This window comes from Vulpes lagopus, chromosome 18, assembly GCF_018345385.1.
Source record: "Vulpes lagopus strain Blue_001 chromosome 18, ASM1834538v1, whole genome shotgun sequence".
In the NCBI taxonomy this organism is placed as follows: domain Eukaryota; kingdom Metazoa; phylum Chordata; class Mammalia; order Carnivora; family Canidae; genus Vulpes; species Vulpes lagopus.
Genome location: NC_054841.1, coordinates 23,820,482 through 23,926,068, shown reverse-complemented (window position 1 = coordinate 23,926,068; position 105,587 = coordinate 23,820,482). Strand labels below are relative to the sequence as shown.

Genomic DNA, 105,587 nt, shown 5'->3' with positions numbered 1-105,587 from the left:
TCCTTTGCTAAATTTTATGTTTCTGAGATTCATCTATATTGTTACATAATAGTTGTAGTTTGTACTTTTCATAGCTGCATAACATTTTATTATTTGAATATATCACAATTTATCCATTCTACTGATGGTGACTTTCCACTTTAGACCAATATTTTAAAGTGCTACAATGAGTGTTCTTGTATGTCTTTAGATGAACATTTGTACAATTTTCTACTGGATATATTGTAGGACTAGGATTGGTAGGTCATAGAATTTGTATGTGTTCAGCTCTAGTAGATATTGCCAAACCTTGCCTTTTTTTTTAAAAAGATTATTTATTTATTTGAGAGATAGAGAGAACACACAAGCAGAGGGAGAGGCAGAGGGAGAGGGTGAAGCAGGCTGAGCAGGGAGCCTGACTCAGCCCATCCCAGGACCCTGGAATCCCGACCTGAGCTGAAGGCAGATGCCCAACTCACTGAGCCACCCAGGAGCCCCCAAATCCTGTCTTTTAAAAACAGCTTTATTGAGATAGAATTCACATACCATACAATTCACTCATTTAAAGTATACAGTTCAATACTTTTTTAGTACAATCACAGGTGCAACTATCACCACAGTCCATTTTTTAGAACATTTTTATCTCCTCAGAAAGAAAATCTGTACACCCTTTAGATATTGACTCCCATTCCCTTATCCCTAAACAACCACTAGTTTGCCTTCTGCCTCTACAATATCGTGTATTTTGAATATTTCATGTAAATGGTATACAATATGTGACCTATTGTGTCTGGCTGCTTTCGCTTAGCATCACGTTTTCAGAGTTTGTTCACTCGTGTCGTAACATGTATCAGTACTTCATTCCTTTTTATAGCTGAATAACAACCCATAGTATGAATATACCACATTTTGTTTATCCACTCTCCACTGATGGACATTTGGGTTGTTTTCACCTTTTGTCTCTTGTGAATAGTGCTGCAAGGAACCACTCATGTACAAGTTTTTTGTTTGAACACCTCTTTCCAAGTCTTTAGGGGTATATAGCTGGGAGTGGAATTGCTGGGTCATATGGTAATTCTTATTAAATGTCAGACTGTTTTCCACAGCAGCAGCATCTCTACATTTCCACTAGCAATATGTGAAGGTTCCAATTTCTTCATATCCTCATCAACACATACTTCCCTTTAAAAAATAATTTTAAAAATATTATAGCCAACCTAGTGAGTGTGAAGCGTTATTTATTTCATTGTAGTTTTGATCTGAATTTCCCTAGTGACTTATGATATTGAGCATCCTATCATGGACTTTTTGGTCATTTGAATATTTTCTTTAGAGAAATGTGTAATTAAGTTCTTTGCCCAAATTTTAATTGGGTTGTTGAACTGAGTGTGCTTTATATGTTCTGGGTACTAGACCTTATCAGATATATGATTTCAAATATTTCTCTAATTTTGGGAGTTGTCTTTTCACCCTCTTGATAGTGTCCTTTAATGCTCAAAAGTTTTTAGTTTAGTTGCAATTCAATTTATTCTTTACTTTGTTGTTTGTGCTTTTGGTATCACATCTAAGAGCCAATGCCAAATCCAAGTCATGAGGATTTCCTCCTATGTTTCTTTTCTTTTTTTTTTAATAATAAATTTATTTTTTATTGATGTTCAATTTGCCAACATACAGAGTAACACCCAGTGCTCATCCCGTCAAGTGCCCCTTCCTATGTCTTTGATCCATTGTTACTATTTGCATGTGATACGGGATAAAGGTCAATCTTCATTCTTTTGTATGTGAATATTCAATTGTACCAGCACTGTCTGTTGAAAAGACTATTCTTTCTCCATTGAATGACTTTGGCACCCTTATCAAAAATCAATTGATCATAGATATATAGGTTTATTTCTAGACTCTCAATTCTATTCCATCAGTATGTTCAGCCTCATGCCAGTGCCAAACTGTCTTGATTACTGTAACTTTGTAGTATATTAAAATTTTTCACCTTTTAAAAAATATTTATTTATTTATTTATTCATTCATTCATTCATTCATTCATTCATTCATAAGTAGGTTCTAGGCCCAATGTGTGGCTTGAACTCATGACCCCAAGATAGAGTTACATGCTGTACCGACTGAGACAGCCAGGCACTCCTGCAGTAAGTTTTTAAATCAGGAAGCTTCATATCTTAACCAAGGTATGAAAGAAATACCCAAAATATCTAATATAAGAAACAAATGGCTGTGGCTGCTTTTGCACCACCTTACTTGCTCCCATTCCCAACAGAGCCAAACATAAATCAATCCGGAGCCATGGTTAAGCAATAGTCTTTCTTTAATTCCCCTTTGCAAATGGAAGCCCCTGAGCTGGTCCCCACCCCCACCCCTACCCACAACGTGGGGTACCCCAGATGCAAGACCCCACCTCAACTTGGTGGGAGGAAGAGAGGAGCACCCTCTCCGCAGGATGGTCCATTAAAAAAAATCCTAGTCATTTAAGAAATGAGGCTGGGGACAGGAGAAGGGAGCTGGAAGACAAGTTCCAGGTCAGGCCAGACTGGAGATGTTGGGTTTGTGAGGACCCTTGAGAAGGGTTTGCAAGCACATCCTGAAGCTCAGGGCCAGCATGGCTGAGGGAAAGAGACAGACAGCCTGACAAGGTCCTGCCTGCCTGGTTGTGAACACTGACACTTACCACCACCACCACCACCATCACCACTATCATTACCACCACCACAGGCCTCTGGATAGAGAATTTTCCTGGTACTCTGGGATAGGGCTTGTTAAGCATCCCCTCTCTGGCCCATGATCTGGGGCATCCCTGGGGTCCCCCTGAGACCAAACCTGGGAGGAGGAGGGACTCTAGGAACATGCAAAGGGGGGGAGCAGAGACCCCTGCCCCACCCCGCTGTTCTACAGGATGGTGGCTCCAGCTGCATCTGGGCTCCGAGGGTCCTTCACACCAATGATGAAGTTGTTGGTTCTTCGGCTGCCATGGACCCAGGATAAGACATCTACCTTCTCCACATGGTGACCCCTGGCTTCCAGGAACTCAATCTCTTCCTCTGTGAACTCACCTGAAAACCATGCCCCAACATGTACATATTCAGAGTGTTTAGAGCACTGGCTTAGGAGTCCTATGGTCAGATCTGAGTCCTGGTCTTGGATGCCCACTGAAGAACTGCATGACCTTGGGCAAACTGCCTTACCTCTCTGAGCCTCAGCCTCCTCATGCATAAAATGGGGATTATATGAGAAACTACCCCATGTAGCTGTGATAGGGATTAAAGGACATAATACATAGAAAGCACTGAGTTTAGAACCTTGCATATAGTACATGATAAATAATATATGGTCATTCCTAATATTGCAAAAAAGGGCTGTGGGCTCTTCATCTCCACCTGCCTAGGCCAAGCTACCATCAATCCTTGTCAGGATAGCCAGGTCGCAGTCATTACGGCATAGCCCACTGACTGGTCTTTCTGGTTCCAGTCCTGCTTCCTTACAGCCAATTCACAGAGAGCCAAAGGGATCCTTTTAAGCCATTAGTCAGACCACTCACTTCCCCTTCTCAAAACTTTCCAACAGCTTTGATGACTCTTAGAAGAAAATCCAAAGTCCTTACCAAGGACTCTAACACACAACAACATTATCTGGGACCTTACTACCTCTCTAAACTCCTCACTTCCTTCCACTCTCTCCCTTAATTAACTCTGCGTTAGCCTCCTTGCTGTCCCTCAGGTAGGCCAAACATGCTCCTGCCTCAGGGCTTTGCACTTGCTGTTCTATTTGTCTGGAATGCTCTCCTCCTAGATAGTCACAAAACCGGCTTCATTACTTCATTCCAGTCTTGAGGGAGAACTTCCCTGACCACTATCTAAAACGGCAGCCCTGTCATCTTTACCTCACTTTATTTTCTTCCAAAGTACTTAATGTTACCTGTTTACTTATTCATTTACTATGTCTCTCTCCATTAGATTATAAGCTTTTGGAAGGCAAGGATGTCTTACTATTGATCCTCAGTGCCTTTACATGGATGAATGAAAAAATCCCTACCTTCTTTTTTTTTTTTTATATAAATGTTTTTTTTTTTAATTTGTATTTATTTATGATAGTCACAGAGAGATAGAGAGAGAGGCAGAGACACAGGCAGAGGGAGAAGCAGGCTCCATGCACCGGGAGCCCGACGTGGGACTCGATCCCGGGTCTCCAGGATCGCGCCCTGGGCCAAAGGCAGGCGCCAAACCACTGCGCCACCCAGGGATCCCAATCCCTACCTTCTTATGTAAGTTCAGGTCCTTGCCATTTCTTGCCTGGCCCAACAGAGTTGCTGTTTCCCCAACTTAACCACCCCCCACCCTGTTTAATCCATTTCCCCTACATAAAACCTTTCGGGTCTATTCCACCTCCACTCAAGTGGATAAAGTCCATGCTTCTTAACATGGACCTTCATGATAAGCCCTGTAACCTCACCTCCTACTATTCCTCAATAAAGATCTGGTCTTCTCCTTTCTTCAGGTGAGATAATTTAGGGTAGTTCTTGAGGTAAAGATAAAACACTAAATAGCAATGAATAACCAAGTCAGAAATGTATTTCACTTTCAATCCTTTGGATAATGGCAAGGACTAAGTTTTAGTCTGGCCTCTAACATTTCTAACCTCCTTTTTCAACAGAGAAAGCAGGCCCCAGAACCTTCTGAGGAAACAATATCCACCTAAAACCTACAAATAGTTGATTATTTATAGCGATTTAGTTTTATTTGTGGCAAATGATGCTACTTTTCCATTTGTGATTATGATATAATATTTACCCTTAAATACACTTATTTTGAAAAGGAAATCCATTTATAGATGCATATATGTAAATAATGGTTCAGATGGTATAAAAATGGGGCAAAATTCATGAAGGTGTTGGATAAATTCTAAAGTTTAGGAAATAATGTCTCTAGTCTAGCAGGCCCCTGGCTGCTCTCTGAGCTATTTTTTCTGACTTTTGCCCATTTTTCCACAACGTTCTAGGTTCTGGACATGCCAAATACCTGCTCAGGCTTCAAGGCCCAGCCGGTTGTCACCTCCTTCATAAAGCCTCCCAGAGCCCTCAGTGGATGAAATTTCTCTTTGCCAAGCCTCTACTCCTCATGCTCCTGTCTCAGACTGTGAGTTCCTTAAGGTGGGCTAGGATGAATCAAAGCCCCCTCCCTCCCACTAAGTAACTTAGCATAGAGCTTCACATTCAGCAGAGTCCAGAAGTTATTATCATTATCCAGGATCCAGAGTGTTACCAGCCAAACCACAGGGTGTGACTGCTGAGGACTTAGGTCTGTGACTTTTAAAGTGCTTCACTCTAGGAGATACGCTATAAAGAACGGAGTCTTTGGTATCAGCTAGGTATATGTTCCAATCTCAATTCTACCACTTATTCCATGGGCATCAGTTTCTTTAATCTATAAAATGGGGATGATAATACCAAGTAGGGGGATCCCTGGGTGGCGCAGCGGTTTGGCGCCTGCCTTTGGCCCAGGGCGCGATCCTGGAGACCCGGATCAAGTCCCATGTCGGGCTCCCGGTGCATGGAGCCTGCTTCTCCCTCTGCCTGTGTCTCTGCCTCTCTCTCTATCTCTCTGTGACTATCATAAATAAATAAAAATTAAAAAAAAATTAAAAAAAAATAATACCAAGTAGGCAAAGACTATGTCTCATTCAATGTTCTATCCCCTTTGGACTTGCATAATAATACATCGATACATCTGTTGTAATAAAAATTCTTCAAAGCTGCACATACTTTCCCATTTACAAAATTAAGTTGTGTCTAAAATTAAGCACCCATACTTCTTAGAGGAAAGTCCATTTTCTTACTGTAATCTACAAGGTCCATGATCTGGCCCCTGCCTGCCTCTCTGACCTCATCTCACTCTCACCCTGGCCTTTTTTCTACATTTAAAACATGCCAAGCCCATTTCTGCCCTGAATTCTTTGCATACATTTCCTTAGTCTACAAAATCTGTCCCAGTTCTTTGCAAGGTGGGCTCCCTCTTACTCTTCAGATCTCTGCTTAAATGTCACCAAAGAGAAGCCTTCCCTAGTCATCAAGTCAGTCCTATACGTCAGTCTGCAGAGCATCTATTTCACTTTTTTATATTTCTTGGATTACTTATTTTCCTGTTTGCCTGTAAATGCTGTATCCCCAGCACCTAGGATAATGCCTGGCACACAGTAGGCATTCAATACAAACTGTTGAATGAATGGTTTGTAGAATGAGCAACTGTATCTTATTTTACAAATTAGAAAACTGAGGCTCAGAGTGGAGACATGAATTTCCCAAGGCCACACAGCCAGGAAATGACAGAACTGGTTCCAAGCCCCACATCTTTCACTGTTCCAAAGGAGTAGTTGAAAATAACCAAACTTTCACTGGAAGGAGTTGCACTGATGGAGGCAGGGACACCCTGGGGAGGAGCCCCTTTCTCCACCGGCCTTTTGTCCACCCCATGGGGATCTCTGCTCTGCACTCACTGTCCACCTGCAGAAGGTTGGACTGCAGGTCTGGATGCAGACGGCCATGGGCCAGGCTGTCACTCAGGTTTCGGTTCAAGGTCAGGACATTCAGTAAAACCTGTGCGTGGGCAAGAGGTAAAAGTCAGGGCTGCCCCAGAAATGGGGATTCAGAACCCCCCAGGTCTCACCCTTGGGCCAGACTTCTTACTCTTTGGAACCCTTACACTCGGGGTATTATCTGAAGAGTTTTAGAAGACCAGGTAGGCTTGTAATGGCTGTCCCCATTTCATAGAGGCGGAATCCAAGGTCCAGAAAGGAAAAGTAATTCGCTCCAGAGTTAGAGAGAGCCAAAGAAGAGGTACCACTGGCAGTCTCTTATAATCTGGTCTGGAGCTCTCCTCCCTTTTCCCTGGCCAGGACAGGGTTAATAGCCCGGGTCATCTAGGGCACAAAGTGGGGGATTTTTAGCTTAATGGTTAGGAGTGTGTGTAGGCTCTCAAACCAAAGTGCCTTCCCATTCTTATCCACTGGACCTAACTTCATAACCTCTTTGTGTTTTGGTTTCCTCATACACAAAGTGGAAATAAGGATACCTCCAAATGTTGGGAAGACTAAAAGAGCAAGCACATGTAACACCATGCCTGGTGTTCAGTAGAACTCCATAGAGGCTAGCTGTTGTTACTGTCTCCATTTTACAGATGAGAAAACTGAGGTTCAGAGAGGTTAAGTGAATTCCCCAAAATCACACAGTTGGAAGTTGGTAGCACTTGGGCTGGGTCCCAGGGCTATCTTATTCCAAAGTTCAGGCTACTTAACTCACCATCTGCTAAATTAAGTGCCTGGCACATACATCAAATGTTCAAAACATTTGTATAACTGTTGTGAGACATTCTGGAGAGTAGGCAATTCCTTTCAAACTCAGACCCTAAAGAGGCCTGCTTGTATACTCAGATCCTGAGTAAAGGTATCATAGGACTTGAGGTTTCTTTGACAGACCTAGGCAACCTAGATTCTATATTACCTCTCAGTTCCACTGACCCATGATTTACCATGCAACTTGGAGGACAGGGAGCTTTAGGGCTCCATTTTGGCAAAGAAACTCAGCACAGCCTATGTCCCCAGCGCCCAGGATGGGCCTGTCACAAGGTAGCCTCAGCCTATGTTGGTTGAGCTAGGGATGAGAACAAGCCAGAGACACAAAGACATTACAGTTCAGGCCACACCCTGGCTGCTGGCCACAAAGGGCCTACCATGGAGAAAACCTCACCTGGGTCAGGCCGCTGAGGCCCCGGGCAGCTCCATTGGCCCCTAGGGCGAGGTAGGTCCCACACAGTCCCTCCGCTGGCCGGACCACAGTGGGCAGCAAGAAAGACAGTGGTCGCTTCCCTGGCTGCACCGAATTCTCCTGTTGTCAGAGGACCAAGTCCACAGGGGATAACAGGTAGGGGAAATTTTCATGGGAGACAGGTCCCTTCCCAGGTAATAGCTTGCTGTCTCTGAAATGGGCAGGGTCCCTGGATAACCAGGGTGGATAGTGGGCCCACTGACTTGCTATGAGGCTACCATGGGTGGTTGGGGAAGGGGCCAAGCCAAGACAGATAGCTAAAGGGAAGAACAAAATAACCTCCACCCTGGTCATCTCTATCTCTTGTTGTCCTGCCAGGGACCCAGTATGCAGGGGAGAAGATTACTGGCCTCTGATTAGACCATAATTTCTATCTCCTTCTTCCTTTGACCAACAAGAAGCTGAGCCCCATCAGCTCAGCATCACACAATCATAGACCATTGTGCTGAAAAATGCCAAAGCATCAAATGGGGGTTAATATCCTTATGGTACAGGTGAAGGAATTGAGGCCAACAGAGGAGGCAAGACTTTCCCCAGGTCACATAGTGAGACAGGGACAGAGTGGGATGAGGTTTCTTCAGGCCCACCAGGCTCCAAGTCCTAGACTTGAGCTGGGGATGAAGTGAACCCCTTGTTTAGGTTCCTTTTCTTTTCTTTTTTTTTTTTTTTTTTTTGGCTCTTTTTCTTTATACTAGAAGTTCCTAGAGGAAATAGATAGGGGCAGCCACATTGCTGTACCTCTAGCCACATTGCTGAGACCTAGCCTCAAGGTCCCCATGGGAGGAGGGAAGCAAGGCCCTACCAGGCTGGGTGCAGAGTGATTAGCAGTCCTGTTGGGCCAGGAGAAGTCTAGCATCTGGCTGTTGAGCAGAATCCCCGATGGAGTGATGAGGCCACTTCCAAAAGGCCGATTCAGGGAGCTGGGGGTAGAGGTTAGGGCCGGGTGAGCCCTGAGGCTACCCTCATTCCCATCTAGCCCCCACCTCTTCCTGATCCAGATAATCCCCACTGCCAGGTTCTATGTCTGAGCTGGCATACCTGACCATGGCCACAATGAAGTCATCAGGGCCCATGATCAGCACCTGAGCAGCTGTGGGGGCCCCATCCAGCTCATAGACAGGCAGAAGTGGGGCAGGGGCCGCCTGGGAGTCATTGATGTGGCCCCGAAGGTAAGCAGCTTCTACCTTGCTGAAAAGACAAGGGGTAGAAGATTAATACACAGCAGGCTCTCATTACACACCACCTACCACACTGTGGTGCCTGTTTGTGCAATTATTTGATTAATGTCTCTCTCTTCCACTGGACTATTAGGTCTATAAGAGCAATCTCTCATTCTGAGCATATGGGAAATATCCAGGAAATCGTTGTTGAACTGGCTTGAGTTCATTTAGGTGTTATCCAGATTCCCTTTTAAAGATTTATTTATTTATTTATTTATTTGTTTGTTTGTTTGTTTATTTATTTATTTTTTCATGAGAGACACACACACAGAGGCAGAGACATAGGTAGACGGAGAAGCAAGCTCCCCACAGGGAGCCCAATGCGGGATTCAATCCCCGGACTCTGGGATCATACCCTGAGCTAAAGGCAGATGCTCAACCACTGAGCCACCCAGGTGTCCCCAGATTCCCTTTTATTTTATTTTTTTTTTAAGATTTTATTTATTTATTCATGAGAGACACAGAAAGAGGGAGGCAGAGACATAGGCAGAGGGAGAAGCAGGCTCCATGCAGGGAAACTGATGTGGAGCTTGATCCCGGGACTCCAGGACGATGCTCTGAGCCAAAGGCAGATGCTCAGCTGAGCATCCCCACTCTGAGCCACCCAGGCGTCCCCCCAGATTACCTTTTAGAGCCAACTTTTATTTCATGCTTGAATCAAGAGTCTTTTAGTTATGCAACTTTATTTACTCAATCTTCTCTTTGAAAATACCTGGGGCATAGTGGATGTTCAGATAATACTGATTTTGAATGAACAAACAATTCATTTAACCTAATATTTGTAGTTAACTGAAGTTTTATTAAGAGTTTAGTCAGAGGGATGCCTGGGTGGCTCAGCAGTTGGGCGCCTGCCTTCGGCTCAGGTTGTGATCCCAGGATCCAGGATCAAGTCCCGCATCCAGCTCCCTGTGAGAAACCTGATTCTCCCTCTGCCTATGTCTCTGCCTCTCCTTCTCATGAATAAATAAGTAAATCTTAAAAAAAAAAAAAAAAAAGTTTAGTTAGAGAAGAGTTTTGTATACAGGGATCTTTGGTTACTATTAGAATTTTTTGGAATGCCTCAGTGGCTCAGTGGTTGCCTTTGGCCCAGGTTGTGATCCCGGGGTCCTGGGATCAAGTCCCGTATCAGGCTCTTCACAGGGAGCTTGCTTCTCCCTCTGCCTATGTCTCTGCCTCTTTTTGTGTCTCTCATGAATAAATAAATAAAATCTTTATTAAAAAAAAGAATTTTTTTCAAGGCACAGGAAGACTTGGTACACAGTAAGTCCTTAATAATTACTTATTGGAAGAATTACTTGAATGAATTTAATATAGGTGTGTGTGTGTGTGTGTGTGTGTTTTAAAGCTAAATTGAAAACAACATGCAGTTCTCCAGACTTTTTAAAGTTTGGCTGAGAGTTCCTTACTGAATAACTGTCAGTGTGGTGATTCTAGTTGATTAGAGAATGACAAGTTACCAAGGATTACCGAAGACTCTCATTCCCATTTCGACCATAGAGGCTGGAGGCCACACAGAAGAGGAACAGAGGGCTTTGCTTCAAGTGGATTGCATGGGTGGACAGGGGCTTTGTTTTTAGCCCCCATCCTTGTGGCCTTGAGCTGCTTATTGTTTTTGGTTGCTGTTCCTTTTGCTTTTTAATTATAAGCTATTAGTCTTGTCTCATTGTTTTCAACTTAGTTCATAGAGTTGTTTGAGTAATACTACAAATTTATGCTAACTATATTTTTGGTTTCTGATTTTTCCTTAAGCTAGCCTTTCAGTCCATCAGAGTAGCAATTAAATAGCAACCATTCTTACTCACCCCTATTGCCCATAAATACTACTATTTGTTGGATATTTATTTTGTGCCAGACAACGTGCTAAGCGCTTAGCATATATGACCTTAAATAGTCCTTATCACAATCTCATGAGTTTGGCACCATGATTGTCAGACAGCCTGGTAGAAACTGAGACAGAATTTAAATGACTTGCCCAATGTACAAAGCTAGTGTGTGGTGAGGCTGGGATTTGAACTGAGGCAGTCTGACCAGAGCCCACAGTCTTAATAGGATGTTATGCTGCGAGTGTAGATACAGTATAATCAAAATCCCCATTGCCTCAGGTATTTGCTTGAAGACTTTTTATTGTTCTTAGGCTTTCTTTTTCCACTAAAAAGGGGGCACAGGTGGGCCCAGATATGTGCCCTGCTAGAGTCAGAAAGCTTTGAGAGCCAAATGACACAGGCTAACTCATCATACAAATGGGGAAACTGAGGTAGGTTCTGGGAGAGGCAACTAGTTTGAGCAGGAGCTGAGCTAAAACTGACTTGGGACTCCAGGTCTTATTGCTTTACTAGCTGCTTTTCACCTGATCCTTTCCTCACACCCACCACCACTTCTGTGCCCTGAGGGTCCTGCCCTGGGACCCACCTGAGCATGTCATCCATGCTCTCAGTGATGGTAGAATCGTAGACAGGATCTCCCAGTCTGCTGGCCAGGGCTAATGCGATCTTCAGGGTCTGAAAATGTAATGGGGTGTGGAAGAGGCTGCCAGGCTCCTCCCAGTACCCACACTAACGATCCTCATGTGAGAAAACTTGGAGGTTAGTCCTGCCTCATGGCAGCACCCCCCCCGCCACCGACCCATCTCCCAGTGTACCAAGACCCAGGGCAGGGTAGAGGGGTTGGCCTTGCCTCTGCCACCCAGTGAAGAGCCTGTTCCCGGGACACCAGTGTGGTGAGATTGAAGCCTTCAAGGATGTTGAGAGCACTGATGAGGGCAGGACCTGTATGCGGGGGTGGGGGACTGAGAACCAGGTGGCCTGGAAAAAAAAAAAGAAAAAAGAAATGACCAGGTGGCAGGGGAGGGGTCAAAGCATCTCCACATTCCACCATCACATAGATTGAGACTACTGCACTGACCCCTCATCAGACAGGGAAACTGCATTGAGAGGCAAAGCATTGAGAGGCAAAGGAACCCACATAAGTTCAGATGGCAAGTAAAGGGCAGGGCCAGGACTTCAACCCAGAACACTGGTCTTCAGTTTCCTCTTCTGCACAAGGAAACTAAGGTCTAAGAGGTCTGTAGTCTGCCCAGAGTCATGATGTGTGCAGAGCAGGTGTCCAGATGTCCAGAGTCCTGAACAACCATGTGTCTCCTTTTAGCTCCTCCCACAGGGCAGGATACTATTCAGGGCCACCCCCAAAACTTTGTGCAAGCAGCAACCTCCTCATCCTATTTGAGGCCCCTGTTATTAGATGCTTGGACACTGAAGGAATAATGATAATATGTGACACATAACATTAACATTAACTGATTAACTCATTTAATCCTCATGATGGGTAATGTCATTATCCTCATTTTATAGGTGAACAAACTGAGGCACAGAGAGGCAGCTGGTCCTGTTTACAGGAGACAAGGGAAACCCAGAGCACTCAAGGTACTGGCATTGCCAAGAGGACCCAGGCTGGGGAGGAGAAATATAAAATCAAATAAGCATTCAGTATCCACTCTGATCAGGACTGCATCATCTCAAATCTTCATGGGGACTCTGAGAGGTAAGCACTACTATTATCTCCATTTTCAGGAGGGAACCATGGCTCAGATTGGGAAGTGACTTGTTCAAGGCGAATGGCACAGCTAATACTCAAACCCAGGTCTTCCTGGTTCCAAAGCTATGCTCTTCCTCTGCTCTATATACCATCACTTCTGGTAGAAGAATCAGGGTATAGGGTGAGGCCTGGAAACCTGAACTCAGAGGTGACCTGTCCTGGGGCTTGAGGTGATCCAGACCTCCTAGAGAGGAAAGAACCCGAGAACTTTCTGAGGGACCTAGGAACCCACCACTTTGGGTTCAGCAAACATGGACTTCACCCATGTCATAAGCTTGGTTTTCCAGGCTCCTTGCTAGTTTGAATTTGGTAGGTTAAGTTTCATTCCATCACTGGGCCTCAGTTTCCTTTTGACACAATGGGGGGACAGGTCTATAATTGTTTTGAAAAGTTTGTTCAATACAAAGCTAGATGGACTCTGGTCTTATAAATTCTTCTTAGGAAGTACAGAGCAGTGGGAGTGGGGCTGAGGCAACATAGAGCCCAACAAGAAAGTCAATGGCCATAACCCCAACTTCTAGGCCTGACCCTCTGACTCTGACCAGACCTCCCTTCCCATATCCTAAATACTTGGGGTAACTGACTCCATGACTACTTCAGAAGGTGGACTGGCTCTGGCTTGCTTCAACAGTTGGCTGCCCAGGCAGCTCACTGCCTCAGTTTCTCTCCTGAAAAATGGGGAGGAGTCTCTAGGCCAAAAGGAAGTAGCCATGGACTGGGAGGCTTCCCCTGAGCAGGGACCCTGAGAGCTGGGAGAGAGGTCACCTCTGTACACGCCACACACAGGATTCTCCACGAGGGCACTGTAGTTGCTGAAGTCCTCCTCAGTTATGACACCCCCTGCATGCTGGGCCTGCAGGGGAGAGAATGACCCCACCACAGCTGTGAGCCATACACTACACAGTGAGCATATGGGCTTGGCCTATGGTATATGTTTGAATCAAAGACAGATTAGATGTTCATAACTTTTGTGCCTTATGAAATTTCCATCATGGCCTTTAGGGACCCCATTAGCCCTGGGTACCCCAGAAAAAAAGGAAGGGGAAAAACCACTACCACTGAGCACCTATGTATCAGACATTCTATGAATGATCTCCTTAGATTGGCATCCAAGACCCTTTGTGATCTGGCCCCTGCCCACCTCTCCCACCTCATGTCTTGCTATTCCCCAGTGAGCTCTATACAGCCACCAAGAGTGACCTACAGTTTCTGAACTCATGACTCCATGCCTTGAACATACTACATTCTCTGTCTACGTAAAGGAATGTTTCTGGGGCACCTGGCTGGCTCAGTCCATAGAGCATGCAACTCTGAGCATTTTGGGGTCCTGAGTTCAAACCCCACATCAGGTGTAGAGATTACTTGAAAAAAAAAAAAGGGACATTTTCAATTTACAGCATAACTTGCCTATAAGATATCAAAATCAAATTCTTTATTTCACTACAATTAACTAAAGCTACTCCAAAACTGTGAACTCTGGATATCCTGGTAGGAATGACCCTCATTGCATATAACCAAGCACTCTATTGATCAATGAACCAATTTTGTACAAACCCTTGGGCTTTTTACATCCTTTCCAGCAGGGTTAATTTTCATTCCTAAATTAGCATAAACACTAGGAATCCTCTCTCTCTCTCACTCTCTTTGTGTTTTTTAGTACTTGAAACCTCTGACTTCTAATCCACCCTCAGTGAACTACACACCGAATTTCTTGGATGGTATGTGTTCCTTTGTTGGTCAAGTTTATAAATTTAACTTTGGGGTTTTTTTCTTTTAAAGCTCAGATAGTCTTTGTCAGAGTCTCCTCCATTTCCTTCTCCAGAAGATCCAGGTGTGGCTAATCAGAGTGTTCCTTTTCCAAACCAGGGGCTGGTTTGGGGATAGTCATAAGACCTCTGACAGGCTGATAAGATATAACCTGGAGGCTTTTACTGTAACTATTGTAATGAGGCATGCTCTTTCTCTGGGATAATTTGCTAGAAAGATGGCCAGTGCAGAGCAGGAGAGGAAGAGATCTGACAGAGAGTGAATTCAAACAGAAGAAAGTAGAGTCATGGCAGAAAGAGACAGACAGACCATTGCCTAGCAAAGTGGATGGAGCTGTGGATCCAGGAGACCTACAGCCAGTACTCTGCTGGACTTCCCAGTTAAGTCCATTTGAGATTGGTGTCTATCTCAGAGCCATAACTCCAGTGCCCAGCACAGGGTCTGACACCGAACAGGCACTCTGTGAATGTAGAATGAATGGCAGACCAATTTAATTCCCACAACTGAATGGTAGAGATATGTATAATCACCCCAAGATACTGATGAGAGAATCACAGAGTTGGTCTATGAATCCTTATCTTGAACATAATTTTCTATTAGGGGTTTTGAATTACTGACAACAGTTCTCAGAACCCATTACTACCTCAGACTAAGTCTTTCCGGTTGGTTGGTAAGCCCTTGTGTCAATATCCCCAGGCCTGACAGTCACCAGTGAAGGAGGGGTTTCCCTTAGTCCCTACAAAACCCAAGAGCAGGATGGGATTGCGGGCTCAGGAAAGCTGAGGCTGATCCTAGGTCTCTGCCAGGCCTGGGAGGGACAGGTCAAGACCCTATACAGGTTGGCACTAGCCCTAGGGGGCCCAAGGGCATCTCTCACAGTTCCATCATCCCAGGGGGTTCTTTGTGCTGCATCCCATTAGCTGCTCCCACCCCAAACAACCACTGATCTAATTCCTACCACCAGAAGTTAGTTTTGTCTATTATAGAATCCTAAGTAAATGGAATCACCAGTAAATTTATGTAGAAAGACAGAAAAGGAAGGAAAGGGAAGACGTCCCTGCAGTAGGGACCTTCGGGGCAGAGGGCTCCCCAAGTGCTCACCTCGGCCACCATCTCCAGTGTGAGATTACCTCCTGCGTAGAAGGCGGCAGGGCCCAAGGTGCCCAGCACATCCAGCACTGCAGCCAGGTCAGGCCGACGCAGCAGTGAGCCAGGTAGTGGCGGGTGGCCCAACGGCAGGAATGTCTCACGGAAACGCTCAGATGCATTGGGCGGAGGCTGTTCAGCCAGGGCACGGGCTGCAAGTAGGGACAAGAGGTTGGGCAGGAGGCTGAGATGCCCTATAGGTGGGTGGCTGAGTGGCTGGCCCTAAGAGCTCTGGCCCCCCAAGCCTGTTATGGGGGAGGTAGGGGGTGTATATGGGCCCTTCCCAGATCCCCTCATTTGAAGCTTAATCCCTATGAGGGTAGGATGGGTGGGGAGGGAGCTAAGGGAGCAAATGGAAGAGAGGTACTTTCTGGCTTGGGCCCCAAATCTCTGAAGTTCCCTCTTTCCTTCCCATCAATCTCATGCCTTTCTCCCCACCCCCAGGCCCCACTGACCTAGATCATGGGTCACGTTGAAGCCATCTTGGGCCACAGCTGCTGCGAAGGCCAGGACTTGGGACCATGGCAGCCTGGGGGGGCCGGAGAGCAGGGGGTGGAGGAGATCCTGGGGGGAGGAGGAGGGGTCCTGGGGGAAAGGGGGGTCCTGGGAAGGTGAGTCCTGGCAAGGGAAGGGGATATTAGGTGGGGGAGTTGGGAAGGAAAAAATCCAGGAAGGTAGGAGAGGGCCACCCAAGGAGAGATGCAGGCAGGGGCCCCTGGCCCCCAGGGGGAAGGTCTTTACCTGCCATAGAGCTGGTGAGCTTCATGTAGCCCCTTCACCATTCCGGGGACCCCCACCAAGAGCCCAGGCTGGGCAAGGCGGGCAGGCGAGGGAGAGAGGAGACCAGGTCACTGGAAGGGGGGGGCTGGGCTGAACTCTGCAGAGCCCCAAGCCAGGGATGGGGGCTGGCACAGGGGAAAGACACAGGCCAAGTATCCCAGAGGAGGGACAAGCTCTCCCCAAGAAGGCATCCCTCCCATTTCCCTGACTTACTATCAGCGAATGCAGAAAGGCTTCCTTTATCTATCATAATTGAGGGATTTATAAATTAAGAAAACCCTTTAAAGAACCAAAACATAACCAATTAAGATGGAAACCTGTCTACATTGGATTATATCTACTCCTGGCTTTTAAAATAATGGACAAGGGACTTTCATTTAACCTTTTCATGATCACACCACCATTACTCAGCTGTGATAACTCAGGCATGTGCTTGGCTTTTGCCACTGTACCAAATACCTGTTTTTCCAAGTTTGTTCTATTCCCTCCCTTGCTCTCAGTGGATGGTGGGTTTGCCTTTAGCAGTTACTCTTTACTCTTCCAATATGTGTGTGCTGGAAGAGTTATAGTCAATAGGCTCCGAATGAGATGTGTGAGTTATAGTGCAGGAACTTTGCAACCTCTTAGGCTGTGTTCAGGCTTCCAGATAGGTAAGGTTGCCAGAGGAGTAAGGTGTTGTATTGCCTGTTATCAACCATACAGATCTTTTGGTACATGATTTCATTATTTTATTTGGGGGGCTGCCTATCTCCCTCATAACCTTAAGAGCACCCTGCTTCACTCTTTTCCTCACTTCCATAATAATTACCCAGCAAAGTTATGTTTAGGTTAGCAGAAGGGCAGTGAAGGGGGACCACCCCTGGATTCTCTCTTCTCACCAGGGTCCCCACCTTGGTTTCCCAAGATCTCTGCAGGGCCTCTTCCCTGAGGGCCCCTGGTGCAGACTCCCGAAAATCAATTAGGTGGCTCTCATTTCTTCGGATGTCATGTACCAGCATCACGCCCCCACTGGGAGAGACACAGAAGGGGAGGTTGATAAGATACTACCCCTCTAAACAATTAACCTCCCACCCTTTAATCCCCAGTGATGATGGCTGTAGGCTAAGTTTGTCACAGGAGTCAAATGTCTGAGCCCCCTCTAGCAGGGATTCAGAGACTCAGCCACTATACAAGTGCGGGGAATGAAATCAAGGAGGTTGGGGACCTGAACGAAGACCAGGGACCTCTTCTAGCCTGTTACTTGAGACTTTAATCCCTGATTAAGGAAAACTCAGAGACTGGAAGAGCAAGATGTTCTACCTCCTGCCCCCACCCTAGACCACACAGATGGACCCCTGCCAACTTCCTGCACCTGCCTCTATGGTATGCCCAGGCTCCCTCTCCCAGGACTGAATTATGTAAGGATGGACTGTATAGCACCAAACGGGGAATTTCTTTGGTAGGGCCTGCAGGGCTGGTATTGCAGGAGTCAAGCTATGGACTTTTTCAGTTTGTCCCTTTTCTGTGACTTATTTCCATCTGAGATGGGAGTTGCATCTGAGATGGTTGGCCTGACCCAAGTTACATAATAAGGAAAGATGAGCAATAGGGAGTGGTAGGAACTATGGCCAAGTGGACAGCACAAGCCCCATCATGCTATTTAGCCCCAGATAATTGCAGCCATGTGGGTATGTGGACAGAGTGTTACCGGGTCTCCTGATTATTCAAGAGATGTTGAAAATCTGGATTTTTATGAAAATTCTTAACTTTTTAACAATAGCAAACAAATTTTTTAAAGTTTACGTGTAGAAACCAAACTAATCTGTGCACTGGGTATGGCCCATGAGTGGCCAGTTTTAAGAGTTCTCAGCCTGTTTTCAGAGGACAGAGGGTCCATGGTTTTTTCATCATGCTCACAGGATTTGTTTTAAGGATTTGTAAACCGTAAAAGTTCAAGTACCCTGCCTTAATAAATAAACTATACCTCTACCTGTGCACTTTATAGTTTATAAAAGCCTTTCCCCAGTTAAAAAAAAAAAAAAAAAAAAGCTTGTGAAAACACCTCCTCTGACTCCATGTAAGGAGAAGGGGGTAGAATTGGGTGTAGAAAGACAAAATGCAAGGAGTTAGGGCCCAGCTGCCCCTCTGGTCAAACTCGAAGACCAGGGCATGAGGCCTACAGACCAGGGTACAGAAATAGATCCGGGGAAACCCAACCTCCACAGCTGGGAGCTCCTTACCCGCCCAAGCCAGAACTGTGTGGAGCCACGATTCCCAAACACAGGGCTGCTGCCACAGCGGCATCCACAGAAGATCCCTGTTTACTGAGCACCTCGATGCCCAGTGATGTGCAATGGGCAGCATCAGTCACCACGGCACCCTGGTGAAAGATCTGGGGAGGGAAAGGGGACTTGGTGGGGGCAGTAGGAGCCCCCTGCCTCCGTAAGTCATCACCAACCCCAGAACCCCCACAGGTGTTGGGGGTGGGAGCCCCGCCTTCTGGTCCTCTATGATTTTCCCCATACTGTCTCCAGTGCCTCTTACCTGATCAAGTTCCTTCCTTGTTCTGTCCTGCTCATACCTTGAACCCTTCCCTTTGGGACCTTCCTCTCCCCTCTGTCTTCTCTCCTTTTCATTTGCTGGCCTCCTCCCCCACTCAGCCATTCCTCAATGCAATTCCCAAGGTCTCCACAAGTACTTCCCCACTCCCTCATCTACAGTTTCCTCCTCCTGCCCCCCAACTCCCTCACCTGAGGGTCCCCGAAGTAAATCTGCATGACGAGTGCCACAGTGACACCCGTGGCAAAAGTGAGGCAGGCCGTGACAATGACTGTGAGTCCATCCTGGCGGCAGGAACACTCGGCAGCTGCCGCAGAGAACGGATCCTTGCGCGTCTCCCGCAGCGGTGACCCGTCCTGGCTGCCCATCTCGGACGATGTGGATGGCAGCCGCTGCAGCCTCGCGGACTTCAGGAACGAGTCCGGGTCTGTGGGGCGGCAGTCAGGTGGGTCTGGGCACCTTACCCCGCCCTGCCCGCCCTCCAGGCGGTGCTATTCGGCGCCGCCCCCCCCCCCCCCCCCCCCCCCCGCAAGCAAACCCCACTGGACAGCACTGCTCGCCCTTTGGCGTCTGCCCAACGCACCCCAGAACCGGGACCGTGGAAGTCCCAGCTGAGTAGAGACAGGGACCCTCGGCTGGGTGACAGGAGGTTGGATGCCAGGCCCCTACCTATACCAAACGTCCTGAGATCTGAGCCCCAGCCAGGACCTAGGACTCAGGGCAAATAACACTTCCTGGAGTGGAGGGGGTTAGGGCCCTCCCTGGAAACCAGATCCTGCCCCAGCTGGGGCCCAGCCTTCTGTGCAAGGAAGTGGCTACAAAAACTGTGGACAGACACTGGCTTCCAGCCTCTCTTGGCTTGTCCATTCACTCATTCAGCAAATACAGAGGGCCTGCTATGGGTCTGGTCCTATGGTAGATGCTAGGGGAAACAAATAGACAGTTGCTGCCCTCTTGGGGTTCACAGACCAGTGGAAGAAAAGAAAATAAACATGTAAACAAAGGAGTATATCATTACTACCTGTAGCAAGTGTTATGAAGAAAAAGAAGGGTGAAAATGATAGAGAATAATGATGTGTGTTGGGGACTTGGCTGGGACTTGGCAAGGCTTCTCAGTGGAGGTGACTTTCAAGCTGAGAACTAAGGGATGAGAAGGAGCTAGCCATATGTAGAACAAGGGGTGAGTGTGTAGAGTGTTCCAGAAAGGAACAGTAGGTACAACCAGCCCTAAGGTAGGAATAAGCTTGATGCAGTAGGAAAAAACAAAACAAAAACCCCAAAACCAAACCAAGGCCTGGGTGGCTTTGTTGTAATGAGCAAAGTGAAAGAGTAGTGTGGTGGAGGCTAGACCAGGTGGACCCGGCCCCCTTGTGGGCCTAGTAAGAAGCTTGGATCTACTCCTAGGAACCATGGGAGGCCAGTGCAGAGTTTTAAGCAAGAACCGGAATCCATCTGTTTTATATTTTAAAAAGATCCCTCTGGCTGCTATATGAAAAATGAATCTGAGGACAGTAAGAGTGGAGATGGGGGAGACCTCAAAGCCATTTACTTGTTGGGTGACTATGAATGAGTCATTTCAAGTCATGAGCCTCACTTTCCTTATCCTAATAATGGAGTTAATCCCTAACTGGCCAAATGAGTACAAGGATTCCATGAGACGATGTCTACCAGGCACTCTCTAATTATTTCCATTCCTTTTCTACCTTGGCCTGTGCTGAGACCTTCTTCTATCCATAGCTTCTCTCTTCTGGGTTATATATTAGCCTTGAAACCAGTTCTCTAAATGGCCTAAAAGTCCTGGATATTTGTGAACAGTAAAGAAATAGCCTAGTACCTTGACCTTAATACCCTTACTGTATGTACAATGTGTTTTAAAAAGTTCATTCATTGTGATGCCTGGGTGGCTCAGTGGTTGAGTGTCAGCCTTTGGCTCAGGGCATGATCCCGGGTCCTGGGATCAAATCCCGCATTGAGTTCCCCACAGGGAGCCTGCTTCTCCCTCTATCTATGTTTCTGCCACTCTCTGTGTGTGTCTCTCATGAATAAATAAATAAAATCTTAAAAAAATAAAAATAAAAAGTTCATTCATTCAATAAATATTTTTTGAGTACCTGCTATTATGCACTAGGAGTATAACCCCTTTAAAAAGTCTGTGGGAGGGCACCCCCGGTGGTTCAGTGGTTTAGTACCGCCTTCAGCCCAGGGCCTGATCCTGGAGACCTGGGATCCAGTCCCATGTCGGGCTCCCTGCACGAAGCCTGCTTCTCCCTCTGCCTGTGTCTCTGCCTCTCTCTCTGTCTCTCTTTCTCTCTCTCTCAGGAATAAATAAAAATCTCAAAAAAAAAAAAAAAAGTCTGTGGGATAATGCTGAAAATCGACTGTTAAATTTTCCTGTTTAAAATACTGTCATGGCTCATCAATGCCAACATGATAAAAATCCAAGCTCCCTGGGCAGCCCCGGTGGTTCAGTGGTTTAGCGCCACCTTCAGCCGAGGGCGTGATCCTGGAGACCCGGGCTTGAGTCCCACGTCGGGCTCCCTGCATGGAGCCTGCTTCTCTCTCTGCCTGTGTCTCTGCCTCTCTCTTGTTCTGTGTGTCTCTCATGAATAAATAAATAAAATCTTAAAAAAAAAAAAATCCAAGCTCCCTGACCTAGCATTCAAGGCCTTCCATAATTCACCCTCCCCCTTTTGTGTAAATAAGAAGCCACATACATCTAGAGATAATTTTTAGAAAATATTTATGATGGTTACTTTTGAGGAAAGATACTGAAGGTAGGAATGTGATGGGGTGGGAAGATTTCTTGTTTGAAATTTTTACTACATATAGATTTCCTTTTTTAAAAAAAATACATAGGGGCAGCCTGGGTGGCTCAGTGGTTTAGTGCCGCTTTCAGCCCAGGGCCTGATTCTGGAGACCCAGGATTGAGTCCCACATCGGGCTCCCTGCATGGAGCCTGCTTCTCCCTCTGCCTGTGTCTCTGCCTCTCTCTCTCTCTCTGTCTCTCATGAATAAATAAATAAAATAATATATATATATATTTAATATTTTATTTTTTAAAAGTGATCTCTACATCCAACATGTGGCTCAAACTCACTTCCCCAAGATCAAGAGTTGCACTCTCCATCGACCAAGCCAGCCAGATGCTCCTAAATATATATATATATATATATATATATATATATGCACATATTTTTTTTTTAAAGATTTTATTTGGTGATCCCTGGGTGGCTCAGCGGTTTAGCGCCTGCCTTCGACTCAGGCACTATTTTTTCTTAAAAAAAAAAAAAGATTTTATTTATTTATTCATGAGAGACACAGAGAGAGAGAGAGAGAGAGAGAGGGAGAGGCAGAGACATAGGCATAGGGGGAAGCAGGCTCCATTCAGGGAGCCTGATGCGGGACTCAATCCAAGGACTCCAGGATGATACCCTGGGCCGAAGGCAGACGCTAAACTGCTGAGCCACCCAGGGATCCCCAACACATATATTTTTTAAATAAAGAGCAAAAATTGTGGGCAGATAGGAATAGACAAGAGGACTTTTACTTTCCTTCATTGTTTTCTTTTTTTTTTTGGATCATAAACATGTAATTTATTTTAAAATTTTTATTTTTAAAAAAGAAACCTGTCTTCTGGAAGCCTCCTTCAGCTGATCATACTTGCCTCTACTTCTCAGCACCAGCACTTCATTTACACAGTCTGTAAATAAAACTGGAATTCATTCAACAGACAGATGTGAAATATCTACCATGGGCATAGAACTCTTCATGGTCCCTAGAGGTTTCAAAAGAAGTGCAGGAAATGGCTTTGAACTTGTATTTATTGATGCTGACTATATTTCAAGCACCTTACATACATTCCCTCATTGAAGCATTCCCATAACTTTATGAGATAGGCCTACTCTCTCCATTTTACAGATGAGGAAACCTGAGGCTCGAAAAGGTGAGATTACCTATGTAAGGTCATAAAATGAGTCAATGGCAGAAGCAAGAGTAACTCAAAACCTCCTTTCCATTGCTCCACAAGGCATTGGGAGCCATTCCACACTCAAAAACCAACCTTATAGGCTAATTCTAGTTGATACTTCCAGGTACATGTCCTTACATCTGTTTTCTCCAATCAGCTATGAGGGACCAGGAGGGGAAGTGATATGGCTTCATCAGAGTTGGACTTAATCAAGACTTTTTAGCCCATCAATCATTAAGTTATTCATTTATTCAACAAAAATATTTACTGAGTACCTTACCATGTAGGCACTAGGACAATAATACCATTGATTTTACTCCTATGTAAGAGCAACAGCAGGATACTGGGAAAAGGTTAGTTTGGAATCAGAAGAAACAAGTCTTTTGGGAGAAAGATGATGAGTTTAATTTTGGCAATTATAAACTTATGGGTCAACAACAGGAGTTGTCTAGAGGCAAATAGCCTAGTATGCATCTGATTTTTTTTTTTTTGCATCTGATTTTTATCTGCTTAGATGCCGTTTCTATTCAATTTTCTTTTAGAAAACAACACAGAGTAAGAGTGAGTGTATAAGTCTAGCCCTTTGGAACAGGTACCTCTTTACAGAGACTGGTTGAGAGACAGATATGTATGTGACCAGCACCAGGTCAATGAGACACAAACTTAGTTCTATTGCTGGAACTATTGGAAAGAGAAAGGCTTTCCTTCTGTCTAGGTTGCTAAAATGGTAAGGTTTAAACCCGTTGCTGTTGGGGGCATCTTGCCCCCACAGAATGAGAGGCTTTCTAAAGATGAAATCCATAAAAAGGAAGGCAAAGCAAAACACAAAAGCCAATTCTTTTTTAGGTACCTTGATCTAGTTATGCCTGAGGCACCATATCCCTGAATTTTTCAGTTATGTTACCCAATAAAATTCTCTTTTAGGATTAGCTCAGTTTTAACTGAATTTATGACAAAAAAAATCCTGAACAGAGTTGACCTGGTAAGTCTAGAGCTCAGAAAAGAGGTCTTGGCTGGAAACTAAGGTCATCCTTGACTTGCTTATTCCTTTAAGGGCAGAATTATTAAAGATTTTTAAACCAAAGAATGACATGATCAGAAGTTCAGGGTGGTAGGTGGATTGGGGTTGGGGGGGCAGAGGACAGAGAGGGGGTAAGGAGTAGCTAGAAGCCTATGGGTAATACAGGTAAGAAAGGATGGGGGCTTAGGCTACAGTGGTGATAGCAGGAATGACGAGATGGATTGCAAGACACTTAAGAGGACAGAGAGCATCTGATTACCATTTGGAAGTAAGAGGAAGGAAGAAAGTCATGGGTAGCTCCTGGGCTTCTCTACCTTGGAGACTGGATGAATGGCAGTGTCATTAATGGAGAATGACACTAGAGGAAGGACAATTATGGGGAAGAGATGATGAATTCAGCATAGAACATCCTGAAGGTGAGGCACTTGCAGGACATCTAGAGGCAGATGCCTGGGACAGAGAGGAACTCATGGGCCTGGAGCTCAGAAGAGAGCCAAGACTCTCCCCAACCTTAGAGTGGTCACCATTTAGCCCTATTTCCCACAGGGTCCGCTGCGGGGTACTTGGTACTTGGTTCTGGGGAGTGGCAGGCTAAAGGCTAGCTGGGCACAACCAAGGCCCTGGATAAGTGGATGGGGCAGTGCCAGGAGGTGGCACCTCCAGGTTGAGAACATAGGAGATCATGTTTGCCAAAAGGCTAGTCCAGCTGGCTAAAGGAGCCTTGGGGCTTAGAAGTAGTACTCTGAGACACAGCATTGAAATGACTACATAGATATGATGGTAAGGGTACTTGGAACATGAGTTCACAACCATGACATAAGGTGCAGATTCCCAGAAGCTCAGGTGACAAGGGTCTCTGCTGGATTTTTGTACAGATGAGAGTGGAACCTGTCTTAATTCTCCAAGGTAATCCCTGAGGTTTGAGAACTCTCTCCCCTGTAATTCTTTCATCCTGAGATCGCTCATTTATTTATTTATTCAGTAATTTTTATTGAGCCTTTAGCACTGCGCTGGAAGGTGGAGAAAGGATGGTGAACAAAGCAGTCACAATCCTGTCCTCATAAGGCTTATTGTTCATATAATCACAGGCTTGATAAATGCTAAGACATTTATAGGGAACCAGGAGATAACATGTCAGGGGCTTCCAATCTCTGGGTTAGGACAGATAGGCATTCCTAGTTGAGCTGGAAGAGGGAACTAGGGCTCAGGTCAGGGCAGATGTGCCCATTGTCATACAGTGAGTCAAGGTAGTGCTGGAACCAGAAGTAGCATTCCTGACCCCTGAATAAAGGGCCTGGTTTCAGGCTGTTATCCACCAGGACGCATGTTCTCACTACTTTCCCTGCTACCTCCTGATTCCAGGGTTACTCCCTCCAGAAAAGAAGTTTTGATCTGCAGCGTGGACATCTGATGCCCATAAGCCTCCCCAGCCTTTTCTACTCCTCCCTCCAGGTAGCGTACAGTCTAGTTAGGTTGGCAGGGGCTGCTAGGAAGGGCGAGATAACTGGAAAATTGTGGAGAGGGAAAGAGTTTCAGGCTATCAGGCTGGGAATAGCTATAGAAGGGCCATGCTAGAGAAGGCTGGGTCAGAGAGGCCTGATCTGCCAGGCTGGTAAGGGAGAGAGCTCAAGTGCAGGCACTGGGAGGAAGAGTGAAGCAGAAGGATGCTCTAATGCCAGGAAGTGACGTTGAGGGAAAGAGGGATGGGGGATGGAGGATGAAGAATGGAGAGGAGGATAGAGCTGGGCCACATGGATAGGAGGGAGAGCCCTAGGGAAGAAATGCTCAGAGAGCTCTTGGCCTTCAGGTCTCCCTCCCCCTCCCCAAGCCCTGTCTCCCTCCTGCCTCCTCCCACCCCTTGCAGTCTCTTCAAAGGCTGAGAACACAGTAAAATTCTGGAGCCTGTTTCCTAGGGGGCAGGGTACCTTACTAACATCCTGGCCTGATCCATGCCTCCGGAGGGGTGAGGTAATCCACAGGGCAGCAGAGGCACTCTGGTCCCCAAGGACTCTGAGAGGTCATGCAGTCCATCCCCCTGTCTCCCAATACCCGGCGCTCACAAAGGGAAATCATATTCTCTTTACCCCTCCCGGAACACGAAGATATTCTCAGCTTCTCCCTAAGGTCTGTCCTTCCCACAATCCACGGCTGTGGGGAAGTTCTTAAGACCTAGCCTCTACCCATCCTGCTGCAGTCTGACTTGGTTTCTCCTATCTTGTTCTTTGTGACAAACGGACACCCTCTTCTAGGTGGTCACAGCTGTCCCCTAGGCTCTCCTCTCCAGCATTCCTTCCTTATTAGTTGGTTCTTCCCAAGAGGTAACCCCAACCCCTGCTACTGCAGTTCCTGGCACCGTTCTCCCTTGTTTCATCCTAAGCCTCCAAGGCAAAAATGCATCTCCATCCCCACTAATGAACAGAGACATGGGAGGAGAAGGGAGAGGTCCAGGAGGAAGGGGATGAATTAGGGAGATGGAGACTGGAGGTGATGCTCCGCGCAGATGAAGGACCGGGGACGTCCCAGGGGGCAGGGACGGGGCCAGCGGGCCTCACCGGTATCGGGGTCTCCTAGGAAGGCGTCCTCGTCCTTGCGGCCCCTCAGAGGGGCCGCGGGCGCCGGCTCGTCCTCCGGCAGCCTCGGGAAGCTGGTGATGCTCATATAGTCCACGGGCGAGTAGGCGCCCAGGGCGCTCTCCTGACTGGCCTCGTTCTCCGCCGCCATCCTCGCCCGCGCCCCCCAGCAACGCAGCGCCTGCCGGAAGTGGTGCGGCGGGAGCGGGGGGGGGGGGGGGGGGGAGGTGAGGGGGGCGGAGGGCGGGGCCTGAGCTCCCGGGCAGCCAGGAGGGGGCGCCTCACCACAACCCCCACGGGCCTCGGGATCTGACTGCGCACCCCTCCCGCTAGCGCTGTCAGCCTGCAGTGGACCGGCAGGTGGGCGGTGCGCGGTCTGCACAGGGCCTGGAGAGCGTCCTGGGAGCGCGCGGGGGCTGAGGTGGGGGTGGAGAAGAGCGCTGCAAGCGCGACCTTAGTGGCTAGGGACACTTTATGCAGCCCAAGGGCCAAACCCCTTCCTCCGTCCAGTTTGAGCTAGAATCCTTCTCAGACCCCAGACTCTCTCCTCAGCCCACAGACCTTCTTCCACTGACCGCGAACCTGTCCTCGGCCCCAGACTCCTCTTTGGACTTTGATCTCAGACTCCTCCTCCGACCCCAGACCCCTCTTTCAATAGACTTGTCCTTCATACACACACACAGTCCTACCCTTACTTCATCCCCAGACTGCTTCACTTAGAGATTCCTCCTCAGATGTCTCTCCTCGGACGTCAGATCTCCCCCCTGACCCCCAAAACTTCTCAGATTCCTCTTTCAATCAACCCCTTCTAGGATCCCTACCTATTAGCATAGGACAGTGAGTCCAAACTTGAGTGTGCGTTAGGATCTTTAAAAGCAGACCCCCCCCCAAAAAAATAAATAAAAGCAGACCCCCAGATTTCTCTCTAGAGATCATGATTTATAGGCTGAGATGGGGTCCCTGGAATCTGGATATTTACTGTCATTTTAAGAGGTTTGGTGTGGCCTGGGAAGGACACTTGGAGAGAGAAATAATGGTGGTTGTGGTATGGCAGGAGTGGGGTGGAGTGTGTGTGTGTGTGTGTGTATGGGAGGGTGATAAATGGGAGAGAAATGTATCTCTGTAGTCTATGTGTCTGCGTTCTATTCCCTGTGCTACCACTTACAAACTGCGATAGGCAAGAGATTTATTTATTTATTTATTTATATTTTTTATTAAATGGATTTAGAACCTTTTTATTTTTTTTATTTTATTTATTTTATTTTTTTTTTTATGATAGTCACAGAGAGAGAGAGAGAGAGAGAGGCAGAGACACAGGCAGAGGGAGAAGCAGGCTCCATGCACCGGGAGCCCGACGTGGGATTGGATCCCGGGTCTCCAGGATCGCGCCCTGGGCCAAAGGCAGGCGCCAAACCGCTGCGCCACCCAGGGATCCCTAGAACCTTTTTATTTTATACCAAGATTATTTCAACCAAGTAGAAAGCGCATACATATATGAACAGAATGCAGAAAAATAAATTTGACAACACTATGCAGTTAGATCAGTTTTCTACAAGAAACTCATAGATAAATTAACTTTAAAATTCCAAATAAAATTGCTTATCAAAAATTCAAATCAGTTAAAAGTGGAAGCTACTTCAAAAATGATTATGTGGGGGATCCCTGGGTGGCGCAGCGGTTTGGCGCCTGCCTTTGGCCCAGGGCGCGATCCTGGAGACCCGGGATCGAATCCCACGTCGGGCTCCCGGTGCATGGAGCCTGCTTCTCTCCCTCTGCCTATGTCTCTGACTCTCTCTCTCTCTGTGACTATAAAAAAAAAAAAAAAAATGATTATGTGGGGATCCCTGGGTGGCGCAGCGGTTTAGCGCCTGCCTTTGGCCCAGGGCGAGATCCTGGAGATCCGGGATCGAATCCCACATCGGGCTCCCGGTGCATGGAGCCTGCTTCTCCCTCTGCCTGTGTCTCTGCACCCCCCCCCTCTCTGTGACTATCATAAATAAACAAAAATTTAAAAAAATGATTATGTGGCCCCAACAGGGCTTAGTGATTTATTCAGTGGTTATTTCTCTCTTTGAACTCTAAGATCATTCACTGTACCAGAGGGGCATTCTAGGAGCTATCTATCAAAGTTGCTAGCCTTAGTCTTTTACCAAAGACACAATTTAGCGATCTCAACATATGAATCCAATAGACTAGAAAGGAAAATATCTTAATTAGCTAAGATTAAACAATAAAGGTAGCAATAACATCTTTGACTACTTGATCAGTCAATAAAGCTATATTAAGCACTTATTACGTGCCAGGCTCTATGCTAGGACTGGGGATACAATGGTGAACAAAAAGATATGATATCGGGGCCCCTGGGTGGCTCAGTGGTCGAGCATCTGCCTTTGATTCAGGGCATGATCCTAGGGTCCTGGGATGGAGTCCCACATCAGGCTCCCTGCATGGAGACTGCATCTTCCTCCGCCTATGCCTCTGCCCCTCTCTCTGTGTCTCTCATGAATAAATAAATAAAATCCTTTAAAAAAAGATATTAGGCAAGAGATTTAATCTCATTGAGTATCAGTTTCCTCATCTGTAAAATGGAGAAAATAATAGTATTTATCTCAGATAGTTGCAAAGATTAAATAACATGTTAGAAAGTGCTTAGTATAAGATGTGGCATCTACTCAATAAATGCCATAATTATGATTATTGTTATTATTATTTCCTTAATCTCATGAGTTCTCATCTCGTCCAACCCAGGCCATTCTCTTCCCACCCTGAGGAATTCCAGCTACGTTATACTTTACATGACTACTCCATCTCTAAGGATGGCGGGGCTCCCTCTCTTGTGAGGCCTCTTGCCCGAATTTCTATTGCTGCATAGTCCACAGGCAGAGGGAAGGGGCTGGTCAAGCTCCTGGGCACACATCCTCTCCTTCCCCATCCCCAGGATCTAGGCTCACAGGTAATAACTGCGGAACTGTGAAATTCTACAATGGGCCCAGCAGTTGCAGTGCCATCTGTAGACAGCAGGAGGCAGCAGTGTATTGAGAACAGCTTTAGGATTTTAGAGAAGGGTTTGGGGAGGGAAGAGAGGAGAGGGCTGACCAGAGCTCAGGGCTGAGGAGGGAAGGAAGGAGAATGACTGTCTATATAGTAGGACTGTGTGTCCATTGCCTGTGCCTTTCTCCCTACAGAGAGGTTCTCCTCAGAAGGTCTGTAGGGCTTGTTATGCTTCAGTAAACTCTGACCTCACTCTGTAGCGCCTCTCTCCGCTAAGTGAGGTCAGTGCTCCCTCAGTGGTGTCCATTTCCTCAGTGTAGTGAGAAGCCCCTTGGTGGGATTTGAGTCTTCTAGTGGGGTCTATGTCTCTTTAGTTAAGTCTATATCTTCCGTATCTCCTAAGAGGAAGTCCATGTTCCCTCAGTAGAATCAGAGATTTTCAATGCCATTTAGGCCCTATTAGCAGGGTCCACCGCCCTTCAGTGAGATCTGACATCCCTCAGCAAGATCTGTGTTCCCTTAAAGGAGTCCCTTCAGTAAAGTGTGTGCCCCTTCAGTGCAGTTAATGCTTTCTTGATGAAATATCTGTCTCTTCAGTGGGGTCCATGTCTACTCCATGAGTAGGAGCCCTGAGACTTTCCTTTCAGAATTGGATAGGTTCTAGATAATAGGTCTGACCATGGGGAGTTTTTTTTTTCAGTTTAGGTTGTGTTAGACTTGTGGTCAGCTGGGCAAAGAACAAGGGAGTAGGTGGGAAGAAAGCCTGGGCCAGATGGGATAACAAGCCCTGTGTAGGCTTCAGGAGGTGAGGTCTGCCTTCTTTGACCCTCAGAATTACTCTTGGAGTTAGATATCTAAGGAGCTTTCCTGTTTTGATAGCTTATTTTGTCAACTGATGGGTGAGGTGGGCCATTCTTGGTGGTGAGTGTAAGTGGAAGATGGAGGGTGCTGCCTGGCCTCACTTTTCTGGAGTGGAAAGGATGGAGGGAAGCCAGAAGTAATTGAACCCAGTTGTGGCAGGTGGGAGAGGTTTCTTGAAGTAAAGAGATTGGGAAGGAAAGAAGGGTGTGAGCAATTTTTTCTGTTTTGCATAGACTTTAATATTTTACAAGTATTACCTTCAGCCTGATAAGGGGAGTCAGGAAACCTAGGTTTGGCCTTAACCTGGTTGTTGTTTGCTCTGTGACCTTGCAAAAGTTTTTTCCTTTCCCTGAGTTTACCATTTGTGCAATGAGGAGGTGGGTTCATTAGCAAAGACCTGAAGGGCCTCCTAGTCTTCACTTGTCTTGTAATTTACCTCTGGATGGAAATTTGCGGAGGCAGGGAGAGTGAAGAAGTAAAATCTGGGCTGGGGTGGGAGAAAATCTGAGCTGGTCCCAAGATTAGCAGAGAGGGCATCCTGTCCCCAGGCTGTGCCCTCAGCAATGTGGGAGGATTTTTCCTGGGGACAGAGGGGAAGGGTTTACTCAGAATTGGGGAATAGTTCTCAGAGGGGAAGGCTGTCACCCACAAAGGACCCTACTCCACCTGGCTTTCCAACTCGGTGGGGTGACAGACTTGTGCAATCAGATCACGGGGCGGCTCCATTATGGGCCTGACCCAACTCCTTTCCGTTGCCCAGTTCTTTCCCGCTCGAGCCCCGCCCTAACCCAACTTCTCCTCTGTCACTCCAAGACCCCACCCGACCACGGTCACTCCATGATCCACCCTCCTCTCCTGTCACATCCAGCCTCGCCACTCCCCGTCACTCCATGACGAGAGGACCCACCTCCTCTACTGTCACGCCTGGCCCTTCCCCTCCACTGTCACTCCAAAATTCCACCTCTCTTGTCACTCCCGGCTCCGCCCCTTCTGCTCACTCTACGGCTCCACCCCTTCCGCAGTCAGCCCCGCCCCTAGCCCTCAAGCAATATTCGACTTCTCCCTATCGGTGTCTTTGCTAGCCCTGGTCCCGCCCATATCGGGCGTGGCTCCGCCCCTCCAAGCCGTCCACTGCCGGGTCTGCCTCCGCCCCGCCCCCGCCCGCCAGGTCTCTCCTTCTCGCATAAGGCCCCGCCCCTCGGCCAGCCTGTTTTCCTCGCCCAGGCGCTCGGAGCGACAGTGAAGGCTCTTAAAGCGCTTGGAGCTTGACGCTATGGGGCTTCCGGAGGAGCGGAGCCGGAGCGGCAGCGGGAGCGGGGAGCGGGAGGAGGCTGGAACTCGGAACAGGGTGCGGAGTTGGTCTCCGCCGCCCGAGGTCAGTCGTTCCGCGCACGTCCCGTCGCTGCAGCGCTACCGCGAGCTGCACCGGCGCTCGGTGGAGCAGCCGCGAGGTGAGGCGGGGCCCGGACGGCCCTGGGCAGGGTCAGTGAGGGGAGAAGTGGGGGTTTCCAGACGAGTGAGGAAATGGGCGCTTGGCGTGGGGAACGAGGGTTTCGTGTGGAGATAGGGGTTCCTTGGCGGAGTTGGGATTTCCCAACTCCGTGAAGAGATGAGGAGGTTCTTGGAGAAGATAGAAAAGGAGTTCCGGGAGGACACGGGGCTTCTGTGGGGAGGAGGAGGGTTCTGTGAGGAGCTGAGGGTTCTCTAGGAGTTGAGTTCCTTGGCAACTTGGAAATTTCGTGAGGAGATGGGGCTTCCTTGAGGAGAGCGAAAGTTCCATGAAAAAAGGAGAGTTCCAAACATGAGAGGATGGGTTCTCAGAGGTGAAGGGGCGCCTTGAGGGAAGAAGAGCCAACACAACTTTCTTTGCTCACTTGCACGCCAATTCAACTGTTGCCTCCTCACACCTTTCACCCTGTGACTTAGTCTCAGCTGTTGAGGGTCAGTAGCCGGTCTGGTTCCCATCTTGGGGTCCCCCAAATTAGTAACGGAGTCCCAGATCTGTTTTTCATGTTTCATAAATCCCAGTGAAAATTACGCAACGTCAGACTGAACAAGTCACTAAAATGCCACGTTTAAAAAAAAGAAGTTAGGCTGGGATTTTCATAACTCAGAAATTTTGAGATAGGCCTCTGTCTTTAAGAATGTGTGAGGAAAAAAAAAAAAAAAGAATGTGTGAGGAAAATTCTTTGCTCTTGCCCTCAGTCTGGGTAAGGGGTCAAGGAGTTGGGAGGCAGCACTGTGTTTGATAGTGGGATGAGCGTGGGCAATGAATCAAACCCAGAAAAATCTAGATTTAGATCCTGTGTCTACCGCTCATTCACTGTGTGGTCTTAAGCAGAGTTTTAAACCTGTGATTCCTTTTCTTGTCTGCAAGATGCAGATAATACTTGCCTCTAGGTTTGTTTGAGGTCTAAAACAGGTGATGAGTGTTACGTTATTGAGTGCCTGATGCACAGTAGGCATTCAATAAATGGTGGTGTGATAACAATAAGAACAACGTGGACAAAACAATTACTGAGTAGTGCAAGACAGGATTGAATCAAGGGTAGAGTGGTTGACTGTTACAGGCAGTGTCCAAGTTTGAATCCTCAGACCTGTTTTCACTTCTCTTCCTTCTCTATATTTTTTCCCCATCATGAGTTCATTTGTTTTACGTCTATTTCTATAATAATAACTTCTATATATTTAGCCCTGTGCCCAGGATCCCACTTATGCGCTGATCCCAAATTTCATAGGTCTGTAGACCATTTTATTCACACACCTTGATGTTAGACCATATTTAACATGACTGTGACTGGGATTTACCAATTTTCTCTCCCAAATCTGCTTTCACCTTAATTTTCTAATCCCTGTCAATGGCAGTATCCCAAACTAAATCTCTTTCATCATCTTCTCCTCTAAAAAGATCTATCAACCATAGATAGATTCTTTTCTATCTACATATCTCATTTAAGATTATTTACTGCATACTCAGCACACATCCTGTTTGATTTGATGTAGAGACTGATATCCCCGTTATATAAAGAAGAAAACAAGCATCGGGAGGTTAACTTGCACAAGGTCACAAAGCTACATAGCAGTGGATCTGGGATTTGAACTAAGGTAGTCTGGACTACAGAATCTATACTCCTGATAGCTATACTCTTCTTTTTCCCTGACCCCACAGTCTGAACAGACAGAATTTCACAAAATTCTGTTAAATACTCTTTCAAAATGTCTCTGATTACCTTTTAATTCAAGGAAACAGCCTCCTAATTGGTTCTCCTGTCCCCTGGGCTCACCCACCTTCAATCTCTCTTTAGAGTTATCTAAAATAAAAACTATTAGATTGATATTCTGGAAATACTACTTTCATATGTCACTTCAAAAACTTCCAAGTTCCATGGTTCCTCCAATTTCAGATTAAAATTCTGCCTTTCTTTCAAGGTCTGGATAATTAGCTTTACCTCACTTCTCTATTCTTACCTCTTGCTATTCCCTACCACACCCTTTATTCTAGACAAGTCATTCTCATTGATATACTGGATACACAAAAGTTTTTTTCCTATCTCCTTGCCTTTGCCAATTTCTTTCTGCTCCTCTCTACCTAGTCAAATTCCACCAAGTCTACACAACTCCCTGATCATTCAGTCCATGCTCATCTTTTAATCTTCTGAACTTCTTCTGTAGTTAGAATATGTGTCAGCAAAACCTCCAGATTTCAACACCTCCAACAAAACAAAACCCTCCAAAACAAAACTAAGTGCTCATAATACTCAGTTTTCTTCATTCTTATTGATACACATAAATGTGGTTCATAAATAGTTTTAGCTAATCTGTGCCTATTATCACTTAAAAATGTTTTTGAGTATATACATGTACTTGATGTAGTTGTAACAACCGACCTGATTGTGTATACTGGTTTCTAGCTATGTGGTCCTTGGGAGAGTTTCCTATGTTTCCTGAGCTTTGGTTTTCTTTGGTTTTCTCATAAGAGTAGGATAATTAATGTGTACTTCATAGGGCCATATAAAGATTCATTGAGGCCTTTTGCTTCATTGCATCTGAGAGCAAGATGGGTCACCAGCAGCTCTCCTGGAGCCATCGTAGGAGGTTTGGCCAGGGTTCTCCTTCTTGCCACCTGTGCTCAAACCAGCGTGGTCTAATTGGGAAATACAGCCTTAATATGGGCTGCCAGTGAGTGTTTCTGTTTATATGTGAGGGATACAGACTTAATTAAATTGGATTAGGCAAACTTTGAATGGGTCATCCAAGATACCTACCTTACCGACAGATATCCAAGATACCTACCTTCATGCTAACTCATTGTACATGAAATAAAAATTCTTCAATTATGAGTGTTTTTTTTTTAATTTTTAAAATTTATTTATGATAGTCACACAGAGAGAGAGAGAGAGAGGCAGAGACATAGGCAGAGGGAGAAGCAGGCCCCATGCACCGGGAGCCTGACGTGGGACTCGATCCCGGGTCTCCAGGATCGTGCCCTGGGCTAAAGGCAGGCGCCAAACCGCTGCGCCACCCAGGGATCCAATTATGAGTGTTTTAATGTTAAAAAAAAGATTTAATGAGGGGCGTTGGACTGGCTCGCTCAGTAGAGCATGCAACTCTTGATCTCAGGGTTTTGAGTGTGAGATACCTTGGATGTAGAGATTATTTAAAAATAAAATCTTTTTGAAAAAAAGATTCAATGAGATTAGCTCCATGACTGGTACAGGAATGGTATTCACTAAAATGCCACCTCCCATTTTCCCTCTCTTTAGTGGCCATTTAGTATTCTGTGATACTACTAGTAGTATTACTAGTTTTTATCAGTTTTTTTTTTTTAATTGTTGGGCTCCTGGGTTGTTTCCAATTTCAATGTTATAGTGTTACTTTAAACATCTCTTTAGCAATCACTTCATTTTTTCTTTGACATTTTTTTTTGTAGTGTGTTCCCCAAAATTAAGTTAGCAGATGAAAGGATATAAAAAGTTTTATGGCTCTCATTAGTCATTGCTCTGGTATCCAGTAAGATTATGACAATTTCTTACAATGCCATTATCATATAAGAGTATCTCTTTTGGGATCCCTGGGTGGCACAGCGGTTTGGCGCCTGCCTTTGGCCCAGGGCGCGATCCTGGAGACCCAGGATCGAGTCCCACGTCGGGCTCCCGGTGCATGGAGCCTGCTTCTCCCTCTGCCTGTGTCTCTGCCTCTCTCTCTCTCTCTCTGTGTGACTATCATAAATAAAAAAAAAAAAAAAAAAGAGTATCTCTTTTACAGTGCCACTCTTTTTTTTTTTTTAAGATTTTATTTATTTATTTATTTATTAGAGACAGAGAGAGAGAGAGAGAGAGAGAGAGAGAGAGAGGGAGAGGCAGAGGGAGAAGCAGGCTCCATGCAGGGAGCCTGACATGGGACTCGATCCTGGGTCTCCAGGATCACCCTTCACCCTGGGCCAAAGGTGGCGCTAAACTGCTAAGCCCCACCACTCTTTTTTTTTTTTAATCTTTTTTTAAAGTTCTTTGCTAGTTTTATAGGTATATAATGGCACCTTAGGTTGGATTTAATTTGGATTCCTTAAATTGTTTGCAAGTTGTACACCATGTGATTTAGGTTTCAACTATATCCTGTCTTGCATGTTCTAAAGTATTTCATGTGTTAGTCTTATCTTTCCAAGTAGATTGTATAAACTGAATCACGTAACCTTGAGCAAGTCACTTTACTTGCCTCTATGAATTTGGTTTGTTATTGGTGAAATGAAAGGGTGATAATCTCTAAAGTTCCTTTCATTCTTATGATTCTAAGTGTGTCTCTCCTTCCCTTCTAGCTCCTGATTTTGTACTGACAATATCCTAAGTACTCTGCAATTACATGTTTTACCTGTCGAATACATTGTCTCCAGAACAGCCAGGGGAATATTTTAAGATTATTAATCTGATCATGTCCCTCTCCTTGAAATCCTACAATGGCTTTCCATTCCTCTTAGGATAAATATCAAATTCCTTATCATGCCCAGAAGGATTGCATGATCTTCCTAGTTTGTGCATCAATTCCTGCTATTCTTTCTCTTACTCTTAGTACTTCAGCCTCAAAGAGTTTCTTTTAACACATACCCATGGTTCCTTTCTATCCAATGGGACTCTGTTTGTGGTGAGGAAATGAAGAAAAATTCTTATTTGTCTTTTAGATTTTAGCAAAATTATCATCCTCAGGGCAGTTCACATCTTGACTTTGTAACTGTTTAACCTAGGGCAAATTATTTAATTTCTCTGAGCCTTGACTTTTTTTTTTTTTTTTAAAGATTTTATTTATTTATTCTTGAGAGATAGAAGGAGATACAGAGCCAGAGACACAGGCAGAGGGAGAGGCAGGCTCCATGCACCGGGAGCCCGACGTGGGACTCGATCCCGGGTCTCCAGGATCGCACCCTGGGCCAAAGGCAGGCGCCAAACCGCTGCACCACCCAGGGATCCCTGAGCCTTGACTTTTAAATCAATGAAATGAGGATGAAAATAAAGCCTACCTCTTCTGGTTGTGGTGAAGACTAAATGAGATAATACATATAAAAAGCTTAAAGCAACATTTGGCACATAGCAAGTAACACTTGGGCAAGAGGTAGTAGGAGAAAGAGATATTCATTAAATAGTTGCCGAGAGTGAACAAATTAAGAGAAAGATATTACATATGTTGGAAGACTCTGTGGGTAAAGGATTTCTTCCTTTCACTTACTAATTTGTTAAAAAAATTTACTGATTGACTACAATATACTAAGCTACTATTCACAGTAGCTAGTGATACTAGCTAGCTACTTGCTAGTATAGCTAGTGATATACTAGCAATATACTAAGTGCTATCACAATGATAGCACTGGGTGGCTATGATTTGAATAGATGATGAAAAATGGGGGGCACCTCAGTGTCTCAGTTAAGTGGCTGCCTTTAGCTTGGGTCATGATCCCAGGGTCCTGGGATTGAGCCCCGCATTGGGCCTCTTGCTTAGCAGGGAACCTGCTTCTCCCTCTCCTTCTGCCTGCCACTTCAACTGCTTGTGCTCTCACTCTGTCAAACAAATAAATAAAATATTTTTAAAAAGATGATGAAAAATGAAATGGCAGTTTTGAGGAGGGAAGGAAGAAATTTGAGTCAAGATTTAGCTCATGGGAATAGAAGGTAGGTTAGGAAAGTAGTAGGTGATAAGATTAGACGATAGAGGAGAGATCTAGGTGGTAAGTCCTAGAGTGGAGGGCAGAGAAGTTGTGACTTATTCCTGTCATAGACTAGTAAGCCATCTGAGGATAAATATGTCTGAGAATCTTTCTCTGTTGCAGAGTTTTGGGGAGACATTGCCAAGGAATTTTACTGGAAGACCTCGTGTCCTGGCCCATTCCTTCAGTACAATTTTGATGTGACTAAAGGAAAAATCTTCATCGAGTGGATGAAAGGAGCAACTACTAACATCTGCTACAACGTACTAGATCGAATTGTCCACGAGAAAAAACTTGGAGATAAAGTTGCTTTTTACTGGTAAAAACATCTATCTTGAAGTCTGTGACAGATAAAGTCACCCTTCACATTTATATAGTGTTTCACAGTTCACAAAGTACTTTAAAATCTATTAACTTATTTGATGCTTGCAACAACCTGGAAGAGTAAGTAAGGTATTGTTAATTTCAGATGAGGAAAAATACCTCAAGTGAGTTAAGTGACTTCCGTAAAATCACATAACTAGTATGTGACTGAACCAACATTCAGAACCAAGTGTCCTGATTTCTAGTCTAGTATTCTTGGTTTGTAGTTGGAGAGAAAAGAGGGTAGAGGGTAAATGGAAGCAAACAGGACTGAGTAGCATTCTTTCTCATTTTGCTTTGGGAGGAAATGGATATTGAGATTTTCCCTACCAGGACCACTGTCGTCATCATTGTCTGTGAGTGAGTTATGTAGTACCTCTTAGTTCACAGTTCTTTCTGGAGTTTCCCAGGTGTAATTTGAAACCAGCTCCCATAAACAGAGGGCAGGGAGAGACTGAAGAAAGAGGCAGGCCACTCCAGGTTGGTAGGTGGCAGTTTTAATAAGCAAAGAAAACTTATATACAAGGCTTGTTTTGGGGCAGCAGTAAGATGAATGGATTGCTGCACTTGCCCTCCAAATGTTAAAAGTCTGTAAAGAGGTCCTAAGTGGGCTCAGTACTGTGCAGGTGTTTTCAACACCACATCACCACATTGCAAAGCTTTGTCCTTGAAATAGCCTCTGGGAACAGGAAAAGCAAGTAGAACGCACCTTCCAAGGACATGGAAGGGAGTAAGAAGCCTCCTACGGGTCCAACTCATGGGTCTGTCAGGTAAATCAGTGGTCATATCTTTTCAATGACATTCCCCTATAATGTTAGACACTGTGCTCAAATGCTTAACAAATACCTTATTTGATTCTTAACAACAACCAAGAATGCACTGTTTTCCTCATTTTACATATGTGAAAATAAATTCTAAGTGTTGGGCAGCCCCGGTGGCGCAGCGGTTTGGTGCCACCTACAGCCCGGGGTGTGATCCTGGGGATCCAGGATCGAGTCCCACGTCTCCTTGCGTGGAGCCTGCTTCTCCCTCTGCCTGTGTCTCTGCGCCTCTCTCTGTGTGTGTCTCTCATGAATAAATAAATCAAATCTTAAAAAAAAAAAATTCTAAGTGTTAAGTGACTTATCCAAAGTCATACAGCTAATAAGAAGTAGGGCTGAGATTCAGACCCAGGTAGTAGAGTTAGAGAATTTACACTCATAACTGTGACACTATGCTATCCTTCTAATTCTTTACATTAGCTTTCAGCAGCTTTGTAATATAGGTGAAGACATGAAGCACAGAGGGTTACAATAGTGAATAAAGAGGGTAAGTAAGTAGTAGAGCCAGGGTTCAAACCCAAATCTGTTTGACTCCTTGCTGGTAACTCTACATCATGGTGCCTCCACAGGGGGACCTTTTTTTTTTTTTTTTTTAAGATTTTACTTATTTGAGAGAGAAAGAGCACTAGAGAGAGAGAGTGAGCAAGCATGAGTATGGGGCAGAGGGACAAGAAAAAGGCTCCCTGCTCAGCAGGGAGCCCAATGTGGAACTTGATCCCAGGACCCAAGGGCTCAACTGACTGAGCCACCCAGGCACCCCTGAACTTTTTTTTTTTTTTTAAGATTTAGTTATTTATTAGAGAGGGAGTGAGCCATGAGCACAGTGGGGGAGGGGCAGAGAGAGAGGGAGAAACTTAAGCAGTCTCTATGCTGAGCACAAAGTCTGATGCAGGGCTTGATCTCACAACCTTGAGATCGTGCCCTGAGCTGAAATCAAGAGTCAGACACTTAACTGACTGTGCCACTCAGGTGCCCCAACTTTTTTTTTTTTAAAGAATTTATTTATTTATTCATGAGAGAGAGAGAGAGAGAGGCAGAGACACAGGTAGAGGGAGAAGCAGGCTCCATGCAGGGAGCCCGATATGGGAATCGATCCCAGGTCTCCAGGATAAGGCCCTGGGCTGAAGGCAGCGCTAAACTGCTGAGCCACCCAGGCTGCCCAACTTTTCTTTTTTTTTTTAATGGGCTCTACACTAGCAGAGTCTAATGTAGGGCTTGAATGCACTACCCTGGAACCGATAGCTGGCATCAAGAGTCAGTCGCTTAACCTACCCAGCCACCCAGGTGCCCCCTTACAGTGGGAACTTTTTAAGACCTCCTCCTTCCAGCAACATAACTTCTAGGTGGTATTACTATACTGAACCCAAATAGGACCTTAAAGTTCCAGTAATCGGGGTGTTGTTTCTGCCACCACCCACGAGCACTTTGAGAACTGATCTGTTTCTTTTTTCTTTCTTTAAAGATTATTTATTTATTCATGAGAGACACAGACAGAAAGGCAGAGACATAAGCAGAGGGAGAAGCAGGCTCCCCATGGGGAACCTGATGCAGGACTTGATCCCAGGACTCCAGGATCACACCTGAGCCAAAGGCAGATGCTCAGCCACTGAGCCACCTAGGAGTCCCTCTTTTTTTCTTTTTTAAAGATTATTTATTTATTTATTCATAAGAGACACAGAAAGAGAGGCAGAGACATAGGTGGAGAGAGAACCAGGCTCCCTGCAGGGAGTCTGATGCGGGACTCGATCCCAGGACCCCGGGACCACAACTCGAGCCAAAGGCTGACACTCAACAACTGAGCCACACAGGTGCCTCTGATCTGTTTCTTTTTAAGTGAGCCAGTAGGAACAGCTTGGATGTTTGCTTTTTTTTAAGATTTTATTTATTCATTCATGAGACACACACACACACACACACAGGCAGAGGGAGAAGCAAGCCCCATGCAGGGAGCCTAACATGGGACTTGATCCTGGGACCCCAGGATCAGGCCCCAGGCTGAAGGCGGTGCTAAACTGCTGGACCAGCCTGGGCTGCCCAGCTTGGATGTTTTATGGAAGAGTTAACTGGTACTCAATCAAAATTTGTCCAATTTGTATGATAGATTGTTATGAGCCCTAATGTGAGCCCATTTGCTTGCTGTATAACACAGGCAAGGCATTTAACTCTCTGAGAGTCCATTTCCTCTTCCATAAAATGGGGATGATAATTCCGTCCTTGTCTTTTTTCATTAGATTGTTATGAGAATCAAATGAGATGATGTTATAAAAGCATTTATATACTTATTGGAAAACACTACAAATGTGAGTGGTCTATTCATATTGCCATTGCTCAATTTGGGGTTACTTTGCCACTGAAACTTAGCCTTTTATGTTTGTTGAAACTTTCTTTAGCTCTTTTCCTGGGACTTTATGGCTTGAGCTCCAGCTAACACTTGGGTTCACTTCCTAAGTTCCTTAGGGATCAGAAAAATCTTTAAAGATCTATAAAGGAGATACTTGTGTCTGACATTGTTTCCTAGTTTGAAGTAATTCAGGTACGTGATGAAAGGCTGAGGAAACATAGGCCAGAGTTGTTCAAGCACTGGAGATTGCTGCAGAATCCTGAAGCCTTTCTTTCTAATTTCTCTGCTATCCAGACCTGAACAAATCTAGAGAGACTCTCTTTCCCCATTTGTAAAATGAGGGTAGTAGACTAGATCAGTGTTTTCTAAAGAGTGCTCCAGAAACCGTTCCTTACTATAGATATTAGCAGGGGCTTCATTCATAAAACAAGTCCAAGAAACACTACATAATACGTTGCCCTTATGGGATTCCCAGTGTATATTAACAGTAAAGCCTCCTAAGAATTCCTACGGTGAAGGCACCTGATTAATTTTTTTATACATGAGATTACTCAAATTTATTTGAGCTCCAAACACTTTTTGTGGTGTGCTATTAACATTACAAGAAGCAGAATTCCATGGAATACCAATTAGGAAAGCACTGGATTATATAATTTCTAAATTTTTTTCTAGTGCAAAATTCTGTAACTCTACAAGACATCTTCACCCCATTTTTACATTGGCCACTCAACCAACAAGAACTTTTTAAATTATTGGATGGTCAGTCATATATTAGGTATTATGGAAATAGAGGTAAGGGAATGGGAGACAAGTACTACATAGGCCATTATTATTCAATTATTTTATGTTGATAATAAAGTAAAACCAAGCTACAAAAAAGTCACATTTGTTATAAAAAAGTGCAAATAGGCCAGATTTATGGTTCTTTCCCTTTTTTCTCTATATTTTAAAATAATATGCTTATATTGCATACTTTAAAAAGTATGACTTCCTAGTATGATTGATGAGAATTTGGTTCTTATGTATTTCTCCAACTTCTTTCTCTCATCTACCTAGCTCTGTTTTTAAGTTAATTTAAAACAAATCTTTACAGAAGAGTAATATATTATGATTGCATTTCTTTTTATGCATAGGTTTTTGTTTTCTCTGAAGTTAAAAATTGCCTGCCATTTTATTTGCCTTTATGTTGTACTCAATATTTTTCAAACTCTCTATCATATCATTCTATGAAGTCTTGTTTTTCCTCTACAGTCTTTTGTTTTGGAGTCTACCTTCTTCCTGTTCTAATTTTTATTAATGCTTTTTTTTTAAAGACTTATTTATTTGAGAGAGAGTGTGTATGCCTGTGTGTGAGCAGCAGAGGGAGGGGCAGAGGGAGAGAGAGAATCCTGAAGTAGGCTAAGTGTGGAGCCCAACATGGGGCTTGATCCCAGGACGCTGAGATCATGACTTGATCTGAAATCAGAAGTCGGCTGCTTAACTGACTGAGCCACATAGGCACCCTGTTAATGCTTTTTAAAGTGACATCTTTTCCGTGATTTGCTACAATTGATATACTTCTTATGGTGCTGCAGTATTACATTCCTTTCAACCTAAACTATGTCATTTATACAGTTCTAGTGGCATTAGCAAACCACATTTATAGCTCATTGCTTGTTTTGTGGCATGTTCTGAAATAATGCACAGATAAAATAGTGCTCTTAGAACCAAAATAGAACCATTATTAAGGAAGAATTTGGCCTTTTACTTTTGGCTTGACATTGACATTGTAGGTGTTCATGGAATAATAGTATTTTTAGAACTTGAAGTGACCATTTAGACTCCATCTAGGCCAGTTCTCTTTACAGATGGATAGATTAAAGTGAGGCTAAATGATTTACTTAAGGGTTATATACCTCCTTGGAGACAGAGCTGAGACTAATCTCCAGATATCCTCACTCCTAGTCAGCTATTCTTTTCACCATATGATCCTGCTTCATTATTCTAGTTATCCAACAATAGGCTGTGACAGTTGAAAAGAGAAATTTGTCATATTAGTGAAATTAATTTGAATTAACATTAGGTTAATTTGCTTACAAATATAAGATAAAATGTGTTACCATGTTTCAGTGGCCCAGATCTTGGTCTCATAGAATTGACATTCTGTTTGGAAGACCAAATAGGCCTATATAAATCAGCTGGAAAGCAATTATGGGCCAAATTGCAAAGAGCCACTTACACAAATAGTTTACAGAAGGGATAAAGCATGTAGGGAGGCATTATGATAAAAATTAGAAGAATAAGTTTTGGTGTCAACCTAATCTGAGTCCTGTTTCTGACACTAAATAGCTGTATGATTTTGTACTCAACTATGACATGTGGATAAAAGTTTCCATCTCATGGAGTTATTGATTGAATAGTGTAACAAACTGATGTTTTCCAATTCCTGGCACATTGAAAGCACTAAAAAAATATTAGCCATCATTACTATTATGTTGGGACAGTAAGAAGACCAAATTTTTCTGGAATAAAGAGTACATATAGGGAATAATTCATTCAATAAATACTTACTATGAACTCACTACATATCAGGAACTATTCTGAACAATATCTATGCCTTCATGGAGTTTATATTTCAGCTTGAGGAGACAGACAATAAACAAGCCAATAAATATATGACAGGTAGTAATAAGTGCTATAGAAAACTACAGAGTGGCATTAAGGAAAAGGGAATGACAACAAAGAGTAGGGATTGATAAGGGAAGAACTGTCTAATAAAGTGACATTTGAGCAGACATTTAGGAAGGAAATGGAGTATATCACGCAGATAGTTGGGTTGGGAAGGAGAAATATTCCAAGTAATGGAAGAGCAAGTGTAAAAGCCCTGAGGTAGGAGTGTGCTGCTGCTTGGTTGAAGACTAGCTGGGAAATTAGTGTAGCTGAAGCAGTGTGAACTAGAGAAAGAGTATTGGGAATGGGGTCGACCGGTCACTAGACCATGTAGGACCTTGATAGTCAATATAGACTTTTGGGTTTTATTTATAGTGAAATAGGGAACCCCTGGACAATCCTGAGCACAAAAGTGATGACCATTTGATGTATATTTAAAATCTTTCTGTCATTTGTGTTGAGAATAGACAGAAGGCAAGAGTAGAAGCAGGGAGGACAATTAGGAGGCTATTTAGAAATTAAATGAGAAATGTTGGTGATTTATACCATAGTAGTATTTTGAAGTAGTTAGAAGTAGTCAAAATCTGGATCTATTTTGAGTGAAGAGCCCATGGAATTTGCTAGCTTGGATTGGGTCTGGAGAATGAGACAAAGAGGAATCAAGATTGTCTTCAACAGTGGATGAGGTCCAGGAACGGAAGATTTTGACTATTTTTTTTGAGACCTATGGAAGGATTAAGTGCAGGGGAATGATGTGGTCATAACTGGGTTTAAGAAGATTAATGTGGATACATATGGAAATGGAAATGTGAAGCCAGATTGCTGGGAGTTTGTTATTCAGAAAAAGTGCCTGAATTGGGATGCTGGTAGTGGGAATGGAACAGAAAAATGAAATTTTAAAGTGGTTTGGAGGAAAGAAAACCAACATAGGTAACTGCATGTATAGATAGATGATGGAGAGACAGAAAGTTGAGAGAGAAAAGTCAACAGTCCCTTTATAGTCTATATAACACTTTACCTTTTTCAAAGGTACATGCTCATCTGATCCAAAGGCTAAATTTGCCCTCCAAACAAAACTGGTTTCAACCTCTCTGTACTTTCTTCCTCCTAGTGTGGCCGTAGAGGTGTTAGTAGGGGCTAACAGTATACATTAGTATACATGTGTGAGAAAGTGATCAGTGACAAAGTTACTGGAATAGACATTCAGGGAGAGATAAGTGAAGGATGAAGGATCAGTGAAGGATGTTAGGGGTAGTGCAAGGAGTAGGGACTGGGTAGTTAAAGAGACACTACAGTCCATTCCTTCCACCGTTTGTTTTTGGTTGCACCTGGCTATCATCATCTCTGTGCCATCTCACCCTTTATCCTCAGCTGAATCATTGTCATCTCTCTATAGGCTCTGGCTGTAATTAATCCTTCCTTAGAAACCAGAGAGGCAGATGACTTTAGGGTGACCTTTGGACAGAAACTCTGCTTTCAGAATCCCGTTTGCTCCCATGTATGAATTCCAGAGTATGATATTTAGAATTCTCCAGATACCTGTGAGGTATGTGTATATATATTTGAGAAGAGGGAAAGGTGAGACAAGCCTATGTTCTGATAGGGCAAAGATTGTCAAGGTGATATGGAAAGCCAGACCTACATTGTACTGTCCTAGCATTCATAGCCAAGGACTCTATTAATTACCTAGGTCCATGTCCTGGAGTTCCTTTTAGTGATATGGGAAGGGAAGGGAAGGACTTTTTTGTCCTCCATCCATGCCTTCACTGGTTTCACAATACTATATTTACTGATTAAAATATACATGGTATGGAAAAACACTCATTTGAAAAAGAAGATGGCCTCAGACCATCTCTTCCCTTCTCTGCACCTTCCCTTTTTGTGACTGGTGGAGGATTAACTAGATACTCTGCAAGGTCCTTCTGGTTCTAATAGCTGAGGAGTCTATGATTATCTCTGAAGAGGAAGTGGTTTTTAGAAGTTCTAATTCAACCTATAGGGACTTTATGGTGACTCAGTAGGTGGGCTGGGCTTCTCTTGAAATGGTGAAATAAAGGAGGAATTTTAGAAGGTTTAGGGTTAAAGGGCTAAGGTAGAGAGTCTGCTCCCTTGTCTGGGGCAGTACTAGTGCTGGTGGCCTAAGCTTTATGCTAATAGAGGCATATGGGGAAATAACTGTTGCTAGGAACAGTCTTTCTCCATTTGAATCTGGTGGACTGATTGTGGAGGAGAGCTGGAGGATTTCACATCTAATGTGGCTCTCTAATCTGTTTCTCTCTCCGCTGTTCCTGAGTTTCATGACCCTTGATACCTTAAAGAATTCTTCCCTAAAGTGGTGAAAATGAGACAAGTAGGCTGTATTGTCCAAGTCACTAGTCACTTTTTAGAAGTAGGGATATGAATAATAAATGTATAATAAATCACATGTTACAAATTAATATTTTTGTATATGCTAACATGTAATTAATAAGTATATAATAAATGGAGACTGTCTTGAAGCCTGATTGAGTGTACTAGCTCCTGTCAACTTCATGAGTTTGTGTCTAGGTCTTCTTATACCGGTGTGTTTAGTAAATAATGAGAATTGCTTTAGATAATGCCCTTTTCTGAACTTTCTTTTTCCCACCTGTAAATCCATAGGGGATGAACAAATTACTTCTAGCACTGACCTTTAGAATTGCTGTCACAAATATAAGGGAACTGCAGTGACAGGGTAGCTGGGAAAGGTTGGAGGTAGGGGAGGAACCCAGTGGTGGCTTCCTGTCCCTTGAAGGTAGCAGGTAGTCTGGTGGGAGCCTGGGTTCTTGCTTTAGGGCAGTCTCACATTTACAACTATAAGTACAAAAGGCATGCAGCTGAGGATAGCCTTCCTTCTTGGATTTGGTATGAGAGAAATTGTGCACTGATAATGATCCTCAGTGTCTGATACCTTGAACCTCTGTATGAGAGTTTTGAGACTCTCATTTCTAATCCTTTGAGGTCATTTAGTTCACTTCCTAAACAAAGCAGGAATTGTAGCTCTAATATCTCCATCCCCAGCAGTACCCATATGTGATCATTCTGATTGTGGAACACTACCAAGACCATGGAGTTCACTCACTATCTGTCCCATTGTTGGGCAGCTCTGCTACAAAGTTCTTATGTATATTCTTTCCCTATAACTTTCTCTCCACTCTATCCTCTTCTTTTGGTTTTAGTTCTGTTTTCTGGAGCTACATGGAATAATCCTATTTTTTTCTATAAAACATCTCAGATATTTGAGGCTGGTTATTATATCCCTTTACTAAGCTGAGTGTGGAATTATAGAAATTTAAATCTACAATATTCCTTGAAGATCATCTAATTCAGTAATTTTCAGTATTTTTAAGGCATTAGATTCTTTTCGTTCAAATAAAAATTATATGTATAGTGACTAACAAGAGTAGGCTCCGGACTCTGCTTGGATTTCAGTCCCTACTCTAATACTTATTATTTGGGCAAGTTGCCTCCCTCTTTATTTTTTAAAGATTTTATTTATTTATTTGAGAGAGAGAGAGAGCATGAGCATGGGGAGGGGTAGAGGAAGAGGGAGAAGCAGCTCTTCACTGAGCAGGGAGCCCAACACGGATCTCTGTCCCAGGACCCTGGGATCATGACCTGAGCCCACAGCAGCCACCCAACTGACTGAGCCACACAAGCATCCTGCCTCACCTCTTTAAACCTGTTTTCCTATCTGTAAAATGGGAATAATATGGTTCCTATGACATAGATTGTTATGAAGAATAATTGGAATAATCTATGTAAAGGGTTTAGTGCTTGGCAAATGGTGTTAGCTATTTTTATCATTATTACCAAGAGCCCTATACCTAAAATAGGCAAGAGTAGAGCTGATCTGGTTGAAACATGAATGAGAGGACCAGAACCACATTCTTTTGGCTCCTTCACCTTGTCACTGAGATCCTTGTAAGGTATATATGTAGAACATCTAGGGATTTGTAAAACTCCGTTTGAAAAACCCTGATCTGGTCTAGTGTCCTTATTTTGTGGATGAGGTAATACTGAGTCCACATTCCCAGATTCCATATATGATATGGTTTCCTGGACAATTCCTTTATCATTCATGTCAGTCTCCTCTGGACATACTCTAGTTGGTCAATATCTAGCTATGGTCTGCCTTGGACAGGGAACTGTTACTATTCTTTGTTTTAACTTTACATATCTAAGATTATATTAGTCCCATTGACAGCCATATTCTACTAACCAACTTACAATCTCCTATAATACCTAAGACTTTTCTATTTATTGTAATAATAAACTATATTTCCTTTATACTGTATTTGTTCCCTTGTTTTTTTGAACCTGGGTATGGTTTACAACAATACTTAACAGATGAGGAAGTTGAGGCTTAGAGGGTAGAAGTGACTTAGCTAGTCATGTAGCAGTTGTAACTTGTTCTGGACAGAACACTTACATTCTCTGTTGTAGACACTACGCTTATGTACAGCCTTTGTGTTTTTGCCACAAGTGGCAAATCAGGATTCAATTTGCCACTTGTCTAGCCAGTTTATTTTGAGAATTTAGGGATAGCTTTAGAAATGTTGACTACAATTTATAATTTATAAGGGCTAAAGACATTAAAGGGCAAACCTCAAAGAAATAACATCCTTTCCTTAGCTGTGTTCATTTATCCACTCACCAAACAGTTTTATACTGAATATCTACTAGATGTAATCTGCATACTACCTTGAGAACAGTGTGTTAGGGGCATCAGGCAAAGGCAAAGGGACAGTAAGGCACTGACAGTTCAGGCAAAATATGAAAATGGAGATGAAGGTTGAGGTCATGAAGAATGGTCAGATTTTGGAATATTTTGAAGGCAGAGCCAATAGGATTTGCTGATGAACTTGATGTGGGATAGGAGAGAATGGAGTCAAGAATATCTTGAAGGGTTTTTAGGGCAGTTGGGTGGCTCAGTGGGTTAAGCCTCCAAGTCTTGGTTTTGGCTCAGGTTGTGATCTCACATATCACGGGATGGAGCCCCACATCAGGCTCTTGGCTCAGTGGGGAGTCTACTTGAGATTCTCTCCCTCTGACATGCACATGCTCTGTCTCTCTAAAATAAATAAATAAATCTTTAAAAAAATATTTCAAAGATTTTTTGTCTGAACAACAGGAAAACAGGAATTTCATTAGTTGAAGAAGAAAGAAGACTGGGAGAAACATTTGGGGGAGGATCAGGAATTTGTGTTTCATACACAGAGATATAAAATTGCAATTTGACAAGTGCTAAGGCACCAATAAAGAATTTCAATTAGAAATATGACCTATCAGAGTTATATTTTGAAAAGATCAATCTCTTGATCAGATATATTTAAAAACAAAAACAAAAAAGCCTAACCTGAGGATCTGCAGTCAGAGGTCCTAACCATTGCTTTGTGATCTTTGGCAAGTTATGACACCATTCTGAGCCTCAGTTTCCTGACCTTTCAAATGGGATAGCAAATCTTGTTCTGCCTATCTCAAAAAATTGCCGTGAGGACTAGCTGAGATGAAAGATGAAAAAACATACTGCAAAGACTTATTACTGTGCAATGATACTAATACATATATCACACATGTCCAAGGGCATTGTTAGGCAGAGAGATTCAAGACTGATAGCCAAATATGACTTCTATCCTTTCCAAAATGCCCTTCTTTCCCTCCCATGAACACTTAGCCTCTTATCTCAAACTTGGCTCAAAATCCACTATTTCCAGGAAATAATGTCATGATTTACCCCACTTATTTCTTTTTGCATTCCTTTGGTGTTTTTCTACACTGCGTTTTCTTGCTTTCTTTGATCATTGTCTCCCAAGATTGGTCTTACATAATGGGTGGTTTGGATCTTTCTAATTAAGGATTTTAAGCTTATGAAAGTAAGGACTACCTTCTCATTCCCTTCCATTTGTGATATGACAAGCAGTAGGCACTGATTGTCAGGTGGCCACTCTGGCAAACATCATTTCCATTCCTTCATGGCTTGGGATTTAGTAGGTAAAAAGTTTTGAGGTAAAGGAGCGGGCCTTTAATCCAGTGGCCTTTATGGCTTTTCTTACAGAATAAAATTAAAGCATTTTGGGATTCTATATATGATGTTTCTCTAGTCTATATTATAAATCTTTAATTTAAAGTTTTGAAATATGCCTAAATTTATAGAAAAATTACAAGTACAGCTCTTTCTCAGTTACGGGGTCTGTGCTTAGGTAAAGATGGGAGAATAGAGCCAACACAACAGTGGTCAGGAGCTGGGTTTGTCGCAAAACCTGTGTGACTCCATGGAAACCCTTCAGGAAATCCCCTCAACCAAGAGCTGAAGCTGATTTGCAGATAAGAGTTCTGGAACAAAGTCTGGAGGGTTAACTTGACTCTGGCCAAGATCCATAAGGCTGCTTGAGAGCGGCCCATGCACATTCCTGTTTGAATGTAACACCTTGCTTGCAGCAACTCACCAGGATCCAGGTAAGATAAAGCTCCTTCAATCCAGAATCATCTTTATTTGACTTTCAGGACCTCAACATTCTATCTTTTCAATCTTACAGTCTATAAAACGTAGCTTAAGGTCTAACTGATTTGATAGCTATTTAATTTTATACCAAATGATTCAGATTTTTAGAGATTTCACCAATGTCTCTGAAGGGACCTCCTGAAGAGTTTGCAATTTTTGAAAAAAATATTCATTTATTCATGAAAGACACAGAGAGGCAGAGACATAGAGGGAGAAGCAGGTTCCCTGTAATAGGTCTGATGCAGGACTTGATCCCAGGATCCCGGGATCATGACCTGAGCCAAAAGCAAATGCTCAATCACTGAGCCACCCAGGCACCCCAAGAGTTTGCAATTTAAAATTTGATGAGGGATCCCTGGGTGGCACAGCGGTTCGGCACCTGCCTTTGGCCCAGGGCGCGATCCTGGAGACCCGGGATCGAATCCCACATCGGGCTCCCAGTGCATGGAGGCTGCTTCTCCCTCTGCCTGTGTCTCTGCCTCTCTCTCTCTCTCTCTCTCTGTGACTATCATAAATAAATAATAATTAAAAAAATTAAAATACAATAAAATAAAATTTTATGAAATAAGAATTTTTTTGAACTGCAAATATCACCTTATATCACTATCACTCAATTAAGAATAAAGATAATTTAACTGCATGACAATAGTCAGAACATATAGGACAAAATGTAGTCCTTTATATCAAATAAATGTAGCTTTATGAGGAAAATACTTAGGATTGGTATTGGCCTGTAGACTGGCCTGTGCTTTTCTGCTTCTATATCTAAGCTAATTAATGTTTTTTCCTTGTCTCTGGATTGCTGTTCCTTATCTGAGCTAGTCTAAATCCTGCTTATTCTTTCATAACCATCTGAGATGCTATCTTCTTTATGAAGCTTTTCCCAATTCTCATTTTCCAACCCTCTTTCTTGCTCTCAGCCAGAATGAATAATAAAACCTATTTCTAGAAAGTACATTTACTGAAACATTTCCCTCGTTTACAGTTGAAGCACCTAAGGCCCAGAGAAATGAAATAATTTATAAAAAGTATAGTGTTGGGATCCCTGGGTGGCGCAGCGGTTTGGCGCCTGCCTTTGGCCCAGGGCGCGATCCTGGAGACCCGGGATCGGGTCCCACGTCGGGCTCCCGGTGCATGGAGCCTGCTTCTCCCTCTGCCTGTGTCTCTGCCTCTCTCTCTATCTCTCTGTGACTATCGTAAATAAATAAAAATTAAAAAAAAAAAAAGTATAGTGTTGAGAAAAGTAGCAAAGCTTGACTTGAAGCTCAAAATTTCTGAGCTCTTGCCCTGTCCATTCATTTCCCTGTCATTGCAGCATTCCTGCCCAAGGGCTGAGAGAACTTCAGCTGGAGCTGAAGATGGGCCTAGAAGAACAGCATGGCTGAAATTTGATCGGTTAAGGTTGGCCCAGACCCTGGAGGAACCTAGGACAAGGCTGAACAGTATGAATTATATGCATTAGGCTTTAGGGAGCTTGTAATAATAAAGGATCTGAGAGTACTGCCCTCATACACTTGTTAATACTACCTCATTATAGTTTTGATTGGCATTTCTCTAATGATTAGTGATGTTTCACGTTTTATTTGCCATTTGTCTGTCTTCTTTGGGAAAATGTCTATTCAAGTCCTTTGCTCATTTTTTAATTGTGTTGATTGTTTTTTTGTTGTTGATCTTCAGGAGTTACCTATATATTTTGAATATTAATCCCTTATGAGATACGTGATTTGCCAATATTTTCTCCCAGTGCTGTGAGTTGCCTTTTTACTATAGGAATAGTATTTTTTTTTAAAAGATTTTATTTATTTATTCATGAGAGACACAGAGAGAGACACACACACAGGCAGAGGGGGAAGCAGACCCCATGCAGTGAGCCCAACATGGGACTCGATCCTGGGTCTCCAGGATCACACCCTGGGCTGAAGGCAGTGCTAAACCGCTGAGCCACCCGGACTGCCTGGAATAGTATTTTTTGATACATGAAATTTTAAAACTTTTATGAAGTCCAATGTCTATTTTTTCTTTTGTTTCCTGCGTTTTTGGTGTCGTGTCTGTGAAATTTTTCTTTTGTTTTCATCTAAAACTTGTATTGTTTTAGGTCTTATATTTTGGCCCTTGTTTCACTTTGAGTTAATTTTTGTATGTGCTGTTAGGTAAGGATCCAACTTATGGATAGCTATGCTCCATGGGTGACCTGTTAGCTTCTAGCAGCAGGTTTTTAAAAAATTAATGTATAGATATTTATGATATGTGCCAGGCAAGTATTAGATGCTTAGACATAGCAATAAACAAAAGAGATCTGGTCCTTGTCCTTATGGAGCTCACATTCTGGGAGGGTGGGGCAAGATTTTTGCCTGTGAACTGGAATTTTATTTATGAAGAAAATGTTGGAGACAATGTATTTGCCTTATTTTAGGGAATGAGGGTCATGTGTCTAAGAGCAAATGAATGTATAAGTGCTTCTGTGACATTTGAGCACTGCCATGGACTGCGAAGGTAGACATATGCAGACTTCCTTGTCAGAGGTTTTGGGTCTTTTCAGAAAGTTCTCAGGATATTGGAGAGATTGTGATGTGAATGATTTGGCCATGGGCTTAAGTTCAAAGTGGGTGAAAGTGTCCTCTCCTTTTCACAGTGCTCCTGGAGATTCTTAGGAGAGAGGCTTCATAGTCATGTCCACTTAGGTACACTCCAAATTACTATAGTTGAACAAATTTGTAGGCTGGAAGTCAGAAAACTGGGACCTGGTTATAGATTTTCCTTAATCCCACTGTGTAGTCTCGGCAAGCCACTTCCTCTGGATTTCTTGATCTTTAAAATGGGGATAATTATACCTTTTCTACCTATTGTTAGAATAGCTGTGAGGATCAGGTAAAGGATTATCCTCTTAATGTAGTTTTATTCCATACTCGTTTAAGGATCTACACCAATACCATGTGAGACAGGCATGTCAGTTTTTTGTTTTGTTTTTTTTTTTTACTTTTTAAAAATTTTATTTATTTATTTTAGACAGAGAGTGAGCGCACGAGTAGAGGGAGGGGCAGAGGGAAAGGGAGAGGGGGGATCTCAAGCAGACTGCATGCTGAGTGCAGAACTCAATGTGGGACTCAATCCCATGACCTTGAGATCATGACTGGAGCCACCCAGGTGCCCATTACTTTTATTACTTTTATTTATTTAATTCTATTTGATCTCCAACTCAGCTAAGTTTGTTCCCCGCCCTGCGCCCTGCCCCCTATGTAAATAAAACCTCTTTTCTCTGAACCTAACTTTTAGGGCCCATTCTCCTGGCTCTGAAAGGAAGAAATAAGAATCAAGGAGTCTTGGGATCCCTGGGTGGCGCAACGGTTTGGCGCCTGCCTTTGGCCCAGGGCGCGATCCTGGAGACCCGGGATCGAATCCCACATTGGGCTCCTGGTGCATGGAGCCTGCTTCTCCCTCTGCCTGTGTCTCTGCCTCTCTCTCTCTGTCTGTGACTATCATAAATATAAATAAATAAAAAAAATTAAAAAAAAAAAAAAGAATCAAGGAGTCTTAAGATATATTAGAAATTATCCAGCCTAATACCAATCTTCTCTCTCCTCCTTCCTCCCCTCTAATACTTTACAGAGAAGGAAGCTGAGCTCAGAGGGAGGGGGAAATTTGTGCAAATTCATACATTGAATTAGAGGTAAACAATAAATAAAGGTCTGGGGGCTCCAAATAATTATCTGAGGATCTTGTTAATAATCCAGATTACTGGACCCCACTAGCCTATTGAATTAGAATCTGAGGGTTTTGTTTTGTTTTTAACTTTAGCATTGTATAGGCACAATGTTTGGGATAGGAGATAAAGATGGCATTTTAAACAATTTTTTAAATTTATTTTTATTTATTTTTAATTTTTTAAAATTTATTTATGATAGTCACACACAGAGAGAGAGAGAGAGAGAGAGGCAGAGACATAGGCAGAGGGAGAAGCAGGCTCCATGCACCAGGAGCCTGACGTGGGATTCGATCCCGGATCTCCAGGATCACGCCCTGTGCCAAAGGCAGGCGCCAAACTGCTGCGCCACCCAGGGAGCCCAGCAATTTTTATTTTTTAAAGACTTTCTTAGAGAGAGAGCACACATGAGCACAAGTGGGGGGAGGAGCAGAGGGAGAAATGGACTACTCGCTGAGCAGGGAGTCTGACTGATGTGGGGCCTGGAGGCTTGATCCCAGGACCCTGGGATCACCACCTGAGCTGAAGGCAGTCACCCAACTGATTGAGTCACCTTCGCACCCCATTTTTTTTTTTTTTAAGATTTTATTCATTCATGAGAGACAGAGAGAAACAGAGAGACAGGCAGAGACACAGGCAGGGAGAGAAGCAGGTTCCATGCAGGGAGCCTGACGTGGTACTCCCAGGACTCCAGATCCATGCTCTGGGCTGAAGGCAGGTGCTCAACCGCTGAGCCACCCAGACGTCCCCCCAACCATTTTTTTTTAAATGAAGTGAGGGGAGTGTATTTGTGAAAGAGAAAGTGGGAAAGGAGAACCAACTCAGATCAATGTTAAGAAAGATTATATATGGAAGTTGAGAATCTGGACACTTACTTTCTTAAAACTTTTCCTCCTCAACTACCTGCAGGAATGGAGTACCCTATCTTGAACACTAATGATTTCAACCATGCTATTCTATCTAAATAACAAAGAACCATTGTAATAAATATTTTTGCATACACGAGACACCTGATGTACGTATAAAATAGTGCTCTTGGTTATTTTTTCCACTTTCTTTTTTTGCTCTAGTCATATTTCTATTTTAGGCAGTATTCCAAATTCTGTGATAATAAAGAATCTGAGAGAACTGTCCTCATTCACTTTTTTTGTTTAAGGCTAGCATGGGACACAGTATGGTAGGAACGAGTATATATGATTTCCCTCCTATAAGTAGGCATGTAAGCAGAGGGAAAGGGTTACCTTCTATACCGACCCAGGTCTGCCTTGTCAACAGAGAACTGCAGAATCCAACTGGCACCAAAGTCACTTTGACCAAGGGAAACAGGCACAAGGTTCCTGGATCAAAGCCTGAAAATAGCTGGCAGGAGGACAGGATGCAATAATAGCCTAGATTGCAAAGTATAAGTCCTATAATCTGAATCTCAACTCCAGGGTCTTATTGCAGTCTCTCCCATAGCAGATTCCAGATCTGAGCCCATTGTAGAGGCTCAAGAAATTTATCTTGATATTTTTCCAAATCCTATTCCACAAGTTTTATACTCTTCTCCCTCTGTGTCTACCATTTCCCCCTGCCTGTCTAGCATGTCTATTTTGTTAGTATCCTCTGTGATCTTTTTCTTTCCATGTTTCCTAACTCTGATCAGCTTGGATCTGGCTGGTCATGTGAGCAGAGAACTTTGTTCATTCGTTCATTCATTCATTCTTTTACCCATTCATTTCATAATTATGTATTTAATACCCTCTGTGTGTCAAATTTTGAACTTAGTACTGAGGAGAAAAAATATATCTTGTCTACCTTTAAGGAACTTACAATCCAGTGAAGGAAACAGATGTATACATATGACTATAATGTTAAAATAAGTAAGCACCACATCTTTAGGCAAATAGAGACAGAATGAATGAATGAACAAATGAACAGTATGAATGAATGAATAAATGAATAGTGCTAAGAGGCAAACTTTCTGGAAAATAAGATTTGTAAAGATGGCTGTTTCTCCAAATTAATCTGTATGTTATTAAAATTCTAATCAAAATCACAGAATTTTAAAATTTGAGATAGGGATGCCTGGGTGGCTCAGTGGTTGAGTGTCTGCCTTCAGCCCAGGGCATGATCCTGAAGTCTCAGGATCGAATCCCATATCGGACTCCCTGCATGGAGCCTGCTTCTCCCTTTGGCTGTGTCTCTGCCTCTCTCTCTCTCTGTCTCTCATGAATAAATAAAATCTTTAAAAAATAAAATAAAATTTGAGATATAATTCATACCATGCAGTTTACCCATTTGAAGTATACAAGTCAGTGATTTTTGTTATATGCAGAGTTGTGCAATCATTATCACAGCCAATTTTTAGAACATTTTTACCACCCCAAAAAGAAACTCCATATTCATTAGCAGTCACTCCTCATTTTCCTCCAGCCTTTCCCACTGTAGCCCTAGGCAACCACTAATCTATTTTCTGTCTGTATGGCTCTGACTATTCTGGACATTTCATGAAAATGGAATCATACAACGTGATGATTTTTTCTAGCTTCTTTCACTTAGCATAATCTCATAAAGGTTCACAAGTGTAGCATGTGCCAATACGTCATTCCTTTTTATGATTCAGTCTTTGGAGTGTGCCTCCTCCCACCTTCTCCTCCAGCCCTTCTCCCTCTTCACCATGACTAAGGCAGGAGTGCCCAGAGGGGACATTAGTCTGCTAATTGGTAAAGCTATGTTGCTTCTACTCCCTGCTCCCTTGATGAAAGGGAAAGTGACTTGAGGTTATACTTACATCGGAGTGCCTTACATTTGTGCAGTGCTTTATGAATCATAGAATACTTGATTTCACATGATTTCTTAATTTTACATAAAGAATTTCAAAGTTGGAACAGCCTTAAAAGTCATACCAAATTTCAGAAAACATGAATCACATGGGTTGCTTATAAATGAGAGTTCTAAGGCCCCCACTCCCTGGAGAATGATCTAGTAGGTGTCAGGGTTTCCCTGGCTCAATCTCTGCAGTCCTGTACTGCAGCTATGTGGGGCGGGGCCTTGCAATTTGCATTATTAACACTGCCTGACCATGCTTTGAGACCCATTGGCCTTGCCTTGTCCCAGCTATGTCTTGGAGTCTGCTCTTTGGTATCCCTGCAAATCCCAGATTCTTTTTTTTTTTTTATTTTTTATTATTTTATTTATGATAGTCATAGAGAGAGAGAGAGAGAGAGAGAGGCAGAGACATAGGCAGAGGGAGAAGCAGGCTCCATGCACCGGGAGCCTGACGTGGGATTCAATCCTGGGTCTCCAGGATCGCGCCCTGGGCCAAAGGCAGGCACCAAACCGCTGCGCCACCCAGGGATCCCAAATCCCAGATTCTATATGATATCTCCACAGTTAGGAAGCTCCTGTAAGGAGTACCTTCTATCATTGGACAGTTCTGACAGTTAGAAAGGCTTTCCTTACATTGAACTCTCCCAATTGACCCACCTCTTCATTTATTTTTTTTTAAAGATTTTATTTATTCATGAGAGACACAGCGAGGCAGAGACACAGGGAGGGAGAAGCAGGCTCCATGCAGGGAGCCCGATACGGGACTCAATCCTGGGTCTCCAGGATCATACCCTGGGCCAAAGGCATCGCCAAACCCCTGAGCCACCCAGGCTGCCCAACCTCTTCATTTATAGTTACGAAACACGAGTCTACTTCTTTCCCATAACAATCCTTCAGGTTCATTCATTTATTCAGCAAATATTTACTGAGCACTGACCATATACAGGGTTTTTTGCAAGACACTGGGTATTCAGCAGTGAATAAGACCAACTTGGTCTGTGCCTTCAGGAAGCTTACAGTCTAGTAGGAGAGACAGTGTTGTGATGAAGAATAACAGGAAGGTCTGATGCTACTTAGAGTGATCTGAAACATGACATAGAGCAAACCATTTGAAGAACTGGGGGAAGAACATGGCATATTCTATCAGAAGACTGATAATGTGTTTGGAGTCTATTGAGTAGAATGGGACAATGGCACAAGATGAGTTGGAGAAGATACAATGCATAGTAGAAGTCTGGAATTTCTTATACATGTGATGAGAGCCACTAAAGTATTTTAAACAGGAGGTGATGTAATCTGGTTTGTTGTTAATAGATTATTCTGGGTGATATATGGATTGGAAGAGGGTAAGAGTGAAGTGGGAGACCAGTTTGGGTCTTGACCATCCAGGCAAGAGATGAAGGGGGTCTGAACCAGAGTGGAGGCAACAAAGATACAGATATTGAGACTTAGTTATCATGTATCTCATTATCTTCTCTTCTCCAGGCTAAACAGCTCAGTCCACTATATCCTCTGATAATAAGTTTGACTCTTTTTCTTATTTGGGTTTTTCTCCTCTGGAGGATCTAACCCACCAGTTTAGATCTTGCCCTCTGTTTCTGTGAAGAATCTAGTTTTTTCCCACCTATTCCCCCCCGCCCCCAGCTCTTTCCTCCAATCCTGTACCTTACTTTTCTGTTAGTTTAGGGAATTAAAATCTCCAATTCAATGACTGTCCCTCATATAAAGAGGGGAGTCCCAGTCTTCCCTATCATTAATCAATTACCAGGTTTTCTGTGATTCAATGATGAACCTTAAATATTTATTGTGCCAGCTGAACTTGGAGGAAATTGAGAAGAAAAATACATGATCCCTGCCCTCTAAGAACCCGAGATGTAATGGGAAATATAAAGCCCCAATAAATGTAATACAAGGTAGTATCAATAGATCACAAGGAAAGTGAGGTCGTCCGTGCCAAACTCACCATGTGACTTCAAGCACATTAAATGGTCTCTTTGGATCCTTTTGGAGTTAGGAGACTAAACTGAATGTTCTTTTAAGAATTCTTAACATCCTAGAGGGCTTGGGAGCTTGCAGTAGGCCAGTATTCTATTCACCTCCTCCTCCTAATGAGGCAGGGGCTGAACCTGGTGTATATGTCAGAGAAAGAAGACACTGGAAGAAGTAAGATGCCTATATCAATTATGCATAGCTTGAGCCCAGAACTTGGAGAGGCATGTACACTGTGGGTGTGTGTGAATGTGTGTATAACTAGAAGTGGGCTCAAGTAGGCAGTTCTTGTGTAGGTTTGTGCTTATCTGTTCCTATGTACTTTCTATGTACCAGACTCTATTCTAGATTTGAGGGATGTAGTAATGAACAAAACAGACAAGTTCTCTGTTACCGTGGAGCTTATATTCCAATGAAAGACACAGGTAATATACAAGCAAATAAAATACACGAGATAATTTCAAATAATGGAAAGTTATGTGAAGAAAATAAAAAAATGATCTGCTGGAGTTTGGGGAAGGGCAAGCTGTGCACATAGGTGGGTATGTAAATGTGGTGCATATACCATGTTTGAGGTAGATAGGTCCATGTTTGAGTCCTGGGTTCATATATTTCTCCTTATTTGTACCTCTGTGTGCAAATGGGCAGCGTTTATGCCTACAATGTTTTGTATATTAGCATATGTCATTTTGCACATGTAAGTATGCACAGGTGAGCTGGTATGTGGCACACATGTAGGGACATTTTTGCATGGGTGTGTGGTATATGTTGGCATTTAGCCATAACTGGAGATGTTCTGAAGTTTCTGTGGCACTCACCAGTGGGCCAGTTAAGGAAATGGCTTTTTGCCTCTGGTATTCAGGGCCACTTGCCAGCTTCCTTTCTCTGTGTTCCTTCTCACTTTAGAGAGCTCTCTGTGCTTGGCTCCTCTAAGCCCTAGGAGGGCCAAGCCAAGGAAAGGATAGTAACTGACTCATCAAGCCAGGAGCTGGAAAGAGGCTTCTTTCTGTGTAATCTTCTGTGTAACCTCCAAGGCCTAATTTCCCTGCTTGTCCCTGTCCTTCATATGATGAGGCAAAAGAGTCCCGCCTTGAAATGAGAAGACTTGAGGATCTATTCTTGGCTCTGCCACTTATTATTGTTTGACCTTGGCCAAGCTACTACATCTCTCTGGGCTTTAGTTATCTCCTTGAATACTCTGGGTAGTAAGGGAGCACAATGGCCTGCAGTATTTAGGATGGGCTGGTACTGGTGCCAGAAGGAAAGGGGAAGGCATTCTGAGCAGGTGCAATGGCGTCATCAAAAGCATAGAGGTCAGCTTTTGTGTGTAGGAAGCCAGGAGGAACCTAGTTAAAATAAAATTCAAACTTTTTACCATTGCCTACAAGGCCCCATGTGATCTGGCTGCTGCCTAACTCTCATTCTTAACTTTCTTCATTCTAGCTTCCTTACTGTTCTTTGAATAGGCCAAGCTCTTTACTGCCTGAGTACCTTTCCAAATTTTGATGTTCTCTCTGCCCAGGATACTCTTCTCAAGAATTCATATAGTTGACTACTTCTCATTACTTGGGTCTTTTAGCTCAGTATCACCTCCCCAGAGGGAGGCCTTCTATGACCATTATTTAAAGTAGTTGTCCTCTAATGTTTATCAATATTTAAAATGCAGATATCCTTTGACCCAACAATTTCTTTTTCTTCCAACAATTTCATTTCTAATAATTCATTCTACAGATATATTTGCAAGTGAGTAAAATGACATTTGAATAAAGATATTCATTGAAGCATTTATTTGTTAGATAAACTATGGCACATACAAACTGTGGAACATTATGCAGATGACAAAGAAAATGAACAGTACTGGGACGCCTGGTTGGTCAGCAGTTAAAGCGTCTGCCTTTGGCTCAGGGCGTGCGTGATCCTGGAGTCCTGGGATTGAGTCCCTGATCAGGCCTCCCTGTGGGGAACCTACTTCTCCCTCTGCTGGCGTCTCTGCCTCTTTCTCTGTCTCTCTCATGAATAAATAAATAAATCTTTTTTTTTTTTTTTAAGAAAACGAACAGTACTTTAAGTCTTGATGGAGAATTTTATCAAGGTATATTGTTGAATTTTTAAAAAAGCAAGATGATTGAGCTGTATACTTAAGATTCATGTAGTTTATTGGATGTATATTATACTCAATTAAAAAACACGATACAGAATAGTGTTTACTGTATACCATCATTTGTATAGAAAAAACAAAAATGTATAAATAAATACATATATATAATGCTTATATAATAGGTCTGTCCCACGGTTAAAACAGCTGTTTCCTACCTCTTCCCATCCATGCTTGGTTAGTGACTGAGGTGCTTATCTCTCTTCTGAACAGTATTAAAATTCAAAATTTTTAATTCAGTTTTTAAATTTCCATCTTCAGTGATATCTGAAGGATCTTATGAAAGATTCTAATAGTATAGTCTTCTTCTAAAGTAATTACCTTGGTCACTCCGCATTAGTTCAGTTGCCCTGCAGTCTCTAACCTATTAGGGGTGGTCCTGTCAGCATATTGACTATTTTTGGAAAATTACACAACATAGTACCAACAGTGGTTGCCAATCAAGGCATGGGGTTAGGGAATAGGGGTGGGAGGGATACTTTTCATTACATATCTTTTTTTGTGGTACCATTTGTATATATGTATTACTTAAAAAAATCATAAAATTGAAAAAACACACTGGGGGTCATTAAATCTTCACATAGTCTTGAAAGTTCCTTAAGATATTTTTTCAAAAGTATTTCCAATCAGTCATTCATTATATCATTCTTTATATCCTTCATGATGCTTATGATCTGAAATTATTTGGCTGTGTTACTTATATACTTTTCGCATTGTCATTGGAATATAAGCTCCATGTTATCAGGGATCTTGCTTATCAGTGCCTTATTTCTATACATATATACAGCACATAGTAGTTGTCGAGGAAGCAAACATGAAGGAAACTAGGCTGAAGCCTAGGAAGGAATGGGAGGTGAGGCTGAAGTGGTAGACAGAACTCAGTTGATAAAGTGTAGTGATTCTGAACTTTATTTTTTATTTTTTTTAGAAGGAAGAGCAAGGGGCAGAGGGAGAGGGCAAGAGAGAATCTTAAGCAGGCTCCCCACCCAGCACGGAGCTTGACGTGGGGCTCAGTCTCATAACCTTGAGATTATGACCTGAGCTGAAATCAAGAGTCAGACGCTTAACCAACTGAGCCAGTCAGTTGCCCCTAAAACTTTAAATGTGTATCAGAGGTGTGCCTGGAATGCGCAGTCAGTTGAGCATCCGACTCTTGGTTTTGGCTCACATTGTGACCTTGGGGTCATGAGATAAAGCCATGTCAGCTCCACACTGAGCAGAGTCAGCTTGAGATTATTTCTTCCTCTACCCCTCCTGCTCATGATCTCTCTCTCTCTCTCTCTCTCTCAAATAGATAAATAAATCTTAAGAAAAAGAAAAAGAATCGGCAGCTGAATCGTTATACTTTTGTATATTTGTATATATACTTGTGTATATATTATACAAGTATAATCTTTATACTTGAATCTTTTTTTTTAAGATTTTATTTATTCATGAGAGAGAGAGAGAGAGGCAGAGACGTAGGCAGAGGGAGGGAGAGAGAGAGAGAGAGAGAGAGGCAGAGACACAGCCAGAGGGAGAAGCAGGCTCCATGCAGGGAGCTTGATGTGAGACTCGATTCCAGGACTCCAGGATCACGCCCTGGGCTGAAGGCAGGCGCTAAACCACTGAGCCACCCAGGGATCCCTTATACTTGAATCTTTATAGCTTGTAATAAAGAGGCAGATTCATGGATGCTGTGATTTTGATTCAGTAGGTCTGAATTGGGGCTCTGTCTTTTTAGAAGTTCCCTTAGGTACAAGTGATCTGGAAATCTCACCTTGAATAACACCAATGCAGTCTTGACACTGTGCTCCAGAAGAATCACATTTGTAATATCATCTTTTTTTTTTAAGATTTTATTTATTTATTCATGAGAGACACACAGAGAGGGTAGAGACACAAGCAGAGGGAGAAGCAGGCTCCATGCAAAGAGCCCAATGCGGGACTCGATCCCGGATCTCCAGGATCACACCCTGGGCTGAAGGCAAGCACTAAACTGCTGAGCCACCCAGGCTGCCCTCTCTTTTATTTATTTATTTTTAAATATATTTTTTTTAATTTTTATTTATTTATGATAGTCACAGAGAGATAGAGAGAGGCAGAGACACAGGCAGAGGGAGAAGCAGGCTCCATGCACCGGGAGCCTGACGTGGGATTCGATCCCGGGTCTCCAGGATCGCGCCCTGGGCCAAAGGCAGGCGCCAAACCGCTGCGCCACCCAGGGATCCCTGCCCTCTCTTTTAATACATCCCTAGGATGGAAGAGAAAGGACCATCATCCCATTTTACCAACCTAAATGAGGCTCACAGATGGACAGTGCATTTTCCAATGACACACAGCTTGTGTATAAAGTATGCCTTAAAAGGCCAAAGTATCTGACCAGTCAGCTCAAGGTGTTATAGTAGACAGCTCACCCTCATAGGACATTCATAAGGAGTCTTGGTGTTCCTGAATGGATATGATGACTGTTCCTATTTTTTGTTTGGGGGAAGAGGTTATATTCCCTAATGGCTAATTCTTTCTGATGTATCTCAGGGAGGGCAATGAACCAGAGGAGACCACCCAGATCACATATCGTGAGCTTCTGGTCCAAGTGTGTCGATTCAGCAATGTTCTCCAAAAACAGGGTGAGTATGGGGGTATGAGAAGGGGGCTGGAGGGTCCTGTCTTGGGGTATTTGAGGACTTGGGGGAAGTAGACAAGGAATGGATGGAATGTAGTAATAGGGTCAGCTGTGGGGAGGAAGGGCAGTAGCTGAACAAGAAGAAGCAGGTAGCAGCAGGAAGTGTCCATGGTGCATGATCTGTGTCCTTTATTTGTAGGCATTCGGAAGGGTGACCGAGTGGCCATCTACATGCCCATGATACCAGAACTCGTGGTGGCCATGTTGGCCTGTGCCCGCCTTGGGGCTCTGCACTCTATTGTGGTAGGAATTTGGACTGGAAAAAGATACCTAGTAGGGGATGGGAAGGGATGGGGCTCTGGAGAAGTAGGTTGGGCCTGGATGCTAGAGGACCTTGAGAACCAGACTAAGAAGTTTAGATTTGTGTCATAAGTTCCATATCAGTTATCCAGTTTCTTCTAGAACCATAACCTAGAAATCCTGAAGGTTTTATGAATGTCTCCTTTCCTGGTTTATTTAATTCCTAGGTCCTCCTCTCCCTCAGTTTTTCTTCCTTTTCCTAGTTTGCAGGCTTCTCTGCAGAGTCTCTATGTGAACGGATCCTGGATTCCAGTTGCAGCCTTCTTATTACTACAGGTGACTAATTCTCTCACCCCTTTTCCAGAACTTCTACACCTGAAGTTTTGGTCTCTAATCAGCTAGTTGATATTTGCAACTGCTCAGCATAGAGGGTAGGGACTGCCTACCCTTATCTCCTGATTCCATCTCACCTGACCCTCTGTCAGCTCAAATCAATTGGAAGAGCCAGAGTCAAGAGACCTACCTCAGGAAGGGCTCCATGAACACTGTGCTCACTAGGGATAAGGGACTAGGAGTGTGGTGCCTTCCTAAGGCCTGGAATGTTTATTGCTCCCCAAAGATGCCTTCTACAGGGGGGAAAAGCTTGTGAACCTGAAGGAACTGGCTGATGAGGCGCTGGAGAAGTGTCGGGAAAAGTAAGTGTGTTTGGTTGGTTGGCTACTGCTCTGGGTTAACTGGGATTTTCCCCTGTACCAGATTCCCTTTGTCCCTTCTATCCTAGATGGACATGGGTGGGTCCTGCCAAATTCTCTCTGAGCCAACCAGCTACCATTTCAGGTTTCTCCTTCTTCTAGGGGTTTCCGAGTGAGATGCTGCATTGTGGTCAAGCACCTGGGGCGGGCAGAGCTGGGCATAGGTGACTCTCCCAGCCAATCCCCCCCCATTAAGAGGCCATGCCCAGATGTGCAGGTGAGTCTGGTATTCCTATGCTTTCCTCTGGGTTGAAATTGGCCCAGGAAGTTCTTTATGTGCTTCGTTTCCTTATCATAATGTTGAGAGCATCTGGGAGCAATCCTAGGAATGCCTCCTCTGGCAGGGCTGGTAGGGAGCTGGGGGACTTTGACCTCGAGTGTCAATAGGGAGCCCCTCATCCTTGGGAACCTAGCATGAGAGATTGTAAGGGGACTCTATGCTGATTGGGGTATCCTGATGGGCACAGGGGACCCTCAGGGCTTGGGCTTGGGTTAGAAATGGGCTGACTTAATCAACTATCTTCAATTTTAAAAAAAGAAAGAAAAAAGAAAGGAAGGGAGGGAGGGAGGGAGGGGATGATTTGGGTGACTATGTGTACTGGTATCTGTCTTGGAATGGGCTACTTTTGTGCCCCCCCCCCCCATGGAAGGACCAGGATTTGGCCCTCAAGATATAGCCCTTATTAGCTTTGGATCCAGAACTTTTAGTGAAAATGGTGGAAAAGCCCAAAGGTCTGAGGGCCATGAAGGATGAAAGCTCCAGGGTCCAGAAGGAAAAGGGTTCCTGAGATTCTGTGACTTGAGGGGGCCCCAAGTGGTCACAGGGCTAGAGAGACTGTAGTCTAGCCTAGGGAGATTGGAGATTCCAGTGAGCATTAGGGGTTCTAAGTGTATAGAGATTGGGAACAAGATCAAGAAAATGTAGGCTAGGAGGACCAGTAAGAGGGGAGCCTACAGAAAAGGCAGCAGAGGCTTGGGACACACTGACCCTTCCCTCTTACTCCCCTATAATCAGACCCTGCTCACCACCCTTTCCATGGGCTCTTAACAGGGTAAGCTGAAAGAGAAACCCAAGCGCATCTGGCCCCAGGTATCCACCTCTGCACTGCCTTGGGTACTGCTTCTCTGTGTGCTTGTCTGTGTTTCCATCTGCTCTTTGCCTGTTTTCCCCTATTGAGGTGGCTGCCAGACCTAACCCCTTTCTTTCTGCCCCTGGGTCCTTTGCCATCTAAGTTACTCTGAAGGGTCATGAAACAAAATGCCTGTTGCTACCTCTCTGAACTGGCATAGAGCATGAACCTCAGAGAGCTAGCAACAAGGCATCCCATTGCACTCTGCTGTTTAGGACCTTTGTGGGAGAGAGGACCAAGTAACTTGTCAGAAAGTTCTTACTGTGTACTTAGCTGGAGCAGAGCCCTAGGAGATAAGAGTAGAGTGAGTAGAGGAGGTACAGAACTTGACCTTGAGAATTCACCATCAAGTTGGGGACTTATATATCACAAATGAAAACCTCAATTTTATGTAGGACAATAGAGAAGAAGATCCCTAAATACATTTATATATTACTTTGGGATTTATAAACTGCACATAAACTCTCTGATATAATTAAATGCTAGGTTGAATAAAAATTACTTTGTAGGTGGTTCTAAGATGTGAGATTCTTAAGTGGGGGCTCAAAGCAGATTAGAATAGAGAAAGGCTGGGCTTGGAGTCCAGAGACAGATTTTTAGCTGTATGTCCTTGAACAAGTCGCTTCTCCTCTCTGAGTTTCAGTTTCCTTATCAACAATGGAGAGATGATAATACATGCTTAAAAGAAAACTACTTCCTTTATTAAAACAGAACATAAAACCCATTATTCCTCTGATTTTTGCCATCCTCATAAGGGTGTCTTACTCTGAATCTTCTATGATTAACCTCTTCAGTAAATATTATCTTTTTTTCTCTGTTCTCATAGCATAGTGGAGACAGATTTGATTCCCAGGGAACATTACTTTCCTTTTAAGTCAGGCAGAGACCTAAGACATTACTCTTGAAAGATGTAACATAACAAACTCAGTGGTTAGAATATAGACTCTGGAGCCAGACTACTTGGGTTCAAATCCTAGCTTTTCAAATGCTACTGTAGAAGCTTGGACCAACTACTTAAGTTCTCTTGCCTCAGTTTCCCCATCTGTAGAAAAAGGATAATAACTGTACCTACCTGATAGGGTTTTGTCTATAAGGTATTTGGTACAAAGTAACTACCCTATTAATGTTAGCTTTTATTTCTTTTAACATAGCAGACAGCCTGGCATTTCTAAAAGGGAAACCAGAAAAGAAATAAACTCCCATAATTCTTTTTTTTTAAGATTTTATTTATCATTTATGAGAGACACACACACACACACACACACACACACACACAGAGGCAGAGACACAAGGAGAGGGAGAAGCAGGCTCCACACGGGGAACCCGATGTGGGACTCAATCCTGGAACTCCAGGATCACGCCCTGTGCAGAAGGCAGACACTCAAATGCTGAGCCACCCAGCTGTCCCAAACTCCTATAGTTCTTAATACTAGAAACCTTTAGGCCACAGGCTCCTGGATTTTTGTTTCTTGGAGGTGAAAATAATCAGTTACCAAAAAACCAAAGACCGTAGGAATAGGCTTACAAAGTCCAGGTTTATTGGTCTGATAATTGCAGTCAAAACTGCGGAACTCTTGGGAGAGCTCCACATCCCATCATCCTTAAGCATTCATCAAGGGAAGGCCTGGCACAATTTGGAGGTACTCTCCTCAATCATGTCACCTATGGGCTTCCTCATATTCCGATCTCACACCTGGCAGTTGCCCTCCCTGAGGATATCCTGGTCTAAGGACAAAGACCAACTCTATTCTTATTTCAGTAAATTAAATCTTCCTGGTTCAAAGCTGTGGGGCCCTCATAGACACACACCCAATTCATAACTAATGTTTGCACTGTTAATTGAGCTCACCCTGCTTCCTGGTGCTAGTTATCAGTTCCACACCTGGGGTACTGGCCCTTCTCGCCCACATACCCACAAGGGAAATAGTTTTTTAAGATTACGAGAATACCCTTATTGCCACAGCATAACTATGCTTTGCCCTTATATGTACCTAGTGCCTTTTCTATGACAATTCAAATCAGTACTGAGGACCATTTCCCCAAAGCAATATTGATACTCTTTTTAAATACATTAAGGCCCTCAAGTAGATCCTTTGGCAGGAAAAAAAGTATTGATGTGTCAATGTATGTTTAGATCCATATGTCTGTTCTGCTAAAAAAAAAAAAAAAAAAAAGGTGTGTTTTAGTATTTTTTAGCTCTTGGGCAACCTCTTTCTCTTCTTTCTTTTTCTTCTTCTTTTTAATGGTGCCTCGGTCTGGACTTGTCATTCTTTTTTTCTTTTCTTTTTTTAAGATTTTTTTATTTATTTGAGAATGAGAGACAGGGAAAGAGAGAGCCTGTGAATAGGAAGAGTAGCAAAGGAAGAGAATCTTGGAGCAGGCTCCACGCTGAGCCTGATGTGGGGCTCAATATTGATCCCATGACCCATGAGATCATGATCTGAGCCAAAACCAAGAGTCTGACCCTTAACTGACTTAGCCACCCAGGCTCCCCTGGGTTTGTCATTCTTAATAATGTTTATGTGACAGACACTTCAAATTCTCTAAATTAAGGGGTAGATAGTACAGAAAGAAGAGAGTGATTGGAGTCATTTTATAATTTATCAAGGTATATATTTAACACTTTGGGATTTCTTTTTTTGCAACCAAATATATACAGAATAATTTAGCATATAGCCATATAATGGGAATAGGGAGTAGGGTGTTTCTCTTACATTATCATGTCTACCTGCCAGCCAGGGCCATTGAACATACAAGAAACTAATGAATATGAAAGGGCTTTGTGATGGCTAAAGCAAACCCAAAACAGTTCCTATTTTCACACCCTTGAATTTATTTCCCAGAGGAGTTCAGTGGAACTGAACTCACTTCTATCCTCCTGACATCGTTCTTTCCCATCCCACAGGACAATTCAAGTTATGATATTTACTATGTAATCCCTTTTCTTTTGATGTTCCCCAAATCCTGTGAGACCATTAAGGAAAGAATGACTATCCTCATTTTAAAAAGGACCAACTTGAGGTAAAGTGACTTGCCCAAAGTCATATATAGCTAGGAAGTGGCCGAACTGGGACTGAGATCCAGTGCAATTTTTGGACAAGTTCAGGGAATCCCACCTTCCCTCAGCACAGAGTAGACTCTGAAAACTGGCTGTTCAAAGAGGTGATATAACTAGGAAAGTAACATAAAGACTCCTAACTCTGGGAAACGAACTAGGGGTGGTGGAAGGGGAGGAGGGCAGGGGGTGGGGGTGAATGGGTGACGGGTACTGAGGGGGGCACTTGACAGGATGAGCATTGGGTGTTATTCTGTATGTTGGCAAATTGAACACCAATAAAAAATAAATTTATTATTTAAAAAAACTAGGAAAGTAAAATAACTTCAAGGAGAGGTTAGAAAAATTTCAGGAGGACAGATCCAGAAGTAGTAATCAAAAATACTCTAGTATAGGAGGACATCCTTCTACTGGGAGAAGAAGTCGTATTGGTCCTTTTCCACCAACTTAAAGTAGGTTTTCTGCTGAATGGAGCCTTAAGCAAATATCTCTATAGGAAACCTATTGGTTGCCAGTAGTGTGAAAGTGGGGGTGGAGCTAGGGTAGGAACCTGCAGATGTGGATGAGGTCTAGACATTCAGGAAAGGTGCTTGGATTAAAAGCTGTTGACTATTTTCAATACTAACAGGGCCAGGTGCCCGCTTCACCTGCAGGCTCTGACTAATTTTGCATTTCTGAATTGGGTGGTGTCCGCATCCCTGCTGATAAGCCACTAGCTTCCTAAGTACATATGTTTGTATGTAGGCCTGTGTGTGTGTATTCATTCATCCAACAAAAATTTACAGGGTGTGTATTAAGTGCCAGGCATTTTGCTAGGTGTTGGGGATAAAAAAAAAAAAAAGAAAAGAAAAAGAAAAGAAAAAGACAGACATGCACTGCACTCATAGAGGTCACTATCTAGTTGAGGAGACAGTAGTGAAGCAAACAACTAAATAACTGGAAATATGTGCTGTATGGGAAGGAAATATGGTACAGTGATCAAGAATAATAGCAGGGGGGAGGGTGGGGTTGGGAATCTACCAGATATTGTTCAGGGAAAGCCCTCTACAAAGGTGACATTTAAGCTAAGAACTGAAGAATGATAAGGGACCAACCAAGGTGCCATCCTCATACTGAGGCTAGGTAAGGGATGCTCTGGAGCAGGGTGTTAGCTGTTCTGAAGCTAACCCAAGAAGCCTGCTGTTCTGCTCCTGTTCTCTGTCACATTCCACCCTCACATTTCCCTCCCTCCTCCCAGCAATTCTACCTGACAGCACTTCCCCCAACCCCAGGTGTCAGGTAGGTGTGTCTGTTCCTCTCTTGAGCTGTTCACAGTTCTTTCCTGCCCATTCCTGTCTTCTTAACCCTGCAGATCTCCTGGAATCAAGGAGTTGATTTGTGGTGGCATGAACTCATGCAAGAGGCAGAGGATGAGTGTGAGCCTGAGTGGTGTGATGCAGAGGACCCACTCTTCATCCTGTACACCAGTGGCTCCACAGGGAAACCCAAGGCAAGTGTGCGTGTGTATATACTGTTAGGGTTAAGTGAATTTCTGAGAAAGCATATGATGATATGACTTTTACTTAATAATCCTGAGTTTCAGAACTGTCACATTACATTTTCTAAATCAAATTAAGACATAAATCCTCAGCCACTAGATTGTGAGGCTCAGGGTGAGACAATTCGGGTGGGGGCTTTCACACCCCAGAAAAGGAAAAAAGGATCAGTTCATATGTCTAACTTCAGTGTTCTTGCCCATGCCCACGTGGTTTGATTGAAGGAGATCTGCACTGTGAACTCAAGGCCAGGGGTAGGCTAGGACCCTTCTTGGGGCCCTAGGCTAGAAGCTCTTAGAGTTCAGTTCCTTCCATAAGCCACACTACTAACATCTCATTCTTCCCAGGGCACAGTGTGGGGGCCAGAAACAAAACTCTGACTCCTGTATTGACTTAAAAGATATATCACCCTATCTTCCACTCACACCATCCCTAAATTCTTACTCTCTGTATGTTTGAATATCTCTCAGTGAGGCTTTTGAAGCATATTTTTTGCATCTCTTTCCAAGGGATGGGGTATTGGTAGACTAAGCAAAGAAGATTATTTTTTTTTCTCACTCTCACTCTGTCAATGTGTAATTGACTATGTGTGCATAAATATACAACAAAGACACTCTTAGATGTGAATGCTCTAGAAGTGTTCATGTGTATAAGAGTGATTCAAGTAGCCCATCTTAGGGTGTGGATATGAATGATGACTGACTATGCATGTGTATGGTGTGTGAGATGGGAACATGGAGAAAATGGGTTAGAATAGAGATGGATACTATATGAAAGGGGTGCTGGCAGGGCCAGAATCTCAGGAGGATCTTCTTCTAGCTCTACCCAGCATACATTTGTTGGTCTGTGGAAATGAGCCCAAGGCCCACAAGGTTGAATTTTTCCTCCAGGGTGTGGTACACACTGTTGGGGGCTACATGCTCTATGTGGCTACGACCTTCAAGTACGTGTTTGACTTCCACGCGGAGGATGTATTCTGGTGCACAGCAGACATTGGCTGGATTACCGGCCATTCCTACGTCACCTATGGGCCACTGGCCAATGGTGCCACCAGTGTTTTGGTGAGAAGGGAGCTGGGACTCATGGCTACTTGGCCTAGTTAGGGGTGGACAAGATGATCCTAGGTGACAGTCTTCCAAGGCCACTTGATCTAGAGACAGGGGGCTTACACAATGACCTGTTCCCTGGGGAAAGAGGAGTTCTGAGGGGGTTGTATATACTGAGGAAGAAGGTCTCTTGGCTTATCTGTAAGGGAATGAAGACATGGCTATGTCCAAAAGGGCAAAATACTGAGCCTGAGGGTATGGTAAGGGAATTGAAGGACTGTTGGGAAGGACTGGGAATGATTAGCCTTCACTGGGGTCAGTTTGAGGGGATTCCCACATACCCGGATGTGAGCCGCCTATGGAACATCGTGGACAAGTACAAGGTGACCAAGTTCTACACAGCACCCACAGCTATCCGCCTGCTTATGAAGTTTGGAGATGAGCCTGTTACCAGGTGAGACCCCCTCCCAGTTGCTGCCCCATGGGTGTCCTTCAGAGCTAGATGCTGGCCTTTGTGTACAGACTTTTCCATTCCATTGTTCCAACTCCTTGGCGTAGAATAGGGGAGGGGGCAGAAGAGCCTGGGCATGTCTTCCTGGTTCTCAGTGTCCTCAGAGCCTTTCTTCCTCCCCACTCCCCTGCCCAAGGCATAGCCGGGCATCCTTACAGGTGCTAGGCACAGTGGGTGAACCCATTAACCCTGAGGCCTGGCTGTGGTACCACCGAGTGGTGGGTGCTCAGCGCTGTTCCATCGTGGACACCTTCTGGCAGACAGAGACAGTGAGTAAAGGATTCAGAAGGCTGGGGCTCAGGGACAGTGTGGGAAGACTGACTCAAACCCCCAATCTTTGACTTCTACAGGGTGGCCATATGCTGACTCCCCTCCCTGGTGCCACACCAATGAAGCCTGGTTCTGCTGTGAGTGAAGCACCCTTGGCTGATCCTATGCTAGGCAGGAGTAGAGTCTCTGGGCCTAGGTGGAGGGTGGGGGACTAGACTAATATATGTGTGAAGAACCTGGGGCTCTGGGGGTCCTTGAGAGAGGTAGAATTGAGTCACAGTTGCCTCATTCTTCTCCTTAAGTCCTGTTTCCTGTTTGCTTCTAGACCTTTCCATTCTTTGGTGTAGCTCCTGCAATTTTGAATGAGTCTGGGGAAGAGTTGGAAGGTGAAGCTGAAGGTTACCTGGTGAGGCTCTGACCCTTGGATGTCTTTGAGGAGTTGGGAGGAAAGAGTACAACAAGGGATGCTGTACTTTGCTTCAGAGTTTAGAACCTTATTTCCACTGGTAGGTGCTTATGGCTAAAGCTCCATGGTTGAGGGTTTATCCTCTGCGAAACCCTGGAGGAAATCCTTCTGGATACTTAGCCTGCTTGTCTGCCTTTTGGCACACTTTGGCTCTTAAGGGCTCTGCTCAAAGATTCCTGATGATGCCTTTTTGGGTCCAGAAGACTTAGTGCTAACTCTTCCTTTGACAAACATTCTAGTGTGAAAGGAGTCTTCATAACATAGTAGAAAATCATATAGGCTCCAGAGTCAGCCTGCTTGGATTTAAATCCTAGCTCCTCCTCTTTTGTGACCTCAGATAGGTTGCCTAACCCCGTTGAACCTAAGTTTCATTTGTAAAACAGGGTTATATAGTACCTGTGTCTCAAGTTGCTGGATCAATTAAATTAGATAATCCGTGTGAAGGCAGAACCTAACAGTGTTTAACAAATGTTAGCTCTTATGATTTTTGTACTAGTACTTGTAGGAAGTACAGCCCCCGCCCTCCATCCCACTTTACTTTTACTAGGAGCAAGTTAGTAATAAGGACTTAAATCCAGGCTTTCTGACTCTTAGCCTAGAATTTCATCCATCTCATCAATCTACTGCCACAGGATGTTATTGAGTGGGGCAAATTTTTATTTGATTATTTTCATTTGTATCACACTGGACTTGGTTTCCTGAGGAGACTCAAATTTACTAAATGCTTATCACTAACAGAACGTTGTACTAGACAACTTCCACATACCATTAATTCAGTCCTCACAAGTAACTTTGAGAGGTTGAGATTATTTTCTCTGATTTACAGAAGAGTATCTGAAGCTTAGAAAGGTAAAGTTACTAACCTGAAGTCACACAGTTAGTAAGTGGCAGAGCTGGGATTCTTAGCCTGGATTGTCTATCTCCAAAGCCTGTACTTTGTCCTACTTCTCAGGAAGGGCATTCAGGCCATTTATCCTCAGGTTGGGCAAAACTGTGATTGTCTTCCAGTTTGACAGTGTAGCAGATATGACCACTGTGCCTCTCTCACTCCCTAGGTGTTCAAGCAGCCCTGGCCAGGAATCATGCGCACAGTCTATGGGAACCATGAACGCTTTGAGGCAACCTACTTTAAGAAGTTCCCTGGTTACTATGTGACAGGAGATGGTGAGCCCTGGCTATCTCCCCTTCCCATATCTCCCATCTTGACATGTACTTTCCCCTTCCGTTTTTAGGAAGAATTGGTTAGGGGTGAAGAAAAACAGAGAATATATTCTGTGTATCAGTGACTAATATCCAGGTAGAGATTTAAAGAAGACTATAAGAACAGGAATGAGTGTTGCATGGAGGGTCTCAGCATGGTACCACCTGATATATGAGGATGGTTCTTGCTTCCATTGTTCCTGTGCTAAAAGAAATGGGCATGTAGCAGTGTGAATTACTGTCATATGGATCCTGATGTCTGGAACCTATATTTGCCCATGACTCTATCCACCAGTCCATTCAGCCACAGCTATTTATTGAGCACCTACTATGTCTGGCACAGATCTAAACTCAAGGGATAGTGCCATGAATAAGGTAAGCATGGGGCTTATAGTCTGGTAGGGGAGACAGACAATAAATTCAGCAAATGAGTAAATAAGCTTACCTTAGTGACAAATGCTATTAAGAAAAATACACAGGGTAACAGTATAAAGAATGTCTGCAGGAATGGCCACCATACATGGGATGGTGAGAGGCGGCTTCTTGGAAGTGATATTTGACCAGAGCCCTCCAGGGTGAGGAGGCCAGGCATGGGAAAATCTGGAGTAAGAGTGAGTGTTCTGTGCAGAGACACCAGCTTGAAATATCTGAGGAACAGACTGAAGCCTGTGTGGCTGACATGTAGTGAACAAAGGGAAGAATGTTACATGAAGTTGGAGAGGTAGATAATGTGGGGCCTTGTGGGCCATGATAAGGACTTTGGATTTTATCCGGTGCACAGTGGGGGAGACCTTTAGGGCCTGTAAGCAGAGAAGTGATAAGAACAAATTTATTGTTTGGAAAGTAACTTCGATTTACGGAGAAAAGACTTTAGGTGGGTGTATTAGTTATCTATTGCCAATGGAAAAAATTACCCCCAAACTTGGCAGCTTAAAACAACAAATTAAAATTCCTGAGGATCAGGACTTTGTGAGTGGCTTTGCCAGTAGTTCTCATTTAGAGTCTCTTATGGGCTTCAGTGAAGCTGCTGGTTGGGGCTGCAGTCATTTGAAGGTTTGACTGAGCCTGGAGGCCATACTTCAAGCTCACTCGTGTGGCTGTTGGCAGGACACCTCAATTCTTCACCACATGGGCCTTTTCATAGGGCTACTCATGACATATGGCAGCTGACTTCCCCCAGAGCAAATCATCTGAGAGAATAACCATGGTATCTTTTCTATAGTGTAATCTCAGAAATGACATACCGTCACTTCTGCCAAATTCTGTTGATCACACAGACTAACCCTAGTACAATGAGAAAGAGAACTACACAGGAGTCTGCATATTAGAAAGTGGAAATCAGCATAGCTATCTTGGAGCCTGGCTACTACGGGGGCAAGTGTAGAAGCAGGAAGACTTATTAGGGGGCTATTAGTGGGTGTAGCAGTTTGGTAACATGGATCATATATCCTACTGTGGGATATTTATTATATTGTGCATTTCTTCTCTTTCCAGGCTGCCGGCGGGACCAGGATGGCTATTACTGGATCACTGGCAGGATTGATGACATGCTGAATGTATCAGGTGAGGGCCAGGGACCATTTTCCCTTCTTATCAGCATCCTCTCTCAGCAAAGTCCTAGCCAAAGCCTTCCAAGACAGCCAGGATGTCGTCTGGCCAAACCATGCTTGGAGTGTGGCATTAGGTTCTGGGTACAGGTTTCGGAAGAAGAGTGATAAACACTGGAATGTGCCTAGAGGAGGCGAACTGGGAGGGTGGGACAACTGAAGCAGGTTGAGTGAGGCATAAATGAAGGGGCTTCCCCACTTGACCAGCCTAGGACTGCCCTATAGGCATAGATGGAACAGGGGCTGGGGTAGAGGTTGGGCTCTCTCTGATGGCACTTCCTTTCCCTTGATAAGGACATCTGCTGAGCACAGCAGAGGTGGAATCAGCACTTGTGGAACATGAGGCTATTGCAGAGGCAGCTGTGGTCGGCCACCCTCATCCTGTGAAGGGCGAATGCCTCTACTGCTTTGTCACCCTGTGCGATGGCTACACCTTCAGCCCCACCCTCACCGAGGAGCTCAAGAAGCAGAGTGAGGAGCCTCCTAAAGCAGGGACTATAGGGTCTGTCCTCATGGCCCAGTTACCACAGCAAGTTGTTGGGGAGAGGCAAGAGCAAGCTGCAAACTACAAACAGATCCCAGGGGACCATAGGGGCTTAATGTCCTCTTGCCACTCAGTCTCCACTGGTCTCTCTACTAGGATACTAATGGCTGACATTTATAGAATTCTCTGTGCCACCACTGGGCTAAGTGCTTTAAATGCATTAATTCATTTAATCCCTATAATCACGCTGTGAAATAGATCCTATTGTTACTCTCATCCTAAAGATGAAGAAATTAAGGTTCAGAGAAGTTAAATCCCTTGCCCAAGGCCACACTGGTAGTAAAGTGGGATTTAAACTCTAGCAGGCTGATTCTTAGAGTTTGAGTTCCATGAAAATAGATGAAGATAAAATGAGATAGTAAAAGACAATATGTTAAAAAGAGAGAAAGACAGGCAGTGACTCTAAGAATGACTCTGTGGTCAGGGACTTGAAAGGGAAATAGATGGGAAACAAAGCCATCTCTACCTTGGTTTTTGGGAGCCTGGTTAAGGGTACTGAAGAAATGCTTAATGATTTGTTGGTTACAGTTAGAGAAAAGATTGGCCCCATTGCCACTCCGGATTATATCCAGAATGCACCTGGCTTGCCTAAAACCCGCTCAGGTATGTTCTCAGAGGCCTCAAGGGATTGGGTTTGGGATTGGGCAAGGCCTACTGGTGGTGTAGTGTGTGTGGATGGAAGCCTTTTTGGCAGGGCTGGAGGGTCAGTGGGTCAGTGTTATTACCAGGTAACCAGAAGGCTGTGGTCTCCCCAGGGAAAATCATGAGGCGGGTGCTTCGGAAGATTGCTCAGAATGACCACGACCTGGGGGACACATCTACTGTGGCTGACCCAACTGTCATCTGCCAGCTCTTCAACCATCGCTGCCTGACCATCCAGTAAACAAGACCTTACCCTTTACCCAGGCTTCCCCTGCTTGGCTTTCCAAAGTTTTGTCCACTCTCCCTGCCCCTATCCAGGAGTGCTGAGGGCCAGTGCTGACCCATGCCACCCTTGACCAGCTGTCTGGGACCGAGGACCAGCTTTGCTCTTGGGTGGAGGTGACTTCCTGTGGCTGCCAGATAGATGAGATGTGGCACAGGTTAGCCTCAGGTTGCTGTGCCCCTAGACTATAGGAGCCCTTGGAGCTCAGAACAGGAACTTGAAGGCCATGTCCCTTACCCAAATTAAGTATGCAGAGGGCAAGTGAAGGTTGACTGAAACAGGGAGGCAGCTTTGTAATCCTATGTCAGGTCTCTCAGGAAGCACCAGTATTTATCTTGGGTATACATTTGCCCTTAGAAACTCCTGTTTGTGAGTCTCAAAACAACTGATTATTATTATTTTGAATACTTTGCTGCTGCTTTTCTGGATCTGAATTCCCTTTTGTGCCAGATGGCAGTGCTTGTCTGCCCACTTGCTTCAGGGGATGTACAGACAGGTTATTTTAGAGGGTTTTCAGATTACCTGCTGCTTTGCTGGAGTAAATATGTTTTGTTCCAAGGCCAGAAGAGCTTATCTTCCTTGTCCTCTGTTCCCACCCTTCCATGAACAATCATGCCCATAAGAGACACTCTCAGATGAAACTCTTCTTTTCTTGCCATAGTCATGCTCAGGCTCTGTGGTTGTAGGAATAAAGTCTGTGACTTTAAGAAGGCAGTGACTTATTTTCTTAAGTATCTTACAGACTGTATACTTACTAGTTGCTCTGATTTGTGTGGGGGATGGGGAGGCGAGTGGTTTTTCTCAGGAATACACAAATATCCTCCTTCCAGAACTTTTGGTTTGGGCAGATCTAGGCAGGGTTTCACTCATAGGCACTTTGGCAAGCTCCTGAATTAAGCAGGAAAGCAACCGAAGCCAATTCACCCATGATGTCTCATCACGGTTGCATTGTTTCCTATGATCCTGTGGGAGCATTAGTGAGTCACTAAGGACTGGAACTTCAGGGTTCTATCCTAGGGTCTGGAGCTATGGAGGCTCTGATTATAGCCAAGTTATTTCCCCTGCTCTAATCCACCGTAAATGTGCTGACCCAGATTATAGCTCCTCCCCCACCAAATGTATAAACCAAGGAATCATAGAATCGGCAATGTAATTTTATTTAAGGCAGAGGTAGGGAAAGGCTATGCCCCGTCACTGCACTCCTCCTACCTCTCAGTCCTATCCTAAATCAAACACTGGAAACTGCTGGAAAGGCTAATGAGGGGCTGACAGGAGGGTGGCAGGGTTATGGACCATTACCTCAAATCAGCTTCTTTTCAGCTATACTCACACTCTGAGGATTTAGGGGCCTCTAGATCTCACCTAAGGGAAACACAGCTTTTCTGGTCCTTAGATGGGAGGTCTGGGGGAAGGTACTCAGCATTCACCCTTCTGTGAACTGAAGAGACCAGCCTTGTCAAGGTACAGGGAGGGAAGCCCCTTCAGAGGGGCTAGGAGAGGAATGACAAGTATGAAGGAGAGATGGTCTCTTGAGCAAAGTCTGGGCGAGGCCTGGCTGTGCCCTCACACAGGGTATGGGTTGTCCAGGACTGCCACTCCTGCTGCCACACCACCATCTGCATGCTCGATGGCTTTGGTTCGAAGCAGATGTCCCACATGCTTATTCATCACAAGTGTCTTCCCCTGCCTATAGAAATAGGGGCAGGAGACACAGCTCATTACCAACACAGCCCCAAGACCCTCCCTGGTCTCACCTGAGCAGTGGATGAGTGGCTGACTATACCCAAGGAAGTGCTAGGATTTTAGAATCAGATTTGGGTTTGTATCCTTGCTGGGAAAGAAATGACTAGCTCTGTGATTTTGAGCAAGTCACTCGGCCTTTCTAAATATCAATTTCCTCAATTTAAAATAGAGATAATACCTCTCACTTTGCAAGATGATCACGAGGATTAAATAAAGCAGGAAAAGCACTTAGCATGATGCCAGGCTCATATTTCATGTTCTGTAGCTGTAAGTTTCCTTGTCTATCTCTCTCAAGATGGCTGTGGTGATAGGTTTAGGGGGAAGTGGCAGGCAGAGATGCTGCAAGTGGTTAGAGGGAAATATTATATATAGAGAAGGCTATGGTTGGGAGCATAGTAGGATCTGGTATTCCTACCTTGCTTGATCTTGAAGTGCAGGGAGTGGTTTAATCGACCAGGAACAATTCCTTACAAATTCCCAAGTAGTCTTCTCTTCCTAATTCTTTAGTGCTCAAATCCACACCCAGGGACCACTCAACCTTTCAAAGACACTGATTATCCTCTAGCTGGCCTGTCCCACCTTTCCTCAGAATCCCTGGGAGCTTGGAAACTGGACCCAAATTCTCTTCTTCCCTGGGGTCTCCTCCTAGTCCAGAGTTACTTTCTCATCCATCTTGATACTACTTGGAATTTCCTTTATAATTGCAAAGCACTCCTCCTCTGGGCTTCATTTGATAGCTCTGTGAGGTGGTCAGGTCTTGTGTCCTTTGCTTTATTTATTAGATAAGGAAACAGGTAACATGGCTAGGGATCAGCAGAGTTGGGACTAAAGCCCAAGCTCCTTGTCCTTTGCTCCCTCCAGGCTTGTCTGGCTGACCCTCAGGCAAGGAGAAGACCCTCTTGACTGGCTTACCTGACATAGACCCCAAAGATGCCTAGCTCTGAGATGCACTGGACAACTTGGACAGGGCTGCCAGGCCGTAACAGGCAATTTCCAAAAGGCTCAGGTTTAATCTTTTCCATGAGGATGTAGGAGGCCCTCTCCTCGCTGTCCTTCAGCCGCTCCAGGGCCTGTACCATCTCTTCCCCGTATAAGTTGTTACCTGCAATGGCACTGGTCAGTCACCCTAGACCCTCTGGCTACCTTCTCCATTCTATGCCCCCACTTCGGTGGTCAAGTCAGCAGCTTCAGTTCCTGACACCAGCTCAGGGAAGCCAAGGCAGGCCTGGATCCGAAGGAGGGAATGTCACTTTAACAGGACAGCCCTTATCACACAAACACACCTTCTACCACACTGTCTTGCCCTGGTTCTCCTCCTGTATATGGCTTTCCTTCTTAGCCTCTCTGACTGGCTCCTGCTCCTCTTAAATGTTGAGATTCCCAAAGAATCCATCCGCCACCCTTGTTCTCTCCTCCGTGTACAAACTTTTTTTTTCCAGGAAGATCTCTTCTAAGACTACAGAAGAAGTATTCTTGACTATATTCTATGACTATATTCTATATTCTATGACTTGTTAACTCCCAAATCTTTAACTTAAGCTCGCTATTCTAAATATCGCCTGGATATCCTATATTCTATGACTATGTTCTATAGTCATATATATGACTATGTTCTATAGTCATATATATGACTATGTTCTATAGTCATATATATGACTATATTCTATGACTTGTTAACTCCCAAATCTTTAACTTAAGCTCGCTATTCTATATTCTATGACTTGTTAACTCTATATTATGACTTGTTAACTTTATATTCTATGACTTGTTATCTATATTCTATATTCTATGACTTGTTAACTCCCAAATCTTTAACTTAAGCTCACTATTCTAAATATCACATGGATATCCCATGGGCTCCCAAAAGAAACTCAGCATGTCCAAACAGAAGTCATTACTTCTGCTTGAACCTGCCCCTCCCAGATCTTCCTTCTCCCTATCAAGTGAAAGATACCCCTGAATCATATTTAACTCACTCTCCAGACCTGTCACTAACTCAGACATGTCTCTTCAGTTTGTATAGCCCTAGCCTAGGCCTCTGCATTGCTCTTCTGGACAATGATACCAGCCTTCTCTATGGTCTCTGTGACCAATATCTCCCCTCACCCAGGACAAGCTCCACTATGGCTGAAACATGGATCCTGAATCAATTGTGTGTCCCTTCCCTCCTTAAAACTCTCTAACGGGGGATGCCTGGGTGGCTCAGTGGTTGAGCATCTGCCTTTAGCTCAGGTCATGATCCTGGGGTCCCGGGATCAAGTCCTGTATCAGGCTCCCGGTAGGGAGTCTGCTTTTCCCTCTGCCTATGTCTCTGCCTCTCTCTGTGTCTCTCATGAATAAATAAAATCTAAAAAAACAAAAAACAAAAAAAAACCCTAACAGATTCTCAGTACCTTCAGGATAAAAACCCAATTTCCTACATATTTTCAGTGTCCTTTATAATGATGTCCCAAACCATCTTTTCTAGCCCAAATCCCTGCCTCTTCCCATCTCCCATGCTGCACTCCAGCTTTACCAGTTGCTTGTTAATCTCCAACATACACTTCCATGGGTTAGTGCCTCTACTTGAGGCTGCTCCTTCTGTATGGAATGCTCTTCCTCCTTTCCCACCTGGTAAACTCCTACTTATCCTTTAGGACCAACATCAAAACTCATCTCCTCTGGGTCTGTGAGGCAGACATGACCCTGCTCTCAAGGAGTTCAAACATGCAGTAAAATATCCCACCTATTTTGCTCTACCCACTTTCCCACAATCTAGTCACAGGCACTTCAGACTAAACTTGTCCAGCCCTCCAGTTATGATTAATCAGGTTCCTGTGCACTCAACAGCACTTGATCACAGGGTCTCCTGGGACATTGTCCAAGATGAGGGCCTGTGTCAGTTCCTCCTGTGTCCCCTGAGGACACAGCCTTACAAAGGCAAAACCACCACCTACCTCCACCCTCTCTCTGGGGCTTTAGCACAAACTGGCTAGGGGCAACAATGGCCTCAGCAATGGCCTGGTCCCCTTCTTCACCCTGGCAGGAGGCAAGAAAGCAGTCACCAGCAATTTTAGGCCAAAGGCAAGAGCTGCAGTCCTGCTGGTTGTACAGAGCAGCATCAGAGGAACAGCAGGAGGGGGAAGAGTGATATCCCCTTCAGAACAGATGCTACTATCTGGATATGACCCTTAACAAACCCCCTAAAGCAGCAAGTACAATGAGAACAAGCTTTCTCTTGTTCTCCAGTGCAAGAGTGCAGGGCTCCACAACAGAAGACCTGGAAAGCCCATAAAGATTCTCCCCAATTCTTGTTGACTACCTCAGCTCCTTCTTCCCCTTTCCACCTCTTACCCCCATCTCTACCTTTGCTGACGGATCTTACAATGGATTCCAGCCCCCGCCCCCCAGGGCTCTAGGGGTTCTCACAGAGCAACACTGACCCAAGTCTAGCCCACTACCAGGTCCAGCTTCCCCAACACATTGGGTTCTGGGTTCCTGCCACCTGGGAGGCCTGTGGTAGGAGAAAGAGGCTGTTCACACACCATGTCCAGTGAGTAGAGACCAGCAAAGGTGGCACGGAGGCGGGCCACAGTCTCAGGCTGGCCAGGGAGCAACATCTCCAGTACACCCATTCTGCTCAGCTCCTGCTGCACCTTCTTAGTCCCAGCCAGTTGGGTGGCAATATCTGGGCACTTGACAGCACATGACCTCTCCAGCAGTAGGCGTGCTTCCCAGTTCTGCAGAGGGAAGAAAACAAAAGGAATTCTACTTTATTTCACTTTGGCTGATCTCTACTGAGCATCCATCAGATGCCAGGTATCATGCTTTCTATCTTCACATTCATTATTCCCAGGGTTACTGAAACATCTTTGTGAGGCAGATGTGGATTCTTCCGATATGTAGGATTCTTGCCCTTGGGGAGCTCACTAAATTTAGCACAACGTTACAGACTATAATTAAGAGGGAAATAACAGGGGCACCTGGGAGCCTCAGTGGTTGAGTGTCTGCCTTCAGCTCAGGGCATGATCCCGGGGTCCTAGGATCAAGTCCCACATCGGGCTCTCTGCATGGAGCCTGCTTCTCCCTCTGCCTCTGTCTCTGCCTCTCTCTCTCTCTCTCTCTCTCTCTGTGTCTTTCATGAATAAATAAATAAAATCTTAAAAAGAGGGAAATAAAAGGTACAAGGGTATAGAAAAATGGATGAAGAGGTTTGAAAGAGGTGGGACACTTCTGTGCGAGTTCAGCTACCTACTGTATTCCAAATAAAATTCTAACTTCTTACCACAGACTACAAGACACTGCAGGATCTGCCTCCTGTCCCATTTTCAACCATGTCAATTTCTTGACATCCATCCATCCCACTCTCACAGTCCAGCTACACAGGCCAAACACAAAAACATAATTTCTATCTTTGCTTTTCCTGCGTTCCCCTCTGCCTAGAATTCTTTTCCTTTTCCTTTTTAAAATTTATTTTTTATTGGTGTTCAATTTACCAACATACAGAATAACCCCCAGTGCCCATCACCCATTCACTCCCACCCCCCCACTCTCCTCCCCTTCTACCACTTCTAGTTTGTTTCCCAGAGTTAGGAGTCTTTATGTTCTGTCTCCCTTTCTGATATTTCCCACACATTTCTTCTCCCTTCCCTTATATTCCCTTTCACTATTATTTATATTCCCCAAATGAATGAGAACATATGTTTGTCCATCTCCGATTGACTTACTTCACTCAGCATAATACCCTCCAGTTCCAACCACGGTGAAGCAAATTTGTCATTTCTAAAGGCTGAGTAATATTCCATTGTATACATAAACCACATCTTCTTTATCCATTCATCTTTCGATGGACACCGAGGCTCCTTCCACAGTTTGGCTATTGTGGCCATTGCTGCTATAAACATCGGGGTGCAGGTGTCCCGGCGTTTCATTGCATCTGTATCTTTGGGGTAAATCCCCAACAGTGGCTTTTCCAATGGATGGTTGGATCCTTTTTATCCTTAAGTCTCAGCTCAAACCACCGTATTTAATGTAGGCTTCCCCATAATTCTCTATCTTCACCCTATTGTTTTATTCAAAGAGTTTCCCTCAACTAGAAAAAAATTTTTTTCCTACTTTTGCTTACTTCCTGATGACTGTCTCCATGACCAAAATGTGAGCTCTGGCCCTTGTCTGTCTTACTTCCTATTGTATCACCAGTATCTAACACAGTGCTTGGGGCTTTGTAAATGCTCAGTAATTATTTGTTATTGTTGTTTAATGAAGTGAAATCTGAGTAGTCAGGTCAGACTGGATAGCAAAGGCATACTCAGATTAGCAGAATAATAGGAGTAAAGGCTTGCAGGTGCATAATTACAGCATGAATGGTCTGATGTGCTAGGAGTTTGGGGTGTGAGAGGCAGGTAAACAGCAGACGACCACACCTCCCAGCTCTAGACCCCATATCTGGGAGGACAGACTGTCCCGGACTCCAGACCACATCAAACCGCCCACAGCAGGATGAAGGCAACTGCCTGAGGAACAACACCCACCTTACCCATGCTGTCTTCCCTCTGATACAATCATTCCACCTGCGGCACCTTTGCCAGTCTCGATTAATAATCTCAGCCACCTCTGATAGTCTAGGCAGAGTTACAGGTGCTCAGAACATCAGAGATAAACCCAGAGAAGTACTCCATTATATTAGAAATAGGGAAACAAAATTCAGAGATGAGCAAGGGCTTTCCTGAGGTCACCTACCAAGTCACTAAGCCTTGAAGTTTTATCTTCATATTCTAAACCTGATCTGAGTTTCTCAATTCCCTAAAAATGTCCTCCTCCGGATGCACAAATTTCATCCGTTAGTCCTGTTAGTTCAACTGTTAGTTCAACTTCTTTCCCCGTTAGTTCAACTTCTCTCTTTTTAAAGTTTTCTTTGCCCCTTTCCCTCAAATCCCCTGTCCCGGAGCCTGGATCTGTTTTCCCAATGGACAGTTTTTTCTTCTCCAGTCAGCAAGTTCCTGCCACTCTAACTAACCACTTTCTAGAGGAAAGTACCTTCTACACAGCTTCCACCTCTGTGGAGCTGCTCCCTATATAGGTATACCTTACGGAGAATTCTATATTCAAAGAACTAGATGTCTGGAAGGAGCCTCCTCAATTTTTAAGTATAGTTTCCTCAGCTTAAATAATTGAGCCCAGAAAGGGTCAGGAACATGCCCATGGTCACACAGAAGCAGAGCCAAAGGATCATGATCCCTAGTATACTGCTCACGATATTTTCCAACTTATTTCTCCTAAGTGAAACCAGGGCTTCTTAGCTTCTGCATGCTGTGATTAGGGGCAGAGGGAGGTGATATATTACAGAATGATATACTGGAAATGCCACTAGACTGAGAATCAGAAATCCTGGGAACCTCCTGTGGGATCTAACACAAGCCCCTGCATCTCTCCAAACCTTAGTTTCTCCGTCTGTATAATGGGGATAATTATACACCTCACATGGTAGTTGTAAGGATTAAATGAAATAATGGATGTTGAAAGTAATTTTGAAACTACATGGTATGATAGCAAGATAAAGTGATATAATTACTGTCATTAACATAAATGGATAGAAAAACTTTCCTACACAGATAAGAGAGAGGTAAGAGTTGGCAGGAAGGAAATGGTCAGTGGTATGATGAAATTGGTTTGCATTAGTTAGCCAGAGCTGATTGTACCAATCTCTTTTCAATTCTGTGTCCAGAAATGTTAAGTTGGGTAGCTTGAAATTAGCCATGAGGGGAGTACACCATAGAAATCAGCAAATGCTACAAATTGGGGCTTTCCTTCTGATAACCATGACTGTTAAGCATTTGTCAGCATATTTCTAGAAACAGTGTGAATGGTTGAAGCAACATGGATTCCTGAGGATTCAGATTCTAGAAGACAATTGTGTTTGTAGAGAGTAAGAGGTAACAAAAAGGTTGTGAGAGAACAGGGAGGTACACCAGTTTCCCTGAGGAAGAACTGGGCTCAGGGAAAAATCCAGGTTTCTGTGATGCCTGAGCTGGGTCTCTGAGGAATGACGGTGAGTCCTAGGAGGCAGAGAATGGTCTAACAAAATACCAACCTGTGGACTGTACTGACTCGGCATGTAGCCATCCCGGAAGTAAACCACAGCAACTTCCTGGCCGTCCCTAGAACACAGGATGGAGAAAGCTGCTGTGTTAAATTATAACTGGTATGTTCATTGGTTCAGGGTACTTCAGGGTGCATCAAAATGAGCTTGGCTTCTTTGAAAGTCAGTCTGCACAGGTTGCCTACCCCAAGGTTCATTGGAAGCAATGAAAATAGATACCCATACCACCACTTCTATCACTAAAAATATGAAGGTATGCAATAAGAAATGCTTTACAATATTCCCAATCTAGAATTATTCTAGGAAGGCCAGAGGGAAATAAGAAGGCAAATAGAATCAAATCGGATAAATTTTTTTTAATGGGCTAAAAATTACTGAGTCTCAGAATCATGTTGTCATACCTAGCAAAACACATGTTTATACTACTTAAAGTAGCTGAAACCAGGCTGAGATTTTTTGAAATGGTGGGTGTGAGGGTGTGGAGATGCAAAAGTATGAGTCTAGTTAAGATACACACTGCCTTGGGATCCCTGGGTGGCGCAGCGGTTTGGCGCCTGCCTTTGGCCCAGGATCGAATCCCACGTCGGGCTCCTGGTGCATGGAGCCTGCTTCTCCCTCTGCCTGTGTCTCTGCCTCTCTCTCTCTCTCTCTGTGACTATCATAAATAAATAAAAATTTAAAAAAAAAAAAGATACACACTGCCTTGAGTCAAGACTAGAAGCCAAACTCAGGATCTGACAAGATGGTCAGGCTGCCCCATAGGATTATCGATGAAACCCAGCATTTGCTGGCAGAACTAGTTCCTGACTTTAGAGCAGAACCAGATGAGAACAATGCCCATGATTTTCAAGTGCTCATTGCTGGCCCCCAGGATACCACCTTTGAGGCAGGTTTAAGACTTCTTAAACTTGAACTATTCCTTCCAGAAGAATACCCGACAGCAATTCCTTCCAGAAGAATACCCGACAGCAGCCTCTAACGTATGTTTCATGATCAAAATTTATCATCCTAATATAGATAAGTTGGGAAGAATATGTTTAGATATTTTGAAAGATAAGTGGTCCCTAGCACTGCAGATCCACACAGTTCCACTATGAATCCAGGCTTTGTTAAGTGCTCCCAAACTAGATAATCCATTAGTAAATGATGTAGTAGAGCAGTGGAAGACCAACAAAGCCCAAGCCATAGAGCTAGAGCATGGACTAGGCTATATGCCATGAATAATATTTAAAATCGATCTGATCATCAAGTGTACACCACTTCTCCTGTTCTGTCAAGACTTCTTCCTTTTGTGTTTGCATTTAATGGACAGTCTTGGAAACACTGCATGATAAAAGCCCAGACATCTTCAGTCCTTTGGTGATTAAATGCACATTATCTATGATTAAAAGACAAATCTATGTCTTGTCTTGATTCATTGTTGTAAAGTATGAGCAGAGGCTAGAAGCACCATTTGTATTGTTATGAAATATTTAAAAGCAGTGGCCTCTCTTTGCTGCAGGGTTTCTTTATTTTTATTTTTTTTTTTGAGGGGGGAAGATAGGTTTATTTTAATTTTATAGGCTCCTTCCTCCCTTTTATGGTGATCAAGTTGCATTGGTTAAAAGCAGTTAATCAGTTCTTTAGAATATGCTCTCTAGCCAAGTATAACTTTATTTAGATGCTGTAGATGGATAAGCTTGATTGTCTGAACCAAAATGGGAACATTAAACAAATATCACAACATCACAATCCTCACTAATAACATTGTGACTTTGCTGTCAAGTGTAGAATCTTTCCTTCAAGAAAAAACTTCTGACCATTTTGTATGGCTTGTCTGGAAACTTCTGTAAATCTTATGTTTTAGTAAAATATATTTTGTTATTCTAAAAAAAATACACAGACTTTTAAAATTTCTTTCCCTTTTCTTTGCTTGATATTGTCTGATATACCTAGAAAGTAAATTAATGACTTTGTTATAAAAGCACTATTTTGAAAATATCAAGTGGTATTGTGAAATTTCATGGAGGTTCTTAATTTAAAAGAAATGAAAAAAAAAAAACAACCTATAAAGGTCTAAATATGTGTGTTGCAAGCAATGCTACCCAACTAAGTGGTACTAAAGTCACTTTGTGGAAGTCCCCTGGAAGGAAGCTCAGGGCGTGGCATGGAACACAAGTCTAGGCCCATTGAGGTCTTGCCTGAGCTCAGAGAGAAGCTCCCAGAATAATCAGAATGAATGAGCTATTCCTCTTCCTCCCTAACTACCCAGCCAAGCTGCCCATGCCTGACTTGACCAGCTACCAAAAGGAGCAAGAAAACTTTTAGGAGCCCAGAGGCATATGAAAACCAAGGTTATTTTAAGAAGGCCCTTATCAAGAATGTCAGTAGCTCTGATAGCCCTTTAGAAGCTGAACATGACCAGCCTTCTCCAAACTTTCCTGAGATGATGGGTTATTTTGCCCCTAAAATTCAGAGAAGGAAGCAAACCATTGCATCTCCCAGAAGAAAAGATTACTGGGGGAAATGGTTGACAGGATGAGTTTCCTAATTTTTATTTCAAATCAATTTGCCAACACATAGTATAACACCCAGTGCTCAGGATGAGTTTCCTAAAGCAGCCCTCCCTCAGATCCTTGGGGAATACTCCTTGAACACTTACATAAACAGCCTTCGGTCTTGGTCCAGAGACCCCTTTTCAGAAACATCTTCAAACCTTCGACGGATTACATGGATATTCCTGGGAAAGATGGCCAAAGTCAGAGGGAATAGATGCTATGTTCTGAATGGCTGTGCACAATCATGGAGCCATATCTGGAGATCTCCCCTCCTTTACTTACCTGGCTAGTAGCTCATTCTCTATAGCACGCTGGTCAAATATGTTCCTTTCCTTCTCTTGAGCAATCAGTAGCACCAGAGCACTGGGAAAGAGAAAACACAGTTGACTGAAATGGCTACAAAGCTTGTCTTCCTCCCTCCATCGCACCCCCTTCAGGAGCGAGAATGAGAACATAGCTTCCCTGAAAGAGCAGGTATTCTCTCAAATCTGGAGGGTCTCAGGCAATACCTGAGGATACAGCACATTTCCTGAAACTAGAAAATTTGAAAATATGGAGATGTTCCTGCTCCTTCTCTAGTAGGTAGATAAAATATTGTAATGATGTTTGTGCAAATTAAAATTTAGGTTTCAAATCATCTAAAAAACCCAAGAGGGCTTTTTCTAAAAACTTAAATTAATGATTTTTAAAATCTTTCTGGAAGAATAAACAAGTGAAAGTACTGAAGAATATTTTATAGAAGAACAATGCTGGAAGTTTGAGGCTAATGAGCCTCATACAGATTGTAAAGCATATAAAAAAAAAAGAGTGTGTGGTTCTTGTATGATACATTAGAATAGCTCAGTGGAATCCTACAGAACCCTAGAGCACCAATTATAAATAAAGCATTGTCTCTTGGGGCCTCCCAACATTTCTGTGATGTACATAGGGACACATTTGGTTACACAGTATTAATGGAATCACCAAGGCTTACCTGACCTCTTCCTCTCTGCTATCCACATACTTAAAGAAGCAGGAGCTCAAGAACTCAGGGAGAAGCTAATGCCAGAGAAATGTTTGGCTACTAATCAGGTTATTTTTAGTAGTTAAAGACAGGTCCAGTCTCCCACCAGGTGATCTTGAGGGGCAATACTCAGCAGTAATGGAGAACCAAATTCCATTTTTGCTGTAGCAGTATTGCTATATGCCCATAGATTCTTGCTGGGACTCTTGGATGGCTAGATTTTGGCTTAGGAATCTAAGTGTGGATTCCTTCCTCCTGTACTTGGCCTCTGGTCTGTTTGTCTGTTTTCTGTACCTCTTTAAAGTGCCTGACTTCTTTCCACTTGGCTGAAGTACAGGTCCTAGTATGCCTCCTCTCCTGCCTTGCCTAAAATGTCTTAAGGTCAGACATGACATTAAGCTGAGTCTTGGCTTTGAGTTCGGTGTCTGAGAGATAAGCTAGAAATGGTGCTCTCATAAGTCTTCTTGCCCTGAGAGAGTCCCAAGGGCCAAGGGCCTTGCTTTTCATAATGCAGCCTGATTTGCTCTGCCCATGGGTGGGAAAGTGGCATCTGGCCCAGACTGGCCCACCTCCAAGAAGAGGCGGAGGAGGGAGGCTGTAGGCTGTAGGTTAAAGTGGAGCTGCATTCCCTGGTTAAGTCAGCCTGCCTTCTGCCAAATAATCACAGCCAGACTCAGAAAACATATTCTACCTCCTGCCTTCAGTTCCGAATAGTCTTTTGGTAGCAGGACTAGGAAAGTTGTCAGCTAAGGAAGGTAAAGTGGCAGTAGTGTGCTGGCTGGCAGCAAGGACTTGATCATAGCCCCCAACATTTTATACCAAGAATCCTCCTTTCTTATCCCTACTAATTCTAACCACAGGCACTAATGTTTTGAAAGAGTTTGAATAAATGCTAAATAGGAATCATAAATCATTTTCTAGGCTTCTTTAAAAGGTCTCAAAAATTATGGGATAACTAATGAAAATTCACCTACTCTATAAATGCTTGAGCCTCAGTTTTCCAATCTATACTATGGGACCATTCCTCTTGGAGGCAGAACAGTGTAGTAGAGAGAAAGCAGGCTTTAGAGATAGATAGACATGAATTCTAAACTTACTAGCTGTATGACTTAGGGCAAGTATTCTACCTCTTTGAGCCCTCAGTTTTTACAAGCATTTTTCAAAGCCATGATTTCATTTAATTCTCATTCCCACCCCTTTAGGTATTGTTACTATCGTCCCCATTTTACAGATGAGGAAACTGCTGCTCAGAGAAGAGAATGGACTTAGCAAAGATCACATGCTGGGTCAGCAGGAGTGCCTATCTTACTTTCAAAATAAGGAAAGCTAGTCCCAGCTTAGGTGTCTACAAACAGCTCCTACCCATCAGCACCTACCTAGTACTGGGCACATGAATCTTTGCATGTCTTTCACAGCCTGGTTGGAGAAACCCTCTGCAGTATTTGTCTATCAGCAGCTCCCTGGCTGACCCCTTCCTGGCTTCCATCTCTTAAAATACAACTTAGCCAAGAGTTCTACTTGAGAAGGTATCCATCTGATGCCTTCTAAATATTCAGAGTCCAAGGTTTCTTGAGTCTTGGTGAGGCTTAGCAAGCCCAGAGTGGCTCTCTGAGAGACAATGAAGTGATTAAGAATGCAAATTCTAGGGCAGCCCCGGTGGCCCAGCGGTTTAGCGCTACCTTCAGCCCGGAATATGATCCTGGAGACCTGGGATCAAGTCCTGCATTGGGCTCCCTGCATGGAGCCTGCTTCCCCCTCTGCCTGTGTCTCTGCCTCTCTCTCTCTCTCTCTCTCTCTCGCTCTCTCTCTCTCTCTGTGTCTGTCAAGAATAAATAAATAAAATCTTCAAAAAATATTTTTTAAAAAAAGAATGCAAATTCTAGAGGAAGTGGACTCTAGGCTCTACCAGCAACTCGCCATTTGACCTTGAACAATTCACTTCACTTCTCTAAACCTCAGTTTCCTTATCTGTAAAATAGGGGAGATGGGTGCTATCTACCTCGGAATGTTTGATAGAAGCCTCTAAGGAGATCCTGCATATAAAGTGCTTAGCACAAAGCATGGCACTAGGAAGTGCTCATTAAGGGTATGTAAACATTGCAATAACTGTTGGTACAGTGGCCCCTCATTTATCCAGAAGTCATCTACCAGGCATCCTTACACATCTGGAACATGGTTGAGAAATAGCAAGGAAGCAAAAAATGCCTCTAAGCAGTTAAAACAGATACTACAAAATCCCTAAATCAAAGCTTATGCATTTACTCATCAAAGAGGCCCTCACACTCATTAGACAGCACTTAACAATCCAGACCATTTGCTTTCCCAAACCACAGCAAATCAGAAAGGTCTGGGGATAGAAATGGAGGATTCCAAATCCAAGCACAATGACAGCAGTATAAAGTAAGAGCTGATAGTAGGAAAACAGAAAAGCTGTGAAGAAAGGGAATGAGAGCTTAAAGCCTAACAGTTGGGGCCATTAGTGCAGGCAAACAGCCTCCGACACCTCTCTAAGTCTAGGCAACTCCTCTGCATTATGTTACATCAAGACGCAGTTACTGACGGTAATGCAATAACTGACAGATAATGATGACCTCTGGCCAACAAGAAAAGATTAAATTATAGCCTACATCTTATTTTAGAAGATAGCCTAAAACGTCCATTAACATAATTTTGGTGCTTAAAAGTGTAAGCTTCTATTTCGAGAAAAAAAAAATCCTTCATTTCCTAATTATGTCAGGCAAAGAAGCAGGTGCTGCAGCCCTGAATGAATCTGCTGTCACTTTTTCTCCCCTTACTTGGCTGAGCCGTATAGCTCCCAGGCTCTGGTGATCCCCAGGGCCAGTCCCTTGCTGGGATTATTGGAGAGGATCTTGGCAGCTTCTTTGGTCTTATTCAGGACATTGAGAACATGTCTGTTGGAAGAGAGATGTCTGTTCAGTAATTGGATGGATCTGGAAGACCTCTGCCTGTGACTCACAGACACTTATAGGAACATCACTTTGAGAATTAGCTGAACACTAAAAAGCAGCTTATCATCATGCTCCCATAAGATCTACCTCAGGATGGAATATACTGGGCTGCCCAAACCCTGGCCCTGTGTATATACCCAGAGCCCTGAGACCCTGTGTTTCTACTCTATACCAGCTTCCCATTGGGCTGGAACTCCTTTCCCTGAGCCCCAGATGCCTGCTACCTGGAATCCTGCTGCAGACCATCTGCAATTACAGCAACATGGTGCATCACTGCTGGCCAGAAGTGGTTGCTAGTAGGGTCTAGCCTTCCAATGGGAAGCCTCTGTTCCCACTCTGCCATGGATTCTGACCTCTTTTCAGGCCTTCAAAGCTCTTTCTCACCTCAGATACTGTTTCCTCATACTAGAATACTAACTTGTACAATGAAGGGGTGGCACTAGATGAACCATGAAGTCCCTTCTCTCCTTGACATATTAAGACCAAATTATAAGTGGAAACTGCTGTGGGGGAAAACACATGACCCAGGGCCCAGGAAGGCACATTCACAATTGGGAGATCCCTGCCCCTGCCTGTAGGCCTATCAGGCTTTCAACCCACCAGTGTGCCCAGCATTGCCCAAGGGACCCACCGGTGCACAGCTGGGGTGCGGGAGGCCAGGCCCCCAAAGCTGGCAGAGATAGTGTTGATTTCAATCTGTTTCAGGGCTGGGGAGCCATCTGCGTTGCGCTGGAACATGTAGTCTGAGCGATTCAGACCCAGGAACACAGTCTGTGGGGAAAACTGAAGGCTGAATACATTTGCCCAGGGGCTGAGTGAGGGCCTAGTCATGGAACAGACAGATAACATGAATTCTACATAGAGATCAGAGTTGCTGGCTGATGCTCCAAAACCCAGTGGAATCATTCTTTTGGTCATCCCAGGATTGGTCATTGATGTACAAACCCAGTGGGGATCAATGAGAGGCAGAGTCCCATGAACTCAAGGTCTGGGCCAAATTCTTCTGGTCAGAAAAGGGAGGGATGAGTCTTGGATTGGGGTGGAGTGGGGAACAGTTACCTGGGCAATGCCCTCTTTCAGGACTTGCTTGTGGATGTCAAAGAGATGAGCAGTGAAGTTGTCCCTTTTGATGGTGCTGGAGGAGGAAAAAGAGCATTTTCTAGGCTATTTGGGACCTTAAAGGTCAGGTAGTTCCACCCTTGTCCATTGCCTCCTGAATCTCTGGGTCTACTGACCCAAACTTGAACACCCACATCAACCTGTTAGAGAAGTGGTTTAGAACCCAGCTCTAGAGCCAAATGAGCTAGGTTCAAATCCCAGCTCTACCACTCACTACTAGGCAACCTAAGAGAACTATTACCCCTCTCTGTTTGCTCATCTGTAAAAGAAGAAAATGAAAGATGAAGAGGAAAAGAATTATAGAGCTGTGGTGAAGGATACTTGAGATACGACACATACTGAGCTGTGAATAATGCCTGGGCTCAAGAGAAACTAGGAAATGGCATGTAATAGAACCATTCCATCTTTGTATAGTTCTGATGGTTAGTAAGCCTTCTGGTTGACCTAACATTAAGTCTCTGTAGCTTCTCCTATACTCTGGGACCTCCAAGGTCAAGTCTATTCCACCACTTACACAGCAACTCTCAGAGATTAAAAGACAGCAGTTATGCCCTGTGCTCCAAAGAGTCTTCTGACTCACACTAAATATCCATTTATTTTTCTTCAGCCAGTCCTCATATGATGTGACTCCCTCAGAGCAGCTGTCCCTATTTGGATCAGATCCCCCTACGTGCTCTCAGAACACTATGGACCTCTCCTCTACAGCACAGATTACAGTTGTTATTTTCCATTTGATTTCTGTGATGATTAGTGTCATCTCTACTTGACAGTAGAGACTATGTCTGTGCTACCTCATCATCATGGCCCAGTGTGCTGCTGGGACTTGTGACATGATGTAGGAACCCAGCCAGTATGGTTTTCTGGAACCTCGGGAAAAGACACCCATTGGTAACCAACACTACAGTTGTCTGTCAAGATTCAGGGTGGTCTCTGCATGCCGGCTTAAGCCTGAATCACAGGCTCACCTTGTTACAAGGACCCCACTGAACCCGTATAGCACAGGCCTGCCAGGCAGTTCCTCTCTTCCTCAGCCAGTTCTCTCACAGGGCCTTTCCCAGCCCTTAGTGAGGAGAGCTCCCAGCTGGGCTTCAGCCTCCAGGAAGCTGAGACATATTTTCCCTTTTCTAAAGAGGTGCACCCCTTCAACCCCACACCCTAGGCTGCTATTCTAGCACATGTGTTACTGGAGCTCTATTTCCTTACAAGCTAAGGTTTGTATTTCAAAGGACAGAGAAACAGGGAAGGCAAGATTGCAGAGATGGACTGCAGGGACGGTCTCCACATAATTGCATCTTTAGGGCACAAGTCATAAATCAGGCTGCTCGTAAATCCCACAATCCAGAATCACAGGTACAAAAGCCAGACCCCCCCCAAAAAAAAAACAAAAAACAAAAACAAAAACAAAAAAAAGCCAGACCCACCCCAAAAAAGATCTGAGGGGAAAGTGGTGGTAGGATTTGTACATTCGTAACTCGTTTTGTTTTGTTTTTTTTTCTCATTGGGTTTTTAGCTCCAAGTCAATGGTTTCCACACCTCTTACTATTAAGATCCCTTCTCATGTTCACCCTCTTATCAATGTGCACTTTTTTTTAGAGAGAGCACAAGCAGAGGAGGGGAGTCACAGAGGGAGAAGAAGAGAGAGAATCTTAAGCAGGCTCCAAATGCAGCGTGGAGCCCAATGCTTGATCTCACAACCCTGGGATCATGACCTGAGCCAAAATCAAGAGTCAGATGCTTAACCAACTGAGCCACCCAGGTGCCCCCCAACATGCACATTTTTAAAAGATTTTGTCTCTGGGGCACCTGGCTGGCTCAGTTGGTGGAACATACAACTCTTGGTCTCATGGTTTTGAGTTTGAGCCCCACATGGGGTGTAGAGATTACTTAAAAATAAAATCTTAAGAAAGAAAGATTTATCTGTAACAAAATAATTGTTTTCTTTTAGAAATTAATCAGACATGCAAGTATGTATGTCTAGTCTCTATATAGTATATATACATACATGTAATACAAATATATATATATATTTATATATATTTAATTCTAAAATAAAGAATTTAATTCTAAAGTAAAGAAGTTTCCCTTGCCTCAGGGTCTGAAGAGGAAAAAAAGATCAAGGGAGAAGAGACAGAGAAGGGATGGATGGGGTAAGCCATTTCAAGCGTCCTGTATACTCATGCCCTGAGTGTGGCCCAGTCTATACCCCATCTCACCCAGAGATAAGGGGCCTGAGGTAATAAGAAAGAGACAATGCTTAGGAAAAGAAGAAATCTGACTTTAATAATCTTCTCTGTTCTTTGTTTTCTCTAAAATGACACTGACCTTCCGTAATTCCAAATAGAAATCTCAGTCTTCAAAGCAGGGGGACATGGATCAGAGAATCACAGAATGTCAGTGTTGGAAAGGATCTTAGATTTAGATCAACCTCACCACTTTACGGATGAAGAAATTGAGGCCAGTAAAAGAAAGGGACTTTCTTGAGGCCATATAAATAAGTGAGTATTAGAGTCAGGATTAGAAGCCAGATGCTTAACTTCTACTACTTTTTTTTGGGGGGGTGATACCTGTCCCCCACCCCAACCAAGTCAACTGCCAGAGCAATACTTCATGGCTCCCCAGTCTTCTAATCCCATGATTCCAACATCCTGGCCCCTAATGCCCCATGACCCAGTACCTGGAAAGAGTCTGCTCCAGAAAGGCAGCATTCTGGCTGACAGCATCCACCAGCATGTTGAAGTCCATCTGCACAGCATAGGCCTGCTCCAGCAGGGCACTGGGGACCAGTGAGGGGAAGAGCGTGAATGGGGCATAGCTTACCACCTGATCGAGGAGAAAGAGTGGGCAAGGGTAGAATACCTGTGAATGGGTTGTCTTCCTGCAAACATAACCCCATGGAGAGTGTGGTGACATTTATTAAGGACATTTAAGTGACATTTATTAAAGACACACAAACTGCAAAATAGTGGTTACCTCTGGAAAGGGAAGGGAACAAACAAGATGATGAAGGGGTATAAAGGGAAATTTTAGACTCTGTAATATTTTATCTCTTTACAGAAAAATTAGAAGCAAAACAGCCACAAACAAAAACAAACAAAAAATAAGTAAAAAGTCATTGAGCACCTACTGTGTGCAAGGCACTATTTTAAATACCTTATATGGATGCATCATTTAACTATGTGAGGCAGATATTATTACTCTCTATTTTTAATAAATAGATAAGGGAATTGAGTCTTAGATTAAGTAACATGTCCAAAATTATATTAAGCTGTAGATATATATATGTGGCACTGGGATTTGAACCAAGGTGGTTGTTAAACAACACACACATACACACACAAAAACACAGCTCCTAGTCAGTTGATTATCTAAACCCAGGACCTTCCTCATGCCAGGAGCTCACACCTGTCCCCTTGCCTTGTGGTTGGGGGAGAGGGAGAGTCCTGCTGGTAGGGCTGCAGCAGAAGTGAACCTTGACCCCTTAGAAGTTAGAAATGGTTCCCCCACCACCACCCCCAGTGTTGGAGATGGTGACTCAGGTTTCCAGGCCTAGAGTTAGGCTGCATTCCTCAGAATGCAAAGTTCTTTGAACTTTGGCAGAACTGGGAAATCCAAACCATCTGGAACACTATTTCTAGAAAGGGATAATGCCTTCTGAGATTCACAACAACAAATGAGCTAGAATTTGGGTAAGAGATGATGAGATGACCTTATGACAATATTATGAAGAATTTCTGAATTTAACCTCTGGGTTAATATAATAATTTAATAATTATTATTATAATAATTTGCCATTATGGTAGTATGAGTTATGGCATTAGAGCTTGGATTTATATATTTATTTAAAGATATTATTATTTTGAACAGATAATACAAACATGTGATACAAAATTCAAAAGAGACAGAAAGATACATAGTGAAAAGTATGTCTCACTCTCACTCTGGGCCCAGTGACTCTTTTCTCCCCAGAGTCCAATGGTATACTAGTATCTCACAAGTCCTTTAGACTATATGTAGACATATGTTTTTTCTTTCTTTATATACACAGAAGCACATGACACATATATTGTTCTGCCCTTTGCTTTATAAATATTTCAGAGTAATTTCCATATGTGTTCAAATAAAGAATTCTCATTCTTTTTAAGTATTCCATTCTTTGGATATAAAGTAATTTATTGAATCTAGCTTTGTATTATGAACATTTAGGTGATTTCCTTCCCCCCCTTTATAATTAATGCTTCTTTTCAAGTTTTTTTTTGAAGATTTTATTTATTTATTCATGAGAGATACACAGAGAGAGGCAGAGACATAGGCAGAGGGAAAAGCAGACTTCATGCAGGAAGCCCGACACGGGACTTGATCCCGGGATGATGGGATCATACCCTGAGCCAAAGGCAACTGCTCAACTGCTGAACCACCCAGGCGTCCCATAATCAATGCTTCAATCAATATCCTAGAATATACATTCTAGGTATTTTGTGTATGAGAAAGTCCACAAATTGTGAATTTATAAAAGTAGAAATATCAGGTAATTAGGGTAAATCTATTTAAAATTTTGGTAGATAATTGCCTTCCTCAGAATCTCAGAAGACAAAACTGGGGAAAGATATTTGGGAGAGTAAGGTTTTTCTAGATTGAAGCTTTTATGTGTTAGACTGGGAATTACTGCAGACTACAGAAGGAGTGATCTAATACCCTGAGTGCATGTGTGATGACTATAAGGGCATTTCCTTGGCTCTAAAACTCAGAACTCTGCCTCTTCCAACAAGTCTCATTTGGCCTGAAAAACTCCTAAAGATTTTTTCTACTAAGATTTCCCTCTGGGTTGGGATGGCTGGGTGGCCCAGTGGTTGAGTGTCTTCCTTTGGCTCAGGGTGTGATCCCGGAGTACCAGGATCGAGTCCTGCATCGGGCTTCCTGCGTGGAGCCTGCGTCTCCCTCTGCCTATGTCTCTGCCTCTCTCTGTGTCTCTCATGAATAAATAAATAAAGTCTTTTTTTTTTTTTTTTAAAGAAAGATTTCCCTCTGGATCACCTGGTTGGCTCAGTTGGGTTAAGCATGCAACTCTTGACTTCTGCTATGCATTGGCCAAAGGCTGAAACACAGTTTTTTCTTTTTTTATAGAGACACAGACACAAAGTAATAGTTTTCTACTATGAGAACAACTGTAGCACATGCATGACAAGAAATACTCTGATTCAGAGTCAGAGAAACAGTGATAGGAAGAAGAGCTCCCATCTCACTTAAGAGGCCAGAACTCCACTAGCCAAGTGTTGCCATGTAGCAAAGTGGGCAGGGTTATTAGGTGATTTGACTTCTCTCTCTCTCTCTCTCTTTTTTTTTTTTTTTTTAAGATTTTACCTATTTATTCATGAGAGAGAGAGAGAGAGAAAGAGAGAGAGAGAGAGGCAGAGACACAGGCAGAGGGAGAAGCAGGCTCCATTCAGGAGCCCCACGTGGGACTCGATCCCGGGTCTTCAGGATCACGCCCTGGGTCAAAGGCGGCACTAAACTGCTGAGCCACCCGGGCTGCCCTGTGATCTGACTTTTCAAGGTAAACTGGATATACCTAGATTATTTTTTTAATTTATTGATTAAAAAAAGACATTGGCTTTAACTTTTTAAAGACACACTAGTGGAAAAAATTATTAACAATGCTTGTCCCTGGGGAGGGAAACAGTGGCTGGAGGGAGGAGACTTACTCTACCCTGAATATCTTTTAAATTTTGTACCCTGTTCATGTTTTTTTTTTTTTTTAATTAACTCCCTAAATCTTCAGGAGCCTACTATTCAGTCTGCACGTGGCTAGTCTGTTGCCTCGACCTATAGGATAAAGTTCACATTCCTCTTCCTCCCAGTATCTTGGTTATATGACTTTGGCCTGCCTTCTGTCCCACATTCAGCTGCATTCTGTTGGAATATTTTTGCCTTTTCCAAATTCAAGGCGTCCACTATGCTGTTCTTTGCCCTCTCTATTTTTTATAAGATCTAGCTCAAATACAACTAATAAGTTGCTACTTTTTCTAGGTGTCCCATACAATTTCCTGAGAGAATCAGGAAACTCAGAGCATGGACGCAGGAAGCAAACTCTTTGGGTTTGAATTCTGGCTTTGCCAATTACACAACCATTCACATCGCCTCAGGCCAGTTACTTAACCTTTCTGGGTCTTGGTTTCCTCATCTCTGTTGTGGTGAGACTTAAATGAGTTAGTGATTCTTAAGTGTTTAGAATAGTGCCTGGCACACAGTAAATACTCAGTAAATGATAGCTAATGTTGTGCAGCAGGCTATCTATGTTTCCTCATAGAACTGACATTACTTCATTTTGTCTTATGGTACATTCTCCAAATAGATCATGCACTTTAGAGGCCAGGGCCTCTGTGTCCTCAGTGCCCAGAATGGCCTGCATAGAACAGGCACCTGTTAAAGATTTGGAATGCAATCTCTCTCTCTCTCTATCTCTTTCTTTCACACCACACACACACACACACACTCATATTTCCTGTTTTTTTTTTTTTTTTCTCTGAATTGGGAATCTCATTGAGGACTGTACCTTTTTTGGGCTCCATTAACTTCCAGTAAGAGCAAATGTTGGACATTCATGTAATACCTATTGATTAATAAAACAAAAAATCTTGGAAGGGAAATATGCTTAATCCTGGGTTAAGACAAGCAGTTGCCAGAAGTTAAGATTCATGAAGCAAGCAATCATATTCCTAAAGCCAGAGGCAGACCTTCTACAATATCGGCCTACCTTAGATGACAGCCATTCTCATTCACTCAGGCCTAGGCAAACATTTACTGAGTCTGGACTTTCCACCAGGCCCTTAACTAGGTTCTGGGCACACAGAAGAAAAAGGATGCAGGTTGGCAAAGAAAGATAATGGCAGCTCTCTGGTTATTCATATGGATTGTCATAGAGTATGCTACTAAGTAAAAAGAAACAAGCAAGGCACAAAAGAGGTTGTCTAGGACACTTCTTTGTGTAAAAAGTGGGAAAAAGAAATACAGACTTTTTTTGTTTTTTGTAAACTATATGAAAGAATAAACAAGAACTTGCCTTCAGGTCAAGAGGACAGGTGAATGTGGGAGGGAGAGTTAAACTGTAAACTCTGCCCTCTGAATTGTGAACCATGAAAATGTCTTACCTAGTCACAAAATAAAGACTTTTTTCTTTTTTAAAGGATGAGACTTTTAAAAGATGTGATTTGGACTCAGCAGTCCTACTTTCATCTACCCACCCTACAGAAATACTCATAAAGGTCCCCAAACAGACATGTATGTAGCTGTTCCCTGGAGTGCTGTTCGTAACCATAAAACATCAGAAATCACCTAAATAGAGGAAAGTTGAACTGTGATCCAGCCATACCTGGAACACCATGTATCAGAATGAAGCTAATCTTACTGGAGGGAGTTGAAGAGAGTTCTAAAACAGATTGTTAAATGAAAAAAACACATCACAGAATAATCTGCATTATCTGTATGATCCAATTTGTTTTTTAGAATACCATATATTTTGAGGTGCCTGACTCTTGATCTGGGGGTTGTGGGTTTGAGCCCCACATTGAATGTGGAAGTTACTAAAAAAATAAACTTAATAAAGAAAAGCATGTATTTCTTTATATACCCATATATGTATATAAATGCACAGAGAAGGATATACACAAACCAATTGTATGGATATACCCCCTGCAGTGTGATTAGGGGGTCTTAAAAAATAATAGTTCCCTGGGCAAAGTTCTTCACGTAAATTATCTTCTTACTCTCTTATCAACTTGATAAGGTAGGTCCCATTATTATCTCTTTTGTTATCTGAAGGAACCGCAGCTGAGAGAGGTTATGTATCTTGCCTAAGTCACACTTGAAACCCCAGACTTCAGTTTGGTTACTCTAGCAGGCGACTTTTTATACATGTATCTAGAGATCAATTTTAGTTATTGGGAAGAATAAAATAAAGTGAAAGAGATGTCTCAGGACTGAGAGGAGCAGCCGTTAGCACAGCAGGGACCAGATAGTGAGCATCAGGATCCAGAGCAGTGTGGTCCGTGCCATGGGGAGGAGTCAGGGACTTACATCAGAGGAGCTGGGCTCCTGTGAGGTCCTCAGCAACACTCCCTCTGCCAGGGCCCGGTCCACAGCCTGCCGCGCCAGCTCCTCCAGCTGCTGCTCCTCCTGCAAGAGGCTCCCCCAGCCGGTGGCCATCCTAACCTGCAACAGAAGGGGAGGGGAAGGCTTGGTGATAGATGGCCTGGGGCCAGGCAACCAATGAAACTGGCACTGTGGTACAGGCAGTGAACACTGGATGGCAGCTCTTAACTTCCACAAGTGCAAGAAAAATGGAAAGCTTAACAAAGCACTTAGACTGCCACTCTCTCTTATGGTTCCTAATACAAGAATGGCATTATTCTCACAGTAAGGAAGTAGAATCTAGGAGGTGAAATGATTTGCCCAAGGCAATGACTGGTAAAACCTGCATTTGAACCCAGATCTCAGGACTCCCAGCCCACTGCTTTTCATTGGGAGAAAGAGGCACCAATGTCATATGTGATTGGGTAAGTTCCTTCCCTGCAGCTGTAGATTCCCTAGGGGTACGGAGTAGACCAGTGGTTTCCAAACTTGGTTGGAATATTCTTGGTTGGAATATTCTCCACTGGTTGAATATTCTTGGGACCCTGGTAAAGAATACAGATTTCTAAGCCTCACTCAGAGATTCTCATGCAAGAGGTCTGAGGGGAGAGAAGAGCTGATGCTCTGTATTTTTACCAAATTTAAAACCACTACAATAGATTATTAATTTCCCTTCTGGGGCACCCGAGTGGCTCAATCGGTTAAGTCGTCTGATTCTTGATCTCAGCTCACCTCTTGATCCGAGGGTCATCAGTTCAAGCCTTGCGTTGGGCTCCACACTGGGAGTGGAACAAAAAATGTTTTCTAAATTTCCCTTCTAGCTCATGACCCATGCTGGTAGATCTCAAATAAATAATGTGGGAAAGGTGGGTAGGAGGAGGATTTTGTAGAATACTATGAAATGCAGATAAGGTAAACTCCCTCCTTATACTAACCAGAAGCAAACTCACTAGCAGGACATAATTACTTTACTTGTACGGACATCTATGGTCACCGCACCAAGACAAAATATTTTAAGAAATTACACTGGCAGGATAGAAACAACCAAACACAAATGCCCAGTGTAATAGGAGGAGGAGTCCAACTGGCTGTCTGGAGACACACAAGTTTGAACCAACTCACACCTTTTTACTCACTGATTTTGCAGCAGGCCTCAGGGATTTAAGAAGATCTGAATAAAAATCTGGATGCCCTAATCATTCATTTTGTTTTGTCCTTTTGTTACTTGATTTTAGGAAAAGAACATGGCTATCCATTTCACCCCAAAAAGGGAGCTAGAGAACAACAAGTAACCTCCATCACATTTAGCTCCACCTCCCTCTCCCTATAACAGAACTGGTGCCAAACCAATCATGAAAGTCTGTTGGCCTCAGCACAACGTTTCAAAAGAAAATGACTATGTGAGTTCAAGAGGGTCCTGACAACATAGATAACAGCAGTCACAGGGTCATAATAAAGCTCTGAGATCAGTCAGATCTGGGTTTGAGCTTATAATATTACTTCCTTCATAAATAAGGTTGCCTTGTGGATTAAATGAGAAAAGTCTGTGTGTAGTTTCTTAGCAGAGTTTGGAACTCTAAACATAGGGACTTCTTTTTTGGCTATACCCACATTACAGGTGGAAGACTTATCAGGAGGTCACACAGCAGCTGGGTGGCAAAGCCGGGACACGAATCTACGATTGTGTCATTAGAGCAACGGAAGCCTCCATTAGCCCCTATCTCTTCCCAGTTCTGGGATTCCAATATCCCTGCCTGCTGCTGGGCTCTTATCTACTGAATGGCTCTTATCTTAGGGCTCTTATCTAATGTCAGGCCCTAGACTAGGTACTGAGGACACACACACACAGAGAAGACATAATCACTATGTTAAGTGCTGATTGAGCCCTTTGTTTTTCTCATTCTACAGTCTCAACCTTGTGGCTTTGTCTTGCTGAGGGCACTCGAATCTATACCTTCACAGTGGTACTTTCCTGACCTCCAAACTGTAATAACCAACTGCTTACAGGCGGGGGGGGGGGGTCTCTGCAGAACCAGTATAGAATTTGTTGGCTCCCCCACAAATCTGCTCCTCTGATGAATCCCACCCAAGCACTCAAGCCTTGTACATACTTCTCTCCAACATCCCTGTCTCCCCAAATTCTGTAGTTTTCTATGAAATATAGAATGCTTTGAATTCCTTGATTTCTCTCTACCTCCACTGGCACCAGCTTAGTTCTGGCTACCATCATCTCTTCCCTGGGCACTAAATAGACTGAGAGAGAGGTAATCTTCAGTGCCCAGGACACACCTGCCTCTCTACGGCTCCCAGGCTAGGCACGCGCTGGAGGCTTCTCTTTTTGGAACACTCCCCATCACTCCTGACTAGCCTTCATGACTGAGTGTCAGAAGCTGTCCCTGCTCTCCGCCCAGGGCTTCTACAGACCATTAGTCCTCCCCACCACCCCAACCCTCCATACCGTAGGAATAGTTGTGTGTCTTGATCACTTCTCTCCTTCCAGCGCCTACTACTGTGTTCAGTGAATGTTAAATGAATGAATGACGAATGAATGACAGACTGTGGCCAGATCAACAAAAGTCTTAAAAAGCCCGCTAGAAAACCTGGGCGGACTTTATCCCAAGGGCGAGGCCAGTGCCTGCGCGAGGCCTGGGGCAGCGACGCTCGTCTCCTGCTCAGGCTTGCCCCACGTCACGGGCCGTTCGCTCTCACTCTAGACAAAGTTTGGTTCTAATCGTTCCCAGTTTCTCTTTTTTTTTTTTTCTTAACTCGGGCTCTGGCTTACCAGCACCCTGTCCCCGACACCGGCCTGCTCTGGAGTACGGAGATCTGGGAAATCTGGGATCCACAGGCACCAGCCCAACCCCCTCGGTGGACACCAGTTTCCCCTTCTCTACGAGGAGTTTGACTTGCAACATCTCTCCGCCTTCAGGGTTCCAATCACTGGCCAGACCCCTCCCTCACATCTGTCCTCCCGAGGAAACGTGGCCCTTGCCGGCCGCCGTTGCCGCTCCCCAACCTACTAGTTCGTCGTCCTGCCTTCCGCGGTACTCAAGCCCCTCGCGCTGTTACCCGAGGTCCAGGGGGCGGGGCCTCGATGTGACCCAATGCGCTTGCGCAGACCGCGCCAGTGGGGGCTAAAGAGCGGGGCGGGGAGGAGAGCGGTGCCTGTGGAGCTGGACGGCGGCTGGGAAGGGTCAGTCCGTGTAAGGGCAGCCTTGTCAATAGGGGTTCGTCGTCTGGTCCCAGATGGACAGAACCTTGGGAAGGAGGGGAGGAGTCAGGCTGTGTCCGCTCGGAGTTCAGGGTTTGCAGAACTTGTAGGGCGTCAGAACTGGTGACGTCCATTGTAAGATGGGGAAACTGATACCCAGAATGGGACAGTCACTACCTCGGGGACACACTATGGGGACAAGTGTGATAAGGGAGGTCCAGAAAGGGGCCGAGACCAACGCAGGCAGGGTACCTTAGCACGTTCCGGGCTGAGCCAATGTTGGAACCCAGGCTTCTGTTTTCCACCCAGAAAAGACCACCTAACTTCGAGGGAAACTGCTGGAAAAGCTATAGAGGCCAAAGAAAGGATTTTCCTCTTTCCGGCAACTTTTTAAAAAAGATTTTATTTTATTTTTTAAGATTTTATTTTTAAGTATACATCCAACGTGGGGTCGGAACCCGCAAAACTAAGATCAAAAGTCACTGGCTCCACTGACTGAGCCATCTAGGTGCCCCTTTTCCAGCTGTTTTTAGGTTGGGAATGTTTGAGGATAACATACTGTCTCAAAATGTCCAAATCATTTGCATCAGTATCTGGGGCGATTTTTTTGAGAAGGCAGATTCTTGATTCCTATTCCCACCTTGCCTCTTGGCAGCCCTCCAGTTCTTTTAATTGTTCCTTCTTTCTGGGTTATAATAGGATCTTCTCAATGTGAAGCACTTCATAGGAATTTTAAGTTTAACCTGAATTCCTGTCTAGGCTCTGGGAAATTAATCATAACTAAGAACCCCAACTTTTCACATCTGACTAAGAAGGTAGACTGGTAAACACAGTACTTTTCTGGGGAATCAGGGAAGGCTTTGGGGGTCTTGAGGAGTAGGTAGGAATGCATAAGCAGTGAAAGAAGTAAGGGTGGAGGTTAGAGGCAGGAAGGAGGACAGTGTTCCAAGTAGCAGGGACAGAAACAGCAAAGGCAAATAATTCTGAGTGTGGCTATGCTCTTTTTAGAGACAGTGAGGAGTTTGGTATAGATACTGAGGAGGGCCTGGGGGTTGAGCAG

At 43.9% G+C, this 105,587-nt stretch overlaps 3 protein-coding genes across 10 annotated transcripts; 1 reads left to right on the top strand and 2 right to left on the bottom strand.

Annotated features, from left to right (window-relative positions):
- Nucleotides 1-2,296: 2,296 nt before the first annotated feature.
- Nucleotides 2,297-26,587, bottom strand: GGT7 (gamma-glutamyltransferase 7). 2 transcript variants are annotated; one of them, XM_041733553.1, is made up of 15 exons: nt 26,387-26,587; nt 19,038-19,273; nt 18,528-18,679; nt 17,199-17,316; nt 16,270-16,337; nt 15,984-16,057; nt 15,484-15,680; nt 13,381-13,468; nt 11,698-11,825; nt 11,434-11,522; nt 8,843-8,992; nt 8,607-8,724; nt 7,727-7,864; nt 6,478-6,577; nt 2,297-3,041 (listed from the first exon to the last, which is right to left on the bottom strand). In XM_041733553.1, the coding sequence occupies exons 1-15, from the start codon at nt 26,553-26,555 to the stop codon at nt 2,878-2,880; spliced, it is 1,989 nt and encodes a 662-aa protein (XP_041589487.1). In that variant the 5' UTR covers nt 26,556-26,587; the 3' UTR covers nt 2,297-2,877. The 2 variants fall into 2 exon arrangements, with proteins under 2 accessions (XP_041589487.1, XP_041589488.1); XM_041733554.1 differs by having other exon boundaries at nt 2,979-3,041; nt 6,485-6,577.
- A 4,861-nt stretch (nt 26,588-31,448) lies between these two features.
- On the top strand, nt 31,449-77,450 carry ACSS2 (acyl-CoA synthetase short chain family member 2). Of its 3 annotated transcripts, none has more exons than XM_041732914.1 (19): nt 31,449-31,707; nt 37,569-37,764; nt 63,315-63,406; nt 63,602-63,705; nt 63,966-64,038; nt 64,322-64,397; nt 64,557-64,671; nt 65,506-65,544; nt 69,991-70,128; nt 71,065-71,235; nt 71,541-71,674; nt 71,868-72,000; nt 72,082-72,138; nt 72,327-72,407; nt 73,523-73,631; nt 75,162-75,230; nt 75,569-75,745; nt 76,347-76,421; nt 76,574-77,450. In XM_041732914.1, exons 1-19 carry the CDS (start codon nt 31,530-31,532, stop codon nt 76,699-76,701), a joined length of 2,145 nt encoding a protein of 714 aa, XP_041588848.1. In that variant the 5' UTR covers nt 31,449-31,529; the 3' UTR covers nt 76,702-77,450. The 3 variants fall into 3 exon arrangements, with proteins under 3 accessions (XP_041588848.1, XP_041588847.1, XP_041588849.1); XM_041732913.1 differs by having other exon boundaries at nt 65,506-65,568; XM_041732915.1 differs by lacking the exon at nt 65,506-65,544 and having other exon boundaries at nt 31,450-31,707.
- Nucleotides 77,451-77,881: 431 nt separating this feature from the next.
- Nucleotides 77,882-104,431, bottom strand: GSS (glutathione synthetase). 5 transcript variants are annotated; one of them, XM_041732920.1, is made up of 14 exons: nt 104,337-104,352; nt 102,049-102,095; nt 101,263-101,397; nt 95,867-96,012; nt 93,133-93,208; nt 92,705-92,844; nt 91,900-92,016; nt 88,384-88,464; nt 88,206-88,283; nt 85,556-85,622; nt 82,011-82,205; nt 81,423-81,504; nt 79,399-79,588; nt 77,882-78,430 (listed from the first exon to the last, which is right to left on the bottom strand). In XM_041732920.1, the coding sequence occupies exons 3-14, from the start codon at nt 101,389-101,391 to the stop codon at nt 78,307-78,309; spliced, it is 1,425 nt and encodes a 474-aa protein (XP_041588854.1). In that variant the 5' UTR covers nt 101,392-101,397; nt 102,049-102,095; nt 104,337-104,352; the 3' UTR covers nt 77,882-78,306. The 5 variants fall into 5 exon arrangements, with proteins under 5 accessions (XP_041588854.1, XP_041588852.1, XP_041588851.1 ...); XM_041732918.1 differs by lacking the exon at nt 104,337-104,352 and adding an exon at nt 104,099-104,320; XM_041732917.1 differs by lacking the exon at nt 102,049-102,095 and having other exon boundaries at nt 104,337-104,431.
- Nucleotides 104,432-105,587: the final 1,156 nt, after the last annotated feature.

Bases quoted from the DNA above. Each gene is read 5' to 3' on its own strand.
- GGT7 (XM_041733553.1), bottom strand. From the start codon at position 26,555: ATGGCGGCGGAGAACGAGGCCAGTCAGGAGAGCGCCCTGGGCGCCTAC. The intron at 19,274-26,386 runs GTGAGGCCCGCT...GCCGCCCCACAG, and splicing joins CCTAGGAGACCCCGATACCG to ACCCGGACTCGTTCCTGAAG. The intron at 6,578-7,726 runs GTGAGGTTTTCT...GCCCACGCACAG, and splicing joins GCCTCAGCGGCCTGACCCAG to GTTTTACTGAATGTCCTGAC.
- ACSS2 (XM_041732913.1), top strand. From the start codon at position 31,530: ATGGGGCTTCCGGAGGAGCGGAGCCGGAGCGGCAGCGGGAGCGGGGAG. The intron at 64,398-64,556 runs GTAAGTGTGTTT...TCCTTCTTCTAG, and splicing joins CTGGAGAAGTGTCGGGAAAA to GGGTTTCCGAGTGAGATGCT. The intron at 72,408-73,522 runs GTGAGGCTCTGA...CTCACTCCCTAG, and splicing joins GTGAAGCTGAAGGTTACCTG to GTGTTCAAGCAGCCCTGGCC.
- GSS (XM_041732917.1), bottom strand. From the start codon at position 101,391: ATGGCCACCGGCTGGGGGAGCCTCTTGCAGGAGGAGCAGCAGCTGGAG. The intron at 96,013-101,262 runs GTAAGTCCCTGA...CTCCTCGATCAG, and splicing joins AGGAGCCCAGCTCCTCTGAT to GTGGTAAGCTATGCCCCATT. The intron at 85,623-88,205 runs GTAAGTGTTCAA...CCTGTGTTCTAG, and splicing joins CAAGACCGAAGGCTGTTTAT to GGACGGCCAGGAAGTTGCTG.